Source organism: Camelus bactrianus, chromosome 10 (assembly GCF_048773025.1).
Source record: "Camelus bactrianus isolate YW-2024 breed Bactrian camel chromosome 10, ASM4877302v1, whole genome shotgun sequence".
Taxonomy (NCBI): Eukaryota; Metazoa; Chordata; class Mammalia; order Artiodactyla; family Camelidae; genus Camelus; species Camelus bactrianus.
In genome coordinates, this window is record NC_133548.1 from 11207522 (window position 1) to 11327409 (window position 119888).

Consider the following 119888-nt stretch of genomic DNA (forward strand, 5'->3'; position numbering starts at 1 on the left):
AAGCTCGTGCTGTGTCACTGAGCTGTACCCTGCCCCTAATGTTGCTTATTTGTGGGATCTAAAAAAAAAAAAAAAAGGATATAAATTTTATTTAGAAGCCAGAAACAGACTCAGGGATATAGAAAACAAACTGTGGTTACCAGAGGGGAAAGGAGGGGAGGGATAGATTAGGAGTTTGGGATTAACAGATATACATTACTATATATAAAATAGAGAAACAACAAGGACCTACTGTATAACACAGGGAACTATATTCAATTTCTTGTAATGAGCCATAACGGAAAAGAAACTGAAAAAATACATACGTATGTATGTATGTTGTATGTATAACTGAATCACTCTGCTGTACACCTGAAACCAACATTGTAAATTAACAACACGTCAATAAAAAATAAGAATAAAAAATTGTTTTCACTGTTTCTCAACAATTAAAAAAAAGAAAAAGAATATATATAACGGAATCACTATGCCATACACCAGGAACTAACAGAACATTGTAAATTAAATAGACTTCAAAAAATAAAATTAAAATACATATAGATAGACAACACAATTAATAATGTGATTCTATTGAAAGGAGTATCTTCCTTTATGGTGATATTTCAGGAACCACTTTGCATCCTCAATCACTTATTCATGTATTCCCTCCTCAGCTAAGCATCATATGTAGGGTATGAAATAAGACTGAAATCAAACAAGACCCTGCAGGGCCTTCCAGGTACAAAAGACCCTTCCAGGCCTTCCACCATGTCCCCTGTTTCTTGTTTGTAGGAAAAAAGAGAAAAAAAAAAGGTTTCAGTCTTCTTGGCCTTCCCCAATTTCAAAGAGCAGGCTTGATCAGTTAATAGGCTGATAGAGACACGAGACTCCTAGTTTCTCCTGAAAGGACATAGATGACCATCGCCTACACATCTCTGAACCTAAGACCCCACCCCCACCCAGGTGAAGGATGGTGAACACCTGCTGACCACAAGCACACAGACCCCAGACTAGTTGGAACCAGAGGCTGAGATTCACGAAGCATGATTGTTACCTCCCCACCAACCAACCGGAAGAAAGTCATACACTCTGCCGCCCTCACCCCACAGTTTGCCTGTAGAAATCTCTTCCTCAAGATCTGTGGGGGATTTTGGGGTCTTTTGAGCATGAGCTGCCCATTCTTCTTGCTTGGTGCCCTGCAATAAACCTCTCTCTGCTCCAAACTCTGACATTTGCTTGGCCTCACTGTGCATGAGGCACATGAACTTGGGTTCGACAATGAGACCCTTACAGGCAGGGCCAATATTTAGCCAGTAACCTCAGGAAGGCCACTGGCAGCCAGTGGCAGTTCTGACTGGCTTCACCTGCAATGTGCAGGGAATTTGGACCCTTTCCTCTGCTCATCCACTAGGATAACTGCATCTGTGTCCCCTGGAGCTCTCGATTGAAATTCGCACCATCCAAGGAGGCTGTGAGGCATGGTGAGGGGTGGACTGAGCCTGGGGGTCAGGAGGCAGGGACTCAGATCTGTTCCTGCTGCAATCTGCCATTGCGTGACCTTGTGCAGCTTGGTTTCTCCCTAGTAAAATCAGCACATGGCCTGGCACCACTTTTGTAAAAGAAAACAGTGTGTATATACATGCATGGGTTCACCCAAGGAAACAAGCATGGAAGGGTCAGCGGGGAGCAGAACTGGGTGGAGGTCTTTTTCACTTCATCTAATCTCTTGATTCTTCTTTTTCCATAACAATCATTTGTCGTGATTTTTGAAAGTTAATATCTAGAAAAGTCCTATATGTTCCTGTTTTGCAGTTAGTCACACTTATCCGAGGTCCCACGGGGCCTTGGTATCTGACTCAAGGCTACCCCTGCCTGTGTGTTCCTTAGGCTGCCTCTGAACAGTTGGGGGATATGAGTGCTGGGCACTGTTTGACCCTCTTAATCCCCGGGTCTCAGCCGATGCTGCCCAGGAGTGGTAACCAAACATCCTCACTGTGCTCCTTGCCCTCCTCCCGCTGGCATCTGAGCCACATCAGCAAACACTTAGCCACAATTCAACCAAAGCGTGTGTATCTTCTCTTGGATCCACTGCTCTTAAAATGCCTGCAAACCTGCCCCAGGTCCTGGGGAAGACCAGTCACCAAACATGATGAATTTCCAGCCTCCTCTGAGTTTATGACATAAGGTGTTCCTAAGCCACAAGCCCAGAATGTGGGAAAGCCATATGATTCCTTGTCCCCGTCACAGGAAGATCCACCAAGAGAGGGGAAAATCCTTGTTTCCCCAGAGAACAATCTTCTATCTAGCAAATCATCCATCCCAAAGTACCTTTTGAGAAATGAATGACACCTTTTAACCAAAGAAAGCAAAAATAGAGATCGGAGAAAAGCATGTAGTGGTAGAAGAGCACTAGGCTTTGGATTCAGACCAGCTTGGGTGCAGATTCAGACCTTGAACAAGTCACTTAACCCATCTTACTGAAAGAACACCCTATTTTGTGCCAGGCAGTCTGCTGGGTGATTTATATCCAATAGCTCAAGCCTGAAGAACCTTGTATTTTTTCCATCATTTAACAGATGAGGGCGGTGGGACTCAGGGAAGAAACCCACGCTAGTGGGAGGGCTCAGCTGATGAATGACCGAGCCCAGATCTTGAGAAGTCAAGGCCAGCCCCCATTCCTCTGGACACTGCCACCTCTCCCGTACATGATGGAGAGAGAAGACATCTGCTCCAAACACACCACCACCATCAGACGTAACCAGAAGCGAGACCGCTGGGTTAAGTGATCTCATATGCCCTTTCCAGGAGCCTTCTTGAACTGCAAGAGCCCTGGGAGGGACAGAAGTCAAGAAGGCTCTGACACTGAATAGCAAGAAGAGGCCCTGAGCACAGATCAGTGGGTGGAAACGGTTCTCTGGCATCAGATGAACCTGGATTCAAACGCTGGCTGCATTGCGTACTGGTGATGTCACTTGACTTCTCTAGGCCTGTCTCCTAATGTGTAAAAAGGGGCTGGTGAGCGGGGAGGGTAGAGCTCAGTGGTAGAGTACCTGCTAAGCAGGAATGAGGTCCTGGGCTCAATCCTCAGGACCTCCATGAAAATAAATAAATACATAAATACATAAATAAACCTAATTACCTCCCCTGCCAAGAAAAAAATAGTTATTAAAAAAGAGAGAAAGAGAGACTGATGAGAGGTTAAAATAGGATTATAAACCACTAGCCCAAAGTGTCATTTAGAACAGCTGCTTAAATCAGGAGGAGGGCTCCAGAGAGCTCCAAGCAGATGGGATAGGCTGAGAAAGATTCTTGGGCCCTGGACTGTCTGTGGAGTGCGCTAAGCCCTCCTGAGACGCTCTGTCCTGCCCATAGGCCAGGGCTCTGGAGCATTGGCACAGCCATCCCTGATTCTTTACAGCTGCCCTGAGCCTGCCCCAGTCTGGAAAGGGGCCCTTGTCTGGACTGTCTGCTGAAGGCCCACAAGGAAATCATCCTGGAGTGAGTGTGACCTCCCAGCCACAGTGCCCACAGGCTGGCTAGCCACCCGGAGGAAGACCCAGTTCTCCTGGGCTAATTCTTCACCCAGGCTGAGCTTGATACTTGCAATCAAAAACAGGACCCTACCTGTGTCCAGTGGCTGGGAGTGGGTGAGAGACCAAAATACCATGTATTCAGTGGATAAGGTTTGCTCTTCTTTATCGAAATGAATTGAAGATGGCCTTTGGGCATGGAACTTTCTACCAGTCTAATCTACCCATCCCTGGCCCCAAACCTGAAATCAGTTTCACTCCCCTTGGTGCTTCTGATAAGAGACCTGCTTATTATCCTTTCCCGTAAAGACTTCAAAGCGAGGCACCTGGGAGGGGACTGTTCATTGGGGAGGGGCCTGAGTTGAGCTGAGTTACTGCTCTGCTGCTCTGAATATTTCAGTCCCCTGCCCAGACTTCCCCTCCAGGACCCCAAGCCATGGAGGAGCTGAGGGGCGGCAGGTTGCCCAGGCAAAGCTCTCCTCCTGCCATGGCGCAGCGCCTCGCGCCCCTGCTAGTCCTGCTCTTGGCCGGGCGCGGTGTCCTGGGGGAACAGGGGATGGCCGACTTCCAAGAATGCAAGCAGAAATTAAACGTGTCGGTGCTGGGGGCGTTGCCGGGCTCTGGCTGGGACAACCTGCGCAACGTCGAGCTGGAGCTGGTGCTGAAGCGAGACTATTCTCAGTGCCTCACCACCGAGGACGGCGAGTACCTCATCCCAGACCACACGCAGGTGATGCCGCGGCGGGAGAGCATCGTGGAGACCCGCGCCGAGCTCATTGACCACTGGGTCAACTACACAGACTCCTGGGCGGCCTCCATCAACAATGAGGTCTCCTTCCTCTCCGTCCTCAACGGTAAGTTCTCCTTCAGCTGCCGGAAGGTCAAGAGGTACAACCTGGAGCACAAGACGTTAACAAGCAGGGTGGAGGTCCGCCACAACATCTACTCTGTGAAGGCCTCTGAGAACACCGAATTCCAGCCCATCTTTCGGCAGCATCTCCTGACCATCAGCGACCACCTGGAGAACAATCAGACCCGCGAGGCCGAGTACCTGGCGGAGATGCTTGTGGTTAGGTATGGCACACACGTCCTCACCAAGGTGGAGGCCGGGGCTACCTTGGTGCAGGAGGACCAGCTGAAGCGGGAGCTGGTGGGCAGTAACACCCAAGATAGGATCAACATCACGTTCGCCGCCTCGGCCTTGTTCTTTAAAAAGGTTAAAGTGGGAACCGGGGTATCCTGGCAGGCGGAGAACCAGCTCCTTGACAACTACCTGCGCCACACGGTGGCCTCCGAGACGCGCAGCCACGGCGGCGTGCCCTTCTACCCGGGCATCACCTTGGAGAAGTGGCAGAAAGGCATCAGCAACCGGCTGGTGGCCATCGGCAAGTCGGGCCTGCCCCTGCCGGCGCTGATCCAGCCGGAGGCACTGCCCGAGCTCCCCGCGCCCGCCGTGCGACGCTTGGCAGCCGCCGTGAACAGCGCCATCCACCGCTACTACGCCATCAACACGCATCCGGGATGCATGAGGCTCGACTCGCCCGACTTCGACCCCGGGGCCAATGTGGACGACGGCTCGTGCAGCAACCGCAACCACGCCAACTTCACCTTCGGGGGCGTCTTCCAGGAATGTCAGCCTGTGTCCGAACCGGGTGCCAAAAGCCTCTGCGAGACCTATCACATCCCGAACCCGCTGACCGGCAAAACCTCCTGCCCGGCAAACTACACCGTCAGCTACCTGAGCACCAAGCTGAAGACGTGGAGCCAGGTCGGTCCCGAGTGCCGGCCGCAGTGCCACACTTGCTGGTTCTTCTTCAAGTGCTGCCCCACTGTGTGCGCCAACCGCGAGCATCGCCACACCGTGCGCCTGACCGCCTCCTGGTGCGCACCCTCGCGGGGCCTCCGGCTCAACACTGCCGGCTTCCTCTTCGGAGGCCTCTACAGCCCAGGCAACCCAAACCCATTCACCGGGTCGCAGATCTGCCCTTCCCACTTCTACCCGCAGACACTCTTTGGCGACCTCAAGGTATGTGTCAGTACTGACTCAGAGCTGGGTTCAGCCCAGGCAGTCCCGTTCGGGGGTTTCTTTAGCTGCCAGGCTGGCAACCCCTTAGCTGGCTTCACCAAGGGCCAGAGCCCTGGGATCCTGAAGGAGGTGTTCTATCAGGACAGCTCCACGAAATATCCCATGAAATGCCCAGAAGGGTACAGTCAACACCAGGCTTACCTCAGCGATGGCTGCCAAGTCCTCTACTGCCTCAAGGCTGGGATCTTGCTGGACCAGCAGATGGCAGGTGTCCGCTTACCCCCATTCATTCCCCGCCCGCCCTGGCTCAACAACAGCAGAGCCCAAAGGCTCTCTGTCCTGATTGACTCCAGCCGTCAGCTGTTCTGGGTGAAGCAGAAAGGCTCTGACCGCTGGCAGCCAGCCAGTATCAATGATCCATCCCTGCTGGTCAAACTCTTGAGCCAGGCTGACTCTGGACGCAGTGTTTCCGCCACTATTGGCTCCTGGATGGGTGCCATTGTGGCTGTGGTGGTTCTTGCTTTGGGGGCAAACTATGCCTTCAGGTACTACAAGAAAGGGGGTTTCAAGAGATCACAGAAGGACATCGGGGCAGAGGAACAGAAGGCCTATGGGGCCACAGAAACCCCTACAGGGCCCGGCTCGGTCTTCTGCAAAGAAAATGGCAAGGATTCCGTCTAGACTTTAAACTAACCAAACAGTCCTGCTTAATCACTACTAGTAAGAGCTTTGGCCCATTCTGTTTCTTCTACTGCCTAGATAAAAAGATGTAAGCTACCTAACCATAGAATTGGTCCCACTTCCTGAAGGTACCTGGACTGAACTGCGCTTCCTCAAGCCCTTCTCCCAATCGCCTAATACAAGCTTAAGGCCTGTAAGAATCTCTTTCCCTAACACCCTCTTGCCAAGAGGCCCCACCCATGTTGGGCGCCTCCCTTGTTGTAAGGAACCAATAAACCCAGATTTTTTTCAAAAACAGGTGTATTCCTGGTGTTCTTTGGCAGGGATGGAGTAGGGGGTTGGAGGAGGGGTGTGGAATCAACAGAGAAGACAAACTCAGCATTGACCCCAGGACATATTATGTAGCTTTGGAGTTGGAAGTTTGTTTTTTTTTTTTTTTTTTTTGGTAATTGTTATAAAATTCATTCTATCAATTTGTTTTCCCAGAATCATTGCCTTGAACTCAAAAAGTTCTCTTTCAGCCTGGGTCTAAGTCAGAGGTTTTTTTAATTCACATGGGGTCTGACCTATTTGTGGAGGATGAAAGACATTAGGTTCTAATCAGCAATTTTTTTAAAGACAGAAAATACAGTGCATTGCATGAAATAACTACACAAAATTATTTTGTGAGATAAGATAATCATATAAAGTTTTCCATATCCAATTGTTTTTGACTCACAAAAAGTGGCAGTTTTGTATGGTTTAATATATGTATTATATATACATTATATATATATATCAATATACTGGGTCACAATGTAAAGTATGATATAAAGTTTGATCACAGTCAAAACATTCAAAAACCAAGGGAAAACCTCTATTTTATTCCATGTTCCATGAAGCTTAGCTTTGGAAAACTGAGTCCTCAGCCCTCTATGTCACCCCCGGTGGAAGAGTCTTCCCTTTGGAGGGCCTGTTTCTCTCAAGTACACCAGAGTAAATTTTCATCCTTTAATTGGGTTTATTTATTTATTTTTTAGTGGCGGTACTGGGGATTGAACCCAGGACCTCGTGCATGCTAAGCACACACTCTGCCACTGAGCTACACCCTTCCCCCAAGAGTAGATTTTCATTCTTTAACTCCAAACAGCACTCCCATGAGGACAGATTTCAGTTTTGTAACGTTGTTGGAACACAGGCCTCATCACAATTTAAACCCAGACTCTGGGTCTGTAGTTGTAACAAAGACAACCTGAGGTGTCCCGTTAAACCCTAATCTTAGAACCACAGGGCATGTAGGCTCTTATCCAAATGGGCTCTTCAAAGTGTGAATATTAGAGCCAGCTCTGACAGCCCGCGGAGAGACCCTACATAGCGGGGAAGTGTGGCCTCACAGGGTTGACAGGGTCATTTCCATGACCTAAGTGAGTTATTTTACTTCTTGGTGTTTCAACTACTCTAGCTACAGACTGGAATGTATCAGGATACTGATGAAGTAGTATTGGTACAAACTGTGAGTCCTGAGAGGAAGGGACAATTGAAATCCTAATAATTCTGGGATGTTTGAGACCATTTTTCCTACTGGTCTAACGTGGGCACATTGGAGCCAACTGTCAGCTAAGGACTGACTGACTGGCGACTCTCCTGAGCCTTCTCCAGAGTTCCGGTCACTACTGTCTATAGGGGCTTTCTCTACGTGAAAAACGCCTTTGTAATAGCATCTCGCTTCATCTTCATAAATCTTAAGGTAGGAAAATAGTTCTCATGCTCAAGATGGGGAAACGTCTTTAAGAAGCTCAGAGAGGTTGACTTGCCCAAAGTTACATGACTTAAATATTAATAATAATGGCTAGTACCTACTGAGTAGAATTTGCCCTTTGAATAGATTATTTCATTTAGTTCTTTGCTGAGCATAGCAGTAAAGCTGTAGGCTTGGTCCAGGGCAAATATTGGCCTCTGGAAGTTTCTCGTGTCTCTATAAAATGGAGTTGGGGTAAGGATATGGCTCAGTGGTAGAGTGCTTGCTTAGCATGCACACGGTCCTGGGTTCAAGCCCCAGGACCTTCATTATAAACAAACAAACAAACAAACAAACAAACCTAATACTCACCCCCCCACCAAAAAAAAAATTGGGGTTAGCCTGTTAAATTCCTAGGTTACTTGAGAAGATTAAATGAGCTGATGGATGTAAAGCACTTTAGAACAGCCTGGCCTTTCTAAATTTGAAATCGATGACACTAATGCTACGGGTTCTGCTTTGCCACTGCTTTAAGCGTGGGATTCCAGAGCCAAATCAGACAAGCCTGTACTCAAGAACCAGCACAGCTGTCTATCAGCTCTCTGACCATGAGCAAATGGTCTCACCTTTCTGAGAACTAATCTCATCTATAAAATGGGGATAACCCCGAAACCAAAGTCAAAAACTGTTACAAGGATTAAATGAGATAAAACTAGGATATCCCTTGGTACGGCGCCTGGCACACCACGGTGAGCTGTCACGATGTGGGGCTCATCCCGATGGTGATGCATAGAGGTGAGCAGTGGAGCAATGGGTACACAGATGGATGATTGGGGCTCACAGATGAGTGGGTAAGACACCCCCAAAATATAAATTACTCACTGTGAAAATGTCACAGAACCTCAAACAGAACATTATGGGAAAATGAATGAGGTTACACAAACTCTAACTGGGAGAGTGCTGGTAAGGTTTCTGGGACGGGACAGGACTCCTGTCCCAGCCAGGCACATTTTTCAAGTGCGTTCAGTTCTGTTTGCTTGGAAGGATCCTTTCAACAGCAACTGAATGCCCCTTCCTGATGGTCTCAATTCTTTTCCTGGAATAGCCTCTCAGGCTTCAAAACCCGGGCTCCCTACCTGATAGGAGAAAGGTGAGGATCAGCGCATAATGGAAGGTTTTGGTGCAGAATAAAAAAAGAAGAGGTGCAAAGTGGACCACCGCATAAGTAGGGTGGCCATGTAACTGATCATCCAAATCTGGACCCCTGTTGAGACCAAAAGGAAGCACTGTAAATAGTTATCTAGGACATGTTAATTGGCATATATGTTGGTCCACTTTTATCAGTGACTGTTTGCCTGTAGGTGACTGGCCCCAGGCTCACCTTGTCACCCTGATCTCCGGCTAACCTCTCCCCATGACCCACATTTACTGTGCTCACACCCGGATGCCCACATCAGGTCAGTTCCAGGCTGTGCCATGGCCTGCTGAAATCTTGCCCATCAATCAAGATTGAGAAGTCATCCTCCTTCCCTCACACTCTCCTTCCTTCAGACTCTCAGGAAGATTTGTCTCTTACTCCTCCTAACCTCTTCAGCAGCGTGTAACTAGGAGCCTGTCACTTTGCATGAGTTCTTCATCCAACCTGATCACGAGCTCTTTGAATGGTGGCGGCGGGGGAGGGGGGGGCAACGTGTTGTGCGCATCATGGTTACATAGTTCTTTCCAGAGCTCAGCATCAGAGAGAGCACCTAGTAGGTGCTCTACAAGTTTGCTGAATGAAAGAAAACCAGAGGAGATCTTGTGAGGCCCCAGGTGATGAGACCTAGCTATCAGCTTTTAAGTCACCGACCCCTTCTTGGATTCTTAAATATATTGTTTCATTAATAAGCCAGTTTTAAGCCTCATTTTGCCTACTATAAGTGCTCAATAAATACAAAGATTAGTAAAGCTCAGTTTTCATTGTATCAAAATATTCTATGCAAGTAGACAAAAAGTAAAACTAAAAAGGGCGGGAAAGGGGAGACGCTGGCATGGTGTAACCGCGGTGTCTCCAGTTTCCTGTTAGAACTCTGAGTGACGGGGGGAGGCACTGCTGACCTTCCCTCCCCACTGATGGGAATGCCGACGGCTGGCCCGCCATCAGGGAGCCCACAGTTGAGTGGGTAAGACACCCTCTTACGCTGGACATTACACAGAGTCTTCTGCAACAGGCTTCTCTTGGACAGCTGGGTTGTTGAGATCTCACGGACTCTGTAAGTCATGTAAAGCAAAGAGGTCTTTCTCCCTGTTTTGACTTCTAGAGAGCTTAGACCCAAATTTTGGCCCCTTGTACAACGTTCTTGTTGCTAAACTCAATCTTTGTTTTGACATCTCTGCACTTATATTGCCTCTTGATTAATTCATTTTCAAATTTTTATGATATTTATTTACATAAAACACCATTTTTTTTTAATTAAAAAAATGGGTAATAGAGCTGAGCAACTGTGGAGGGAGATTTACGACAGTGGGTCTGGTAAGCCCCTGAGCCCCTCCTTCCAAGCCCACTCCTCAGCCCAGCTGCAATCTCACTACCTCTAACCTTAGGCTTGGTCCAAATCCATCCTGTCTAGAAACTGTTCTCTGTACTTCATAGAAAGGGACTGTTGTAAGCCAGAAAGTCTCCGGTTTTCTCAAGGAGTTTCTGAACCATTGAGAACGAAAACTAATTTTAAATTCAATTTTAAAACTATGTTGTTGTAGTTTTTTAATGCAGGTTGGGGGTGCAAAGAAAAGTGGAATGTGTGTATTGTTGTAAAAAGAATGTGTTTCATCATTGAAAGGCTGGGAATCACTAAATTATAGGCAAACAAATCAGCAAGGTTAGGGGCTCAAAAATCAGACTGGGGCTTGAGGAATCTCTGCTGAGCGTCATGGTTTGGGGCGTCCAGGGTAGGGAGAGGAGGAGGTAAGGAGCATTGGGAGAAGGGTTTTCCTTTATTTCATTTAAGTCATTCATTCATTCACGCTTTTCTTTTTAAATTAGCATGTTAGATTTTATTTGAATTGTGCAAAAAAAAAAATCTCATCCAGTATTTAAAATATCAAGGTAAATTCTATTTCATGCATTTAAAAATAAATATGACAAATTAAAAAAAATAGTATACCGTATTCTTTATAAAATACATTCATTCATTCTCAAGGGGCTCCTAAGGAGGATGACCCTTTATTAAGTGGGATGATTAAATAACAAACAAAAAACTGAAGGAGAAAAATATAGGAAAGTAAATCTCTGTGACTTGAGTTAGGCCAAGGTTTTTAGATATGTCACCAAAAACACTACCCATAAAACAATAAATTAATAAATTGGATTTTGAAGGAAACCAGAATGTCATCCCAAAATATTCTCTCTGGCACAAAAATTTTTTGTTTACATTTTTTATTGATTTATAATCATTTTACAATGTTGTGTCAAATTCCAGTGTTCAGCACAATTTTTCAGTCATTCATGGACATATACACACTCATTGTCACATTTTTTTCTCTGTGAGTTATCATAACATTTTGTGTATATTTTCCTGTGCTATACAGTGTAATCTTGTTTATCTATTCTACAATTTTGAAATCCCAGTCTATCCCTTCCCACCCTGCATAAAAATTATTTTGAACTAAAGGCACTTAAGCAGCAGCAAACTCAGAAAAAGCTCACCTTTCTCTGCCTAGAGGCACCATATAAATTCTACTTTTATTTAGACTCTTCTTAGCCCAGGGAAGGCACCAGACGAATCTGCAAACAAACCTTACTCTTACTTTTTCGCCCATGTATTTTCCTTCCCACAGTTGGCGCCCTTGAAAGCCCAAGCTTCCCTTTGCCCTGTCGTTTCTCTACGGATGTATTATTCTTGTTGACGATGCTGCGTAAACTGGAATTCCAGCTGCCGTTTTGGGTTTCTTTTGCTTCAGGTTTCTCCTGAGTGGTGTGCACTGTGCGCTTCAATCAACTGTGTATCTTTCTCTGTCTTTTCATTAAAAGAGTCCCAGCTGAAAATCTCAGACAGGTAGAGGTAAAGTTCTGAGGCTCCCCTTCAACTTCATCAAAATTAAAAACCGGGCTGAGAGGAGAAGGACCCAAAGCTCTGAAGCATAATGTTTGTATAAATCGGGGGTCACCAAACATGGCCCCCTGTCTGGGCGCCTGCTTTTGTAAGTGGCGTTTTGTTGGACCACAGCCACACCCATTTGTTTCTGCGTTGTCTACAACAGCCTCCATGTTGCAATGGCAAAGGGGGCTAGTTGCAACAGAGACCTCATAGTACAAAGCCTGAAATATCTATTTTCTCTTGACCCTTCATGTAAAGTACAGACTGTCCAATGGATGCTGAGATGGACTGGTCCCTTCAATACCACAGTAACCAACTGGGGACTGAGGTTGCCAGGCATACAGTCCTTATCATGGTCCAGTGTGCTCCAGCCTAGAGCAGCTTTCTTCTAGAATCCAGATCCCCTCCAGTTTAGCCCAGCATGTCATAAAGCCATTATCATTTCTGTGAAAAAAGCTGGAAAATGTGAGTACAAATAGTAATCATTCTCCCACTACAAACTGCCTTCCATCACTGTCTCTACCTGTCTCCCTCCTCTTGTTCAGATAACATTTGATGAGCATCTCCATCATGCCAGAGAAGACACAGCCCCTGCCTTCAAGGGGCCCGTGCTCCAGCAGAAGGGAGGCATACACGCAAATAACTAATGCGCAGTGGAATCAGTCATAGAACGGTCGTGTGAAGAAAAAATGTGGCTTGTATATCCAATACCTCAGCATGAATCCCAGCTCTGCCAGTTCCCAGCCCTGCAACTTCGGGTGAGTCATTTAACCTTTCTGAACTTCAGTTCTCTCATCTGTAAAGTGGAAATGATTACCTCGGGTGTGATGGGTTTTCATGAGGATTCAATGAGCTGCTTTATGCAGAGCATCTAGCTCAGTGTCACAGCTCAATATTATTGTATCCGCAGCAGTGGTCATGATAGTAGTCAGCGAGAAACAATGGTGACAGCAGACGATGTACATGAAGTGCAAGTCACAGCAAAGAAGAGAGGACAGTGGGGGAGGTATATTGATCAAGGATGTTTTAAAATGATGTAAGACTTAGAGCTTGAAGAAAGAACAGACGTTAGTCATGTGGAGACAGAAATAGGGACACAGACAGGAATAAAATGCATGGAATGAGATGCAAACTTGTCCAAGATGAGAGATGAAGGATGGGGTAAGTTCCTGACATGCCTCAAGTCTGCTAAAGCTCTGGTGACCGGCAGAATCAGTGGGCAATCTGGACTTGAATTTGGACAAAGGGACACTTTCAGTTCCCTTTAGGATTAAGGCAGAGGAACTGATCTGACCCCTGGTGATTTTTTTTTCCTTTCCTCCCTTCTTGTCATGTCATTTTAAGACTGACTTTTAAGACAGTCACAGATCTTGTATCTTGAATGGTTCCTCACTGCCTATTGAATGAATCAAGACGCCTTAGCGTCGTATTCAAGACCCTTATGGTTGAGCCCAACATTCCCATCCAGTTGCATCCTCAGACACTCACCCTCCCCACCCCGCTGTGCTTCCTGTGCTCCCACATTCAACCCAACATACTTAGAAACGAGGCTTGCGATCCCCTATGTTACTCCCAGTATCTGTTCCCCTTTCCGTGATTCTTGCCCAATTTATCCACTATCCTCCTAGTTGGGAGGGGAATGTCATTCCCCCTCTCCACACCCTCTGTCATGATTTTCAGAGGTGTCCTCTTTGCTCCATTCCCATTGTCGCTTTAATTCAGGTTTTCCAACATCTAGAGGGTTTTGTTTTTGTTTTTGTTTGTTTGTTTTTTGCTTCTAGTCTTGCTTCCATAAACCCATTTGCAATTAGCAGCTTGAGTTTCTCAGGGGACTTTGGGCAGCTCAACAAGGAAGAATTAGGAGGGCTTTGTTACAGGCAATGGACCTGGGTTAGTCTGGTGAAGGATTCAGCGAAGCAGTTTTGCTCTGCTTCACTAACTATAGATGAGCAACTAACTGTAGAAGGGGAACCCACCCTGAGGGCTCTTTTTTTATCCCTGAGGGCAAAATCCTAGTCATTTTTCAAAACCCAATTCCCAAAGTGCCTCTTTTGGGAGGTTCTCTCCAACCTTTCCTTCCTCTGGGCTCCAGAGCCCTTCGTTACACGTGTGGTATTACTAACCACACCCTGATTTCTGTCACAATTATGTACCTGGTGTCTCTCTTAGGAGATCCTGAGTGTTCCCAGGGCAGGGAGCCACGAGCTAGCTTTCTGGGCCTGTTTCTGCCATTGTAACATGAGAATCTTTGTACCTACCTCACAGGGCTCTTGTGGGGAGTAAATGCATTAATGCACGTATAGTGATTAGATCAATGACCAGCAGAGCAAACACCATGCAATGTTTGCTGCCATCATTAATATTCATTTCTGTATCCTTAGTGCTGGCCCGAGTGAGGTGTCAACGCGCATCGCTGTTGAATTTGGCTGGAGACAGGCTGGACACGTCTGAAGTTCAGGGCTTAGAACCATGCTGGGAATTTTTATTGGCCTGTTAAGTTGTTTATGTCACTCTCAAGCCTCCCTCCACTCCAGCTTGCAAGATAGGAACCGGGGATCGCTAAGTAAGACAAGAGAAAGTAGTCCTAAGCTTTCCCAAGTGATGTAGCCTAAGGGTTGGTCTGACCTAAAGATAAGAAACCTGCCTTAGAACTTTATTTTCGCAAAGCTTCCCTGGGTCCCTTGTTCAAATGGCACCTACCTGAAGGGAATCACGTATTTAACCATGACCTCAGAATGTGTCCCACTTGTCCTGTGATGCTAGGGGAGGCATGGGTTACAGGACCACCAAATTATAGTAAAGGTGGGGGTTGGGGTGGCCATAGAAGTCCGGGTTATAATTTGCTGTTTCCAGAGCTTCCGAAGGCTTAGCGAAAGGAAGGGTACCAGGCAGCACTGGATGCAGGAGAGTGGAAGGATGTAAACAGTGATACCAGATGCTTCCTGAGAAGATGGAGAAGCAGGGAGGCGCGGTGGGGGTGCCCTGAACTAAGCTGTGGCTCTAATGCTACTTTCTAGCTGGGTCACCAGGGTACCATGGGAGTTCTCCCCAGTGGCCGGGCACCACGGAGGTTTACCCCGCGCGCTTGAAGGAGCCCGGCCCGGGCTGGGAGGATTACATTTCATCCAGTGTTGAAATCACTTGAAATTCCCCTTGTTCATCCAGATACAGAAATAAAAGAAGCAACTCACGGTCTTGCTGAGGCAAAAATCTTTCTGGTTAGCCATTACTGAATCTCTTATTCTTTCACTCTTGCATCTATCTGCCAAAAATAGATGGGTCAAAGTCACATATTTTAAGAGTCACATGCATGAGGACTTTCTTACCTCACACCCCAGACATATTGCATCAAAAGATCAAATTATATTTTCACTCTGTCTTTATCTGTAGATCTTAGAGCTCTATAGAAGGTTTCGAACGAAATGACAACATTTTTTATCGCTTTCGCTTTTTGAATGTACCAGCATTCAGACGGTTCATTTATTGAGTCTGATGCTTGACGCTGAGGTAGGATGAGGCAGGAGGCCAAACCATTCTTTTTAAATGCCCTGACCTAAACGGTCACACACACACACATACACACAGATAAACCAATTGAAGTGATATCTTCAAAATTTTCCTTCTCAGCCTGCCGGAGGCCCCCTCCACCTTCTGCATTTCTGTTTTACAGAATAGAAGAAGGTGCTCCGCTGCCTCATGAGGAGCTGAGGAGTCACAAACAACAAGCCACTCTGACAACTTCTCAGATAGGTCTCCCTGAAATACCCACTCGTCCTCTCCCTGTTTGACCGGTGGTCACAGCAGTGAGTCATCCGTTGGGCTTTACGCCACAGCAGCCGGAAACAACAGCAATTCCAGGGCTCTGACCTTACACTTTCCACTTTTATTGAAACTCTCACTTCCCTCCAACCTGATTGTTTTAAAGCCAGTTTTATTCCACGCGTGGACTTTGTGCTAATTTGCAAGTCTTTTCCAGATTACACTCTTAAATCAATGCATGAAGAATTGATCAGCTCTCATACATGCAGTTCCTTGACAGATTCGGGAAAACTGAATCTCTTCCCACGGAGAGGACTTTCCTGGAGGCAGTGGGATGGAAGGAATCCTCTTTACAAAGTAAGAGTTAGGGACTGGGAACTAAAGTTGTGCCTTTTAAGAGTTATATACAAACTGTCTATGTAGTTATAATAGTTTACATGTATATAAAACTGTGGTTCCCCAGAGACCTCATCCATAGCTAGATCTAAGAAACAAGGAGACTGAAATCTAAAGATCAAAACTCTGTCGGGCTGTGCACACTTCCAGTGTCGTCATCCTCACCCTCTGTAGTGCAGGACACACACCTGGCTGGCCCACTGTCGGTCCCGTACTCAGTGTTTCATCTACTTCAGATAAGCATGATGCAACGTCTACACTCAGATCCACACGTTTCTGTCCTTGTTACTGTGACTAAGTGCTCCTTTCCCCGGTGCTTTATCTTTTCCTAAGAAGTTTGCCCAAGTCTCTCCAGGCATATTGCAAGTGTCCTGAAGGAGAAACTGACACACGGCTCTGAGCACAGCGCTGGGGATGCACTCAGTAGGCTTCTACTTTTGTGACCTCATCTTCCCACTTCCTCCCATTCAGCAGTTGGTACTCACACCTTTTCTGGAACCTCTGCCACTTCCAACCCGCCTCTAATCCATGCAAATTCCTTCCTATGTGACTCAGCAGAACTTCAGCCACGCTCCGCCGCTGTCTGAAACGTCTGCAGATGTCTGCCCAGCCTCGCGTGCCCGGTATGAAAACAAGACACTTGGAGGGGGCGTCACTCCTGTCTGATGCAGCGAGTTTGTGATCAGTTACCCCCGTTAAGACGTTTTAGTCATCCCCTTCTTCATTAAACAAAGAGCCTAAAATGCTATACAGATAAATCTAAGCTCTTTACATTAATAAGCACATGTTTTAGCAATCAAAGTACTGCTCTTAAGTAGAAGAAACAATTGACACAAGGAAAAGCTTGAATGAAATAAGCCTCTATACATTCACTGCAAAATTGTCTACCTACACCAACACTACAGATGGAACGAAATAAACCTCTGGTGGTGGCAGGACTCAAATGTTTATCACTGCCTCATTTTCTTCTAACCAGCCAGCTCCTCCCTACTTCTCTACATCTGAGACTCCTTCCTCTGGGAAGCATTTTCTGGCCCTCACTGGCCTCCTTCCTTTAACTCCGTACCACTTAAACCCATCTTACAAGTCCGGTCCAGCGCTGGTCTCTTACATGCCTGCAGCTGGCTTTCCACACAGGCAGCCTGGAGAGCAGGGCCTTACCTCCCCTGCACCGCTGCCACAGCACCTCGCCCGGAGTCCTCGCATATTGACTCCGTGGAGTTTGGGACATAAACCCAGGTGGGAAAGGATGCGACCAGTGGCAGCCAGCCCTCTCTGACTCACAGTTACAAGAACACACAAGCCTCAAGCAAAGAAACTGAAGTAACCTGGGCCCCCAGTCCAAGACTTTTGCGTTTAACTGGAATCAGTGGTACACGTGAGATCTTCAGGATCCCCACTGCACAGCCAGCTCGTAGGCCTGACTGCAAGCAGCCTTTTGTGTTAATGCCCACGTTGACTGGCTGGGGCCTTTCATGCTGTCTCTCTGGAGAACGACATTAAACGCAGAGCTGCGCCCTTTACTTGAAGCATGGAGGCCTTGCTGTGTGTTGTTTCAGGAGAGCTGGCATTCCCGCTGGGAACAGCGTGGGCCTCACCCTCTCCTCATGACTAAGCCCAGAGAATGTGGCGTGAAGTTCTGAGCAGTATCCTACCCATTGTCCGTGAATGCCTGGGTCACCCTGCCTGTATCGCTCACTGCTGATCACACTAAATGAGAGGTAACTGGGTGTAAACTGTGCCCAACCCCAGACCTAAAGGCCATACTTTAAAGCAAGATGTATACTGCACACTCCCAGTCTACGGCCATGCCACCCTGAGCACGCCCACCTCTTCTGATCTAGGACTAAACTTAAGATCTCCAGTGCTCTCGTTTGCCAAGCATGGGCAACCAATACTGCCTTTTACAACGCCAGGACACGGTTGGGGGTGGTTTTTTCAGGGCTGGGGATAGATGGATACATGGATACATTTCCCAGCCCTGCAGCAGAGGTGACAGAGGTTTATAACCAGGCCTCTAAAGTGAAGGGCACACAGACTTTGGATTAAGAATGATCCAGGTTCAAACTCAGGGTGCTATCTGCTAGGGGGGTAACCCTGAACAAGTTATCAATTTCTGTGAGCCTGTTTACTCATCTGCCAAATGGGACGGACACCACCTCCCACAGCAGGGTTGTGAAAATCGTGATACACACAAAGCCCCTGGCACGCTGCTTCCACAGAATAGATGCTCAAAAATGTTAGTTACTATTTTTATTATCCAAGAGTTCGAGATGGCTAGAGTCCATGATTTTTAATTCACTATTTCAGTCTTCTCAGAAGAGTCACCCAGGACTAGAGTTAAAAATATTTTTATCCCATGAAGCTGTTCCATGCCTGTGAAGGCTATTAGTTAGTGGGTGGGAAAGATGAGAGCACTGAGCTGGGAGGATGCTGTCCGTGCCCCAGCTCCCTTACGGCCTCCACACACACACCCCCCCGCAGACTAAGCTTGTATGCCCATCTGTCCATGTGCGCAAGCCCAGCTAATGAAAACGCCTGTGGTCTTGAAGGTTTTCAAAAATGGGAGAGTGAATGGGAAAGTGAGGGAGGCCTCAGAGAACTACGTATATTCCATTAGAAGAGAAAGCGAGCGGGAGAGGGGTGACTGCTACATTTTCTTGTCATTAGCAATATGATGACTCCCATGGGCTGGGGTCCCAGTCTGATGAGAAGAAACAACTCGAAGGTCATGGATGGACCTCACTGTCCACTGTAAAAGCTCCCGCAGCACCTTCAGGCCCCACAGCTTCTTCTCAAAGAGACCCCCATCTCCAACAGTAAGGGGCATCCCATCGGCCTCACTGGGGGGGATCTTGTGTTCCAGGAGTGCCATTAATTCCTCGAGCTGGTAAGCAAAGGCAGCAACTTGAAGGAGAACGGTATGTATCGCTTGATGGAAGTCACCTTCAGCCGGAGTGAAATGGACCCGTTGGTCCTCTAACAGCCTGGCCAACATGACGTGGAAGGCGCGATAAGCTCGGAGGTTCTCCTGGAGTCGCTCCGCCTCAGTCAGCTCGCTCCATCGATCAGTGCTTGCCATTGGCACACCATCCACAGAGTCCAGGTTTATGCTCTCGTTCAGACCCTGATGCTTCACCTGGCCAAGGACATAGAAAAACATCTCATCCTCTGTAATGACTCCACCATTCTCACTTACTCCTTAAATCTCATACTCACTGGGGATCCATGGCTGACTTTAGGCAGACCCTGTTCTCCCTGAAATCACACATACTGCTCTGACTACCTGTTCATCTTTCTTGGGAGAACTTGCAGCTTTCACTGGGTTCTGAGCAAAGGTTGCAAATCACTGACTGGTCCAGAATTAACTTTTCCTTCCCACTTCAAACTCCCCCCAGGAAACTGAAGTATTTTAACTGCACTGGAGTTTAAGTATTTTAAATATACTTGCTTGAAGACACCGGTCATAGTGAGGAAGCCCTACAATATAGCCATCGTAGAATTTTTCTAACAGTCCTCTCTCCTCCATTGTTCACTCTCAATGGTGAGGATAATCCTTTAGACAATTCAGTGGAAGTTTTTTTTTTTTCTAATTGGTATTTTTATTTTTTGTGCCTTTTTTAAAAATTGGTATTTCAAAGAGTCTCATTTCTGATGGGTGGGGCTTGGCTCTATGAAGATGAACTCCATGGTTATCTCCTTAAGAATCTGATGCTCCCCCAAGTCCTCACTGACTCTTCTAGCAGATTTTTGGAGTGTAGGTGGGCCTTCTATGTAGACACTTTGGACTGTATGTAACTAATCAGTGGGCTGCTAATACTGTACAGGAGAAATTGGTTGGGTATTTATACTGTTCTCCCAATCCTATAAACTTCACTCTTTCATTTACATAGCTCAAAAAATTAGAACAATGTTCACGAAGAACCCAAACTTAGAGGGCTTGTGGCTAGTCTGTTCCGGGAGAATTCAGACTGTAGGCAATCAACTTAGGAATAGTCTCCAACATACACACCAATCCTACCTAGAACCCCACGTTATGTTATCTTATTCAAGGAGCAACATGTCTCTTAAATAGCCTAGATAAAGAAAATAAGGTCACACGAGTTTCCTCAAGGGAAGGGGCCATGTTAAATGATAGGTGTCCAACATATAATGGCTGTATGATTAGGGCTTTTGTAACTGATAACGAGGCTGGAGCATGATGGCAAGGGGCTGGATCAGAAGAGACGAAGCAAAAATAGACAACAGCAAAATAGGCAACTTACATAAGATTCCATAAGCGCCGTCAGGTCTGAACGAATCTTCCTTGCTAGCCAGATAGAACGGCTACAGAGGTCCCGGCGGTGAGGGGTCAGCGGTGAATGCTCTGCGAAAGCCATCCCCTAACTCAACTGTCCCAGGAAACCAGTGAGCTGAGTTTGCTTCTGTCTATACTGGTCCAAATAAGAAATGTGACTCTCAGACTAAATCCACTGGGCATTTCTCTACTAATGGAATTGTGCACCCCCACCCCCCTGCCTGACTCAGAGGTGGCAGCAAATTCCTGGCTGTGGATTTTTGTGCCTGTGGAATCAAAGGCCCCTTTTTAATCAGCTTTTTGTTGTTGTTGTTTTTTTTTTTTTTTCTGCAGCGTCTGCCTCCATGTCTCTCCTCCACTCAGTGCCTAGTGTACTTGTTTTTATGTCATTGTTTTGCTTTTGCACTTAGCAACAAGGTCACTATCATAATAATCCCTCATGACACCCCTGCCTAATGCAATCTATTTCATACACACATATTCAGTTTATTTTACTATCGCCCTCCCTGTGTTTCCCATGTCCTTTTCTTTCTTTTTTGGTCAGGTAACATATTCAGTATGAACTTGTTATTATTACTGATAACAGTTGCCATTCATTACGCATCTACCCTGGGCCAGACACTGCTAGTTGCTTTAAAGCCTTTATTTGATCTTTAGAATAATTCTACAAGATAAACATTTTCCTCATCCCACATAAGAAATCGAGGCTTAAAGAACTGTGCACAAAATCCAGTAACTAGATTCAAATTTAAATACAGACCCTTGATTCTTTGATCCAAAACTGTTTCTCCCACTGACTTTTCAGTATCATTCTTTAGGTAGTTCATATTATGTTCAAGACACAAACTATACATGAAGCAGATCCTGTAAAAATATAGTGTCTTTTTACTCCCATGCTTTTGCTATGTGTTTAAATGTACACTTGATTGAAAATCACGTAAGGAAGCATCTCTGATCTCAATCATGGTGCCTTCCTTGTAGCTACAGGAGGAGGAAGGTACTGTTTAGGCCTGTTCTCTTCCAAAGGACAGGGAACACCCAGCCCTGACTTGGTAACGTCTCTAAGGCAGTCTCACTCAAGTGACAACATGCTTTTCTTTTTCTTCCTTATCCCAAGTCATACTACATTGCTTCTTAACAAAGTCAGAGAATGAGCTGGACTTCGAAATGAAGGCATAGAGCCGAAAAGCGCTTGGAGAGTTGTTGTTCTAGTGCATTTAACTCGGTAGGCTGGAGGATGACGCCAACTGGGTGAGAGTTACAAGTTTCATCCTCAAGTCAATCCATTAGTTTCACTATTTCCTATCATGGGCATTGCCTCTAAATTGAAACAAGCCTTCTCAAATTTCCACACATAAACGATAATCAAGGGACGTAAAGGATAAAGAGATGAGGCCTGAGTGGCTGTCACAGCAGGCCTTTTAAGAAGGGAGGATTCTTTTTCCTTTCCTTTTTTTTTTTTTTTTAACAACTTTGTACTCACAAGGACAATGAGTTTTGTGAAAAGCACTGATATTAAACGCTATCAGGGCCTTGTCATTATCAGAGTGAAATTAACCTCACAGCTTACTTAAGGCTCTTCTCACATCTTTCCCAGACCGCCGAAACATGGAAAGGAGTTCCAAGTCCACCAGGTGACCACAGAATCATACGGCACCTCAGTATGAGAAATCAGGAACTAACCAATTCTCAACAAGCGCAAACCACAGCATCGGCTACAGAAAACCTGTTCTGAGGGCACTTGGTTTTCTCATTTAGCAGCATCCACTACTTTACCCCAGGATGACTTAACTCAGTACAACCAAGGAAGACCAGTTGCTTCCATGAAGACAACTTTTATTTTTCTTCTTTACATACTTATTTTGGATATGCCTTACCTAGATTAAGAGAAAACAAGGACTTGAAAAGCAGAGTATCCCTTTTATTATAATTTCTTTTTACATAACCTTTTCAACCTAGATTCAGGTAACTACCTGTCTCTCCCATCAAAGGAGAAGGGTCCTGCATATTACAATAGGCAAAAAGGCTTTTAGGAAATAAAGTATTTTAAATTGATTCATTACAATTTTTCAATTTTCTTGAGTACATTGAAAAGTGGGAAAAAGACAGGAGGGGAAAATGGTACTTCAAACAACCAGACTGCAATAACCTTAGTTTAGTACACTCTTTGTATTTTTTTCTCCAAACAGGTACAAAGGAGGTTCAAGTGCTCTGTGTGGATGCTTTTCCTTACCTTAATATATCTATGTTTTACTCCCAGTAATCTTGGCCAGTGTTTATCGAAACTCTCTGAAGCATATTAAGTCTCAGTTATGCAAAATTATCCTGGGCAACCACAAACAAGGGGGAAGCACGTCTTGCAGAAAGAATACTTGTAGCTCAATTACATTTTCAGAATTCAGAATTGCTAGTTCAAGACTGAGAATATGCAGTGGGAAGAGTTATCAAAAAGGTAACAGAATCTGAGTAAGATGAGGAAATGCAGAATTTTAAGATTAAAAGAGTTCCTCAGAAGGACAATGAAGTAAACAGCATGAGGAACAGAAAGGAAAAGGGAAGAGAACCTAGTACAAGACAGTTCACTCAAACCAACTCATTACTTTGCTAACATCCCTTTCTCAAAAGGAAAAAAAACCAAGTCCATGGAAGTATTTTAAAATGTATCGCAAACTGCTACAATAATTTACTGAAGCAAACTGCAGGCAAATGGTAGCCATGAAGAGGACTAAAACAGGGGACAAAGAACAGAAACTTCTAATTATCAGAACTAACTGGTTGCTTTCAGTGGGGAGGAGTGTGATTCAGGGAAGAACGTATTTTCCCTCTATCTCATCAAGGTTTTGTTGTTGTTGTTTTTTAATGCAGTTTGCTTTTGTGTGGGTGGCTAAAATATCTGATGACTAACCACTGCAAATGCAACTCATGGAGGAGACAAAGGATAAGGTAAGTGTGACGGGACAAAGGTTAAGTGTGGGGTGTAGAAGCTAGCTAGTGAAACACTACCAAATGGACTCGTCCAGGAGCGGAGCAACTTTGTCGTCGACCCATCTGATCAATCTTGTGTTTTCAAATCTACTCAACATACCAAAGTCAACTCCATGTCCTCACTGTGGGCAGGAAAGCATTCTACGTCCCTTCTAGCCTTATTCCACTGCTCACCCCAACACTGGAGGGATGGCAAGTCTGCGACACTGAAAAGAAACAATAGTGCATTTAGGACTGCTCACTGTAGGTGTCTCACCCCCTATTCTCCAGCATCCCAACCGCTGACACTAGTGGGTGTAAAGCCAGCCTCTTTCAGAGATGACATTTTGTTACCCTTCTTTATGGAAAAAAATCAGAGAAAATTGATAAACTTTGTAGTTTTAGTGTTCGTGAAAAACAAGCTGCTCCTTATTTCATTCTCAGCAAACTTCATTCTTTCCAACAACCATCATACATTTCTGACAAACAATGAATAGGGCAAGCCTTTAATTCCAGCTTCTGAGGTACGGAGGAGAGAAACTGCCCTTCTAATTCTCCAAAAATGAGCCAAAATAGGTTTTTAGTCTTCTGGGAGTTATGGAGTTGTACAAAAACACAGTTTCTCCCATGGACAGTAATAAGTAAGTGTTCCACCCCACGAAAACCCCTGTCTCAAGGGAAGGGGTGATCCCCAGAATTTCGGGTGAAAGCAAAGCATTATATGGATGACTAACTTCGTGGAAGCCTTTCTGTTTCGGAAGGGTTACTAAAAGCGAAACAAAATACATCAACTTTCTTTGACTTCAAACTGCATGATGCGGACCATTCCTTCCCTGATGGCAGTGTCCTTCACCAACAGGGAGCTGGAACGCACCAACGACAAAGCAAAGCAAAAGCGCAGCAGGGGCCCGAGCTGGGCTAACAGGAGGCGTGTACAAAGAAATGATGGGGACAAAAAAAGAAAACGAACAAGTTCATAAGAGAAAACCTTTTATCTCTAATTTAGACTCTGAACAGTTTTCCTCATCCCCTCAAAATTCCTAAATCTCAATGTTCTAAAGACTCAAAGAGCGCTAATTACCACAAACCTAACATCTTTCCCCAAAAAGGCTTCTGACAAAGCACGGGGCTACTGTAGTGACTGTGTTAGTGTGGAGGACCAGCTTTCTTTAAAGGCCACTGGAGAAAGCTATGATTTTAGGGGCTGGCGGTGCTTCTTCAACCCTACATCTCACCTTCTACAAGTACCTCTTACGCAAAGGACCCCACATCAGAATAATCTACTCTCTCCCAGCCCCACAAAACACAGCAACAAAGACAAAAAAAAAAAAAAAATCAGACTTTCCATTAATAAATAAGGACTCTCAGGTTTCACAACACAAAGACACACATGTTCAAAGTGCAAATCTCTGCCTTTAGCCTGGGACTCTTCTCACTGCCTCACTGATGCAGAGCCCTGTCTTGTGGTCAGAGAGACCACGCAGAGGGCAGCCCCCTCCCTGCTGGGGGCCTGCTTCCAAGCAAGGGAGCACCACTGAGAACCTTACGGAGGTGTCAGGAGGGGGACTGAGGAAGGTGGTGAAGGTGAAGAGGTGGGAGGTGGTCCCCATGGATCCTTCCTTTCCTAAACCCAGGGGGAATGGAAGAAAAGGGGGTGAGAGATGTGTGCTGTTTTAACAGCTCACCCTGCTAAGGGGCCTTAAAGTGCCAAGTCAAGCTGCCAGCCTCCAGAGATTAGAATTATAAGGTATTCTGAAGATAAATGTGCTGCAGGGGGTAGAAGCCAGAACCACAGGGCAGCAGTAAAGGAGGAGAAGGGGTTTAGAGGATATTAATATATCATTGAGAATTAAAAGCTGATCCAGAGCACATCAGAGTAAAGGGGGATCTGCTGATGACCAGGAAGTCTGCCTGGCTGGAACTGAAGGTAAGAGTAACCCTCACTTTAAGAGCTGCTTCTTTGTCTAGCTTTCTGGTAAAGGCAACATCAATTTTATGAGGAGGAGAATAGAGGGAGAAGGGGAGATGTGTGTGTGTGTGTGTGTGTGTGTGTGTGTGTGTGTGTGTGTGTGTGTGTGCTGTGATCCACAATGGAAAGAGCAGGCCCTTCAGTTATTTTACTAGATTTTAAATGCTTTAAATTTTTTTTTTGTCCTTTTTATCTTTTAAATACAAAGTCTTAGCTGTCCCAGCGCCCAAAGTCTTCCCTTCCACTAAGGTCCAGTAGAGTCTGAATCTTCAATCAGAACCTCTGTGGTAGCACCGAGTATATCCGAGTTCATGACCAGCCCTTCAGCGCCCCCACTGCTGCCACTTCCCACAAAGATCTTCCCATCAGCCATCAGGCTCACCCGTTCCGTCCCACTACAGTATGACTTTGACATCCCTTCAGCTTCTAGCAGGAGGCACTCTCCAGAGGTGGAATTTCCCAAGGGCTCAGGAAGAAGAGGAAGACCTTGACCATCTGCAGGTTGTGTCAGGGACTCAGGATTAGTGCCCAAGATATCTGTGCTGGTGATGAGGGCGCCTGCATTGGCAGCCAGAGCTTCAGCAATCAGCACCTCAGGGTGGCTTTTTGCTTTGTGTGCCACTACGCTGTCCTTCTTCTCAAATTTTTTGCCACAGATATTGCAAGAAAACTGGTAGAAGGAATCTGCATCATGCTTCTTCATGTGCCAATTAAGGGATGCCTTTTGCCGACAGGTAAATCCACAGATCTCGCATCTAAAGAAAGTGGAAAATGAATGGCTGATCAAATAGAGCAAAGAAGAGGCCTCCTACTTAGAGCCAGGATGAGAACTTAGAGGTCATGTATATAAGCAACAGTCAGTCATGTATATACTTCTTGTGAAAGATTAGAAAAAGTTACTAGATAGAAAATTAATCTGATTTTTCCCCCCTTCTTTAAGAGGAAACAGAAGAAAAAGGTCACTAAGTAGCTCTCCTAATTAATACCCGCTCTTTAACTTTAAATACCCACTATTTAATAAAAGTAAACAGCAGTGGCAGCTGAAACGCCTGTAAAGGGGCTAACCCCTAAGTGGGGGATATGCGCTTCTCACCCCGACGTTCACCGTAAGTACTCACTGCAGTGGCTTCTCGCCAGTGTGAATCATCCGGTGCACGGCCAGGTTGTGGGAACTTTTGAAGGCTCGAGCACAATATTCACAGATATAATCTCTTTGATCTAAGAAAAAAAAAATAACGTGGTTAGTGTTCCACTTAGTATCCCTCTTCAGTATATTAACCTTGCTTTCAACAAGTACGCAGATGATCAGGCAGGTGACTTTAGAGGAAAAGCAATTGCTTTCAATGTACAAGCACTTTGGATAAACAAAACTTAAAAGCAAATAATATTGTTTTCATCACTTTTTGGTCCATTTATTCAGTAGCATTAGAATCTATTAAAAACAAAAAACAAAAAAACCACACCTAGATAGTAATATGAGACCTGAAATCCTAATCTCAAGTTTACCAGTAATCTATGTCTTGGATAAACTGCTTAGCAAGTGAACAACTACAAAATTTTCATATATTTTATTCTTAAAACAACTGTTTTCACACACTGTGAAAGTTGAATATCTACATATAAAGAATCTGGCATTCATCCACCACCACTGCCATCACAAAAATTTGGTACTCCCTGAAGAAAAGTGATCCACATCTAACCTGGTACTTTCATGTTCCATTTCAGGTTTAAAAAAATGTTTCCCAAGATAAACAACTTAAACTTCTTTCAAAAGAGTCAAGCTACTGCTACCAAATATATGCAAACAGTACCTGTATTTCTTTCCCTCATTCTCTTACCCCTCATCTTCCACACATTTCAACCACCTCCCTCTGTCATTTCACAACCCCCCAAATTTCTCGGGATTTTTGATGAATTTGGTAACATGATGTGGAATCTACGGGGCAAAGAAGCATTGTATTTAATTACTTCTTTACTTGAATAAGAAGTAATTAAATACAAATTTGGTTGGGGAGAAAGTGGACAGATGCTCAATATATATTTGTTGAATAAGTGGCCATTACACATTTTCTATGCTTTTCATTTAAAGTCACGTTTTTCTCAAACCTGAATGTACTGAGGAATCACCTGGGGACCCAGCAGACGCAGGTGAGATTCAGCAGGTCTGGGATCTCTGCCACTCACATAGCTCAAGTGATGCCAACGCTTACTGATCTCTGTTCTACATCACTGAGTAATAACTGAGCCTAAAAATGCACACTTCTAACCCAGGGACTGCTCCTGGTATCTGATCCCCCAGGTCTTGCCCACTTTTCCAGCCCCACAGCAGCATGGCAAACGAGTGAGGGGCATCTATTTGTTTAAATAAATCATATTTTCAAAGGCAGCCAGTATACACTAAATTGGAAAAGTCTAACACTGACATCATAAAATTGTATTAACCAAATATAAACATTTGAACAGCACTTTATATGTTATTTCATTTTTATGCCTTATTTTATAAATGAGGAAAAGTGAGAAGAGAAGAAATTAACTTTCCTAAGTCACACATTTAGTAATCATTTAGTAAATGATTACTAAAGTGGTTATAAATGAATGATGTTTGAATCCACTCAACACAGAGACTCAGTTTCTCCTTCCGAGCCAACAGCGCCCACAGGAGGGCACATGTGAACGCAGCAGCTAGGCCTTCTGACTGCGGCGGCGGCAGCCGTCCCGGGAGCCCCCTGGCTCAACACGAACTGTAAGCAGGCCTCCTTACCACTTAGGCTTTCTCCCCACACACTCCTCATCTTCAGTCCAGGCAGACACTACAAGTACCCATCTGCCCAAGGAGCATTAGAAACCACGGTTCTGCTAAAAATTAGCCGTGTGACCATCGGCTAGTTAACTAATGCTGCCCAGCCTCCAGTTTCTTAGCTGTAAATCAAGGCTACTACAAGTGAACTTGGTGGTGTTGAATGGATGGATAGATCAGAAAAAAATATTACCAATCTGAGCACTTACAAGCACGGTGCATTTAGCTATTTGGTAAAACATTTTATTTACGCAAGCACCTGTATGATGTTTGGCATGTCGCAGAAGTTGCTTCTGAAGCCTGAAGAGTCGCCCACAGGAGGGATGGGGACACACGTATTTCTTCTTCAGCAAATGCTGATATTTAATGTGGTGCTAAAACAGTAAAAGAAAGTGAACGGGGATAAAAATTAAGGCTTCCTGAAAGCTCATCTCGTTTCTTTGCTAAGTCAAAAGTGTTGAAGGAAAACCAAATGAATAGGGAGCAGTTTAATAAAACAGTTAAGAACACAGGCTACGGAAAGAGACCTGGATTCCAATCTGGATCTGCCATTCACGGGCAGTGCAATCTCAGAAGACGAGCTCCAACACTGTGAGCTCCAGTTCTCATCTGTAACATGGAGGTGATGACAACTGTCTCAGAGTGCTGTCGTGAGAGTGCAGGGATCGTGTATCGGACGGTGCTCGTGCCGCAGACAACACGCGACAAAAGAATAGCAGATGTAATCATTACAGCAGAACCAGACTGACACAGAAAGGCCTGCGTCTTACGTTAGACTTGCTGCTAAAGATCAAACAGGCACGTCTTCAGCTTTAGTAATCAACTTTTCACTTTCGTGTTTTCTGCCAGGCCTAAATACAAGCTCAAAAAAAAAAAAAAAACTCACTTAAAAAAACCCCTAAAAACTAAAAAATTTTCAATTTATTCTAAATAGTATTCAAGAAACCATGGGTTTCAGTTGCTAATTTTATTCTTTAAAATTATACATTAAAATAAAATCTGTTCATCTGCGCCTTGGTATGTGGTTACACAATCATCTCTTACATCAGGAGTACTTGCACCATAATGAGAAACACTGGAATATTCCAAGATTCCAAGGAAATATTTAAGCTTAGGTTCTTAGTCACTTGAACAAACAAACAAAAAAAACAAACAAAAAACCCCACAACTGAAGTAATTTTATGTTTAAAAAATATTTTTCTTGACATTATATAATGATGATAAAGGCTACACAAGTTCACAAATTGTAAAGTCTCATAAAATATGAGAACTAGTAATGCAACATAACCTGAAAGGCTGCCTTACTGAACAAGTCCACTGACCTGCAAGTAGCGGGGATGAGCAAGAACAGTTCCACATCCTTCCATCTCACAACGGACATACTGGATTGGAGGCTTTTTTCTATTATCAACATGTAGGAGAAAAGTGAGCAACAGTAAAGAGGCAGTACACACAGTGGTCTTTAACTCAAACTGCAGTATAGGGAATAGCTACCTTATAGTACTAAGAATTAAAGTCTCTTTACTAGTTTATAGCTTGCACAGAATTGACGTTAGAAGTAACCAGAAATTATTTAATACAGCTTTTAAAACAGAGTACAAAGTAAACTAGCACACCCCCAAAAGGAAAAGAAGTGTTAAAATTTTTAGGAACTTTAAGATCCTACAATGGAAATAAAAACACAGTAACTCTGCATCAAGGACATTCATGAAGTTTTGAAGTTTTTGTGAAATTTTTAACTAGCCACTCCTGCAGGATAATTATGAGGGCTGAACACATGAGTGAAGGGCCCACCACCAGAAAGAAGACACAACATGGCAGGAGTATAAATTACTCACCTCCTTTTGGGTAATCGTGGACTTTTGTCATCTTTTCGCCTTCTTCCTCTCCTATAATTAAAGAACAGTGTAACTGCCCACATATTCCAGACTGAAGCTTGTAGTGGAGGATAGCTGAGGACACATACTCAAGACCAAGGAGCAGGTGGAAGAGACAAAGGATAACCCAGGATACATAGAGCCAAAGACATATCTGGCCGACCAAAGATTTCACCGTGAAGTGATTTCACTTACAAGTACATCCGCACCACAAGCTAAAATACTGTACCTTTCATAAACTGTGCATTCTTATGGAAGATTACATAAACCTCAAGGTTACTACTTAAAAGAGTTGTTTCAGTAAAAAGTCCACCACTTAAATTTTATAAATTTAAAAAGTATAGTAAGAATCTATCATCTAAAAACTCTCAGAATATAAACTATACTCTCCTGGCAGCAGAGACAAACGCCTACATACTGAAAAAAAGCTACTTATACGACCAGAAATAACTGCTAGGCACAGAGTATACACCTGGTCAAGGTTATCACGCCATTTGCCTTATTTGGCCTCTTTAGAGGACCTACATTTGCCAGACTTCTTGCTGTCTCCACCCACTCTGCATCCTATAGCTACTGTCTTACCCACTCATTTGAATGTCTTTAAGTACTGCTTTGAATTAAACTTTTGCAACTTTTGAGAAGAGTCTCTCCAACGAAACTGTCAGTTGCCTGAGACAGCAATACGTGTATGGCAATATCGTTCCTCACACGCCCACCCTTTTTTCCACTAGTGGCTTGAAAATCTGTTAAGTTCCCATTTTTAAAAGTAACTGCCTACTCACTTCCTAGGAGGCTCCTCATCTTCCCTAATTTCATTCTCTTCTTCTTTCACTTCTACCTCTACTTCCACTTTTATTTCTTTCTTCTCTTTCTCTTCTTTCACCTTGCCTGATTTTCTCCGTGGTTTTGGGGTTTCCCTGAAATTATAAATACATTTCAACATTGGTATCCAGCAAAGGACCTTTTCAAGGACAACTGTGACAACGGGGTAAAGTCTGAAGTTATCACTGATTTCTTGTGAAATTATAATCCCCGCCTATGAAATGTGGTTTCCAGCCAACCATTCCTTCTCATATGCACAGTAATCACACAATTATATTTAAAAGCCTATGAGCTGACTCCCAGGCTAACAATGCCTTAGAATCAAACCTCACTATAGTTGTAAAGAGAAACAAGACAAAAGAACGAAATCTTAAGTATTCAGGCAATCATGATATCTTAAGATAAAACATGCAGACATCATAATAATTTGGATATGATCAAAACAAAGTTCTATAAATGGAAGAGATGGCTGTATGAGGGGTTAATAAGATAACGTTAAAGTCGCAAAACAAGTGCATAATTACTCATTTAAAATTAAGTCCATACCCATTAGTTGGGCAACAAGGTGAAATAAAAGCATGCAATAAGGCTTTTCTAACTTATTTTTCACCAACAAATTCGAGACATGCCTTTCTAAGTGGGGTTTGTAGGTCTCATCTCTTGGGTCATCTTTGAAGGGAATTTCCTCTTCACTGATCAACATCTCTTCTTCTTCTTCCTCCTCCTCATCACTGCTAAAAAGCAGCAAATAGAGATTACAAATTCAAGTTGTAAGAATTATATCTGGTCATTTATTTAGAGGGAGCCAAAAGATTCACAGTAAGTTATCTAGGATTTTCATTCTTGTGGTCTGGCTGGACTGCCATCTAGTTGCTTAATCGTAAAGAATAATAACTGGAACTAAAAATACTCAAGTCCTAGACATAACTTCATTACTTCATTAAATACGAAGTGAAATAATCCCTTCATTAAATAAAAGCAAGGCAATGATGGCTCAGTGACACTAAGAGCTAAAAAACAGTTGACTCAATTATTTCAAGCAGAAAACAACCACATCATTTGATGTGATTGTGCTCTACGTACCCAAAGATTTGAATATAAAACATTAAAAGTTTCTTACCTAATGCCACCCGGAGACTGATGCTCTTCAGCAACATCTGGAAAAATAAAGTCCAAACAAAACTTATCTGTGTGGGTACAGATATTTTCTCTCTGTAGCCAAGAGACTCAAATCAAATTACTGCCTAGGGTAATTATACAAAAGGAGAATTATCCACAAAATGTCAAAAAGGAACCCTTCCTATACCCCCACACCTGCCCCTGAAAGTTAAGCTGTTCTGGTAAACATTCAACATTATATTTAAAACCAACAGGCAACTGGTTATGGAAGAACCACACTCTACTTGCACTGTACCATAATCAAGCTGATCTGTATTTGGTTCGGACTTGCAGATGAGCTGCAAGGAACCAGTCTTGGATCTAGAGCTTCGGGTGTTCTCTGTGTCACGGTGCCGAGAGACAGACGTCCTGCTGCTGCTGCGCCAGCCCCGGCTCGGCCTAGCTGCAGCGAGGGAAACTTCCTGAGGGAGGGCAGGATCTTCTTCCTCTTTCTCTTCCTTGGGATCTAGATGAAAAGATATACCATTCTTTTTAAGTTTACAGTTAACCAATAACCATTTCTTGTATATACATTGTTATAAATATAGCCAATGAAAAGATAAATTTTTTTTCAGGAAAAAAAATTCTTAGAATTTTACTGATATAATAGAAGCAACAAGATGAAAGGAAAATGTAATAAAGCCTATCCTTACTGTCATCACGCTGAAGAAAAAACTGCGTATGTTGCAAAGTGGTAATTTTGTATTGTCTTATCTACTAGAAAATGAAATGCTAAGAGAAATACAGCTAAGATCTAACCTTTTATTCTATATTTTAACCTTTAGATCTAAGACAGAAATAACCAGATTGAGTAGGAGGCCCCCAAAGATGACCAGATCTACCAGAGGCACAAAAACGAAAAGAATCATAGGTCTAGATGATATAACAAATACTGCTGCATGTAAGTGCTAAAGAGGAATGCCTTCCCTTGATTCTACTCAGTAACTTCACTTAGTATATTAAAAGTGAGACTATTTTGACTATGCAAGAACCTTTTAATCTCAGAATGGAAAAGTTCTTTCTAAGAATAGCACGGAATCTCAGGTCTTAAGATTGATACATCTGACTACATAAACATAAAAAGCTCTCTGCATGGCAAATTCCACTATAAGCAAAGTCTAAGAGCCCAACAGAAAAATGGCAACTCAGTAAAAACATGGTTTTCAAACATATGAACAAACAAAAATAATGATAAAAAATTCAATCCACCCATAACAAGAGAAACTCAAATGAAAATGACTGTGCCACAGTATTGTTCCCCTGTTATACTGGCAATGATCCAAACGTCTGACAAAATACTGTGTGGGCAAGGCTGTAGGAAAAACAGGAACTCTTAACAGAGATAACAGCAAAACCCCCTAAGGACAATTTGGCAATATCTATCAAAATTGTAAGTACTTACACCTTTTTAAGTTAATTTCAACTACTAGGAATTTATCCTCCAAAACTATAATCACATTTATAAAGTGACATATATAGTCATGGCACTGTTTTTTAGTAGTAAAAGTAGAAAACTAAATTTCAGGAGGGGACCAGTAGTATGAATTATGATACATGTAGTCAATGCACAATAGCATGAAATCAATTCCATGACACTTTATTATGCCAAAAAAACCCATATCCATAAAATGTCCAAATATTGTATATATGTATATATACATGGTATAAATAAATTTACAATATATGTTAATATATTAACGTAGTAACAACTCTGGACAGATTACAAGAAATTGATAAATACTAGTCACCTATCAGGTAAGATCCAAAAATACTTCCAGGAATTCTACCTCAAAGTATCTACCCTAGGAAAATTAACTGGAACATGGAGGTTCACTATAGCACATTTATAATAGCTAAAAATGGAAAGAATCTAACTCTCCTTATCAAGGAATCTAACTCTCCGTATCAAGGAAAAACTGTTTCAATAAATCAAGGTATATTATCAAGATAGACTATTACATGAAGTCTCTGTAAAGAATGATATGGAATTACTGGCAAAAATACTGTTAAACAGAAAAAATAAGACTATATACACACATACATATGGTTTGGTAACATTTTTGCTTAACTTTTTAAAAAACACCTGAAAAACATAATATTCTCCATTGTGGAACAAGGTGATGACTGAGGGCAATTTGAGCTTTAACTACATTGTCTGAAACTTCTATGAGAACATATTACGATAATGAAATAAAATTTGTTTGAAATGTAGAGATGAATAGCAGTGGGAACTTTAAAAAACCCAACATAATTATTAAATCAGATACATGTTTTCTTCGTTTTCTTTTCACCATAACTGCCTTTCTTACCTTTCTCCTATCTGAGCTACTTCAAGTAACAAAATAATAATAATAATAATAATAATAATAATAATAATAATAATAATAATAATAATAATAATAATAATAATAAAGTTAGAGTTGAAAATATCTTAAAAACTATCTAGGCTAAGTACAATCCAATGGAATGGAATGCCAATGAAGACAAGCCTGTTCAAGACCACAAAGTTATCTGAGCAGACCTAGATCTAAAAATCCTGCCTTGAGACTAGTAACCAAGGACTTTTACACCTAGGAAATGGCTGCTTTTAAGAAAATTTCTTCAAAGGAAGCAATTCAACACTTTCCATAAAGTACTGCAACATTAAATGATGAAGAGAAAATTCTTTTACTCAACCCAGTTACACTAATTTGGACTTTAAATCCACTCCATAACCTCCTATACTCAATGAAGCCAGTTTCTTCTTCATGATGAAAGGACATCTCATACTGTGGATATTATCCACTGGATAAATAATGGCAATTTGATGAGAACTGCTTATTCTTATAAATAAAGTGCAATACCCCATCTTATTGAATAGCATACCCATCCCCGTCAGAAAGTGCCATCAGCCAAAATGTCCCCCAACAGGAGCCCGACCCAGCCCGAACACACACACACACACACACACACACACACACACACACACACACACACCACACCCTCCCCCCCCACCGCTGGAATCAACTTTGTAAGAACTCTGGAAAATAGTCAAGGTTTACAGCAACCTAGTGAACACTGAATCAAGAAAAAAGTGAGTTACACAAGACATGTAAGGAAATCTCTGTCAAATCACAAGCACCAGCTTAAGAGAATAGAGCCTTTAGAGAGATCACACAAAGAATATGGTTTCTAAAAACATGCTCAAAGAGCTAAAGGAAACCGATGACAAAGAACTAAAGGAAAGGAGAATGGTGTCTCGACAAACAGAAAAATGTCAACATAGAGACAGTAATAAAAAGGAACCAAAGAGAAATTCTGGGGCTGAAAAGTTTAATATCTGAAGTGAAAAATTCACTATGGGTTTCATTCAACAGCAGATTTGAGAAAGACAAATCAGCAAACTTACCTTAAAGTTTGACTGAGAGTATCTAGACCAAAGAATAGAAAGAAAAAATTAAGAAAAATAAACAGAGCCTAAGAGACCTGTGGAGAACCATTAAGCAAATCAACAGAGGGTCCCAGATGGAGAGAAGAGAATGGAGCAGAATGAGTATTTGGAAATATAAAAGACAAAAATGCCCCAAATCAAAAAAAAAGGACATAAATCTACACAAACAAGAAGCTCAACAACCCCACTTTTAAATACTGTGACATTCACAGGTACTCAACATCTCTGGGGGGGGGGGATTCCACTGATAGCAGTATCGTTATAGACTTCACGAAATACACTTCAAGTCAAAAACAGTTATAAAAGACAAAGAGGGACACTGTATATTAATAAAAAGTCAACCAGTCAAGAAGATGTCAGAATTATAAACCTAAATAAACCTAATCTATGGAGTAAAAATTGACAGAATTTAAAAGAGAAGTCAGTATTTCTAAAGTAAGTTGAAATTTCAATAACTTACTTAGTAATGGATAAAATAACCACTCAGAAATTCAGTTAGGAAATAGAGGAGCTGAGTAACACTATACATTAAAAAAAAAAAAATTAAACCTAACAATAGAATACACAATCTGAAGTGCACACAGAAGATTCTCCAGAGGAGACCGTATGTTAGGCCACTCAAGAAATTTACATCAGAAGGAAAACTAGAAAATTCACAAATATGCATAAGTTAAACAGCATACTCTTAAACAACCAGAGGGTTATTAAAGAAGAAATCACAAGGGAAATTAGAAAGTACTTAGAGATAGCTGAAAATTAAAACACAACATATCATAAAAGATGGGCTGCAGCGAAAGCAGTGCTGAGGGAAATTTATAGACATAAACGGCTACATTAAAACAGAAAAAAAAGTCACATGTCTCATCAATAATCTACACCTTAAAGAAAAAGGGGGGAAAGACGAAGCAAACCAAATCCAAGCTAGCAGAACGAAGGAAATGAAGAGTAGGGCACAGATAAATGAAATAAGAAAAACAGGAGACCAACAGAGGAACATTAATGAAACCAAAAAGTTAGTTCTTTGAAAAGATCAACAAAATTGACAAACCTTTAACTAGACTGAAGGAAAAAAAAAGAAGAGGCTCAAATTACCCCAAAATCTGAACACAAGTATAACAAGTGAAAGCACCTGATTAGTAATCAAAAACCTTCCAATGAAAAAAAGCCCAGGAGGAGGGGACCACTTCCCAACTCATTCTGTAAGGCCAGGATTACTCTGATCCCACAGCTAGACAAAGACACCACAAGAAACCTAGAGACCAAAATTCCTGCAAACCAAATCCAGCAGCATACTACGACTATGCAGCACATTAAAACTATGACCAAGTGGGATGTATCCCAGGATTATGAGGGTGGTTCAACATACAAAAGTCAATTGATGCAATATACCACATTAATAGAATGAAGGGGAAAAAACCCCCACATCATCATCTCAATTGATGTAGAAAAAACATTTGACAAAATCAACACTTTTATGATAACACACAATAAACTAGGAATAGAATGGAACGTTCCCAACCTGATAGAGGGCATTTATCAAAACCTCAAAGCTACCATACTCAGTGGCAGAAGACTGAAAGCTCTCTTCCTAAGATCAGAGATAAAATAAGGATGCCCTTTTCCTCCACTTCTATTTAACACTGTGCTGGAAGTTGTAGCCAGAGCAATTAGGCAAGGGAAAAAAAAAGGCCCACAAATCGGAAACTCTTTTTGCAAATGAAATGATCTTATTTCTAAAGAATCTACAAAGAAAAAAAAAAAACTATTAAAGGTAACACACAAATTTAGCAAAGTTACAGAATACAAGATCATCAGACAAAAAGTGATTGTTTTCACTGAACCAGCAATGAGCAATCCAAAAAGGGAATTAAGAAAAGGATTCCACTTACAATTCAATTAAAAATAAAACACTTAAATATTGCTAAAATGGCAATACTCCCCAAAGAGATTTACAGATTGAATATAATCCCTATCAAAATCCCCTCAAAAAAGGTCACACATTGTATAATCCCATTTATAAGAAATATTCAGAATAGGGGTAGGGTAAATTCAGATTGTTTTCAGGTAATTAAGGTAAAAGCAAATCAATGTTTGTTAGAGGCTGGAAAGAGGGGGGAATGGAAAATGACTACAACTTTAAAGGGTATGGGGTCTTCTTTGGTAAAGATAGAGGTGATGGTTGCAGGACACTGTAAATGTACTAAATGTCACTGAATTGCATGCTCTAAAACGGTTAATTCTGTTATGTGAATTTCAACTTTAAAAAAATACAAAGGGGGAAAAAAGAGCACCTGTCACTTTCCCAGAGGAGAAATTAACAGAAGGATAACCCAAACATGAGGATAATCACGACCAGATTGAAAAGAACTGAGTTTTGTCTGTGTGGTAGTTCAAAGACAATTTCTAGTTGTTTCTCATTATAGCAGCTGACTTTGAGGAGGCTCCTGGGTACATAAGTAAAAAGAAAGAAATTTTGCCACAGTAGCCTGGGTGAAGGAAGACACCAGGAAAACGACTGCAGGCACAGAGAAAACAGCCACATTCTGGAAAGAGGAAGGGACAAAGTAAGAATGGTGATGCTATGAACTGAGACAAAAGATACTGGTACTACTGGCAGGAATGTTTCTCCTGATATCAAAAGGTGAAACGAAGCGAATTTTCTAAATCCTAGAACAACAGAAAATCCTTTCAAAATAACCTATCAAGTTCCAAAAGGTGATAGCCATTTCATTACGGTAAAATACTTCAAGTTAGAAGGTTTATCTTAATATGAGCTGGTCCTCTCTAGACTGCCTCACGTTTCTAACTGAGGTTTAGAGAAATTAAATGACTTATTCAAGATTATAAACCTAAGACTGATTTTGGGCAAACAGGGAGTGTGGTTGGCCGATAGGCTGGGAAGGAACTAGAGTAAAAGTCTTCTCATCTCTGTAATTTAAATATTTACATTTCTTCTGGGAAACTAACAAATCTTTAATACTTGTTATGTGCCTAGTATGTTTTTGCCTTTTCTAAATTTAGTCCTCATAATCCTGCCAAGTTATTAATACTATCGTTATCTTCATAGATGAGGAAACCAAGTAGCTAACTTTCCTAAGCTCACGTACTAAATTGTGGAGCTGAGATCTGAACCCAGCTGAGATTTGATTTGGTACATCTAAGTCCGAATTCTGTATCCTTTCTACTATACCACACCTAATCATACAAAAGAGGAATGGGAAAGTACCAATCCAAAGCTTAATTCAGATTTGGTTCATTTCCAATCAGCCTTAGGTTCAAGTGCCAAGAGAAAAGCTCATTTATGAAAGAGGCTGACCTAAAAGATCACAAGAAGAATTATTTCAAGAAAGTGAGTTTTTAATCTAAAATTGCACATCTGGAAAATCCAGAGCATCTTTTTCCATGGTAGCTAAAATGTCGACTGATGAATAGATAGATCAAATGGAGTATTTCCATACAAAGGAATATTATACAGAGGGATGAAAATATTTGTACGTGCTACGTGGATCAACCTCAAAAATTTTATGCTAAGTGAAAATAGCCAGACTCACAATAAAACAAAAAACCCCACATATTGTATGTACAAGTCCACATATAGTAAGTCAGAAAAGGCAAATTTACATATACAGAATCTCACACTTAAAACTGGGCTAATTTTAAGGTTTGTAAATTATGCCTCAATAAAATTTATTAATAAAATATGTATTGCAGCACTAGTCGTTAAGGGCCAATAACTGAAAACTACCCAAATGCCCATCAATAGTAAAATGGACAAATTGTGATACATTCCCACAATGGAACACTTTATGGCAACGAAAATAATCTGTGACAAATACAACAGAGGAATGTCACCTAATGGTGAGCACAAGATGGCCTACACAGAAAAGTAATGCATTACTCCATTTATATGAAATTCAAAAACTGGCAAAACCAACCTGTGCTAGTCAAAGTCAGAATGGTGATTACACTTAGGGTGGTTGACCATGTTCTGTTTCTTGAGCTGGGTGACGGTCACATGACTGGACTTGCCTTATGAATACTCACGAAGCTGTACACTTAATAATAAGTGTACTTTTGTATATGTATAATATATCTTAATAGTTTCTTTTAAAAAAAATCATCTGTAATCCCAGAAAAAAAGAACTGAGATATACCAAATGTCCTTCAATCAAGACATGGTTAAATAAATGTAGAAAACACATGTGTAGTAGCCATGGTTAGATGCCCACCAGGTAAGTATCTATTAATTTCTTCCTCTTTCCTTAAAGAATCAATCCCACCATGTTGGTGGGATTCCTAAGTGTAAGCTAATGGTTTTGAAAGAATAGTTTGTAAACTCCTAGGGGTCCCCAATATCCTTTGAAGAAGTTTTCAAGGTCAAAACTCTTTACAAAAAAACAAAAAACCTGTTGGGATTTGAATTTGGATTATACAGCATTTATAGGTCAATATGAGGAGAAATAACATCTTGACAATATTGAGTCTTCAAACTCATGAACAAGGCACATCACTCCACTTGTTTTATACTTTCCAGTGTCTAAGTATACTTCACATTTCTTATCAGATTCATCCCTAAGTACTTTATATTTTTGATACTACCGTAAATTGCATTATTTTTCTAATTTTGTAATTTCAAATTTTGGCTGCTAATACACAGAAATACAATTGATTTTTGTATGTTGATCTTGTGTTCTATGGAGTGACTTCCAGAGGCCCTGCAGCTTTTGCCTTTGGCCTTCTGGACCACTGCCCTGAGACCACCGTGAAGTGAAAACGTCTGAATTGAAAGGCCACTGCGGAGAGGGAATGGCCCAAATGAGAAACAACAAACTGTTATATTTTAAACCACTAAGTTTTTGAATAGTTTGCTGTACAACAATAGATAACTGACAGAGTTTAGAGTCACAGTAAAGAAACTGGGGTTGAGAAATTCTCAAAGAGGTAAAGTTGCAAACAAAATCAGTAGGATACAAGTAGGGAGTTTAGGACAAAATTAGCCACATTTAAGGAAGCAAGCAGACAAAGGACAGACCCATGGCTACCTCTAAGGGGCCAAAGGGATATTTGCCTGGATGCAGTTAGATCAACCTGGCTAGTTTTACTTCAGAGGAGCTCAGTCCTTCTCAGACTTAAAAGTTTAGGGGGCATTAGATCAGAGCTAATTCCTCTTTGTCAGAGGTTCTTGTTTACTCATGATCTCAGTGTGAGGATAACATCATGCCCACATGGAGAGATGAGCGTCTCTCAGGGTTTCAGAGTCAAGGATGAATGTCGGTTTGCCCGCTCAGGACCTTAGGCTTTCTCTGCTTGAGTTTTCTCCTACCTGGGCATTCTGCTGCAGCCCTCAACCGGTTCTGGCAGGAAAAGGGATCTCAATATAAAACTACTGTATATAACAGAATAAACCTATTACTCTGTTGAGATGGTTCTTACGAAAGTTGAATCAGCAGCTGAAATTGTTATAAAGTTTTTTTTATATATGTAAGGGACAGACTCATTTACCTGATTGATAAAACATCCCATAACTGAACCGAGCTGATAATCAAGGCTTTCTAAGCCTATGTCTCAATCCACATTTATCGTAAATGAGGTATGTCTGCACTTGTAGGAAACTGGAACAGAGAGCAAGATCCACAGGAGGTTTGGGTGTCTGAACTAGAAAAACGGTTAAAGGATATGGGGCATTTCCAACAAGGAACAAGATGTTGAGCAGATTATCCTCATATTGGGAGAAATAATACAGCTCCTGGTACCTTAAGAAAAAGGGCTAGGAAGGAAACAGGATAGCTAAAACGCCTGTCTAATGTACTGTTAGCACTTGAGACATAAGCATTATTATAACAGTCAGAACTTGAGTGTCTGAAACATGATCGTACTACTCCGTGTATTTCTATAATTAGCTCTACTTTGTTTTCCATAAATAATTAGTAAAGTCCATTTTGAAATATTAGCCTATCTCAACAATGTTAAAAGAAATCAAGAAAAGTGAGTCCTTTGTTAAAAAACATATTTAAGCCAACTTCAGAAAAGTATCATTCAATTTGTGAAGGGGAGTCTTTAAGCTAAAATTGACAGCATATCTGAGGGTTAAGATTAGAATTATATATGCCTCTTTTTTTTTTTTAACTTAAGAGATTTTTCTTTCAGAGTTCTTTTCTATTCAAAACTTACAAAATTTTAACTAGGAAACCAGGTTATCCACAAAGAGACTCAATCTTTCAAGAAAGAATTGTGAAGACAATGTTCTATACATCCTTTGTACAGATGCTCAAATGGTAAAAATTAAAAAGTTAGATTTTTCTCATTGGAGTGGAAAAAAAGGTGAGAATTCCCATTGTATATATTTTAAGGATGACACAAATACTGTTTAAGAGTATTCAGTATTAGAAATGAGAGGACCAAGAAATAATCAAAGGTATTCCAACACAGGAAAACAGAAACACTCTGATGAAATTAAAGCTATGAAAACTATTAGCCAGATAAAGCAAACAGTCAAAGTTCTAAACAACCTGAGTACATTTCTAGACCTGTTTTTTAACTCATTTGGTGATTCTGTCCAGGCAATCTTCTCCAAACATCTACTCCGTAACATGGATAGTAACGGAAAACAGTAAAGCGACTTGGAATAAAGATGAGACCCAAAGTTTAATACAATCAATTTTCAAGCACCTTTGTGTTTCCCATAAGCCCTAATTTTATGAGATATTCTTTAAGGAAAAAACGGGGGGAGGAGTGTCTTACAGGTAACTGCTACGTATTTTGGTATTTACATTGTATAGTACCCAAAATCTCAATCTCTGAGAAGTCCTGTAATAATAATTAACTTTGATGACTCAAGCACTGCCTACATTTGACTCTGTAATATTTGTTATTATTCCATGAAACACCTGAAACTCACTTTAATAAAGATTAAGATATTACAGTCTTTTTTATTACTATCTTGGGCAATTTTAGACAGGTCTGAAAGTGAAAGAAGTTACAATTACTGGATAAAGTTAATACTGGGATTACTAGTAATTACATTTAGGCAAACCATTCCTTTACTTCAATGCTTTAAGTAGAACACTGGTTCAAAATAGAGACCAGAATGAAAACATAAAGCCAAGTTAAAAAGGAATTAGCCAGGCTTGATCCCTCAAATTTTCTGCTAAAACTCCTGAAAGCTCCCCAGTGATGAAGACAATCCTTTGGCAGTGGTAAAATAAGATTTCATGCTTTAAGCTTTTCTCTTTTTGTGTCTTTGTGGAATGCTTCATCGAGTTATCTGCAAGGTCTCAGCTCTAATGTCATCTTCTCAAAGTCTTCCCTTGCCATCTCATCTAAACTTAGCCTTCCCTTTCCCAGCTTCATCAAACACTACTACACTGTTAAGATTTCTTCATCACACTTATTTGATTACCAGCACAATCCAGTACCTAAGGAGAGTGCTGGACACACAGTGAATGCTCAAAAATTACTTACTGAATGAATAAATACCATTTGCAAAGCAACTTTCCATTTGTTTTACATATACCCACCAGGGTTAAATAAACACAGCAGGAACAGGGACCAATGGCAGTCATTTCTTTACTATTATATCAGCTTGAAAAATGAACATGTCACTTTGCAATTTAATAATTTAAAAATACCAGTAAGTTGCTTTCTGTGTGTGTGCAGTATCATTTATTCAAACATGTCCAAAGTTTTTAAACTTTCACTGAAGATAAGCACACAATTTCAAGTCGTTTGGAGTAAATAAGAGTAAAAACAATCCTGAAAACATCTTTTATATAAATGTAAGATATACTTATGTAGCTATACATACTGTTCAGAGTTGAACAGCTACTCTAACAGGTAAATTAATGCAGAGATTGAGATGGGAGGGGGAGAGGATCTACTTCTTCAAAATTTTACAAACTTAACAACAGCTAACTTTTATTGCGTCCTTACCATATTCAGTGTACTGCACTATTTGCAATAAACGGCAGAACTTGAATTCAAATCCTGAGCTGTAACTCTAGATCCAGAGCATTTAACTAGTGGATTAAAGTGAGAGACTGAGACTGAATTACCCATAATGCAGCTTTTTTCCCTTTCTTTTTTTTTTTTAAATTGAAGTATGGTTGATTTACAAAGTTGTGTTAGTTTCAGGTGTATAGCAAAGTGATTCAGATATATACATATATTCTTTTCCAGATTCTTTTCCATTACACATTATTGTAAGATATTGAACATAGTTCTTTGTGCTATCCAGTAGGTCCTTGTTGTTTATCTATTTTATACATACTAGTGTGTATTTGTTAATCCCAAATTCCTAATTTATCCCCCTCTTTTTCCCTTTGGGTAACCATAAGTTTGTCTTCTGTCTCTGAGTCTGTTTCTGTTTTGTAAATAAGTTTATTGGTATCATCTTTTTAGACTATACATATATATATGTGATATTATGTGATATTTGTCTTTCCGACTTTATTTCACTTAGTAGGATAATCTCTACGTCCATCCATGTTGCTACAAATGGCATTATTTTATTCTTTTTATGGCTGAGTAATAGTCCCTTGTGTACATATACCACAACTTCTTTATCCATTCATCTGCCGGTGGACATTTAGGTCGCTTCCATGTCTTGGCTACTAAAAATAGCGCTGCTATGAACATTGGGGTACATGTATCTTTAGTTAGAGTTTTTGTCTTCTCCTGATATATGCCCAGGAGTGGGACTGCTGGATCATATGGTAACTCTATTTTCAGTTGTTAAAGGAGCCTCCATACTGTTCTCCATAGTGGCTGCACCAATTTACATTCCCACCAAAAGTGTAGAAGGGTTCCCCTTTCTCCACACTCTTCCCAGCATTTAGTATTTGTAGACTTTCTGATGATGGCTATTCTGACTAGTGTGAGGTGATACGTCATTGTAGTTTTGATCTCCATTTCTCCAGTTAGTGGTGTTGAGCGTTTTTTTCATGTGCCTGTTGGCTATCTGTGTATCTTCTTTGGAAAAATCTCTATTTAAGTCTTCTGTCCATTTTTTGATTGGGTTGTTTGCTTTTTTGATATTGAGCTGTATGAGCTGTTTGTTTACATGTTTTGAAAATTAAGCCCTCATTGGTTGCATCATTTGCAAATACTTTTTCCCATTCTGTATGTTGTCTTTTTGTTTTGTTTATGGTTTCCTTTGCTGTGCAAAGCTTTTAAGTTTGATTAGGTCCCATTTGTTTATTTTTGCTTTGATTTCTTCTGCACTGACTGGCCTTAGGAAACATGGCTACGATTTTATGTCAGAGAATGTTTTGCCCATGTTTTCTTCTAGGAGATTTACGGTGTCCTATGTTATGTTTAAGTCTTTAAGTCATTTTGAGTTTATTTTTGTGTGTGGCATGAGGGAGTATTCTAACTTCACTGATTTACAGGTGGCTGTCCAGCTTCCCCACACCACTTGCTGAAGAGATTGTCTTTTCTCCACTGTATGTCTTGCCTCCTTTGCTGAAGATGAACTGACCATAGGTATGTGGGTTTATTTCTGAGCTCTCTATTCTGTTCCACTGATCCATGCGGGGTTTTGTGCCACTACCACTCTGTTTTGATTGTTGTAGCTTTGTAGTATTGTCTGGAGTCTGAGAGGGTTATACCTCTAGCTTTGTTCTCTTTCCTCAGGATTGCTTCAGCAATTCTAGGTCTTTTGTGGTTCCATATAAATTTTAGGATTATTTGTTCTAGTTCTGTGAAAAATGTCCTGGGTAATTTGACAGGGATCCCATTAAATCTGTAGATGGCTTTGGGTAGTAAGGCCATTTTAACAGTATTAATTCTTCCAATCCAAAAGCATGGGATATCTTTCCATTTCTTTAAATCATCTTTAATTTCCTTAATCAATGTTTTATATAATTCTCAGTGTCTTTCACCTCCTTGATCAGGTTTATTCTTAAGATTTTTTTTTTAGAGGCAATTAAAAAAATTTTTTTTAAACTTTTTCTGTTATTTCATTGTTAGTATAAAGAAATGCAACAGGTATCTGTATGGTAATCCTGTATCCTGTTACCTTGCTGAATTAGTCATTCAGTTTTAATAGTTACTGTGTGGAGTTCATTTGCAATAAAAGGCAGAACTTGAAATGAAACCTTAAGCTCTAACTCTAGATCAAGCATTTAACTAACTAGTGGATTAAAGTGGGATTGACTGAGATTGAATTACCCATAATGTAGATTTAATCTCCCCTCAACTGCAAAACTATATAACATTGCAACTTCTGGCTTAAGAAATCAACACAAAGAGCAATTAATTTATCTCCAACAAGGGTTCAAGATTTCCACCACATTCTGAAGTCTCCTCAAGGCAACTCAAAATAATTTCTTTAGTCAGAGCTAAAATTTCCAAAATGATCTCTGAGTAAGGAACACAAGACCTTCCAATCTTGACAGACAATTCTCCAATTTTCCAAGTATCAAAAGCAACAAAACCCAAAACTTGCTAAACAAAGTCATGCAGAGCTTTCTAAAGAAAAAATTTGCCTAGTACAAAATACTTCTGCATGGCATACTATGAAATATTAGCCTCAGATTTTAAAATTCAAAGAAAAAAGAACCCTGATTACTGTCATCTGATTATTGACAAAGTAGCCACAAATTCAAGTTACTGGTCCCTAACCAGACTGTCATTTTTCTCAATGACATAAATCCAGGTTTTCAACTTGCCTTATACGTATTCTCAAAGTATTCTTCATGAAGAGAAAAATCTACATTAAGAATAATATAAATTTATGTTACATATATACATAATAAATTAACTGAGCAACTGGCTCACAATGACAAGGGCAATTTTAATAACCCAATCTGCAAAGCCAGAACAGTCTTCTTAAAAGAGCATTTAAAAAGAAAAAAGTGAACATTAGCTTCCCCTCTCAATCCAGAGAAGCAGAAGACTACACTTAATACATACATTTAGTTTGCTATTTGAAAATGACCTAATGACCCCATTTAATTATTCATCAGGCTGAAATCTTAGAACATTTTTCTTTCCACATTCTTTAATCTACATTTATAATGTGAGTCTCTACAAGCATCTTGATTTTGTCTACACTTTATTTCACCTATTGTGTATCATTCCTCTGTTACTTTATTAAAAACCCAAATAGCTTTAAAAATTGCAATACAGTGATATCAGATAACCTGATTTCCCATTACCAGGTTTCTAAGTAATGCAAGAATATTCCACTTGCCCAAACCTGCTGCTACTTAAATAGGTTCAGTCTATCCCAATAATTATTTACTTAATAAAAGTCACTTTAAATGGGAACAATTTGAATTATCAGACTGAAGCTTATTTTATTTTGTCAGATTACAGAATAGTCACGTAAAGTACATGAGATGTAAGAATGACCCAGTCTTACCTTTGTCAGTCGATACTTTTTCTATGCATCTGAAAGAAAAGAGAACCAAATATTAAATGAAAAATATTGCACATTGTCTTAAAATACAAATATTTATCTCTTTCAGGTTCATCTCCAGAGTGATGTAGAAAAACATCTAGAGCAGTACTGTCCAATAGAGCTTTCTGCAGCGATGCAAATATTCCACACCCACCGATCTACCAGCATGGCAGTCTCCACGTGGCTGGTGAGTACTTGAAATAGCTACAGGACTGAGGAATGGAAGTTTTAGGTTTGGTTAAAGTAAATTTACAGTCATAAGTAGCTATCATACTTGACAACACACAGATAGAAAATCATTCAAAACAGTTGTTTTTAACTATAAAAATATTAATACAAAGAAAATATTGCTGATTTTGTTATATTAAATGGTTATAAAAGAAAAATGTCCTTATTTTACAAAAATACAGTAACTAGGGGTGATATGAAACAAGGTTTGAGAATTCCTCTAAAATACTTCTGCCAAAAGAAAAAGAGAGGGGGAGGAGATAGAGGTAACAAGTATGACAAAATCTCAAAAATTGTTATAACTAGGTGATAAATACTGAGGTTTCATTATACTATTTTCTTTACTTTGAGTATACTGGACAACTTCCAGAACAAAAATTTAACAAGCCTAAACAAAAACCCTAAAATTATTCATCTGTTAAACCCAAGTCAAAATCTATTTCTAAAAAGGCAACAGATTGGACCTCAGAAGTAAGTATAAACTGCATTTTACAAATTAGACAGGAACAGTAAAGAATCTAGTATGTTATAAACTACTGATACAAAAAAATGTTTTTCTCATGTTTTTAACTCAGGAAAACTTCCATCATACATAACTGTTGAGTATAGTTTTTATGAATCTCCCCATAGCCATTATCCAAATTAAAAGCTGACATGTCTTGGATCTTTAACATGAAGATGCCAAACAGCACCTCCGAGCAATACAAAGTTTTCTTTTTTTTCAAAAGTAAACCTAATACAAATGAAGATCCTTATGTTGTAAAAGAATATCCAAGCAAATACACAAGCCACAGGATAAAGAAGCTGTCTTATTTAGAAAGACTAGCTATCATTTTCTCATCCCATATTGTTTTAAAAACCTTGGTATTATAATTTTAAATTACTAATGTCCCAATTAACAACTAATATAAGATAAGTGCTAATCATCTTTACAAATAAAAAGTACAGAAATAGTTGCTAGATCTTGAAACACTAGACAGTAAACTTTTCAAAAATCTTTCGGAATTGTTCAATGTTTCCTTTACCATATTGATCACCATAAGAGAAAAACAGGATTTCAGGCTTGTACGACTGAAACCTTCTCCAAAGAGCCTTAAAAGTTTTTTTCAATTCAGAATATTACTGCTTTTTCATTCTCACTATCTAAGACCCTCACCTTTTCCTTACAAAAGTAGTAAGAAGGTGTCATGCAAGAAAATAAACCCCAAATGGAGTTTCGTATTTGGGAAAACTGAGCAGTATTTGTTTCCTTCATTTGTAACCCATCTGACACCTGCAGGTTTACCTCTAAGAATACTCAGTTTTATTAGCCTATATTCCTTGTGGTGAGGAAACAGCTTTCCTCAATAGATAAATCAGAAGTTAAAAAAAGTATTTAAGTTTTAAATTCTGAAATGTATTACATAACCAGAGGACTTATTATCATGGTAGAAGCAAAATAAGCTTCTTGCATTTAACCTAGTCTTATTTTAACAATTATATTGTGTCCTTATTAGTAGAAAGCATAAATGTTTTAACTTAGGAATCAGAAAAAAGCTGAAGTGTGTGTGTATGTGTGTACATACATATAGATATAAGGATCTTAACTCTGGAATTTATTGGCTAAAATAGAGCAAATGAAGAGTATTGATTCTTAGCATTGATATATAACTTTTCTTCAAATTTGGTTTATCTTTCCTTACTATTAGTCTTTAAGTTTTAATTTATAACGATCATAAATTTAACTTTATGCCTTTCTCTTGAGCACATTCACTGAAAAATTCTTTATTTCCCTTCACAAAGATTTCCTGCTCTTTTTATTAACTTCTGAACATTCCAATGCAAACAGAAAATTGTTATAAGCTTAGAAAAGTTTACAAAAGCTATAACCTAATTGTCATCTAACTATAAAGCTCACTTCACAAACTGTAAGTTGTCAGCTAAAGATGAAGAAGCATATTTAAAGAGGTTAAGTGACTTGCCCAAGGTCATTTAGTAAGCAGCAGCAAGCTGGGACCTGAAACTGACTGAAGTCCAATGCTTTTTCTCTGTTATTCAGCCTTGCAATAGGAAAAGAGGTTTCAATCAATCCAAGTCTCTGTAATAACTGACCTTTTAAGCTATTGTACACTTTGCTGCCTCTTCAGTCAAGAGAAACAAATGTAGATTAAACAGCTGATTACTGGGAATTTATTGGGGTGAATGTTATTTGGAAAATAGAGCTGAATCAAGGTCAGAAGGCACTTGACCGGAGTTCGGTAAACTGATACACAAAACTTCTTGAAATGTCTCAAAGGATTAAGTTTCTTACTTTACTAGTTTTAAAATTTATTTGATCACTATGAAAACCTATAAACTGTTCACACATTTGACAAACCTCCACTAATCAATGCATCTTCCCTTTTAATTGCAAAGTCCTTGAAGATGAAGTACATGCCTCATTTTTCTCTATAAACTCTGGCTCAGCACAGTATCAGAGCCAGTTACTGCTCAATCAAGATTTAATGAGCTGAAATGCTTTAAGAGTCCTTTGATTTCCAGGGCATCCAGTATATTGAAAATGTGTAACAAAAAAGAAAAATATTAAAATGAAAATTTATTACAACAATTCAATCAAAACTGCGTAATTTAAAATATATAATCAAGGGACAGTTCTAAGGCTAAGGTAAAAGAACACTACTAACTTTTATGACATTGGATGAGAGAGAGAAGGACATTAAGAATTAAGACTATTCTTTCCTCCCCATAAGGAATACTGTGAAGAAAAAAACTGAAGGGGTTTAATTAAGTCATCTTCATCCAAGCTCAATTGGTTTAACATTTATATTGTGGACATAAAAAAAGACTCAGTGGTATTCTTTTGCCAAGAGTTAAGATAAAAAATAAACCATGACAGCTACCACTCTAGGTATAATTATCTTAGGAGCCCGCTGCTCTAAGTAAAACTGGTGGCTCAGTAGGAGGGAAATGTAGCAAGGAGATATAGGTATAGTTAACTTTCAAATAAATAGGTGAAAATAGAAGAGAATTTTAAAAATAATAAATAAATTTTACTCTTCCTATGTATGTTAATAGAAAAGAATTAAAAATTCACTTTGCCAGAATTTACATGAAAAACACTACAAATCAGTTATACCTCCACAACACTGCTCAAAACAATAACTTCTAATAAATATTTACTATGTACCAGGCTTTTGTTCTATGTTTCACATGCTGTACTTAATTCTCACAAACTCAGAGAGATTTATCTCATATTGATAATAAAACTGAGACACATGCAGTTTAAGAAATTTGTCCAAAGAGTTTATACCCAAATAAGGCTAATGATATATCTTCAAATTTATCAGATTAAATACAGGAGCTTAGAATTTTTGTGACCATAAAATTCATTTGCAGTAATCAGAATCCCATTTGCAGCTGAATGATTTGTAAGGACAGATTTTTGTTGTCCACAGAAACAAAATTTACACAATTGTCTAAATTATGTTAACTTAACTAGCACTGAATAATTTGAAAGCACATCTAATACCACAATATTCTTTTGAATTTTATTTCTCTTTCTGACAGTCTTCCAAGACAAGCATGCCAAGGTCACAGACTTCACTCTTATTTTTGGAACAGGTGTGTTTCAAGTTTTCAATCTATTAGGTCCCTATAAGCCAAATGTTGCCACGGTCTCTATGGGGGAGGTAGAGTGGGGGGAAATCATTTAAAACTGATTTATCCCCTCATCTTCAATTTTCCCTGCTTTTTACTAATTTTTTTTTACTCGAAAGTCAAGATACAAATGTTTTCAGAAGCGAATTCAACGGCTGTGCTTAATTTCTAGAATTTACAAACACGTGTGCTTCAGTATTCTGAACACAGAAACGTTTTAAAAAGCATATAAAATATTTATATTTCTGGTTATCTGTTCTTGGTCCCTCTATGATCCCTAGGTAATAAAAAAACTCCTTTCAGATTATTCTAAAGACGAAATTTCTACATTAAGACATGCAAAAATCAAGCAAACAAAAACATATGCTACCTGTCAAAAAAAAATTAAAGAAAACCCAATCTCGTTAAACCTGTCAAAAAACAAACAAAAAAAAGAAATCTACCTAACCTTGTTATATGAAAGACTACGCTGAAAATTGGCAGAGCCACGTTTTTACCCTATTAGTACCAGGTTTTTAAAACGAGTGGAAAATGTGAAAATTTAGTAGCGTGAAAAAAAGCTCCAAAATGATACCAGTACAACTGGCTCTTGAGCTAATTAATAGGAAGGTGGGGGCGACACACTTTTGAAGGCATATCTAAGATCGTGCTGTTGATTTTCCTACGGGGGATGTGATGTAATACTGGAGAGCCGCCGTAAGAGGGAAAGGACGGGCTGACAAAGGGCGTGCAGATGCCAGAGTGCGGGAGAAGCCCGAGGCGGCAGGGAAGAGGTGGGTCCCAGGGGAGACGAAGAGGTGCATCCTACAAAGGACCTCAGGGAGCGGGGCAGTGGCCCGACCACAGGCGAGGGGGCGGGGAAGCCAGAGAGCAGCGATAAGACAGCGGCTAACAGGGAAGCGGTGTGACATCTGGCATGCGAGCCGGCAGGGGGCAGAGCGAGCGGCACGTCACGTGGAGTGGTCGCTACGGGAGCCGAGAGGGTTGCGTGCGGGTAGAGGGGGGTCTTTCCCACCGCCAGAAAGGCTGCGTTACTCACAGGAGTCGCGGACTCTTCTTGCCCTGAGCTGGAGACGGGGGCTTCGCGGCCTGGGACTGCTGCCCTGGGGCGTCGGGAGGCCTGGCGCTGGGGCTGCTCCTCCGCCGGCGGGGATACTCGGCCTTCCTCCGGCGGGACACAGCGGCGGCGGCGGCGGCCGCAGCGGCCCGGCCCCGGTCCCGACCTCCCCTCAACACGCGGCTGCTCGTAGTCCCCGCAGGCGCCGCCGCCGCCGCCTCAGGGGGCTGCTGCTGGGGCTCCTCGGGAGCCGCCTTGGCCGCCGCCGCCTCTCCCCCTTCCTGGTCCTGCTGCTCCGGGGGTCTCGGCTCTTCCGTCTCCCCCGGCATCGGGACGCGTCCGTCCCCCACCCCCTAGTCCCAGGCGGCGGAGGCGGAGGCGGCGGCGGCCGCGGCGCTGCTCCCCCCCGCCCCCCGGAGCGTCCGGCTCACTCTCACTCAGCGCTCCTCTTTCCCCCCTCCCCTCCGCCCGGCTCCGAGGGCGCCCCCCCCGCCCCCTGCCACTCAAGGCCGGCTACCGCTGGCGCCGCGCGCGCGCCCGCCACAGACGCTCAGCTGACCAATCGGAGAGGAGTAACCGCTTCTTCGCCCCGCCCCTCGCGGTCTCTCACGCAGCGGCGTACCGGGTTCCCTCCCCCACCCCTTCCTTCAACCAATCAGGAAACGGCTCCAAGGGAGCGCGCGAGGTTTCCTTCCCCGCGCACCCGTTCTCACCGTTAAACGGCTGCGTCTCGCGACAATCCCAAAGTGACCTTTTTTCCCCACCTCCGGAGCTCAGCGAACGCTAGGGGCAATGGGAGGGGCAGGTCTCGCGAGGACGTTGGTGGGAAGAAAACGCACCTCTTTCCACGCCTCGCGCGCACCCTGGACTGGCTGCGCGCGCACCTGCCTCCCTAAGGAGCCGCTAATGCCACAAGGGCTCTTTCTATCGTTCTTCCTTAAGCCGCGGAAGTAGCCTTGGCGTTCTTCTGCCTCCACCCCGATCCCACTTTCCTGCCTGTGGCCTTTCTGTCCCCAGCGTCGCCAGGTCTTGCGGGGAGAAGGGGGGAATTTTTTTGAGCTGTCGCTTCTCCTTTAAGAAAAAAAGCCCCGTCGGCTGCCGGATGAAAGTGCCTGAAAAAATGGCGGCGGTAGAACAGAGGCGGGGTCGTGAGGGCAAGGAGGACCCGCCTTTTGGCGCATGAGCATGGTTAGCTTGCCCAAAGGCATCCTGGGAAATGAAGTTCTACTTATCCTACGCCTTAGGATAATAGATAGGAAACCTGAAGCAAAGGGGATGCTGGGCGTTTTTGACCGATGCCAGATGGGAAAGGTAGTTCATTTTTTCCGCATTCCGCGTTTTCTCGGCCGGGCCGACTCTGTTTCCGGGTTAGGCCGCAACGCCTGCGCAGATTCGGGCACGAATGTTGGGCCAGCTATTTTTTTGGTCGGGTCTCCCTGGCAAGGCTTCCCCTACTTTTTTTTTCTTGGTGTTGGCGAAGCAGTTCTAGGATGGCCACGTAATAGTCCTTAGCTTTGTTTCGTTAGACGGCGCCTCATCTGGGACCAGCTAGCGTTCATAGCTTCAATATTCTTCTGTGTCTGACCCACTAACCTGGGAGCCTCTGGAGGTCAGGGTTTGAATCTGATTCCGCCGGGTCCTAGGGGGCCTAACACAATTCTCAACTCTCATCTGATTCTTAATAAAAGTTTGCGGAAAGAACCGTAGAATTGCTTTTTAACTAGACGTTTTGGGGACCAAGGAACTGGCACCGGCTACTTAATTTGGCTGTGGTCCCTGGGCTGGAGGGGAAGGGTGAAAGGTTGTTAGCGTGACTCCGGTGATCCACTAGAAAACTGAAGTCCTCTTTCAGACTCCCCGCCCCGAAGCCATCTGCTTCTGCGGTTTTTAAATGTTTCTGCTGCACAGGAAGCATGGTCAGAATAGCAGCTTTGTCAGAAATTACTTTTCTCTCCACTCTCCACTCGTGTGCAACTAAATTGCCCTAATGCGTCAAACGGGAGTTTCCACATTTGTTTATCTGCAAGTTGCATTTGGTGAAGGCAATGAGCCTCTTGCGTTCCTTCCTTTATTCCCTTGCATCCATTATAATCAAGGAGCGATTTGCAGGAACGATTCTTAACCTTGGAAAATAAAGCATCTGGAGCTAGAAGTCCCCAAAGTAAGTGAATGGAAACAAGATCTGGGAATCCAGTTCTAAAGTTCACATTAATCATTCAGTTAAACTGCAGTTGGAGTTCAAAATTTGCAAGCCAAGTGCTGAAGAGCATTTTTCCTTCCAGTATTTTGGCTCAGTTACCACTCAGATTAGGCAAATGTTCATATTCCCTGTTGAGTGTTTTGCGCTTTCATGGGGCTAATTGCATTTCAATTGTAAAAACTATTTGGCATATTGTGGATGGGAATTCTTTCAAACCCTTGTTTGCAGTGTGCAGATTTGGAATGGCACTGATACTCAAATGACTGCTCAAAGTAATGCAGAGGTGGGATCTCCTTTACATTTAAAAGAAAAAAAAAAGAAAAATAGAAGTTTTAAGATCACAGTGGAATGGAGAATGGAGAATTCCTTTAGATTAACCTAAAAAAACAAAAACAGAAACAAAAGCCCATCGTGTTGTAGACGAAAGATTACAGGCTTTGAAGTTAAATATGTATTATAGTAAGTAGCAAAGCTACCTGCTAATTCTACTATCTTTAACAAGTTACTATGCCTTGAATCTATTTCACCACTGGTAGAAATGGGGATAGTATCTGTTTCATGGGGCCATGATCTTAGTTCTTTAAGTACTGCATTCTCATAGTAGGCATTTCGTAAATGTTTTATTTTATTCATGGTGAATAAAATCACAGTAGTTAAAGTGAAAGTTAACCTCAGTGTCACTTTCAGAGAAACCACTATAAGGCAACATAACTAGGCAGGAATTGTGCTTAATTGAGACATGTGCGGCTTAGTACCTGGTGTCTTAAATTTTCCAGGTTCATTCTTCATGACTTGTATAATTGTTTGCATTTTGGACCACTGAAATAACCCTGGCCCTGAGAATCCAAATGGGAACCTGGCCTTGAGAATCCTGTTCTGCCTTTAATGGGGTTTAGGATCTATTCAGGAAAGCAGGTGAGCATAATTTCTGGATAGTTAAGTAAATAAAGACAGCAAAATGAACTGAGTGCTGGTTAATTCCAACGGAAATTTTATGAAGATTATGCTTTTATGGTCCTCAGCTTCACAGAAGGAAAAAAAAAAAGCAGATTCCCTGAAGCACAGTCACAGTGGGATACCCACAACACTGGGGGAAAAAGGCACAAGGGCAAATCTGTCATTCCCATGAATTCAAGATGAAGCCTGGCGCATAGTAGGTGTTCAAATTTTTCAGAATTTACTTTGAATCTTTTATCACCCTGGCCAGTGCACAATCGGAACTCAAATCCAACGACCCACCTTTCTATGTCAGTCTCATTTTTAAAACCCTGACCTACAAAAAAGAAAAAAAAAAATCACCAAATCAAAAGAAAGGAAGTGCTAAGCAAATACAGGAACCAAAAAAGGGTTATAGAGGCTGCTTCACGCTGGCTCATTCAGTTCCTTTGTGGTCCTCTTCTTCAGCACATACCAAAGCAGTTCTTCACAACCTGTGGTACCAGAGCATCTTGGGTGTGTGACAATGGAAGAGTTGGGTGAGTGAGGAGCTTCTTGGAGGAGAAACTCTGAGGGAATGAAGATTTAGCTGCCATCTCCATGTGGGGTGGGGAATACTTCTAGCCAGATGAAGGGTAGTGCTAGAAGATTTTATTTTCACTTCTCTCCTGACGACAGGCCAACCAAGAGTGAAGCGTGAGGAACTATGTTATTTTGGGGAACTATGGGTTCACTGTTTTCAGGGGCACAATAGGCAGAGCATTTGGTGCTAACCACAGAGTAAACTCCGCACAAACCCTTTTGGACTGAATTGTGATTTAAGTTGTCATTTTGTTATGAGCATTTTGCTCCTTGGGGGCTGCTGGAAATCATAGGGTGGCCACACAGTTGGCAACCTCAGAGATGTGATTTGGGGAGAAAAAGAAAGAAAAGGGAGCGGGGTTAAAGAGTGTTAGGAGGAGAAGAAATGAAGTAGAAGTACGAGAATGAGGGGTCTGCAAAGGTTGGAGAAAGATCAGAGTGATTTCATTTGTTCTGTGGTTTAGTATTAAATCAAGAAGGCACAGCGCTATAAAAAATCCAGTTCTTTTCATTGCTAAATTTTGTATTGAGAGCAATTCTGGAGGAACAGATTACTATGGCTTGCAAATATGATACCTCCTTCCACTCCAAAGCAATTAAAACCAACTCTGAATCTATTGGCCACATTGTTCAGAGAGATCCTTGATTTTAAACTTTTGGAGTAATATAAGGTTTGTCATTCTTGGGACTCATTCCATATCCTTTGCCAACTTTTGTTGCTGTCATCCTTACTAACACTGAGTCACTAACCGTTGCCCAGTGTCCAAGCTGTGTGATTCTGCAATGTCCTGGGGTTTTGTATGTTTCAGTGTGTTAAAAATGCAAACAATAACAATAGAAAACATGTCTTGTATATTGCCTTTTTTTAAAAACTGTAATTGGAAGGGGGTGGGTATAGCTCAGTGGTAGAGTGCATGCTTAGTGTGCACAAGGTCCTAGGTTCAATCCCCAGTACCTCCATTAAAAGATAAAAAACCCAAAAACTGTAATTTAAGAGCTGGAGGAGTAGAAAAAGGAAGAAAGGCAAATTATAGGAGGGAAGAGAGATATTACTGAAAAGTAGAGGAGTATTTAATGTTTAATAAGTATTGAACTGTTTTGAAAGTAAAGCCTATTTTGATACTTGGAGTAGAATATGTTTTGGACGTGGGGTGGAATGCAAATTCTTCTCCTGTGTGAGGGTTGGGGAAATTCACACTTTTGCCTGAGTTACACCAGAGTCCAGCTCTGCTTTTTTATTTTAGGGACACCGAATGGCTTTCATGCACTTAGTTGGAAAAGGAACTAATAGTTATGCAGTGACTTAAGCTAAAACTAGATGTTTTTACATGTACTAATCATTTTAGTGTTCCAAGCAACCTTGTGAAATAGATATTATGCACTTTTTTTCAGTTGAACAAGCTAAGAAAAGCAAAATAACTTGTTCAGTGTCACCCTCAGAAGCCTCTGACACCAAAATTGATTAAGATACAAGATGTTTCCCAGTTTAGAAGTGTGTTGGCTCAGGGGTTTCAGCCAATAGAATAAACTAGATAATTTAAAAAATTAAAGAATAACAGATTTTCAGAGTTTTGTACTTCTTCAGCAGGATGGATGGGTGGAGAAATTTAATCCAGAAATGTAGAAAGTACCAAGCAGCCTGCAATGTAACATTCATGTGTATTATCCAGGTGGGCAGGCCAATATTTCCTCTCTGCAGTATTCCCCCCAAGGTTGGTAGTTTGTATCCACCCAGAAGGTCTTACTTAAACCCTCACTACAAGGGGGATGCTAGATAAAGGGGAGCTGGGAGTAGACACTGGCTCTGAATGAAATCACTACAGTCTAGTGAGACCCACAAGAGATCTTACTTAATTCCTTTCCTGAAAGTGAATGTTGACGTTTGACTTCCATAGATAAAAAACTATGGAAAAGGACTGTAGAGTTTTCAGTCTAATACCCAACCTCCCCACCAGTAATCCCTTATTTGTCATACTGAAATTAGTCATCTTGAAATTATAGCATCTGGCAAAAGGCAAGATAATCTCGGGGTGCTGGTGGTATGTACACTCATAGGAAACAGGAAGAGAAAGGCCTGTTAACTCATGGCCCAGAAAGAAGTGTTTTAGTAGCTCTGGTATGTTGGTGCTTCTAAGGGTAACCTTCTACTCTTAGTGGTATGGTTTGCTTTTCTTCTAGAGGATCTTCCCTCTCCCCTAATCTTTATTGTAAGTGACTTTTTATTTTGAATCCAAGAGTCTCCATGACTTCTGGTTGGAGCAAAGCTTAGAAAATAGAAAAGAAAGAAGCTATATCTTTGTAGAGAGCTACAGAATGAAAATCTGGAACTCAGAAATTTGGCTGCCTGGCTAGTAAAGTCTAGAGAGAAAAAGTTTTACTTTCTCTTTCTACCTTAGTTTTCTTTTTCTTTTCTTTTCTCTTCTTTTGAAAAAACTTTTATTACAGAGAATTTTAAAATTTACTAAAGTAAATGGTTTATTGAAAACTACTACTTTAAACAATCCTCAACTTTTGGCCAGTCTTACTTCATTTAAGGACCCACCCATTCCTTCTAGTCCTAGATTATTTTATAGCAGTTTCAGGCATTGTATCATTTCATCTGTAACTATTTCAGCATAAAGGTATATATACACTTACACAGATAACCATAACACCAATACATCCACAAAATCCTTAGTTGTAATTCCTTAATATTGTGAAATACCATTATCATACCTGGATTTTAACAGAAGTTACTTAATATTATCAAACATGCTTATCATACCTAAAATAAATTAACCATATTTACTTCTTATTGAATTTTCAATCAGGGTTCAATATTCCTAATTGTTTCTTTTTTGCAACATTTTTGCTTGTTTATTTAAGATTCATACATTGAAATCAGTCACACGCCTCTTAAGTCTCTTTTAATCTGTTGATTCCCACTCTATCTCCTTTTTTCCATTATAGTTTATTTGTTTAAGAGTCATTTGCCCTGAAGAGTTTAGCTCAGTTTGCTTATCTCTAAAATGGTGCATAGAATTCAATATTTTTGTGAGATAGATGCTTGAGAAAGATCTGTAGACGATTGCGTTTGTGAGAAATGATTAGATCTTTTCCTATGCCGTTAAAAAGAAGTACCCATCCCCCAACATCTGAAATAAATTTAAAAAAATTTTTTAATAACCTGTAAAGTTCATTTTCCTCATTTGAAGATTTTAGAGCTAGGCAGATCCTTAGAAATAATATAATCCAGTGTTTTGCAAAATTTAAAAAACTATAATCTGTAGTAAACAATCCACTAGAGAACCACCAGTGGGTCTCAATCCACAATTTAAAAAATACTGTTGTGATACAATTGTTTCATTATGTAGATGAAGAACTAGCTTCAGAGAAGAATGTGTCATGCCAGGATGACCCAAAGAATCCACAGTGGGAATAGGGACTGGAATTTCTGGCTTGCAGGGGCCAGGGTTCAGATACCCCAGAATAAGCCAGGTTCTGCACTCAGTAGCAATGTGACTTTAAACAAATTATTTGTCTCTTTGTTGATCTACAAAATAAGGACAATAATATCACTAGCCTGAAAGCATTAGGATGATTATTTAAATATATAATTAAATATGTAAGACATATATAAACTGGGCATAATGCCTGTCATGTGTTAATTTTATTAATTATTCGTATTAATTTCATCAAAGCAGAAAGGTAATAGTGTAATACTCACACAATAAAGTCCATTGGTTTTTCCCAAGAAAACTACAAGAGATACAAATCTCAAATATTTGGATTGCAACGTCTTGCTTGGTTTTGCAATATCTGTTTTCTCCCCAGTCCTTTTTTTCCCCTACACCCTAAAAGACAAAATATTTTTACTTTGCTTTGAGAATTTTGTTATGTGGTGGGAATATAAGAAAAAAAAATCATCAGGGTTAAGAATAAGTTTTACAGTCCTGGTTTGTTTTGAAAAACTGTAATATAATTGCTTACATTTTTCTGATAGGCAAAATATGCAGGATTTACATTTTTCTAATTGGGGAATCTTTGTGGGTGATCCACTCTAAGTGAATGATAAAAATGAATACCCTGCAATATAAAAAGTCATACTGAAGAATAAGACTATGAAATTGATTGCAGCTGTTGGGAATAAGAAACAGGCTACACTATGTGGAGGGCATTAAATATCTCCTGGTAGAATAGACCACATTCTCGAAGTCAAATAAGGAGTAAGGGAAGCTGTTTGAAAATAGCCTTAACCCAAGAGAAGAGGGAGATAAATGGCAGCACAGTGGGGATATTTAAGAGGATAATTATTCCAGAAGACTTACATGTTCTATATTATGATTCCCTTGTATCTTTTGATGTAGATGCCTTATTGGAGGAACTGGAACACTCCACCCTCCAGGAGAGTGATGAATACTTCAACACAGCTTCTCCTTCCCCAGATCAGCATTCCAGAAAGGAGAAGAGCCTTGCTGACATTTCAATTCAAGACGACACAAGTTCCTTCCCGGTAAATTTTCCTTTATTAGAGTATCTTGAATATAGATATTTGAGTGCATTTCTGAAAATTAACTGTATCTTACATATAACGATGTGAAAGGAGAATCATATATCCAAGAGAGAGTGAGAAAACAAAAATCCTCAATGATAGATTAAAGGTCGTTGTTTTTGGAAAGAGGAGGAGAACTGAGAAAATCATCATGGGAGAATAAGTCTTTGAAAACTATTTCTTTTTTTCTAATGAGTGCCTGTTAACAGGCAGAGTATCCCCTAGTTCACTTGGGAGACTCTGATAGTACCGTGTGGGTATCCAAGATGCATGTTGCAGTTTGGAATGGTACTCGGTAAGGCCAGAGATCACCTGGGCAAGGCCAGCTCAGGCAAATCTTCTCAGGGTGACTTTTTAGGGTTACCACTTTCCAGGTCTTATTTTCTCCTGAATATATTGGGAAATTTAATTATTTGTATATCTAGAGACAGTGAAGCTCTAGGGAACCAACACAAACAAACTAAATTTATAAAAGATCACATTAAAAAAAAAAAAAAACTCCAGAAATCCAATTTATTACTCTCTGGTTAGAGTTTAAATTATCAAGTAGAACACATACTAATATTTGCTGGCATATGTATTCCCTTCTTATGAGTAGGTCTGCATGCCTCTGCTTTATAATTAGAAGGTTGCTTAATCAGAATGAATTAGTGTAAGAGGAATTAAGTAGATGTTCTTCGTATCTGGTGGTTTTGAACTATGATATTCCGATTCATCCGTGTGCACTGTATGAAATCACCAGGAGCACAGACTTGAAATCTGAGCCTGTGGGAAGGTTTCCACTTTCACTGTTCTTCCTTCCAGCTACCCACATACAGTTGTAAGGATGCACATTTATCTCTCTCCTAGGGAGCCACTGTCTTTGTTCTCACTATGACATTATAGCCATAGACTCCTGACTGGTCCCCTTCCCTGATCCCCTTTGCAATTTATTCTCCAGATAGCAGCTCAGATGATCCTGTAAAACGTAAACCAGATCATCTCATTCTCCTACTCAGAACCCAGCAATGAATTCTCATCTCATTTGGACTAAAAGTCACAATCTTTCCACAGACCTTCTGGAGGTGACCATATATGTCTTGGTTCGCATGGAAGAGCCCTGAGTTTATGCTTATTTTTTTGACACCCTATTATTGACTTAATTTTTACTCTAGATTTTTCCATTTTTTTTTTTGTGAAGTTTTAAAATTAGTATTGGCATTAAAGTAAACCAGCATGGGTTCAGAGATCTCCACCTGGTTCTTCTGTCTTCTCTCAGTCTCCTCTAGGAGCATATAAAACACACGGGCAGTGAACAGAGTGCTTATTTTATTATAGCTAGATCCAAAAGATGACTAATGACAATGGCAGTGCCAACTGGCCCCCGTGGGCCCCCCGACTTCCTGACGTCCTTACGGGTGTTTGCCTTAGCAGAATTCACAGCCCTGGGAGGTGGCTAGCCTCATGATGACTCAGGCCCTCTTATCACAGCCCATGTTTTCCCCTTATCGGAGTCATAAATTCCCCTACCTTGCTTATGTCAGCTCATGTCTCCATCTTACTGGAGTCATAAATCCGTACTAGCCTCCTGTGTACCACAGTCCCTTACCTCACTGATAGCCAATCAGAAGGCTGTTCCCGTCCTTGGTGTGCACAGCCCCTTCCCCAATAAAAGAACCTGCACGTTCATCCCTGCGCTCACACAGGCACCTCTCGTCTGTGCGGCCCGCTGTTACCTGTAGCAGCAAACCTATTAAGCTTCTCTTTGTTCTTAAACTTCTCCTTGCCTTTGGTGAATTCTTTTACCACCTGCGACACCAGCCCTCCACGTGTCCCCCCAGAATAACTTGTCACTCTTTTCCTGATTTTGTTAAGACAAAAGCCTAACTGACAGAATCCTTTCAAGGACAATATGCAGAATGCTGGCTGTTAAAGCTACGAGCTCAAGCACAGCACTTAGGGGCAAACACCTCTGGTCTTATATGGTGGCAGGAAAAGTTTTGAGGTTTCTTTTTCCCCCTGCTGGCCATTTGGTATATCACCACTCATGCCCTGCTGTGGTCCATGTAGTTGTCTCTGAGTTGCAGGAAGCCTTCTCAGAGAGAAAGAATATGGGAAATTGTGGCTTAATATCATACAAATACCATACAAATCATGTTTAAGAAATACAGCCTAAGCATTCCTGCCATAGAGTGTAATCTAAATGTTCTTGTTAGAGCACTTTTGTCATTATTTGTATCTTAAAGCTATAACGTCTGCTTTATTATTTAGTAATGTTTTTAAATCTTGCAACAAAAATTTTTAGCAGCATTTGGCTCAAACCAAAACTACACGTTTAATTGTCTCAAGAAAGTTGATGATAGGTGTGTAATTTGTACAAAGTATTTGTCAACATTTACCATCCACCATGAGGGAAGTAGAAATATCACTGTTCCTTTGAAAAAACAGAAGACACCAATATGGTAAAGAACCATCAGAATCTACTTCCGAAGTTAATATTTAATTCAAGAAGAAAATGCCAGAAGATAGCAGTTCAACATGTGAAGCTGCAGGAGGTGTGTTTTTACATGTCATTGTGAAGCACACCTTTCCATTGGAATCCAATGACTCTTCTAAATTAATTTTGCTCGTTTTCAATTCCAAGTATTCTTGTGCTTTTAAGTAAATTGAGCTGGTGGTGATGAATGAATTGATCCCCTTTGCAAGCCATCAAGTAACATCAGATTTATATCAGTACCATCAGAGGCCTCAGTTAGAAAATCTGTTAATTCAAGATGGTTTAATGTTTTCATCCCATTCAAAAGATCAAAATATTTGGAAATTCATTTTTCTGTCTAAAATGAAACATCTGACATTGTTAATGCCATTGTAAATTTAGTTGAAAAGTCCAAGAGTGGAGATAAAATGTTTTTGTGGGGGGTGATGATATTAACACAAATTCTGGTGGAGCACCGCATTGTGGTAAAATCAATGTTCTTGCATATTTAAAAGCCTGTGGAGCAGAAATGTCCTTGGGACTGGTTGTGATGTGCACAAAATTCATTAATGCATCCAAACAAGCTGTAGTATTCTACCCATCAAAATAGAAACTTCGATTGTTGAAATTTATAAACTATGTATATACACACACACACAGTCAGAGTATATATACAGCTCATCTACAAAACTTTTGTGACAGAAGCTGATGCTGAGTCCAGAAAGACATCGGCATGGCCATGTGTATATTCTCTCTGCATTGCCTGTCATCAACTGGGTTTCAGAAATGCCTGAGCCTTTGGAAAACCATTTTGTAAAACAACCTAAATTTGGGCCACATTATGTGCAAAATCAGTTGGAAATATTTAATCAAATTATTCAATGAATGTAGCATGAAAATCTAGCCTTTGAAGTTTTTAACAAGTTGCAATTATGTGAAACAAAGCTTTCAAAAAGGAAAAAGCTCAAATTTCTCCCTACAAAAGCTGGGGAGGAACTGAACAAATCAAAGGATGAGAGATCAAATGCTTTAATTACCTACTTTGAAAATTGTGCTTTGGGAATCTTGACTCTGATGGACCTCCAGATCTTAACTGGCTAAGTTTATATTCTCCACCAGAATGGGATGAAATTGTGAAGGCCTGTGACTTTTGCAGTATCTACATTTGCTGAAATGGTAAACGGCATCTCAAATAGAGACAATTTAAGAGCTCCGTCTTATAAAAATATTATTGAAGAAAAGTGTGACTGGAGACAGAAATACAGCACCTGTGAAAATATTGGGGCTGAAATAGTTAATATAAACATAGAATTGAGGATAGCCTCCATTTAGCAGAATCTGCCCTGAACTTACAGGTTCATCTGCATCGAGAGAGACAGTATTTTCTCAATTAAAAATATGGTCTACAGAGAAGCATCAATGAAAAGTGTCAACAATTTCAAATATGTTAACCATAAAAATGCAGCTTTGCAGCAGATTGCAATTTTATAAAACAAAAAAGAAAATAAAAAAGGTCACATTGGAAAAAGACATTTTTTGCAGAAAAATTTCCACATCATAATGTTAAAGACAATAATGGCTAAGCAGCCAATTAAAGTATGTGTATATATATCTCAAGAATAGTTATTTACTTGTGCTATTTTAAAGTGTTCAAACAATCAATATAAAAGGTTTTTAAAAAATCCTTTGCTTTAATGTTCATTGCTATGTGTCATTTAAAAATATTCTAGAAAATTTTATTTTGAGTAGAATTATTTTATAGGTCCACCAATATAATAAGATAAAAATTTTGGTCAAGAAATACATATTTCAAAAATTAATGTAATGTTAATTATTTTAGTACCCTTGTTCACTCTCAGAGGTGTCCAGTTTGAATAATAAGTTATATGGTCACCCGATCTGCATGATTTTACCCTTATACTCTTTGCCTCTGTCTCATTGGTTTACTCTGTTCAGGCTACACTGGCCTCCTTTCTGTTCCACAGATGTTCCAGGGTACTTTCTACCTGGACCATGTCACCCCTGAAATCTGTATACTTTCCTCGCCTCCTTTTAGTCCTCGCTCAAGTGCCCCTTTCTCAGTGAGTCCTTCCCTGACCAATATATTTATAAATGCCATCCCTCCCCATTTCCTATCTCCCATCCCTCATTAATTTTTATTAATTATTTTTTTACATGTTAATTTGTTTATTATCTGTTTCTCCCCACCATAATGTAAGGCTCAGGAGCAATTTTTGTTCCTTTGTTTTGTTTTGTTTTTTGAATGCTACATCCCCAGACCTGGCACATGGCAGGCGCTCAGTAAATATTTGTTCACAAGGTAGGTGAACTACTGGCCAACTACTGTTTAGAGTCACTCATTATTTCTTTCGGTATGTTACATCTAATCGTGTTCTAGTCTTCCCCTAGACACCATCCTGTCTAGTTAAAGGGGCTTTGCTACGACTCAGTTTGTTTTGCGGTTCCTTTCTGAGTATGATGACTTCTCTCTTTCAGTGCTTTTAGGGCGGAGAGGGGGTACCGTATTTGTTCACCTGCCAGCTGCTGTGCTTAGAATTTGGCCTTTCTCTATGGGATGGCTGGTATTCCTCTGCCTTGTGCAAGGAGATTTCAGAGACACGCTAGCTATCAGTCCCCTTTAGAAGCTAAAACATCCTCTAACTCAGGGTGTAGACAAGCACCAGCATTCTAAATACAGAAACTCATTCTTTGCTCTTCTCTGTCACTTGTGTGTCTCAGGTGCAGCTCGTGTATACCACCAAGATCCAGGAGCCCAATGTCTACAGGTACTTTTTTTTTAAATTAAATGCTTAAAGAATTAAGGTTATTAGATAATTGTTATCCATCTGTGTTTGGATCATAATTTGCAAGTGTTTATTATTAGAATTCCCGCTACCCTCCTCCTCATCCCATAGTCTGCGAGCAGAGGTGGAATTCTGCCCAGCTGACTTGGCAGCTTCTCAAGGAGCCTGGCTTCCAGACAGGTTGTCCGGGCTGGTGGACTCTGCTATTTCTTTTACCACCCAAACAAGTGTCAATAGTCCAAGTTACCACAGATGTTTTGGCCCGGCTATTCTAGATAGCATGCTCCAGTTTACAAAAGAGAAAACACCTGTGGAAATTGCAGCAAGATGCCAACAGAATCAGTGATGAGATCAGGGCTGAACTAAGACAGTGGGTCTCCATGGCAGGGAGTATATAATGAACATACACTTCTTCCCATATTTGCTCAAAATTCATTTAGTGGTGGAGGGATTTCCTTTTAATAAAAGTTTCATTTTGAAACAGACCCACTTACTAAATCATTCCCACTGGCCAATGCAGGATTGACAGTCTACAAAAACTACAAGACCGTCTTTCCTGTTCTCTCTTCAGTTATAGCTTGCAGTTTTAAAAGTTAGACAACATTCTGGGAAACAGATTAAAGGGTTTAAAATGTAGATAGTGAAGGTTCATGCTTGGGAAACAGTCCTACACCCCATCCTACCTGTTTCCGAATTGCAGCCAATAGTGCACAAACATGGCTCAAAAATAAAAGAAGGATGTGTGCTATCAGGAAGTCTTTTTATAACCCCCCACTTCAGGGCACTTTCTACTTTGATGGGAGTAAAGCCAATTTATCAATACACACTGTCAGTGTGTTCCAGTCCTAGGAAGCTGCTTGGTGGGCATGCTTCCTAGACCTTCCTGTCTCCCCCTTTCATAAAAAAATGAAACAAAACAAAACAACACAGCAGAACAACCCCAGTTACACAGTAGGCTCTCAGTAAATATTTTTAAATTGAGGAAACCATGATTTTACTGGAAATTCTAATAAATGCAGGAACATAATATGAAAATCAACCCAGCCAACAGCGATTTCCCTGTGTACCTGGCACTGTGGTCAGCTGATGGCAGGCCCCTACTGACTTCCTCACACCCCCTCTTCTGTAGTATGAATCTCTGGTCTATTTCACAGCAGACCTGCTTCTCCTTCTTCTCTTGTTCTGCTCTGTATTCCAGGGGAGCTGACCCCTGTAGATTGGGGCTCCCAGGCTCCAGGGTCTGTTGGCTCTCAGTGGTTTCAACAACAGGAGGGACTCTAGAGAGACTGGAGAGTGAAAGGCAGAGAAATGTGAGGCATTCACTGCCCCAGTCTCTGTCTCTCCACAGCGTCTCTGTCAGCAGTTGTATCTCCTTTTATGGCTTCAGCTGGAGAAAAACAGGTCTGGTGTGATTCCAGTTTATGCCTGTGAACCTGGGCTCCTGGGCCCTGGTAACTGCCTCTATGCTTTGTCCCTTTGGCCTAATGGCTTCCTGCTGTCACTAATCTCCGGGTTCCCTCAGTGTTTTCTGCTTGCTTCTTAGCTCTCTCATCACCTAGGTAATCATGTTTCTGGATTAAATTCCTTCCCAGTGTTTGTGTTTTCCTGAGTGGACCTCGACGGATATACTTCCCATTACTGAATGATACTTACCACGTAGATCTGTGTGGGAGAGTGACAGGAAATCCAGGTGACCTAGTGAGCATGTAATGGACTGATACAAATCTGAGGTTGATATAATTCAGAACCAACAAGGCTCCTATGCACAGACAGAGCATGAGACTCAGAAGCAAGATGCCTGCTTCCAGTTTCCACCATTTCGTCTGGTTTGCTTGAATTCACCAGACATCCCTTTCCACCTTGAAAGTATATTCAATACCCGTTGTGACTATAACAACATGATAATATTTAGAAATGTATCTTTTACGTGAATAAAAATAATTTGGGGAAGAACAGGGAGAAACACTTCATAAAAATTTTGCAGAAGAATGAACGAGTTAAAAATGAAGCCCCTCACTTGAGCAGTCTGGATTCTTTCAAACGCATCTCTTGTATTTGTATCATTAAAACCTCTGAGTAATGAAGTTGTTGCTGATGACACCCCTAGGCACCTTTACCGTCTTCCAGAGGTCAGGGGACAGATCAGAGGAGCTCTGATTTGAGGTTTCTCTCTTTTCAGGAACATTTCCTATAGTGATGTAATCATCAACTCTTCAGAGCCTCTCATTTTTTATTTAGAATTTTTTTTTATTGTCAAATGAATTACTCTTAGGGTATTATGACAGTGATTGATTGCCCTTTATACACTTGCACTAGGAGTCCAGTTAGAAATCAGTAAGAGTTCTTTAAAAAAGCACAAGTTTGCCCCAATTATGAGATGGACAGGCTTTTAGGATTATACAGACCCCTATAAGAAACTACATTTATTCTACACTGGGGCACAGGGCAGAGGAGTATGTTCAGAGTCTGGGTGCCTTTTGTATTTCTAAGACACACGTCTGTGGCAGCAATTACTAAGGGATTATGACTGAAAAGAGTTGTGATGGGGGAGTGATGGAAATGTTAGGTATCTTGATTGTGGTGGTGGTTTCATAGGTGTGTACATCTATCAAAATCCATCAAATTGTACACCTGAAATATGGGTAGTTAACTGTACAGAAATTATACCACAATTAAGGTTTTTTAAAAATTAAAAAAAAAAAAAAAGACTTGTGAGAGAGGGCTCCTTTACACTTGGTGGAAACCTCCAAGGACTAAATCAATCCCTTGCATACCTGACCATTCCTGTTCTCAGGTTATAAAAACAAAAAACAACAACCAAAAAACCAAAAAACTTACATCTGGCAGGAGGCCATGTTGTACTTAAAAGGCAACTTCCTTCTTTCCTCCTACATTTTCCTTATTAAATCCTCAAACATGAGTGAGTCAGTTGCAGGACATGTTATATGCAAGAGACAGTCTTTTTTTCTTAGGAAAGATATCCATCCTCTTTCTACTTTTTCCCTAGCTGATAAATACATAAAAATAAGTAAAGTAGTAAGCTTTTTTTGTCATTTTTGAAAATATATTTAGTGAAAGACTTGGAGTATTTGGTTTTATTTATGGCTTTGTGTGTGTGTGTGTGTGTGTGCATGTGTGTGTGTGTGAGAGAGAGAGAGAGAAAGAGTGTGTGTGTGTGAGAGAGAGAGAGAGAGAGAGGGAAACACACAGTTTAGTGGGTTGTTATCTAAGCTTCTTGATTAATGTTGATTACAAACATTACTCCAGAGTCAGTTACCTGTATAACCCAGTGTTTCCACTTCTCAAAATGTACTCTATGGAAATAAATATCAGATGTTTATTTAGCAGTATTGATTACAGCAGTGAAAATCAGAAGCTATCGTGGTGTCTAACAATAAATAATTGGTTTAATAAATTATGGTACGTTATACACTTGAAAACTATGATTTTGGATTTTTTTTTTTAAGACTCTTTTTTAATGGCGGTGCTTGGGATTGAACCCAGGACCTTGTGCATGCTAAGCTTGCGCTCTACCACTGAGCTATGCCTTCCCCCCCCTGAAAACTATATGGTTTGTGTACATCATTTTAGAAAACGGTTTAATGATAGAGAACACAAGCTTCACAGGCTGCAGACCCAAACTCTGTTGTTCACCATCTGCATTGTGTAGAGCAACGTTTTCAATTTCCCTGGGCCCCAGTTTTTTTCATCTGGGGATGATAATACCTAGCTCTTAAGGTTTTTATGAGGATTTAAAGAGAACATGTGTAAAACCCTTTACAGCGGGCCTGACGTAGTCTACACACTCAATAAATGTTAACTATTATGGTTCCACAGGACAGATAAGGATATGGTACATAAGGATATGGAAAAATGTTAACTTTAAAACATGCGTAAAATAGTGTCATTCTGTTACAGGAAAATGGGGTGCGTGAGGGTGGTCGTGTCCCAGGTCTCGGGTGGGTCCCTGAGATGCACCCCGCCAAGTGAGGGTCCCTTGCTTTGCACAGGAAAGAATACAGAGCTAGCCATAGTAGAGTGAAAATAGATTTATTCAGAGAGATGCACACATCATGGACAGAGGCCATCTCAGGAGGCCAGAGAAGCCGTGAGGCATGGGGTGGGGAGGTAGTTTAAAGTAAAGGTAGATACACACTCCATAGACAGAGTGGGGATCATCTCAGAAGGCAGGAGAGAGAGACCACGAGGTGCGGGGTTGTTAGTTTTTATGGGCTTGGTAACTTCATATGCTAACAAGTGGGAGAATTATTCCAACTACTTAGGGGCAGGGGTGGGGATTCCCAGACATTGGGCTACTGCCCACATTTTGACCTTTTATGGTCAGCCCAGGACCTGTCATGGCACCTGTGGGTGTGCCTTTTAGCGTGCTAATGTATTACAGTGACCGTAAGATGAGGCCCAAGGAACTACTGGAAGTCAAGTCTTCCGCCATCTTGGGCCTAAGGTCTACTGGGGGTTGATTCTTCCACTTTTCTTGGGTCTAGTAGGGTTTTAACTAGTGTATGTACCATCCTCCACTGCTGTGTCATTCTTCTAATGGCTGTGCCCTGCCTCCTCCTGTCCTGTCTCAATTCTGATTTTCTAAAATTATACACAATCATGAAAGAGAGTAAAAATTTGAGCCAGCATGTCTAGAGTATTAATTGCCTCTCAAAAGGAGGATTATGTGTGGTTTAATTTTTTTCTTTATATTCCTCTGCAGTTTTAACATTTTCTACATTTAATGTATTAATTTTATATTTAAAAATAATTTTAATAGGAATCACAACACTGTGACTATAGTAATGTAGTATACTGAAGGTTGTTTGTCGAATTGTTGTTTATGAACACGTTCGTGTGTGTGTAACTAAGATAAACGTGAGAGTTGCACTACAGATGCCCCAACTGCCACCCCTATCACCTCATCTCTTGGTCATCAGTAGCTCTTTTCCAGTATAGATGACCTTTGTTTTGAAAATCTAGCTTAATGTGGATGATTATTTTTATAAACTCGTGTGTATAAAGAGTCAGACATACCCCTCTGCTTAATATTGCTGTGAACCTAAAACTGCTCTAAAAAATAGTCTTAAAAAAAGTCAAGGAAGTCAGAAATACACACGGTGAAAACTGAGACCACCTCCAGTTTGAGTCGTCCCACAACCTAGGTACCATCTCCATGGATTATTGCTGCCATGATGTCTTCTTAGAGGTCTTTATGGATGCACATTCACACTTAGGTATATATGCTTATAAGATTATGTAAGTGGACACATTTTTCATATTGTTCTGGGCTTTGCTTTTTAAAATTAACAACAGATCTTAGAAATCTTCTATAATTCATATAAATCTATGTCTGCATTCTTTTTTTTTTTAAATTTGGTTTCTTTTTTTAAACAATATTTTTTGAGGGTGGGTAATTAGGTTTTTTAATTTGTTTATTTTTAATAGAGATACTGAGAATTGAACCCCAGACCTTGCATATGATAAGCATGCACTCTACCACTGAGCTCTACCCTCCCCACCCTCGGTCTGCATTCTTTTTAGCAGCTACAGGGAATTCTATAGCATGGATGGACCAGAATTTGTTTGTCTGTGTCTCCATTTAGTTTAGTTTTTATAGATATGTCCAATTTTTCTGTAGGACCGTTTTGGAAGTGAAATTGCTGAATCCAAAGATACATGCATTTGAAATATGGATAAATGCTATTTCTTGGGTCCAAAATTTTATTTATCAATAATTTATTCATATTTATATAGATATGAAACCAATATCATATTCATTACCTAAACTCTATCAGGGGTCTGCAAAATTCTTCCATAAAAGGTAAATAGTAAATATTTTAGGCTTTGTGAACTATAAAGTCTTTGTCACAACTATCCATCTCTGTAGGAAAGCAGGTATAGACAGTGTGTAAATGAGTGAGCATGGGCCATATTTGGCCCATGGACCTTAGTTTGCTGAGGCCTGCTCCAAATTCTTATTTATTATTTTGTCTCTCACCTGATAATAACTGAGAGAAGATATAATACTTTGTAATTTAGAAAAGAATGCTATTAAAATAAAAAAAATAAAATAACTGAGCCATGGCAGTAAAGCTCTTTTCAGAGGCTGCTTTGCTCCTAATTGTTGGGGAAGAATGACCAGCCAGCTGCATGCCCATTGTTTAAATTCATGAGAACAATGAGGTAACCAGAGGGAGACATGGAGACAAAAGTAGGGGAACTTTGTTGAGGTTTTTAGTCTAGTACCTATTTTTTTAAAAGATACTCTCTATCTCTAGTTTTAGTCATATCTAAGGGGTCACTAGTTAAAACTACATTTTCTGGTATTTTATGTGCATCCTAACATGTCTTTGAGTTTCGATGTGTTCGTATGATTTTTTGTTTTCTCCCTATAGTGAGGTCCAAAACCCCAAGGAATCACCACCACCTCCTAAAACCTCAGCAGCCGCTCAGTTGGATGAGCTCATGGCCCGCCTGTGTGACATGCAGACCAAGGTGAGCGCAGTGTCTGTGACACAGCCTTCAGAGTTTATCTCTGTGGAACTCAGCTCTGCATTCCCCCTTTAGGAACTCTTCTAAGCTGTCATTCATTTTCCCATACTAAATGTAATTCAGTGGATGAACTCACCTGTGCACAATGTATTATTTGGACTTAAAAGGTACTGTGATACAGGCTCTGATCTCAAGGGGCTTGGAGTGTGCTTTGTAAAATAAGGCATAAGACTGTATGAAATTTATAAAATACAAGACTTGTTTGCCACCTTAGCTGGATGAAGGGTGCAAGGGCTGTTACAGAGATCTCCCTGAGCGGGACAGAGGAGCCCCGTGGGCAAGCTGGGGCAGGGCAAGGGAGAGCAACGTGTGGCTTTGGAAGCAGGAAGGGTGACGAGTCTTCAGCTCATCCTGAGATAAAATCTGCCCCCTTGTTCTAGTCTCCGGAGCAGGGGTGTCAAGCTCACTGGCCTGGCAGGGAATGGAAATCACACACACGGACTTAGGAGTTTATTAAGGGAGTTACCGTCTAGAACTGCTAAGGAAGAGAATTCAACCATTCTGAATTGGTTGGGGGATCTGATATGCACACATGAAGTGACTGAAATCATTTCAAAGCGGTGTGTGACAATGTGTGGGAGGACAGAGAGCTTATCTTTGCCACTCACCTTTGGGCTCCCAAGGCCCAGCACAGCTCCTGATACATCGTGATTAATACATAATTATTAGAGGGACAAATGAATGGACATCAGAAACAAGTTTCCTTTAATGTCTACGATAAAGCTACGTGCATTCCTCGTTGCTCTGTATATCTGAAAATACTAGGAAGAATATCTGCATTAGGAGTTTTAATTGTGTGGAGCTTTTAAATTAATTTAGTGTGTGTCTTGGTTTATTTACATTAGAAAAGTATCTGTTTATTTTTTGAATAAGCCGTATCTTTACACTGTACAAAAATCAGAAGTACCAAAGCTTGCAGTACAAACTGTTCCCAGCCGTCCAGCTCTGCCCCCTGGAGGTAGTCAGTATCTCCTGTTGCTTGCATATCTTTTCCAAAAGTATTCTGGAATATGCCAGCAAATAGATGTAGATGTAGATGTAGATACATATACATTTCTTGTGCTTTTACTTAGTCACTTGGCCTACTTAACATTGGTACCCTCTCAGGCCTTTTGGATGTTAGCTTTTGGAACGCTAATCTCGCCAACATTCACTAACATTATGTAACAGAGGAAGAAGGAAATCTGCCATGTGATAAAAGTCTCTCGACAGGAAGTGAGCATTTTGGATTAGTGAGATAATGTGAGGTTATCCCAGGCAGTAAAAAGAGGATAAGTAGGGGCCTGAAGACAGTAACACACATCCAGGAGACTGCAGGGAGCCTGGCTGGCTTTACACAATGGGGGCTTTTTACTGAGTAATAAAAGATGAGATTGGAAAAGTAAATTGAGGGCTGTGGATGGGGGACGTTGAATGTCCGTCTGATGCTGTGATTTGATGTTGGAGGCAATGGAGAGTCATTGGCTTTCTCTGATCAGGAGGTATTAGGTAGATGGTCTCAGTAGCCCAGTTAGAAAGGAGTTGAGAGAGGCGGGATCAGGACATGGGTTGACAAAGGAGAAGTTGGGCAACTTTTTTGTAATTTGAGGTTTTTCTTTTGAAAGTTTTATCTTGACTGGGAGATTTGCTTTCATAAAGCCAATCCATCAGCAAGTTATCAGACAACTTCTCACAACCTTCTCCACTAACCCTGGTCCAAGTCATTTCTGGGTTGAGCTGTTACAGTAGTCTCCTGCCTAACCAGTGCCTCTAATTCCATTCTTGTTTTTCTACACCGGATTCCTCACTCAGCTACCACAGGGATCTTGTAAATCAGATTCATTCACTCTCATGCTTGAAACCCTCTGATGGTTCCATCACCCTTGGAATAAAACTGAAGCTTTTTACCATGAGGGTCCTAAGTGATATTTGCCTTTTTCTCCATCATTTTCTCCTGCCTCCCTTATTCTCACTCCCTCTGCTCCAGCCCTACTGACCTTTTTAACTTTTCTTTTAAAGTCCGGCTCCTTCCTCTGGGCTTTCCTTCCTTCTGGAATGCTTTCCCCACAGGTATCTATATTTCTGGGTCCGTTCATCTCTGAAATATCTGCTCAAATATCACCTCCTTCGAGGGCCTTCTCTGGTCACCCTCATCTTAATCAAATCTTCCTCACCACCCCACCCTCTGTCATTTGTCTTGATATATAATGTATATTTTATCTTTACCTGACACTACGTTGTACAATTATTTGTTTAATTGCTTATTGTCTTATCACCCAGAGAATGTAAACTCCATGAGGGCAGATACGTGCTTGGTCATGTACATTGCTCTATACCAAGAGCCTAGAGCAGTGATTGGCACAAATCAGGTGCTCAATAAATGTTGCAAAATAGATGAAGAAGAAGATAGGACTAGTTGCTGACCTGTGGTCGTCATAAGAATCAGAAAAGGTATCATCATCATACAGTCAATTTCCCATCGCCAGAAAAGATTTACAAACAGAGGAAGACAAGTCAGATCTCATTGGGCCTGAGGAACTTAGAAAGGGAAATGAAATGAAATGAAAGGGAGATGAAAGCATTTTTACTGGGTTACAATGTTAGATTCTTTCAATGTCTTGGAGGCGGGTTGTGGGAAGACTAAGGGATCAAAGGTACATGAGGCTGATTCTCTTCATGGTTCTCTCTTTGGTATCAGGTTACAGTGAAAGCAGATGCCAGCAAGAAACACTTACCGCATCAGCAGGATCAGAAGGCCTCCCTGGACTCCATGCTGGGAGGTTTGGAGCAGGAATTGCAGGACCTTGGAATTGCCACAGTGTCCAAGGGTCATTGTGCTTCCTGCCAGAAACCCATTGCTGGAAAGGTGGGACGGGCCAAGATGTTGATTCTACAGCTATCTGTGTCTGTGTGCACGTCTGTCTCCGTGCCATCAGGACTCATCTTTCTTCTTATCTTCTAAGACATTTTAGTAATCGTTGACAATTACCAATCCCTTACAGTGCTCCAGGCACTGAGCTAAGTGCTGTACAAGTATTCCCTTATTTAATGGTCACATGAGCCCTTCAGTGGTTACAAGCCCTTTGTAAAGATGAAGAAACTGAGGGCTCGAGGGCGATAACCAACATGTCCAAGGTCTAGTAAGAGGTAGAGGTAAGATCCAAGCCCAGGAGAGTCTGGCTCCCAAGTTTGAGCTCTTAACCACTTTTCTGTACTGCCTTTACCTAGAGGAACCTTCTCGCCCCTCCCTCTGCTCAAACATTTCCAGTGTAAATTGATCGGTTATGATTTTTAGCTGCACTTTAGCTCCAAATCATGGCCACAAACTCCTGCTCTGGCATCATCTTTCGCTAAAACCATAATAAAAGTTTTTTTTTTTTAGTTTAGTAGAGTTGCTGGGAATTGAACCCAGGACCTCACGTACGCGCACGTGCTCTACCACTGAGCTATACCCACCTCCTGTAATAGTGGGTTTTGAGACCTGACTTTGCCTGGGCTGTGAGATGTAGATCAGAGGAGTAAAGACTGTCATTGGCCTTTTCCTCTTCCAGACATCCATTGCAAGCCAAGGCTGCAGTTATCTCTTGTCCATCACTTCTGTGCTCTATGTTGTTCCTCCCACTCTCTGGGGCAGTATATTGGAAATGAGCATTTATAAACTGTATGTTTTTATTGAAATATAGTTGATTAACAGTATGTTTCTGGTATACAACATAGTGATTCAGTTATACATATATAATGTATTATATATATAATTATACATATATAATTCAGTTATATATATAAATGATTCAGTTATATATATATTCTTTTTCATATTTTTCATTATAGGTTATTACAAGCTATTGAATGTAGTTCCCTGTGCTCTACAGTAGGATCTTGTTGTTTGTGGATTTTTTAAAATTTTTTACTTTACTATTATTATTTTTATTTGGGGGGTGGGTTGTTAAGTTTATTTATTTATTTTTAATGGAGATACTGGGGATTGAACCGAAGACCTCGTGCATGCTAAGCACACACGCTACCACTGAGCTCTCCCCTCCCCTCCCAGGACCTTGTTGTTTATCTAGCATTTATAGGCTTTATCAGTGTGATCAGTCAGGCAAGTGGGCACCGTTTTATTATCCATAAAGCACGGACAACAGACTTCACTGTGGAACCTTGGTGGAGGCCTCCGTGTTGGGTGTCAATGCCTCCCGGGGGGTGGCATTTGCATGGAATACTGTTTGAGAGCACCCTGCAGCCTGTGGACCCCTGAGCACTGACGGGGCCCCCACGCCAGGCTTTGCTTCATTCTCCAGGTGATCCATGCTCTGGGGCAAGCGTGGCATCCGGAGCATTTCGTCTGTGCTCACTGCAGACAGGAGGTTGGCTCCAGTCCCTTCTTTGAGCGCAGTGGCTTGGCCTACTGCCCCAAGGATTACCACCACCTTTTCTCTCCACGGTGTGCTTACTGTGCCGCTCCCATCCTGGAGGTAAGCAAAGCCCCCTGCGCCCTGCTTTCCCGTGGCTTAGAGCCGGGGCCACGTCTTACGGCCCTGCAGCATTCTAACCTTCTCTGTGTGTTTCTTTTCCAGAAAGTGCTGACGGCCATGAACCAAACCTGGCACCCAGAGCACTTCTTCTGCGCTCACTGTGGAGAGGTGTTCGGTGCGGAAGGTACGACCTGGGGTAGTTACAGGAAGACGAGCAGAGCTCTTCCTTGACCTGCTCTGGTGGCCCTGGTTCCTGCCATTGCCATCCAGGTGCCCATTTCAGTACCAAATGCCATCCCTCCCTACCCTTTTCCAACATTTATAAATTTTGTTTAAATCAACTCTCTTAATCAAAGAAATACAAATACATTGTTTAAAATGCAAATATTTCTTCAAGGGTAATATTTAAAAAGAACAATCTCTTACTTTTCCTTTCTCTATTCCCAAATCCAGTTTTCCTTTCCAAACTTTTTTAGCTTCTTCTGTTATTTCCTTGTGTGTTTTACATAATATATTACTATACATTGATTTCCTCCCCCCAATTTTAAATACTGTGTATGAACTTCCTACCAGGGAAGATGAGTATTTAGAAATGGTGTTACTACCCCACCCACCCCCAACATAATCCCCCTCCCCCATTCTTTCAGTTATAATTAGGTCATAATTATGGGTCAGATCAGTATTCAGTGTGTACATGTTGACAGTCACGTAAATATTGCTCCCAGTTGAGCCACATAACAAACTGTGATATGGTAGAGCATGGATTTTGGAGTCAGACTGGTTCAAATCTAGGCTGTGGTATTATTCGCTATACCTTGTTAGTCAAGTCGTTAATCCTGTCTGTACTCACTTCCCTCATGAGTAAAATAGGCCTAATAATAATGTTTGCCTTATAGGTCACTATGAGGATTTTATTTTAAAAAGGTTTTTAATAATTTTGGGGGGGAGGGGATTAGGTTTATTTTTTTACTTATCTTTAGAGAAGGTAGTGGGGATTGAACCCAGGACTTCATGCATGCTAAGCATGCACTCTACCCCTTGAGCTATACCTCCCCCTTGAGGATTTTGAGAGACATTACCAGCATAGTGTTTAAAATAGTGCCTGGCACATGGAGATAGTAATGATGATGATGATGATCACAGTGTCCTTTTTGTATAAATTTGCTTTTTTCTGAAGTTAATATTTAGATCCCTTTTTCATTTGCTTAAATTTCAGTGTATGTATCATTAATTTATCTGGCAGAGCTGCGAAATCCTTCTCAAACTGGTCAACCGCACCTGGTACTATGTCAGTTCCATTTGCTTTTTCTTGGAGACAGCCATCCAGAAGACTTCCTTCGTCCCGCTCCAGCCAGAAGTGGGTTCTCCTCAGGCCTGCTGAGAGGCAGTTATTCTGGGCCATTATCTTGGGAGATCCTTTGGCTGTTTTCCTCTTTGGATCCTCTGTTTCCTGGATCCTGTGGCTTTTAATACATACTACTGCCTTTATTTTGGTGGAGCACACCCTATAGTAGCTCCTGAGAAAGAATGAACAGGAGGTGAAAGTTCTGAAGTCTTGAACATCTGAAAATATTTGCCTATCTGAAGTTGCCTGGGCATAGAAACTAGGTGGAAACTATGTACCCTCATCATTCTGAGGACACTGCTTCAGTGTCATCAGTGTTCATGGTTGAGAAGTTTTTTTTTATTACGATATTGTTCTCATTCCTGATCCTTTCTACATGACCTGTTTTTCCCTTTTTTGCAAGCTTTTTTTTCCCTTCTGCTTTCTGAATTGTCTTGATTTTTTTTCTGACTTCTTCTTTTTATGTTTGTTTTGAACAAATATGACTGATGCATGAAATCAGAAAGCTTCTTTACTTTTTTTTCCTTTTCTTTTCCTGTCCATTTAGAGTTAACTCAGTGGGGAGTTTTCTTCTCAATAAAAATGTGGGCAATCCCATGTCTTTTTTGATGATACTCAATAAACTCTTCTAAATAGAAAATTATGACAAAAACACAAGACTAAGTCCTTTGGTAATTCAGTCTGTGTAATAGTTAAAGCTTCTAACTTATTTTAAGTGACAGCTACCCTTTCCCCCAGTGGGGTCTTTAAGCTGCAGGAGGCCAGGGAAGGGGGTTATGGCCTTTCTTTGGTCCTTTCCGCCTTTGGCATCCACCACCCTCATACCTATCACGGATCTTTTTGTTTGTTTTTGTGTGTGTGTTGGGGGGAGGTAATTAGGTTTCTATTTATTAATTTTTAACGGAGGTACTGGGGATTGAACCCAGGACTTCATGCACGCTAAGCACGTGATCTACCACAGCTATACCCTCTCACTCCTGTTACTAATCTTGATAGCTGACCCCTCCAGGGTTGAAACAGGGGTGAAACAGATGAGACCATACGCTTTATTTGAAGACAGATCTAGATAGAGCAGCACTGATAAAATCCACTAGCAGAGTGCTTTGTAGTAATTTGCTTGTTCACTGAAGCTTGTTCAATGCTTTTCACAAATCATTAGATCTTTCATTTTTAGATCGCACTTCAGTTAAGCTGCGTTTTTCATTGAGATTTAATCTAGTTCATGGTAAATTTATATTGCACTGGTAGCCATGGAAGTCTGAGGGTTAGCTGATTAGACAGTCAGCAAGTGAATATCACCCGTGGATGAGTGTGATGTGGAAGTTGCCTGAGCGCAGAATAACAGGATACAGACATATTTCAAGACCTATAAGTAAGATATGAAAGAAAAATATCCTATTCACAGGATGACCAGAAGTGCCATGAAGTTAGCTAGTTCTCATTGTTTTTGACTTGGGGTCCTTCTAAACAGACAAGGCTGATTGGGTTATTCCTGACTTTACAAAGTAAATACGAAGCCACACCTGTTTAAAACATTTATTGAGACAACGGACCAAAAATGTCATTTATGAATCAGAAGCTCTTCTTGGGTTGTGTTTTTGTTTTTATACTTTTTTTTCTGTAAATGAGTCTCCTACCATGTGACCAGTGCATTAATTAGGTGGCATCCTGTCTTGCCCCGAGTCACATAGTCACACACAAAGTTTCTGAAGTTTCTATGATGATGGCTTAACCACGGAGTCTCCTGGGAAATTAAATTCATCTGCATTTTTGTTTCCCTTCAGAGAATTCCTCTCTGAGGCTCAAGCTTCTAAGCACATCAGGCCTTCGCATCCTCCCAGAGGGACTAGGTCCTCAGTGCCTACCTCTTTCTTTTTAATTGTTCGTTATCCAGGCCATGCAGGTGCTCCCTAATTTCCACTGTGTCTAAGAGCCTCCCGGGCATAGAAACACCTTCCCTCTCTCTAAGGCACTTTTAATTGTCAGTGTTTCTCATCCATCCTCTGGAGGTAATTGGCCCCAGAGAGGACCCCCCCCCCCCAGGAAAGTTAAGTGCTGAAACTTTCTCAGTTTGTTGGGTTACTAACTGCAGGGGTATCGCAGCAAGTCTGGCTGATTGCTTTTCATTCTTCTCCTGGGACTCACCTGAGTTGAAACAGAGGCTGTTACCTTCCTGCTGTCTCATTCTTGAGAACAGCTCCCCCGTAAATGCCTAGATGAGGGTCTTTCCTGGGTCGTTGGCATGTCTTATAATTTTCTCAAGTAACACCTACTTACAGGCACACTCAGTTTTGTGCCATGTGCTTCATGAAGCATCAGCGTCACCTGGGGACTCGTCAGAAATGCAGATTCTCGAGCCCCATCCCAGACCTACTGCATCAGAATCTCTGGGTGGGGTGGGGGCCAGCAGTTGGCACGCTGACAACCTCTCCAGGTGATGGGTGCAGGCTGAAGTTTGGGTGCCACACAAAAGCAAGAAAGGTGGTTATGGGTGTGGGTTTGTTTTTCTTAAATAGTAAGCAGGCCTTCCTGCTTCCAGAGGTACCGGATCAACACTAGATAGTCTCTGATAAGGTGAAAAAAGTAGGGTGAGCTCTTCTGTATCTCAGAGGTATAGAATAAGAACACAGGACAGCTTATACAATCACTGGTTTGCATTCTTAGATCCAGAGGCCCCAGAAATCTATCAAACTGTCTGTTTTTCAAAGAAAGCACAGTGAACAAGACAAGGCATATCCAAAAGTGACTGTGGATAATGGGCAACTGCAGCTACATGGTTTGGGTCCCACCCCCTGGCTCCTCTGTTGCCTTTTTTCGGTCTGACTGCTACTAGCAAAGAGTATTTCCGGAAATGATGCTCCTTGGATGGGTTGCATTCCAATCTTCTGTGCATTTTGCTTACAAGCCACTTTACTGGGGCATAGTTAGAGCTCTCATATTTACAGAATTATTGGGTTATGATACTTGGGCTCAGCTGGTACTCTCAGTTCCCACAGAGAAGTTAAGGTCAGAGTGCATTTAAGTCAAAGGTGTGACCTCCAACTTAGGCTTTAAAGTGAGGCCTAGATTTGAATCTGAGTTCCTCCACGGACTAGTTGGTTTTATGAAATTTCTCTGAGCTTCCCTTTTCTCACTTGTAAACTGGGAGGACTTCTGTGAAGAGTCTAATTTCAGTTTAGAAATGAAGGGCTCTAGAGGTAGAGCCCTCAGCTGGGATCAGGACAAAGTAGGTGCTGCAGAAATGGGGTTGTTAATAGTCATCCTCGCTTCTGGCAGGCGCTCCTTGTGGATGCTAAGGAGAGTTCCTTTCAGAGAAGTTCCCCTGTTGATACAGGTTCTGGTGAACCCAGAGCTGATGGTCTCAGTTTTGCTGTTGTCATGTTGTTCACGTGTTTGCTCATCCAGTGAATATTTATTGAGCACTTGCTATGTGTGCATCAGCTACTATTCTAGGTGCTAGGGAGACAATGACAAAAGACAACGTTCCTGCCTTCATGGTGCATGGATTCTAGTGACAAAGACAGACAGTAATCACACTAGCCAACTAACTAACTGACTAACTCTGTAGGTTGGGGGGCATGTGGAGAGTAACAAGGTGCTATTTGAAATAGGGTGGTCTGGTCAGCTGTCCTCTTAGGCAGTCCCCCGAGTTAAGGGAAGAACCAAACCATCAGAAGAGAAGCGATTTTCAAAGCAGAGGGAATGTATCACTTGAATATGGCTTGAAGATGAATTAGTTTATTGCATTTTTCTTTTTTTTAATGTGAAGGCAATAAAAAGACCTGGCATAAATTTTCACTTATAATCTATTACCCTGTTAACCTCATGCAACATAAAACATTTTCCAGTATTTCTTCTCATTTATTAATGTTTATGCATATAAAAATTATAGTGTACCTGAATTTCTTTTTTCACTTAAGCATTTATCCATATTATTTCATAATTTTATAATAATAATTTTAATAATATTAATTATTCTATTAGGGCTTTATGCAAACAAATTATGTAAGGTTATATGCCTGAGGGTGTTCACCAAAGCATTATCCATAGTTCCAAACATTGGAAGCAACAGAATTTGTGCATAATAGTATATTTAGATTACTTCTGGTGTCTTAGTAATATAATGTAATGACTGTCTTTAAACATAGCATTTTCTTCTATTGAATTATTTGTATGGATTAGTTTCCAGGATTGATACACATTATCAAAAGACTTTTCAAAACAATAACATTTAACTTTATCACTAGAAATATAGAAATACATGAATACCTCCATATATTTATTTGACTGTTTTTACTACTTAGCTAAAATTAGAAATTAAACTATTAATTAGCAAAACTTAGAACTTCATCATTTTCTTTTGAGTTTCATGGCCTACTCATAATGCTGAACATTATTACCTCTTAAAGTATTTCTTCTTGGGCTAATCGTCTATTTGTGAAGCAGCCTTATTTAAAAGGGTTTAAAAAAATTTTTTTGAGGGAGGAGGTATTAGATTTATTCATTCACTTATTTTTAGAGGAGGTACTGGGGATTGAACCCAGAATCTCCTGCATGCTTGAGCCATACCCACCCTTTAAAAGAGTTTTAAAAAAAGTAATCACCATTCATTTCTCATCCTCTGTGATCTGGACACAGGATCTGTAAAAATCAAGCCATGGGTTTTCTCATACGCACCTGACAGTGAACATTTCACGTAATAAAGAGAAAGCACTTACACCTCAACAAAGTTATTCCTAAACTTTTTATTATGAAATTTTTAAAACACAAAAGTGCTTCCTTACCTAGCTGGCTTCAATAGGTGCCAACATTTTGCCAAATGAATTTCCTCTAACTGTTACCCACCCATCCTTTTATCTTGATGGAACGTTTAAAAGCGAATTCTAGAAATCATGTCATCTCGCCATCAAATACTTCATCACGCATCATCTTTAACTGATAAGTAGCTTTTTTTAAACATAGCTTCCTTCACCCTTAACAAAATTAAAAATTTCTAATTATCACTTTAAATCTATGTCCAAATTTCTCAAATTTCTAAATAGTGTTATTTACTTGCTTTGTTTGAATCAGGATCCAAGCAAGATCTGTTTACTGCATTTGACATTTTATCCCTCAAAATTTTTAAATTCTGCAATAATCCTCTCTTCTTTACTTTTTTATACCATTGATTTAAGAAACTGGAACCTATGTCCTGTAAAATGTTCTGTATTCTTGATTTGACTGGCTGCCTCCTCACAATGTTTAACTTATTTGCTTTATCCTCCTTTTATCCTGCCTTCTCCTGTATTTTCTGTAAATTTAGACCTAGAGATTTGATTAGGTTTAGGTTCAGTATTTCCAGGGATGAGTGCCAAGAATGGGTTACAGATAGAGGCTTTTGGGTACTTCTTGTTTAATCATATCACGAGGTGTAAGGGGGTGGGTATAGCTCAGCGATAGAGCACCTGCTTATCTTGCATGAGGTCCTGGGTTCAATCCCCAGTACTTCCATTAAAAATAAATATACCTAATTACCTCCCCCTAAGATAAAAAATTGAAAAGGTGTATAATAACTGGCTGACCTACTTTTACTGATGCCAAGATTGACTGGTTTCAAGCAGTGTCAACCTGATCCTTCCATTTTAAAGTTCTCTGTTGATGATCCTTGCCAACGTCTAATGATCTTGGTTGCAAGACCGTAAATTTTCTATCATTTTTTTTCCATTTGTTAGCTGGGATTAGATAAAAAGTAACTTTTCATCATCAACTATTTGGTTATCTTGAAATATATCTCATATAGGAAAATTGGATAAATGTTTTACCCTTTCTCTTTGTAAGAATAATTTTAAGAGTAGTAAGTAGGTTCATTAATAATACTTAGTGGAGACTGAGTTTTTACTTTCTTCATATTATTGTTAAATCATAGAGTTATGTATATTTGATGTGATTTGATCAAACGCAGTAGTCTTTTTTTTTTTAATGCTCAAATTGTTTTATTGGAGGCTGGTAGTAGCCCCTCTCAAACCGATTACTGTATCCTTTTAACATGATCCCAATAACCCACGATATCTTCCTGTTTCCTTGGCACATCAAGATACGGCAGGCTTGTCTTGTCAACCACGCCCCAAACCTGGAACCAGTCATTCCTCGGAGAGGGCTGGTTAGTTTCAGTGGGAAATTTTATTCAGGGACCACACTCTGGGTGCTAGGAGTGTTCTTTGCTTTTGGGATATCATTGCTTCTAGGTTTTTCAGTGGACAGAACTTAGAATCCATTTTTTAAAAAATAAAGCTAAATATAAATCATGAATTCTTACTGATATTTGTAAGACTTGTAAGATTTTTTTCCTTTACTTAATTCGTTTAACATTATACTTTTACCTTTTTTTAGACTGAAAACCTTGCTTACCAAAGGCATTACCCTGTTACCGTAATCAATTATTTGCTTTATTATAAATCAACCCATATTAATTTAAAAAATCAATATAAATATTGCAAAAACAAGATTATTGAAAAAAGTTTATGAATTCTTTATAGCTGTTTTCTGTCTTTAGAATACATCCATAGGACTGCAAGTCAAAATGCTGTTTTAAAGCCACTTAAGTGAATTATTGCCTTCCTTTGGTCATATCATCAATATGATATACAGTTATTTGTTTAAACTTGATTTAATTTTTTAGAGATTGATTTTTTTCTATTTTTAAAAATTTTATAAAACAATAATTGAAATCATACATACATTTAGGAATTCCTTATATTAGTTAATACTTTTCTGAGACATAATTAACAAACATTTTCCTCAGTTTGTCCTTTGTCTTTGCTTAGGCTGCTTTTTGATCATGCATAAATCATTCATATATACTTTTAATGTAGCTAAATGTATTAACTTTAACTTGTTTTTGAACTTTGAGCCATTTTTGTGACACTTTTCTTATTCCCTGATCAAAGAGGAACCCATCCATTTTTAATTCAAGTAATTGCATGATTTGAATTATTACATTTAGATCTTGCATCCATTTGGAAATTATTATTTAATAGTACTTTATTTTTAAATATTAGGGACTTTTTTCCCAGATGCTATTTTAGATACTGGGGATATAATGTGACAAGACCAACAATATCTAGTTTCTTTCAGAGCAGATGTTCCAGTGATGGAGGACAGACCACAGAGTGGTCTCATATAATGGGAGATGCTATATAAAGGTGATTTCATATAATGGTAGATGCTATAAAGGTGATTAAAAAGAGATGAAGTGATAGATACAGGCTGAAGAGATGTCCCTCTGATACAATGATGTTTGAGCTGATTTCTGAATCCCAGATGAGGCTAGCCATGTCAAGGCCTGGGGCAGAACCACACAGGCCAATGGAACACTTAGTACAAAGGCACTGAGGAGGAATAGACTTTAACGCTTATGTTAAATGCTTACTATGAACCACGTTACCTGTATTGATTGCCTCGTATGTTTCTTATAACCACCCTTTGAGGTAGGTATCTATTTAGCACCATTCTGAATAAGGGGACACTAAATTTGGGAGACCATTGGCCCCTTCTTAGTCTCCAACGTGGCTTAAGGTCTCAAACTGCAAGAGTGAGTCTCTGCTTTTATCTCTCCAGGCTTTCATGAGAAGGACCAGAAGCCATATTGCCGAAAGGATTTCTTAGCCATGTTCTCACCCAAGTGTGGTGGCTGCAACCGCCCGGTGTTGGAAAACTACCTTTCAGCCATGGATACTGTCTGGCACCCGGAGTGCTTTGTTTGTGGGGTCTGTATGCTCATTTACCTTTCAGATTTAGGGAAAGTCAGTGTTCTCCTCCTCGGAGAGGCAACTGGTAAGAGGGCTCACAATTAGGATAAGGAATTGATGGGGGCTTCTTAAAAGGAGACCCAAAACACAGCATCTAATGTGGGCATTTGCTCATCTGTTCTACAAATGGGCAATAGTTTAGCCTCTGTTTGTCAAGAGCTCGAATGAGTTCCTCCATCTGGCAGGTGACTGGCAGGGATTTCAAGGCTGAAAATTTACCTTTGCTGCTGTTTTCCTTCTTGACGTTGGCATTTCTCTTCTTGGTCTTCTCCTCCCCACCACCCAGGACTGCTTCAGCAGTTTTTCTACTGGCTCCTTCTTTGAACTGGACGGACGTCCCTTCTGCGAGCTCCATTACCACCAGCGCCGGGGAACCCTCTGCCATGGCTGTGGGCAGCCCATCACCGGCCGCTGCATCAGCGCCATGGGCTACAAGTTCCACCCCGAGCACTTCGTGTGTGCTTTCTGCCTGACACAGCTGTCCAAGGGAATCTTCAGGGAGCAGAATGACAAGACCTATTGTCAGCCCTGCTTCAATAAGCTCTTCCCACTGTAGTCTCACCTGAACCCACGCCCTCTTCAGATTTACTATAACGTGGAAACCCAGAGAGGAAAGGGTGTGTTTGAAGTTACTGACCTTCTGCTCAATAGGCTTATAGAGAAAGCCAAGGTGATAAACTTCTAGATGTTACATGACCAGGCTTGTAGTCTTAAATTTTGATTTTTAGTCTTAGTATTTTTTTTTAAATCATGTACTTGAATTTAGGTAAAGCATCTGCTGTCTAGTGTCTCTATAGATGTATTTTCCACATACACACATTCATTCCACCACTGGCTTACTTAGATTTCTCCATTTTCACCCCTATGATCACCCTAAGCTTATCTTCTCTTTTTTTGGCCCTCAAAACTGGCCATTTTCCTGCGACTCATTTTCCCACAATCACTGCTGTGGGCTTTATTCTTGAGGAATCGTGATACCCCTTTTAAGCTCCTGGCATCTCCCATCAGTGTATTTCTTTTTTTCAAGAGAAAGTAGATGAACTGGACAGCTTTGAGTACTGACATCGTTGATAAATAGTTTGTGGTTTTAGTGACTCAGTGTTACATTAGTTTGGTAAATAAACTTTCTGCTTCCCATGGTATTTACTGGATACAACGTGCAATTAAATTTGTGTCATACCTCTTGTTTACTCCCATACAATAGGCACTTTTGTTTAAATCAAAAGAAATTAAAAGGAGGGATTCCTAGTCACTAACTTTTCTCTTAATTTGGGCCCGTAACATTCATTATATTTCATTTTTGCATTTACATGATTGATTGAAAGACGACAAAGCTTCTCAAAATTGTTTTAATCACTTTGTTTACCTACGGAGAAAAGCAATTTCCACTAGGCACTTGCAAATTCGTATTTGCATATGTATGCACGTCTCCAAACTCATGAAGTTGTGTATATTACATATATGCCATTTTCTTGTATATCAATTATGTCTCAATAAAGTTGTTTGAAAAATGAAATGGGCATCTTTCTCAAATTCACAGTTGTCTCATGAAGACAAACAAGATGGCTGTTCTTAGAGCATCTCTGAAGAAAAGTGCTAAGAAACCTAATTTAACCATTTTCCCATTTGGATTAGGAAACCCACCCCCACCCCCCCCCCTAAAATCTCCACTTAATTATTTGTTCCTCTGAAAAATCGTAGAAGCAAATTTGTAGAAAAGCCTGTCAGGCTTTTAAAGAATGTGACTTTCTCATGTCCTGTCTCAAGTAAGCTTCTGAAGGAGTCATGCTTCCTCAAAGGAAATATTAGTAAGATCTGTACCATCTCTCTCTTACCATGGTCTTAAAAATAATTGTATGATGATTTATCAAAGTTACAAAAAAAATTACAAAATTACAAAATTAGTTTAAATTACTAAGGAAAACTCCACGAGAAGTTTACTGGAAGTTTTTTTTTTTTTTTTTTAAATAGAGCTGAATTGGGTGTCTTTATATTGATGTGGGAACAGAACTGAAATAGATTAAATGATTCTTGCTAAGTTTATCATACTGGTCTCATTTATTGGCATAGATAACAAGGGGGTATTGAGAGTTAAAAGGAAGTGGTAACAGTTAATTTTACAAAATAGGAACTCCAAATGCATCCAAGCTATGTGGGAGGCCACCCAGATAGGGAGCCATCTGGCTTCTCCTCCTGTTTGGCTGGCTGAGACTCCCAGACTAAGCAAAATATACGTTCAATTTCTAAGCATGCGCATCACTGCACAAGACTCTCTGATGTCATTTGCAGGTGTGAATATGGCCGTGTTCATGGTTCTTTGGTAACTTGACAAAGTAAATTTGGGGTTTTAGCCCTCAAGAAAGAATGTTCAGGTGCTGACTTTTTTTTTTTTCTTTTTAAGAATTAGCTATTTTGAGATTTCAGTAGAATCTACATATTTTAAAATGCCAGAGAAAAACCAGAGTTTACTAAAGTGCAATTAAGAAGTGACGGCTTTTTCTTCTCACAGTGAAAGTAAGTGGTTATACATTTGCTCCAAAGAAGATGCTGCCCTCAGGACCGGTGTTTTAACAGCAAGGAAGCCACTTACAAAAGTTCTCTTGTTAAAAAAAAAAAAAAAAAAAACGAATACTATTCTCATACTGATGTATGCCTGTTTACTCTTGCTTCTGAGTAATTTCTAGCTTTTAAAACATAAAACCTACCCTCAAAAGACAGGGTTTTTCCACACGTGAGGATATCTATTTTTATAAAAGAATATGCCATAGATTGGGAACTCTGTTCTCAAAGAGGAATCCTTAAATTAGTTTGGCCAATTAGTCTTTGGAATAAGAATAGAGTCCTCCAAGGTGATACACAGAGAAAGACAACAATCATTTTTTTTTTTTCATACAAGTTCTAGCACCTACTTCTGCCCTTGTAGGATGGTTGCTGGCCACACGCTCTCTGCTTGTGACCAGTAGGGGGAGAAAGAGTGCTTTTCTCTAGCTTTGCAAGCAAAAATCCCAAGGTTCATCCTAACTGGACTAGCTTAGTTCACTCACCCACCAGTGATGTTTGCTGGGAGAGAGGACTATGCAGCTTGCCTTCAACCAAGCTGGGTCATTCCCAGAGTCAGGAGCAGGACTAAGCTTCTAAAAACACAAGGGCTCTCTGGAGGAGATGTGAATACTTAAAAAAAAAAAAAACATTGGGGTACTGGTAAGAGGATCACGAATCTTGAATTCACAAGCCTATATGTTCAAAAGTGAAAATATTAAAGTGTGTCTAAGTTTTAAGGTAATACAGGAGGTAAACAAGGAGATATTTCCAGTGCCCCGAGGGAACATGTCGGAGAACTTAACAGAACTCAGAAGCAGAGGAGAGCCGGCAATGATGGTGTTATGAGGAACACATAACAGAGACAGTGGTCTTCCTTAGGCCTTAGGGGGACACAGCATTAAGAAACATCAAAAGCAGCTTCAGTTTGAGAACCCAAGAAAGGGAGATCTTCCAGCTGAAATGAAGTTGAGAAGGGGTCACCACTGTCCCCAGAACTAAGTGTCTTAGGCGTGAGCAGGTCCTTAAATAAAGGCAGAGGTAGCAGCCACTAAAATACAAGACTGAAAAAATGACTGTTTATCCTTAAAAAGCCGTGGAGGCTACTAGATAAAACTCCCCATCAGGGCAGCACGTAAGCTGAGAACCCAGAGCTCAAAGGAGAAATGGAAGTCTACTGGGGTCCACTGGATGACAAAGAAAGACGTCTTAGACCAGTGCTGGTGCCTGAGCTGTGCTTGTTGCAAGTGTGTACCTTTGCCCGGAGGCAGCGATGTCTCAAGTCTGTTCAGCAAGAAATGATACCATTTGTATGGGAGTTCCTCCTCCCCAGTTATGGTAAATGCATAGTGTTTGAATTAATGCCCTGTGAAAAGATATCTCATAACCACATTTAGGTTCACAGGTCATGGATTTTGGATAATTGAGTAGACTTTCTGGCATCCTGCTGAGAGAATCCATCTTCCCTCCCTGTGTTAGATATCATCAGATCTCAACAAATACTGTATTCTGAGAGTAGCATTTTTCACTGGAGGACTACCCTAATTCCAGCGAGAGACACCTCAGATCACAGGTGCTAACGGGACCACTCCTGAAGCAGAGAATGAGCAAATCAAGAAATCAAAGAGGTCTTCACTTCCTCGGAACTGTAACTCAGAGTTGTGAGACAATTTGATTTTGGATTTTAGTGTCTTTGGACTTGGATATGCTATGTTGAATTGTATGACTGGACGAACTGGGGACACAAAATAGAATGTGAGTACATTTTTCAGTGTTATTTTTTTCCAGTCTAGTTTCTGCACAAGGCACTGCTTGGCTCCCATTTTTGGTTCCTGTTCTTGGGTGCGGCTGACTTTACCCTCAGCTCCCGGAATAGACTCCAGTCTCAGGCCTGACCAGTAAACGTGCTTTGTTCTTCTGGATCAAAGTGACTGGGTCATGGGTAAACATGGGACCCTAGCAAAGTCAATCAGATTGCTCCCTAGGAACTTTGCTGGATTTTTTGGGAAAGAGGAACTGGCCTTTTTTTGGGATTCTGGCTCTAGGGTTAATAAACCCCATTGCTGCTGAGAAATATTTTTATCATCACTTGAGGAGCCTGAGAATGAAGCCCACACAGAGGAAAGCAGAGCTAAATAATGAAGAAGCAATGTCTTCTTTTTTTGAGCCTCTCAGTCCTACTGTATCAGCATCTCAGCTTCAGACTGGGAAGTTGTAACTTTTTTTTGCTTAAGCTGGTATGAGTTAGGATTCTGGCTAATTGAGTAAGCAGAGCAGATATATTCTCTCTTTTACAAACTTAAAGTATCGTGAAAGAATGAATAGATGAATGAACAAACAAAATCTACAGTGGCACAGATTGTGCATTGCATGTCACCATGAAAAACAAAAAGACCAAAATAATATCTGTTCACTCCCCAGGACTTTTTTACAGGTCATGGATTTTGGATAATTGAGTGAAGAACTTTGTGTTTTAAGTCTGAGGCATCCTAAGGACAGCTCAGATATTTAGAAAACAAACTTCTTGCTCCGGTCCAATTGGTTAGCAAAGCAGAGTAATGTGTATCAATATTACCAAAGGGGCAAAAAAAAAAAAAAAAGAAAAATGAAGGGAAGATACTGTCATTTTTCTAAGATACGGAAATGTGTTGAAGTTGTTACATAACGTTGTCTAGTGCCCCTCCATGGAAGATGATTAAATTTTTAATGTTACGTAATGCTGTGTATTTGTAGTGAAAAATAATTTTATAAAAACGATGTCTTACTTGCAAAGAGAAAAGAAAGAAAACTTGGAAAATTATAAGAGAATTGTGTTTACTTTTATCCTGAGAGTTGGTACTTGAAGAAAATTAGGTTTATAAGAGACTGAGGAAGAGAAAGGAGACATTTATAGTGATGCTGAGAGGAGATGGTAGGGACACTTTTTAGTGCTTTGGGGGTCGAGGGTGATGACTTTCATTAGGTCCAACGACACTTGGGATTTATGACTTTCCCTCTCCAGGTGTGCTTGCATTTTCAGACGCAAGTTAAGAAATATCGGAGGCTCAAAAATAAAATGAGGCGCTTAGAGGGAGAGAGATTTTCCTGAGAGCATCTGAAAGTTTTGAAAGAGAGGGAAAGAAGGAGGGGAGAAATTTACAGGCTAGATAAGAGAACTTGTGAGTTGGGCAAGGTGAAATTTCCAGAGCTTCCAGTAAAGAAAGAAACATGGAGAAGCCACAAGGGTGACACAGAACACCTTCTACGAGGAAAATAAAGACAGTGGTGGTTGAGGGTGGGGAGGGTCTGTCACTGAGTTCACTTTACAAACTTCCTGGCGAAGCTACCACTCATCCTGGAGTGTCTCTTAGTGTAGGTTTTCCTAGAAGTGGACCCTGAGACTAGGGTTTGTGTGCAAATGTCTATTTTAGGAGGGGGTTGCTGGAGGTACCAGTAAGAGAGTGGGGAACCGAGGCAGGCCAATGCAGTGTGCATTTAATGAACAGGTTATTGCTGTGGGAAGGTGCAGGACACTTGATGACCTCTGGGATTTATTGTAGACACACAGGAGGTCAAGCAATCCCCCCACACCTCTTCTGCCTCCTCTAGCCTGCCCTCTACGCAAGCTGGATGTGCTTCTGAACAAAGAAAGCCCTTAGTCTGAGTCACCGGTGCTTTCAGTAGGAAACTCAGGGTGCACTTAGCACTGAGTGCCAACAGGTAGGGTGGGAACTTGGAGCATCTATTGGGGAAAGTTATGAAAAGGTAGGCACATAAGAAAAAGTTCATTGGGAAGATCTTCAACTCACTGGTGTTCACACTTGGGATGTGTCGTAAGTCATTTGTTTGCAAAGCTGTAAAACGCTCCCAGTTCTAGAAAGCCGAAAGCATTTCCTCTAGCGTAGTACTGTTGGAGGGGATTTAGGAAGGAGAGAGGGGCAACGATTATCATTTCCGTTTCACCTATGGAAAAATGATCAGTTACATGAATAGGCCAAGATCATCCCATGTTAGTGATGGCACTAGAACCAGGCAACGTGTGTTGGTGTTCCTTGCCTGGAACACTTCCCTTCGACAGTGTGAAGTACCTCTCAGAAATATGGCCCATGAGGTGGATTTTCCAGGGGCGAGTGAGGGCACTAGGGCAGGAAAGGTGACCCACTGCTGTAACCTACGTTGTTTGGGGTATAGTGGTAAGAACCGTAGCCTTGGCTCCAGACAAACCAAAGTTCAAAGGTTCATTCTATCATTTACCAACTATGTAAACATTAGCAATTATTATGTGCTAAATGACACCTACAGGAGCCATGACAGTTCCCAGCTGACCATAAGAGGCCAAAGAGTGGGCAGGGGGTGCCCAATTCCTGGAAATCTCCATCCCTTCTCCAAAATAGTTGGAATAATCCTCCTACTCATTAGCATATAGAATTACCCAGCCCATAAAATCTAACCACTCCCACACCTCACGGCCACTTTCTCTTTCCTAGCTGGCCCCATGTTCTGGGGCCACCTCTCTTGCTTTCCAAGACAGTCTGCACTCTGTCTATGGAGTGTGTATATTCCTGAATAAATCTACTTTCACTTAAAAAAAAAAGAAAAAACAAATTGTGTAAACCTCAGTTAAGCTATTTATCTTCTCCAAACTTCAGTTTCATAATATGCTAAATGTGGGTAACAACACCTCCCACGTGGGTTTTGCTGGGAGGATTAACTAAGATAATAAGTGAGAAAGAGCTTTGTAAGCCACCAAGAACCATACATAAAAGGCATCAACAGAATAGTCCAAGAGATTTGTGAAGGAGTCAGGACAGCTTCCCTCTCTAGCATTTCCATGGAGACTGTGAAACCATAGCAGGCTTTTCGTTGTTTTAGTATGATTTTAGAAATCTTTTTTTAAGGCTCAGGGTGAAAGCTGATGGAATTGAAAATTCTGGGAGGAGATTAGGGGAAGAGCTCGAGTTTGAGCTCATAATCTTCCTTTGCAGCAACATATTGACAAAGTCTGCTCAAGACGGAATGATTTCCATGGCGCAGGAAATCCGTCAGTCGGCTGCTTCCCTTAGACAGAAAGCAGAGACCCCAGGTTAAAGAAGCAGAGCCAACGGAGGAGTTCAGGCACCTTCCAGTGCCACGATGCTCGCTGCCTGTCAACGGCGTAACTGTAATTCCAGGGAAAGTCCCAGGGAGATCCTTGTCGTCATGGTTACTTGCATTCATTTTGCCAGGGCTGCTATCACAAAATGCCGCAGACTGGGTGGCTGCAACAGCAGAAATTTATTTCCTCCCCATTCTGGGGGTTTGAAGTCCAAGATCAAGGTGTCGACAGGTTCTGACTGGCTTATCTCTTTGGCTTATAGAGCCCCCACCACCACCACTTTCTGTGTCCACACATGACCTTTTCTCTGTGCATGTGCCTCCCTGCTGTCTCCTCCTCTTCTTATAAGGACACTAATCCTACTGGATTAGGGCCCCACCTTTGTGACCTCATTTAACCTTAATTGCCCCTTTAAAGGTGCTATCTCCAAACACAGATGCGTTGAGAATTAGGGCTTCAACACATGGATTTTGTTGGGACAGAAGTCAGTCCGTAGTATTACACAGTGGCGAAGATACGGTTCCACATGTGTTCTGACCGTAAACTAGGTGGTGTCACTCAGCTTAATCCCAAACTCACCAACAGGCATATTTTGATCTTTTTAAAAAAAAAAAACAGACACTTTGTTATATACACAGGTAATAAAATCCCAGACTTACCATTAGGCACGTAAACACAGACTCTGCTAAATATTTAATATTATCAAGCTTGAGCAGCTTGAGCTTGGTTTTGAGGCCATCAGCCTCAGTGTCTCTCTTTCTGTCTGTCTAAGTTAGGGGCCCGATCTTGCTGGGATCATGTCACTGTCTCTGGCCCTCATTTCCAGCAGCTTTATTTTGTTCAATGAGTGCAATTCTTTTATTCTGCTCTTTTCTACATTAAAGTCTAATCTTATATCTGTTGGGGTTTTATCACTTCATCGATAGCTTGTTGTTTTAATTGATGTAGTTCAAGTTTTATTTCCTCATTTTCTGCTTTGAGGGATGAATATTCACTGTTCTCCAAAATAATCATACCCTTTTCCACGTTAGGAACTTGAGACATTATAATCTGCAGAAGAGTGATCTCTTGCATCTTGGTGACTGCGTCTTTGCAGATGGGATCTGCGTTGGCCTCCATGATCCTGACTGATGCAGACGCCATGATTTCTGCTTGTTGAGGCGTAAACCCACTTCCTTTGAGTAAACACACTCAGGCATGGGTTTAAGGCTCATTTGGGACTGAGGATTTTGAACTGTAGTTGAAAGACGGGGAAGCCTTTATGATGTGGGTCTTAATTTCAGGAGTGGGCTTCCGTTCAGCTCTACGGCTGACTAGTTCTGTTACCTTGTGCAGTATCGTTTGATTCTTGATCATTTGTCTATTTGTTCATTCACTCAGGGAACATGAACATGAACACAGAACATCTCGGAAGAGATGTTCATGTGTAAACAAAAGATGCATTAGAAGGGCAGCTCTAAGGATGATGAGTTGAGAAGTATTTTTTGGATGTTTGTGTGCTGAGAGGAAGAAGGTCATAGGGATGGAGATGTTGGAGTCTTAAGATGAAGAAGATTTAAGATGATCCAGCTCAATACTAAAGGAGACAGACGAGATGGAGGCTAGAGCCCAGAGGAGGCTGTTATTCTAAGGAATAAGGATGGTCCCTCTTCTCTGTGTTTACATATGCAGATGTTCTGTGATACAGCTGATGGTTGTGGTTTCCTTTTTGAAGGCAAAAGGGAGATGCATTTCAAAGCACCAGTTTAAACAGTTCCTTTTTAATTTTCACTAACAAATAGGCCTTCAGGGTTTGCAAATCTACAAATAGATAATTTTCCATTTTTGTTCCTAATGAGAAGCATACAGTGCCTTTTAGGATGACCACATCTGAGGATCTGAATGCCAGTTTGGTGAGTGAAGGACAAATAAATTTCCCTTCAAATGACATCTCTGTTCCTAGCCTGATTTATTAAGTAGAGAGTCAGATAGGAGTTGCATAATTCTGTAGGTTCCTTCTGTTTACAGGCACTGTTCTAGGTTCCAGGAGAAAATCGAAGACAAGTAAGACGTAGTCTCTGTCTTTAAAGAGGTCACAGTCTAGCAATAGCCGTACATTCAGTCCTAACATGAGCTTGTCCGTGCCTGATGGTTTCTTCCCCGGCAGCAGAGGTCAGGGTAGTGAAAGCCACAGAGCATGGGGGTGGGAAAGGTGAAGGATTAGGTGCTGGGAAAGGAAACAAAAGGAGGAAGTTAGTGAACAGCTCTAAATACTGCAAGGCAATTTGGAAAAATGTCTTTATAGACAGAAGGACACACATGTTTTTCATAACCCCAGAGAACAACTTCCGTGGTGGAGATGGCTTTAATCTGAGCCTTCAAGTGAAAGCAGTAAGACGAAACTGGGACATTCCAACCCGGAGGGAAAAGCGTGAAGGCAGGCAAAGGGGGAAAACGTGCCCAGCGTGGTAGGTGGAGAAAGGAGCTCCTTTTTTGAGGATGTCCTTGGGTGTGTGTGGATAAAGCAGGATGCTTGGTGGTTATAAAGAGAAATAAAAAGGGTTGGTTGGGGCGCTTGCTTCGAATGTCGGGCTGGAGAGGCTGCACGTTATCCTGGAAGCCACAAGCAGGTCATCACCATTTTGAACACAGTGGATTGAAGAGAGAATGGGAGGCAGTGGGAGGTGCGACCACGAGAGAGCTGAAGTGCCAAGCCTCCCATGCAGGCTCTGTCGTCGTATCAGATTTTACCTACACAGCACACATTTGAAGATGACCACTGCAGAGCATTAAACCCCGAGTAGAGGCCCTCCTGAGCATGGGGCCTTGGGTGACTACACTACGTGCGTGTCTGTGAAGCAGGCTGTGGAGTGAAGAATACTGTTTCAGTGGAATGGGGGTGGGAATAGTTGAAGTTACAGTGTGGTGGGTCGAGGCTAGGATGGGACATGATGCAGACGATCATTTTAATGGTAGAGGGAGGGATACTGGTGAGCACACGGGTCTGTGAAGGAAGGAGAAAGCTTTCTGAGAGTTTTGGGGGAAGGATGGGTAACTTAAGCATGTTTGTGGACAAATGGGGTAAGAGCATACCTCTTACAGACGGTGTGAAGGATGGGACTAATCACTAAGGAAAAACCTCACAAAGTGCATAGAGATTGGATCAACAGTATAGAAGGAGGGGGTGGGAAAAGACGAGGGCAAGTTCTGATCCAGGAAGGCAGAAGAAAGCAGGGTGAATTCAGACAAGTGATGGCGGTGGCATAAATATTGGGTAGCCCAGTCTTGGTGAAGAAGATGAGGATGCCATCCACAGAGGGTGCAGATGCCTCAGTGGGGCTGTAGAGTCAAGAGAAGCTCAGGAAATTCTGGAGAAATTGATGGATGGAAAGAAGTCAGGTGTCTTAGAGCCATGGAGTTTCAACTAGGCTGCGCATCAGTGGCATGGCTTTAGGCGAATCACTTCATCTCTATGAAACTGCTTACTCCTTGATATAATTAGATACAAAAATAACACATACAGTGTTACAGAATAACATATAATATTAATATTATATTAATTATATTAATAATTCTGTATAAAATATAGACTAGCATTCATATATAATAATTATATTAATAATAATATGCAGTGTTCAGTATTCTAAGTACTTTACTCTGTTAATTCTCACAACAACCACATGATGAGAAAGAGAGGAATGGAGAGGCTAAGTGACTTGAAACACTGAAGGGGTGGAGGAGAAGAGGCTGGGACTTGAACCCATGCATCTGGCTCTAGGGACTGTCCTTGTCACCTCTGGGCCATGGTGTCTTAGCACCTAGGAATCTCTTAAGTCTTAAAAGGCGCTGACATCCGATGTGTCCATGAAATTAACTTTTTTATTATTTTTTTTAATTATTATTATTATGTTTTAGACCGACTAGTGGCTTCTCGATTCTTCTTGTAAGTCCATTTTCCCTCTATGACCTACCGGTCAGTGTGCCGAGGAAGACAAGTTCTCACGCTCCCAGGCAGCACCATGGGGAACAGCTCATCACAGGAAAGGCTGGAAATGACCGCGAGGTGGCAGCATTCACTCAGTGATACCTGGCTTTGCACTAACCCAAAAGTCAGAACTGGACCCTTTCTTACCCTTTATTTTCCCGAAACCTCAAGGTACGTATACCTACCAGAAAATGAAGCCACGACTTGATCTTGTGAGGAGCTCAACAATGAAAGAGCCACAGAAGTCCAAGTAGAGGTATCCCCATAGGAGCTCAGAGCCTCTTTGGGGGGAGAAGAAAGAAGAGAAATCAGAACCACGAGGAACTGACGAGTGATTCAGTTCAGTAAGCCGCAAATTCTAGGTCTCTTACTCGCCAAAACTCAGGGCTATTCCATTTTACCATGTGAATATTCTTCATTTCAACCTGTTTGTTTGTTTGTTTGTTTAGAATCTTAAACACTGATAAAGGAGAGTACTAAATTATTTTATAGAGCTAGATGTTCTGACTGAAACGTCTCCATTGTGAGGGTGCTGGACCCACGAGGTGAAATTGTCTCCTTCCCTTCTCCCGGCTGCCCCTCCTCATTCTCTTCCCATTTCCTTCTTTTCCTTCTTGTTTTTCTTCCCGTTCCCTTTCTCCTTCCTTCCTCCTCTTCCTCCTTCTTCTTAGACTTCTCTCTTTTCTTTTTTTAATCTCTCCCCTTCTTCCTCTCCCTTGTTCTCTCTCCATTTTCCCCTTCGTTGTTGTATTGATCAAATAAAATAACAATGAGGAAGGTCTAGTCTTCAGAGTTGGATGTGTGGGTCACAAGATTAGATCCTACAAAATTCCAAGAGTGATGCAAAAACATCTTTAGCCCGGTAGCACCCAGCTCACCACCTACTTCTTATTCCTCATTTTATCAAAAAATTGAATTTATTCTAACAGAAAGTTTTATAAAAGAAAATAGTTTCACCAAAGGAAAAAAGGTAAATAAGCTTCACTTTTGTAGCTAGCTTTACTGGAACATGCATTTGTGAGTCTCTGTGGGAAACAGGACCTTTTCTAGATTCTAAGAGCATTGATTCGCAAAAGGAGCGTCAAGCACAGTGTAAACGTATGTAGACTTTGAGTTAGAACGACTTGAGCATCTCCTTACTCCCTGGTGTGACAAGATGCCCCAGGTTTGCCATGTGTATTCCTTGCTCTAGTCCTGGAATCAATCGTTTCTCCAAGGAACCATGTTCCTTTTATTAGAGATGATTATTAGAAACCAAGATCTGGGTGCTGCATACACGGTGAGCTTTCACAATTGTAAAACTGGAGGGGTGATACATTTCTTGCAGAGTAGGATGAACATTAAGTGAAAAACACATAGTACTTAACAAGGACCTGAAGTGTAGGGAGAACCCAACGTGTAATAATTCGGTAGGGGCTGAAATAGACGTCTTTGCTTCCTGTAAACTCCATGCTAAAGCTCATTTCAAATCAAGCTGATTGGGAGAAAAATTTTCATGAAACTGTTTTGATCCCTAAAAGTCCTTGTAGCTTGAGATTCTTTAGTCAGAGTTGAATTTAGGCAACACGGAAATTCTGATGAAGTTTATCATCTGTATTTGGCCTGATAAAATTTAAAGTTTTCCCCAGTTAGTCTTAGAGAAAGAGTCAAGTCCCCATATTCACAGAAAGTCTTCCATGGGTTGTGGGGATGGTTGGACCCTGTAGCTTCTTTGAAGGCATTTTTTTTTTTTTTGTATTAATGTTCATTTATTTTTTTGACAATACTTTAAAGCTAGCTTTTTTTAATTCTTATTTTTTATTGAAGTGTAGTCAATTTACAGTGTTAATATCAGGTGTACAGCAAAGCAATTCTGTTATATATATACATGTATATTTTTTCAGATTCTTTTCCATTACAGCTCATTACAAGAAACTGAATATAGTTCCCTCTGCTATACAGTATGTCCTTGTTGTTTATCTATTTTATATATAGTAGTGTGTATCTGTTAATCCCAAACTTCTAATCTATCCTTCCCTTCCCTCTTTCCTCCCTGCTAACCACAGTTTGTTTTCTATGTCCATGAGTCTATTTCTGCTTTGTAAATAAAATTTGTATCTTTTTCTTTAGATTCCACATATAAGCAATAGCATATGATACTTGTCTTTCTCTAACTTACTTTTTACTTAAGATGATAATCTTTAGGTCCATCCATGTTGCTGCAAATGGCACTATTTCATTCTTTTTTATGGCTGAGTAATATTCCATCATACATATATGTATATGTGTGTATACACACACACACACACACACACACCCCAATACTTCTTTATCTAGTCATCTGTTGATGGACATTTAGGTTGGCTATTGTAACTAATGCCACTGTGAACATTGGGATGCATATGTCTTTTCAAATTAGAGTTTTCTCTGGATATATGCCCAGGAGTGGGATTATTGGATCAAATAGTAAGTCTATATTTAGCTTTTTAAGGAACTTCCATATTGTTCTCCATAGTGGCTGCACCAGTTCACATCCCCACCAGCCGTGTAGGATGAGGACTTTTTTGAAGGCATTTTTGATGGAACTGAATCATTGATCATTTTAGCCTTTGCATCAAGGTCTGGGGCTCCCCCAGGGCCTTTAAGCTTCTTCTGCATCACAATAATGTTTCATTCCCTCAGGAAAGTAGTGTTTTGATTGCTTGTTTTCATGTCACTGAGCCCTAAATTGCAATTGAGACCGTAGAGAACTTCCCTCCAGAGGACCCCAAGTCTATTTAAATGCCAGCTTCTGGCTGATCCCAGCCCTCTCCTATCAGTTGGGTACCACTCACTTAGGCTCTGAAACAAACTGCAACAGCAGCTGACCTGCCTTTAAACTTACATCATAGCCTCAGGAAATCTTTTTTACTCTTTGAAATATGAGGTCTTCAGAGACTGAACAACTTTTCCATCGATGCCCTTTTTAATCGCCAGGCCAAATTTAAGTTAGCATCGATGGAGAATAGCACAGAAGTAACAGAGTTCATCCTCTTAGGATTAACAGATGACCCCACCCTTCAGGTCCCCATCCTCCTGGTATTTTTGTCCATCTACCTGATCACTCTGGTGGGGAATGGGGGGATGATAGCAATCACCCACTCAGACTCCCACCTCCACACTCCAATGTACTTCTTCCTCAGTAACCTCTCCCTTGTAGACCTGGGTTACTCATCAGCCGTGGCTCCCAAGATGTTGGCTGCGCTGCAGTCAGGGGACAGAATCATCTCCTACAATGGATGTGCTGCTCAGTTCTTCTTCTTTGTGGGTTTTGCCACCGTCGAGTGCTACCTCCTGGCCTCCATGGCCTATGACCGCCACGCAGCGGTGTGTAGGCCCCTTCATTACACCAGCACCATGACAGCAGGTGTGTGTGCCCTCCTGACTGCCGGCTCCTACGTCTGTGGCTTCCTCAATGCTTCCATCCACACAGCACAAACCTTCAGCCTCTCCTTCTGTGGTTCGAATGAGATTAATGACTTTTTCTGCGACTTACCACCACTTCTGGCTCTCTCGTGCTCCAACACAAGCACCAACGAGCTGGTGGTCTTCTATGTCGTGGGATTCAACGTCTTTTTCACCTTCCTGGTCGTCCTCGTCTCTTACCTCTTCATATTTGTTGCCATTCAACGAATGCGCTCTGCAGAAGGAAGGAAGAAAGCCTTCTCCACCTGTGGGTCCCACCTCACTGCCGTCTCTACCTTCTATGGGACAATCATCTTCATGTACTTAAAGCCCAGCTCCCCCCAGTCCATGGACACAGACAAAATCACTTCTGTGTTTTACTCGGTGGTGATTCCCATGCTGAACCCCTTGATCTACAGTCTTAGGAACAAAGAAGTGAAAAATGCTCTCTGGAAAATACTCAGCAAACTTTATTCCCGGACTCTAAGTGTGAGTAGGAAGTAGGCAGGTAACTGAGGGATAAATCGTCCCTCAGACCTAGATGCCATCGTGACTTCAGAGGTTTGGCAGATTTCAGTTCTTTCTTCTCCAAGCACAGTGGTTACTTCTGCTATTAGGAGAAGCCATAAAAAGCAGCACTTTGAAATGTCTCACTTAGGAAAATAATCTTCTACTTAGCGAACAGTACCCTGGGATGTTTAAACCTCTTTTTTTGCATTAGTTTCTTGACACTGTTTAAAGCAGATCAAAGCATAAACGGAATGCACTGACTTTCCCTCTCCTTATCTTGATGGGAAGAAATTTCCATTTGTTATTACAATTTGATGTAAGGAGGACCAAAAGTCGGATGACAGTATTAAATCTTTCCAACCCCCACCCTTCTGTGTCCCCCCCTTATTCCCATCCTCACTCATAGGCTCAGCATCTCTGTATTCTCCACCTCCTTCTGTTGAAGTGTTAGGACAGCTTTAGTAGAAAACAATAAACTATCTTGTGTATATATGTTTCAGTAGATAAATTGTTTAACTTTAACCTGAATAATCATATCTCTTTTTAGAATATATGCCCTCTGTTCTATGCTTTTGGCCTTTGTCTAAAGTAATTACTAAAACTTGCAGAAGGTTTAAAGAAAAAAAAATCATTTTTCCCCAGGGCTGTGGAGAGGATATTTGTCTTCTGAATTAAGTGCTTGCATTTCTCAGTATCTGTAAGTTTGATGAATCACACAATAGCTTTTTGTGCCCTCTTTGTTTCTGTTTTTTCAATAATTTGGTTCACCTCTGAATCCCTGTTCCCTTCTGATGTTCTGCAAAAATTCAAAAGCCTGTAGAAATGTACTTCTTCAGCTAGGAATTGTGTGATGACCCACAGCACAAATCCACCTTCAGGTCTCGTTTTATGAGCTCGATGGTGTGAGCGACTGTGTGTGGGTGGGGAGTGCTGATTAATTTTTCTTCTCACATATCAACTGCTTGACGGTGTTTATGGCTACAATTAGTCTAAGTCATCACATATTTCATGATTTCAAGATCTCAAAATACATTTTTTTATCTTATAAGTGAAAACCAGAAATTTTGATGGGCTCACCAGGGAGCTCAGAAGGTCAAATCAATTCTGAGATGATCAGACTCTATCATGCCCAGGGCAGCCTCAGTCTGAGGAAGGTTGATGGTGGGTCTTGTGGAGAGAGGAGTGAAGAGGGAGTTGTGGAACACCCCTAGGTGTCGATCGCCATCACCTACAGGGACCAGAAGCTCCTCTGGATCCAAGATCTTGACCATCTAGACCTGCCTCATCCATCCTCCTGCCTCCCTGCTTTAGCAGTGAGGGCTACCCAGTAATAAACACAGAAGAACAGCCTTTGATGGTCAGGATCTACTTCACAGAGGAGTCCTCCTCACTGATGTGTAGATATTACAGAGCTCAGAGTGCCCAGATTTGAGGAGGAGTCCGGAAGTAGCTCTCCCAGCACTGGGGGGGGGGGGGGGGTTCCTGTCATAGCTCGCCTTTTCTTCCTACTTGATAGTTATCGTTAACTTCTTTTCCTCTTCTTTCTGCTCCTTTTTTTCTACTTCCCCTTTTCCCTTCTCCTCTTCCTCTTTGTCTTCCTTTTTTTTCCCTCAACCTCTTTCTCTCCTCAGCTCAAGGAAGAACTGCCCTTACCATGAAGCAGTTTAGGTTTCTATGAAAAATTAGTCTATCCTTTTTTATATTAAAATTGTTATGGCACATAGTAAGGTATGTTTCTGGGCGTGTTTCTTTCTGTCCCTGTATCTTGGTTTAGGCAGAAAAGTATGTAGATCTTCTGAGAGTTAAAGACCTAAAGCCTACATTTTCTATTGAAGGCATTTAAACTAGCATTACTGTCGACCACAAATGGGTATAATCATTCTAGTATTAAGAGCTGTGCGAAAATTGTTACTCCTCTGATCAGTCGTGTGACCTCCAGAAAGTCGTTTGATCTCTTGGAACCCAACGTACAGGACAAACTCTGAAGATGCCGTGAAATAAAGTATGTGAACATGCCCGTCATAACGAATGCATGTTTGATGCATCTGAGATTCCTGCAATGGCTTTCACTTATCTGTTCTTGAACTTCCCACTTTTGGCTTCTCGAGCTCTCTCACTTTGTCCACCGCTGCATCCAGGTCCAAGCCTTTATTTCCATCCATTGTTTAACTTCCTGCCCTCCTGGCTCCCCATTCTCAGCAGACACATTTCCAGCTGACATTACACACTATTCATTTACAGAAGCTAATCAGAAGGAGACGCCTTGTCGCCAGCAAGACATCCATTTACGGAATACAGGTTACTGTGGGGAGCTTTTCACTTCCCCATGGGAAATCTGTCAGATGGAGACTAAATGCTCATTTGGTTATTAGCAACGCCCACCCTCTCCCGGCAGGAATGGTCTGATGAATGAGAGACGCTGTGAGTGAGGCCTGTAGATCAAGACAGCACAATCAAGGCACAGGGAGACATCCTTCCTGGATTGTCCCAAAACAGAATGTGAAAACACATGTCAGGAGGACAGTTATTTATATTAGGATCGAGTAGCCTTCTGAAAATTATTTTAAATCAAGAGGCTCCCTTTGTGCATAAGATAATTAGTTCAGCTTTCGAGGGTATGGAAAGAAAAATTAAAATGTTAGGGGTTCTTGACAATTGAATCTAACACGACAAAGTCATAGACTCTTTAGACTTGGCAGAGCCTTCAACAATAATCTACCTCAGTTCTCTCACTTTACAGTTGCAAACCCTCATTCCTGCAGTTTAGCTTGTTGAAACTCACAGGAACCAAATCTTACTTGACTTTTATTCATCCTTTGCATTCTATGAAGTTCTTGATGTTTTAAAAGACATTTTTACTTCCATTTGTTCACTAGGAGACAGGTTTTGGTGCTCCAGTTTTGCAGTGGAGGAAATCAACTCTTTAGGAAATTAACTTATTTGCCTACTGTTAACGACAGAAGCCCAGATTTGAACGTAAGTCTTGCTTTCCCTGCTCAGTCCTCTGAGAAAAGGAGAGTAGCCTTGTATTTCAGTGAATTTCAATAGATGAGTTATTTGATGTATAAATCATTTAAAGACAGTCTTTCATGATAAGCCCCTGCTTTGTGGAAAGGCACTCTGAAGAATGCAAGCAAATTTAAGACTGTAGCATATAATTCTTCCTTCAGCCGTGTCAATTCTCCTGCATATGTGGTGACTCATGTAAGGCACTTTGAGATTAATGACGCAGATTTCAATAACTTTGTCAGCAGGAATTTTTTCCTATATTCTGTGGAACATGCGTGGATCAGGGCATATCAGTCTTTAATTGAAGTATAGTCTGTTTACAATGCTGTGTTAGTTTCTGGTGTACAGCATAGTGATTCAGTTATACATATGTACATATACATATATTTCTTTTCATATTCTTTTTCATTATAGGCTATTATAAGATATTGAATATAGTTCCTTGTGCTATGCAGTAGCACCTTGCTGTTTACCTTTTTTTATATATAGTAGTTAGTATCTGCATATCCTGAACTCCCAATTTATCCCTCCACCCTTCCCCCCTATAACCATAAGTTTGTTTTCTATGTCTGAGAGTCTGTTTCTGTTTTGTAAATAAGTTCATTTGTGTCATTTTTAAAGATTCCACATTTAAGTGATATCATACGGTATTTTTCTTTCTCTTTCTGAATTACTTTGCTTAGTATGATGATCCCTATGTCCATCCATGTTGCTGTAAATGGCATTATTTACTCTTTTTTATAGTTGAGTAATATTCCATTGTGTATATATACCACAACTTCTTTATCCAGTCACCTGTTGATGGTCATTTAGGTTGCTTCCATATCTTGACTATTGTAAATGGTGCTGTTATTAACATTGGGGTGCAGGTATCTTTTCAAATGAGATTTTCCTCCAGATATAGGGCATATCAGTCTTTGTAGTTGGAGTTGGCTCTTTGAACGCTGTACCCCACAGGGATAGCCAAACTCCAGCCAACATTTACTGGGCATAATCTGAAGAAAAGGCATGGGGTGAGGTCTGTGAAGGAACCAGTAATACACAGCATTGTTCCTGCCTCAGGAGAGGCTTGCAAATAGTGCAGTGGAGAAAAGCATGTATTTCTAGACAGATGACAATTCAAGGCATTTGTGGCGATTGTCAAGTGAGTAGCACAGAAAATACTATTCAGAACTCTTCAGAGATGAGAAAGAAACCTGTTCTTTGCTCCAGGGGAAGCTCCCTGGGGGAGGTGGAACTTGAGCAAGGCTCTGAAGGAATGATGTAGAGAGTCCAGAATTCCAAGAGCGGAGAGTTCACTTCTAGTCAAAAGTCTACGCTTGCCAGTTCTGAGACCAGCATAAGTCACTTATCTTTGAGCTAAACTCCTCCTCCTCAAAGTGTAGATAAAAACACAGTCAAACCTTCCTCAAGGGTGTTGTGAGGGTCAAGGGAGATAATGGGCAGAAAAACATTTTTATCTTTTAATTTTTTTTCCTTTTTTGTTTTATTAGTTAGAATTATTACAGTTCGACTGCACATACATATTATATTGCATGTAAACACATATATACAATATATTGCACTTTTTTTTAGTTTACATATATGTACTAATTATTATTTCTAAGAACAGATTAGATCTTTTAGCTTTTTAAACTTACATAATTATCAAAGGAATAAAGCCAACTTCAAAATAAGATTCAACAGAATGTGGTAATCCAATCACAAAGGACAGTCAAATGTGATTACACATATTCAAGAAATCAGAATAACAATGAAAAATGGCATATGACATCATTTATATCAGGAATCTAAAAAATAATAACAATAAGGACACAAATGAACTAATTATTATTTTTATTTCTTGAATATTTGTAAGGAAAGCATCTTTAAAATTGCCACCCTCTCCCTAAGGATAGTAATGCCACGGCTAATTATATTATAAGCAGAGCTGAAGGCGGAGTTCCTGACCAACAGGAACCCACCTGAGCCCAGGTATGGAGACGGGACTGCACATGGCAGGAGCTTTTGTTGTCAGGGACTTGTAAGAAAAATAAACTACCCACATCAGAAGTAGATGACTCACTCAGTCCATTAAGACGTGTTCGCATCAAACCGGATGAAGAGCCTGGGCTAAAGAGAGCAACTGTGTCCCCACAGAGAAATCAGACTTTTATAAAGAAACATCTGAGGGTAACCACCACTCAGCTATCCAGATCCAAGCCTACGAGTCCTGCCTCCTGCTCACAACGTGGGATTTCTCAGTTGTTGTTCTGTGATTATTTTGCAAGCAAGGTGTGTCTCTGTGTGAAGGGGTGGTATGAATAAAATTTCTGTAATGTATTTAACCAGTAAAAAGTTAATGTGTTTGTGTATGTGTGTGTTTGTGTAAAATGGTTTTGTTTTAAACTTTCTACAAATCAGCGAGAAAAGGTTAGACAACCCAATAGAAAAAATACAAAATTTAATCAACGAGTCTATCGTTCACATTAACCTGGTTTATTTCTAGTTTGGGTAGTGATGAACAGTGAGGCATGAATATTTTCATCCTGAATCTCAGTGCGCACGTGTGTTCTGTTCTCTAGGATGTATCTCTGTCTTAAAGAGTAACTGCTGAGTGGTAGGTTATATACAGTTTCGACTTTATTTCTCAAAGTGGTTGTGCCAATTTATACTCCCAGCAACACTGTGTGAGTTCCCACTGCCCACACTTGGTATAACTGGGCTTTTAAATTGTGCCAGTTTGGAGAGAGGTTAGTGTTTTCTTATTGCTGTCTCAATTTGCTTTTCCTTGGTTACTGATCAAATTAAACACACTTTTGTGTTTTTTTCCCCAAATCGTTCAACCATTTTTCTATTGTTGTATAAAAATAAAGCAAACCACAAATGGATAGGAACAGATGTATTTGGATGGATATGCAGAGACTGCTGCTTTATTTTTGACTTGGATGGTGGATATATCAGAGTTCGCTATTATTAAAATCAACCTAGATGTTTTATACATTTTTCCAAGTGCATCACAGTAAAAATGTATTTAAAAGGTGAATCAAATATAGTTTCTATATTCAATGAGTTTATGTAAATTTGTGTTATGCACTTTTTTTGCACAAGATGTATTTCACAATAGAAATGTTAAAAATGATATATCAAACAGAGTTTCATATTCAAGTAGTTTATAGTATAAACTAAAATGAGGACAGAATCTACAACTTGAATTCTATGTAGAAAATGATAAACAATTACAAGAGATACACATAAAATGCTACAGGAGAGCAGAGGAAGGGTAGATCCCAGGGTGGGGAACTGAAGAACATGTGCTTGTTCTGGACAAGAAAGAGAGAGACAGTGAAATGGGAAGGAAAGTACGAGATGTGTTCAGCAAGCAGTGTTCTGATTGTCTGGAATGTCACATTCATGAAGAGGAATGATGGAAAAGAAGTTTGGGATGCTGAGAGTCGGTGCCCAACTGTGAAGGATATTCTTTTTCAGATTAAGATCTTCAAGTTTATGCTATAGATTCTAACTCCACTAAAGAAAGCCTAACTATTGTGCAGATGTTAGAGCTGAAGGCAGAATCCCAGTCACTGCAGGGGAACATTTAGAACAGTTTCGCTTACGCATCTCTGTTAAGGCAAAGCATTCGCTTGCTTTCGGCAAATTGTTCAGCATTTTGTGTGTGAGCACATAGCCACCTAAAAACTTATTTCAGCGTCTGTTGTAGCAGACATTGGCCATTTTTTGTTGTATCCAGAATCCATTTTCCTTCTTAAAAAAGCTCTGACTTCCTTGGAGGATGATCTCATAATTATTGGGTTCCTGGAAGAAGAATTCCCTATGCCCGCCCAAGTTTATGGAAAAGGAGGCAAAGAGAGTCCTTTCTTCCCTGCCTCCAATAGAGAGACTCCCTAAGAGAAGTGCATGGAGGTACAGAGAGGCAGGCATGAGTCCTAAGCTCAGCCAATGAAAAGTTCTCGCTACCCCAAATTTGAACCTAAGCAAGTGATTCGAGGACATCATAAAGGCTTGGGATCATTTGCCCCAGTGGTGGGATCCTTGGGGGGGGCCCTTCCAGCCAGGACATGGTTTCTTTGCTGCTCACTTCAGTTCCTTAGCCTCTGAAATGCTCTTGGCTCCTGCCTTTTGTCAAGTTTCCCTTTGATTATGTGAACCTCTTGATATGCTTGCTAGTACCTGCATTTTCCCTCTTTATGTTAGCCTCAGTTGGTCTCTGTAACAAACCCAAACAGATACATCCAGCATGGGAGGGATAATCCTCAGGGACTGTGTCGGGACCAAGAGACAGGGCCACAGCCTCAAGAAATTGAAAAATAGAGTAGAAATGTAAATGGGTAACAGAATAGGAAAAAAACCCCAAAAACCCTCATTACCACAAAAGCCCATAAGCATTTTATCTAGCATCTCAGCAGAAAAATGAATAATACAGAGAAAAGCATTGCCCCACAATTGCACTTACTTCAGAAAGCTAAGTAATTACCAATGATCCATTTTTTCGATCACATTTTCTTGCTGACAGTGTTGATTAAGATCTGGAGTTACTGGGACTAAAAGAGACCTTAGGGTTATTTTCATTTCACTGTTGTATGTTTCAGACAAGGAAGTCGAGGCCTGGGGAGGGGAAGTGATCTCACCACATCCACGAAGTGGCCAGGACAGATCTTGTTCCAGGACTGCAGACGCCCACACGCACCACAGCTGCCCTGGCTGGTGGCCACAACCCATGTTGTCCTGGAGAGCACCACTGTTGCATCTCTCTGGATGTTTCTGATAGAATCACCTTTTAAACGCATTACTGGTTCTCGCCTCAGATAACGGTCACTTTATACCCAAGTGACATGCGAGCATGGCTGCAGCTGGACAGTCTTACCCAAGAGCCAACCTATTGCCTTTCAAGTTAATTGCAGCAACTTCCTCTCTTTAAGTCCCTAGTTGGCGACACGTCACACCTCCCCCCACCCGCTCAATCCCAAGCATTCTTTATGTCAATAATAGTGTCTCCCATAGAGGACGCCATGGTGAGCTGCTTGGACATCATAGCTGAACTCCCTTTAAGCATTGCCTTCAGCTGAAGAGGGCCACCTCACCCAGGGTAACCCACATCCAAGACTGGCCAGTGAGGAATATAAAGTCCTGGCCCCATAAGGCAGCTCCTGGGGGCCACCTCAGAGTGCCCCAAAGGGTTGGCTGAAGTCTTTCTTGTGACTGCATCACAGCCCAACTTATCTCCCTGTCTGGTCCTGCCCCCATCTCTCCCTTACAGGTGCTGTTCCTAAGGGCATCCCTCCGTTAGCCACCTATATGAAATCTCAGCCCCAGAGCCTATTTCCCAGCAGACGTGATCTAAGCAGTCTCCTCGCCCACTCTCAATTCTACGAGAGCTTCTGATGGCCAAAAAATACTGTTTTACCTTCCCCAGGATTGTGATTTGTGTTTCCAACAATCTCAGAGATGGAATCCTAAACCTCCAGACTTGTTTTCTGAAGAAAGCAGAAACTAATAGCCCTGAAGTTAGTACACACAACATTCATATGTCCTGGAGATGTTAAGAGCCTTGGAGACCACCCCCTCCCTTCCTCAAATGCTTCCTGAGGGTTTTCTGTGGGCTAGAAGCTCTTTCTGCTTTTGTTTCTCACAATCACTCTATTAGCATTGACTTTATTATCCTACTTTCATAGTTCATGAAACCAAAGCTCCGAGATGTGAAGTGACTTACTAAAGGACAACAATCTGGCAAAGAGTCACCATATTTTACTAAATTATAAATGGTTTGAGGACAGACACTCAGTCATCTTTACCTTTGAATCCCTAGCTCCTAACTTAGTACTTGGAACGTAGCAGATGTTTAGTGCTGCTTAGGGAATGGATGGATAACTGAACATTCAAAGAAAGGGAATTGCAATTTTACTGAGTACCTTTATCATGTCACATATGTTTTCTATATTTAATATACATTATCTCCTTGAAGTTTACAATAAATCTATGAGAGGTGAATTAATGTTTTCATTTTACAGATGGTGAAACTGAGGCTCAGATACGGAGGTGTTAAGAGACAGAACCAGGATTCCATCCACTCGGTTTGTTGGCTCTCCCTGCCTCCTACTGTATCTTGACCGTCCAACAATCTCTTGTTTCTCAGATGAGGAAACTGAGGTACAAAAACCTTAAGTGGCTCTACCCACGTCATGTTGCTAGAGAGCGGCCCCAGATTTTCTGTCTCCAAATCCACAACACCAAGCAGGTCTCCTGCTCAGCACACTCTGAATCTGTAAGCCTCCAGCTGCCTTTTCCAAACAGGGTCGGTGAAATGTCGTTCTCACTTAGATTGCAAAACTCCTCACCAAATATAAAACAGAAAATGTAGGCCACTTGCCCATGTGATTGTATTTCATAACTCAGAGCTAAAAATAGCTCTCAGCTTGCTTGGCCTGTTTATAACATATTAAAAGCTCATGTTCAAATTCACTCGCCTCTTGGATTAATGTCAAGATTATGGCTTTCCAGGTTTCTCTCTCTCCGCATCTCTATCTCATCCTGCAGGGAGCGGATTATGCTTGTACACATTATTTTCCACGTGAATTACTGAGTCCTCATTTTCAAAGATGAATTTCATGGCCCTTTTCTCTTTGCTGTCCCTGCAAAGTCCATCTTGGAAGGCGGGAGAGAGAAGTGGTTAAGGGTGCAGACTGCAGGGCCAGGTGGGGGTTAAGGCCGTGTATTCTTGGGTCAGGCATGAACCATTCATCTTAGTTTCCTCTCATTGAAATGGAGGAAAAATTAACACCTATTTCCTAGGATTGTTCTGAGGGTTAAACAGCAACAAAAAATGTTCACGGCCAATGTTTAGCCCAATTCCCAACACACAACACAGAGTGCACAAACAGGACTCCTAAAAGCAAAAATCAACAAAACAAGCAATCACCACCATTTAGCATGGCCAGCTTGTCCCAGTTTGCCTGGGACTTTCCAGATTTAGCACTGGAAGACTCCAGTTCCAGCAAACCCTTCAGTCTTGGGCAAATGAGAACAGTAGGTTACTCTGTTCCTTATCAATGAAAAAAACAAAAGATTCTGAGCTATTCACTTATTCATAAAAGTATTTATGGATAACTAAAACATTTCAGACATTTTGATGATATTTGAAAGGTAAACATGGCAAAAAATGAGTCCTCAAAAAGTTAGCATATACTCAGCATAATGAGAGAGACTCTTGAATCCCATATGGTAAGTTATATATGACGACCTGAAGGTTGGCACAAGATGTTCAAAGAGTGTAACTCTGCAATGCATTGCTCCTGGGGGTGTAGGATTTCATGGATTACACACTTCTATCTAATGGGGAATTTTTTCCCTAAATACTAAGATTATAGGGGAGTTAACAGGTGTGCATAGGAAAAAACATTACCATGAGGAGGTGAAAGCATAGAAAACTAACAAAATGGCCTCCCTGAAGCTAAAGCTGTTTGTTGATTCATTCTGACCTACAATTCTTGCAACTTGTTCTTCTCTTTTCTCTGACAAACCCCCACCTTTGCTTCTCTTGCTCAACAATTTTTGTGCTAAACAACCCCCAGCCTTTTCACTCTACTCCCCACTCTCTGTTCATTCTTTACCCAGAATGGCTTATCCTTTAACCCAGGAGCTGTGTTCCAGGAAGGTGGTCATGGGCTGATGGCCTCAGAGGAATGAACAGACCCATGACACCAGGTGGGTTCATCAAGATTAAGAAAAGTGCAGCACCCAGGAAAAGCCCCCTGGGTGTTGTCACCTTTCTGTCCTGCCCAGCTTTTCTATAAAACCTCAGGACACCAACCACAAGGTGGATTCACAGTCTCTAAGGCATTAGTCTACTATGATTCCCCTTTGCCTGGCAAAAAAATGAAGCCGTTCTTTTCTAATTCCCCCATGACTCTGCTTCCAAGTCTCAATCTGGCTATCGGGGTACAGAGGCTGGATTTTTGGCAGCAAAAGTAATTTAAACAGCTTTTCCTTTTCAGCATCTTTAATAGGTTAATGAGCATTTGAATCTCTAGGATGGGGGTGCTTCAAGTAGTGTTTCCAAACTTAAAAATTTTTTGACAGCACAGAATTTTTTAGGACTGATGGGATGATACCAGCATTCCACGGGGCTTTGACAAGGAAGAAATCTAGGTGTTATCTGGCGTTGAGCATCCAAAACTCAGACTAGGGAGAAAAGTGCCAAAGTCCAGCTCGTCATAAAGAGTAGCTGTGCTTCAGTCAATACAGTAAGAGCTGAAGTTCTTAACCATTTTTTATTTTATTTTTTTTGATTCATGAGCCTCCTTTCAGAATTTGATGAATATGTAAACTCACAAAGGATAAAGGTCCCAATCTAGAGGCTTGAACTTTGCAGGGCATGCTGGAGAGATGCTGTGTCTCCTTAGGAATTGAAAAATCTTGTTCATTAAGAGAATTTTGAGCCTTCATATCAGCAGAGATGGGGGAAATAAAACCCTGTAAAGACTGAAAAATTCTGACACAACATAATACTCAAGTGTCGACGAGCATGAAGAATAATCTGGGAGGCACAAAAGTAGTACTTAGACAAAGTAATAGTAATTATTTTATATATTGAATGCTTGCTATTACATGCATTACCTTATTTAATCAACAGTTAGTTTATCATGGTGGTTTAGGCTGTGGCTTCTGAAAGCAGACTTCTAAGTTTTGAATAGTGGTTTTCTTCAGAGTTATGAAATCGCAGATTTGTTTTCTTCCAGTTTTATTGAGATGCAACTGACATACAGCATTGCATAAGTTTTAAGGTATAATTGTTAGCTTTTAACAATTTGACTTAGGTACATCATAAAGTGATAACCTCAATAAGTTTAGTTAACATCCATCATCTTACATAGAAACAGAACAAGAGAAAAAATATTTTTTCCTTGTGATGAGAACTCTTAGGATTTGCTCTCTTAACAACTTTCATAGATAGTATAGCAGCGTTAACTACCCTGACCATGTGGTGCCTTAACTTCCTGGTACTTATTTGCGTTACAGCTGGAAGTCTGTATGTTTTGACCATCTTCATCCAATTCCCCCTCCCCCTAACCCCCACCTCTGGTAACCACAAATCTGGTCTCCTTTTCTATAAATTTGTTTCCCTGGTTTGTTTTTTGAGGTATATGGACCTACAATACTACGTTAGTTCCTGGTGCACAGCACAGTGATTTGACATTTCTACACACTGCAAAGTGACCACCACTTGAATATTGTTTCTACCATTTACTGGCAATGCAACCCTGGGGAAATTACTAAAACTTCTCACAGTCTTAGGATTTCCATCTGTAAAGTGGAAATCATAACAATATCTTTTTTATAAGGCTTGTGGAGGTTACATGACATAATTTTTGCAGCTTAGTGCCTAACTCAGTAAACATTAACCATTACTATTAATATTATTACTAGGTGGGCATTATCATTACCAGCTTCATTTCTTCTTTTTTATTATTACTATACAATGTTTTATTAACACATCCTTAATAATTATTTAGATGTGTATTACTGTCTTCCGCCCCTGATGGGCAGGAGGAGCAAGGCACTGGCTCAGTCCCAGGACCCAACACATAGTGCTGTGTAAATATTAATGAAATGAATGAATTAATAAAATGAAGAGATGCACGACTACAGCACTTCCCCCTGAGGGAGCTGAGGTTGTCTTCTTTGGCTTTGAAACCCTACACTATCTTATAGCTCCCATGTGCTTCACAGCTTTTGAAGTGCTTTCACGTGTTCTCATTTGACCCTTGCACAATCTTATGGTGGTGTCACGATTAAACCAGAGCTCAGAGAAGACTTTCTTGATGTCACAACATAGCTTGCAGGAGATGGAACTTGGGTCTTCTGCCTCCTCAAGACTAGAGTTCTTTCTATGGTAATATTTTCCCTTCCATTTGCAGGAAGATCCAAAGCAGCTTCTAAAAACCCAGGTTTAATTTCTCTGTCCCCTTTTAAAAAATAATTGTGGAACATCATAACCAAAGATACAATAGCAAGTATTTAGAAAACATAAGGAAAATATCACTTAATACTGTAGACCCAAAATGGAAAAACTTCCAAATCTTTTGTCCCCATTAGCTCTTAAAGCAGCAGAAATGGAAAGGAAACACAGCATGGGAGCTCCTCCCAGAACTCAACTCTCTATGCAGAACCACGTCCCTCCCAGCCCCACACCCAGCGTCCACGTATTACAGCAAACAAGGACGGAGAGGGCTTTTCTGTGCATGTTTCTCACCAGGAAAAGGAAAAATGATCGCTTTCATTTCGAGAAGAAGTAACTGAGGACAAGAATGATCTGTAACAGATTAATCCTATCAAATGACAAGCACCTCAGAAATAACCGTAATTCATCAGTGAGGAGGAACCGGAAAGCAGTGTTGTATTTCAGCCTTATTTTTTTTTTCTCAGAAGAAATATTTAGATAAAAGAAAATAATGTACTTGGACTCTTTCTAAAATTATTTTTATCTGAATCAAGATTTACTTATGTGAATCATATTTTTGTATCTTTGTGAATGACATTTATCTATATGAATCATATCCAGAATTTTGTGGGGGTTCTCTCCTACGATCCGACGTGTCCTAAGGATGGGGACACATTCTGGGGACTCCCAGAGTTGTTCTTAACAAGACTGATACAACCTTAGGTTACTCTCTTCTGATTTAGGAGGCATTCTTGTGTCTTTAGGACCTGATGCTGGTGTCATTTCTCACAGGCTTAATATTCCTCTGATACTTCCTGTGTTCAGCCTACAAAGCAGGAGAGAGACAGAGACAGAGACAGAGACAGAGACAGAGAAAGAGAGAGAGAAACCACTAAACCATAAACATTCTGTGACTATTTTTTAGTAGGAAGTGAACATTTTAATGTCTTTTTCTTTTTGTTGAGGCAAGAACACAATATGAGATCTACCCTTGGAACTTTTCAAGTGCACAATACCAGTATCATTAAATACAGGCACGCGCAGCTCTCTAAACGTATCCATCTTGTACAACTGAAACTTTACTCCCTTTAAACAGCAGCTCCCATTTCCCCTCCACCCAGCCCCCGGCAGCTGCCGTTCTCCTCACTGTTGCTATGAGTGTGTCTATTTTAAATGCCTTATATAAGTGGAATCGTGCAGTATGTGTGCTGTGACTGGTGTTTTTCCCTCAGCATTTTGTCCTCCAAATTTATTTAGGTTTTTTAAAGTTTTAAACAAAATTCCATGAGAAATAAATTATAAGAAGTAACAAGTTCTTTTTACCTTTAGTTATGTTACTTCCACTTTATTTTTAACTTCTTAACTTACATTGTCCTACTTGCATTAATTAATTAATTTATGTATTTATTTATTTATTTTGAGACATAATTGACATACAGCACTGCTTAAGTTTAAGATGTATAGCATAATGATTTGCCTTACATACATCATAAAATAATTACCACAGTAAGTTCAGTGAGCATCCTTCATTTCATACAGACACAATAGTAAAGAAATATAACACAACCTTTTTAAAGATACATATATATACAGGCACACACATCTCTGGAGTCACTTGTGGAAGGTGTCAGTGTTACCAAGTGCAAGAAGGCTGGGGTGCAACCCGTATCTAATTGTAAGAAAGTCAAGATATAAAATTTCATCTGAAGGTGTGAAAAATGTGTAAAAGGAAACAAAGATTAGTGTTGGAAGAGATTAAATTGGAGTACCATTTGCTAGATTTTTAGTTCTAATCAGGTTATGGCTTCAGAATTTAAGAGGCACAATACACACAGAAGGATATCTACTTCTGAAAGGAAGGAAGGGAGGAAAGGAGGGAGGGAAGGAGGGAGGGAGGAGGAAAGAAAGAAAGAAAGAAAGAAGGAAAGAAGGAAAGAAGGAAAGGAAGAAAGGAAGAAAGGAAGAAAGGAAGAAAGGAAGAAAGAAAGAAAGAAAGAAAGAAAGAAAGAAAGAAAGAAAGAAAGAAAGAAAGAAAGAAAAAGAGAAAGCAAAAGAGAAAGAAAGAAAGAAAAAACGCCACATGACTTATGAAAGTATTGTTGTCTAAGACCTTTCTGATTGCTTGGATGCCCCAGCCTGTGTTTCTTTCCTGCTCTGATGTCCACATCAACTTCTTCTAAGAACGTTAATAGCCTCTCTTTCTTGATTTTTGAGAACAGATGGATATATTAGAGAAGAAATAACAACTCACATACCCATAACTTTCCTTAGCAAGTTCCCTAAGGACTTGGTCCCTACAGGTGAGATTTTAATTAGAATATTCAGTCCATGAGGCATGGAGCTGTGGATGGGTCACAGGAGAACTTGTTCCCTTAGAGCTCCATGTCAGTGTAATTCCCTTCAAGACATCAGTCATTAGACCCTTAAATCCCAATCTGGCTTTATTCAAACTCACTATAGTGGGAACTACCTGGTGCCCAGGGCAACCTTGTTGATGTGATTTTATTTTATTTCAAGGGGGTCTTCAGAAGCTCACTTCTGGAAGCCTTTCCCTTCACAATGACATTGCTGTAATACATTAGTCAGAATGCCCTGGGATAGAACTTTCTGACAACAGGAGGAGTGATTTACTAAGTGATTTACAGGTTGAGTGATTTTCTAAGCATTTTACACCCCTTGTCTTATTTCATCCCCAAAGCAGTCTTTAAAACATCAAAGGTGGGTATTACTAATTTCATCAAAAATTCCAGAAAGTGAGGCTGTGTGAAGTGAAAGGATTCACATTGTTCCCATCTGAATAAGAAATCTAGAATTTAGGCCTTTTGTGGTTTGATGGGTAGTGCCAGGGAATCTACTTATGGGCAAACAGGCATATTCAAAGGAATGAGATGAGGTCATTCAGAAGGTACAGACTTAAAGTTACAAAATAAAAGCCATGGTGGCATAATTGTACAGCATGGCGACTATAATTAATAACCCTGCATTGCATATTTGAAAGTTGCTAAGAGAGTAAATCATAAAAGTTCTCAAAACAGGAAAACAATTTAGTAACGAGGGATGGGAGTGGTGGTTAACCAGACTGATTGGGGTAATCATTTTGCAATATATACAAATATCAAATCATTGTGTCTTATACCTGAAACTAACATAATGTTACAGACCAATTATGCCTCACACCTCTGTCCTTATCCCCCCATGTTTATGTGAAATTGGAGCCCTAGAGGTAATGACGTAACTTGATTTTAGCATGATCAACGAGAACACATACGGTAATGTTAATACACTCATGCTCTCCCTCAACAGGCAGAGCTGGGTTTTTACAGACACACTAATTATTCAGGCTCTAGCTGTGTGGGGTAAGGAGCTGATGTTTGTCTCATGGGGGCTTTGTCCTCTGCGAGTTCCAAGGTTATGAGACTTTTTCTACATGTTCCCATGTGACTCCATGGGGACTTATATTATAGGTAACAGACAAAGTGCCAGAGCCCATTGACCATTCATCCATTCGCCCAGCTTTCAATAATTGTCTAGTACCTACAGTGGCATTTCCCCAAACTGAGATTTACTGAGAGCCTGCAGTAATGACCTGGGCAAATACCTGCAAATAACAGTGACTTTGATTATGATTATGATAATCGCCCTTTTTCAGGATATTTCAGGGATTCTCTTATTATCTCATGACAGCGGCAGTCTTTCAGGGAGAGTGTAGTTCAGGGCAACCTTCCGAATAGCTCCATTTTATAGATAAAGATATAGGGACTCAAAGCAGTTAAGTGACTTATCTGAGAAGGGAGATGAGCAGATCTCGCCATGGAATTCATGTTACCCACTTCCCCGGCAATTAATTTTTTCAATATCGCCATGCTCTGAAGAACTTTCCATTTTCATCAGAGACTCAGAAGAACATCTCAGTAGAATGTTTCCTTTCTTTCATGGATTGAATTTCTGACTTGAGACTCATATGTGAATGTGCTGAATTTGCCTCTTGCATTGTTCAGGGAGCAAGGTAAGCTTCTGATCAATCTACAACTGAATAGATTTTCAGGGACGGATTTTTCTTGGAAAATACATCAAGGCATCCGTTTCCCTCTTGATTTATGTGTCACTCTATACTGAATGTTTTGAGTGTCTCTTTAACAGGAAAATATGTTACAAACAGCATGGAAATTCTTAAGGAACAAATGTATTTATCTCGTTAAAAAAAGTGAAAGGAACAGGAGGGTCTTGAGTTTTTGCTTTGCCACATAAGAGCTTGTGTGACTTGGACAAGTTGTTAAACCTACCTCACTGTTAGTTTCTTCTTTCGGAGAATGGTGATATTAGGAATTTTGTCTATCCCAAGGACTTTTAGAGTATGAACTTGAATCTCAGTTTGAAAATATATCATTATCTAGAAAGCACATAACAGCACTAAGGAACAAAGAAGGAATGGAGAGGAATAAAAGAGGGGCTAAGAAACCAATTAGTAAATGCTTGAAAAAAGAGGTACACACACCAAACCAGAAGGAACAATTTATGGGAATGAGCAGATCTGGACTCCAGTTATCATTCTGAAACATTACTGGCATTAGGCACCTACACCGATTAACTATTAGATACCCTAGATGGTGAACTATAGTGTAAATGAGAGCATCTTATCATCAACTGGCCTGAGGGACAAAAATAATGCTCTCTGCTTGACCACAAAGAACAAAAGAACAAAAATGACCAGTAATATTGATCATTTTATACATTGTTCTTGATCTGCTATGAACTATATTGCCTCATGGTCTTGACTCGTACATTAGATTACTCTGATTTTTGTTTTTTCCAAGCTGTTTGCTTTAGTGGTGTTAATTTAGTTTTGTGGATTTTATATAATACCTGAAGGTTATATCAGTAGGAAATTTCCAATATAGTTCAAAATAGTAAAATATGATGCAACTATTCCAATTGTTTATGCAACCCTTCCAAATTAGATGACCAAAAGGAATCTCAAACTCGGCAGGACTTACTTAGAATCATCTCTCTTGCTCTTTCTCAAATATCTGGTTCGTCTACACCATTCCATGTACTGCTATAGAAAAATGGAATCATCGTTGTTCCCTCTTCCCTCAATGCCCTATGTTCAATATAGCAGGAAATCCAAACAGCTCTACTTTTGAGATATATCCAGAATTGGATAATTTCTCATTATCTGTCTCACTACCACCCGGGTCCAAACCATCATTATCTGTTGCACAGATTAATGAGATTAATACAAAGAAAAATGAATGGATCATAACATCCCAGATTTCATTCCCCCTTAGAAGCTTTTTCTAACCTCACCTACTGTTTGGTCCCTAGATAGAGCCTTCCACTATCTTCTGACAGTAAAAATATCTACATTTACTGAAGGTCTGTTAAGTGCTAAGCAATATTGTTATATCCATTTTTCAGTTGGAAAATTGAGGCTCAGACACCCTACTTAATACAAAAGCTGACTCAGAAAACAGATTGATCCTTACTTGGCATAGCTGTACTGGGCACTATCTGAGTAGAAGAAGAATACTGGGTGAAAAATTGGAGGAAGGTATAGACAGAATATGAGAGTGAAAGGAATTTGGGGCAGAAATGGAATGAGTGAGGATACAAGATGTTGGTTTTCACAGTTACCTGCAATTCCTCTATTACAACATCTATTCCTCTAATCAGTACATAGACCAATAGCTCTGCCCTAGTCATAGTGTGTAAAAAATTACAGTGCCAGTTTGCATGATCACTCCAGTTTGATAATGATTTCAAGGGAAAAGTGATGGACAAATGATACTGAGCAGTACCCAGAGTCAGCCATCTAGTACATGCTGGAGCTGGAATTTGCATCCAGATGTCCTTAGTCTTGACTCATGCTTTTAGCTTTTATTCTCTGGATGTCTGCATTTCTTGTACAGCCACTTCTCTTGTACCCACTGTGTGGTAACTACACATTCTGCGTATCCTATTATCTTCTGAGACTACTGAAGGCT

The 119888-nt window shown here is 40.7% G+C and overlaps 5 protein-coding genes and 1 pseudogene across 7 annotated transcripts; 3 read left to right on the forward strand and 3 right to left on the reverse strand.

Moving 5' to 3' along the window:
* The first annotated feature begins 3945 nt into the window (after positions 1-3945).
* On the forward strand, positions 3946-6216 carry LOC105070161 (macrophage-expressed gene 1 protein-like). Its single transcript, XM_010956478.2, has one exon. The coding sequence runs from the start codon at positions 3946-3948 to the stop codon at positions 6214-6216; it is 2271 nt and encodes a 756-aa protein (XP_010954780.2).
* A 12186-nt stretch (positions 6217-18402) lies between these two features.
* Positions 18403-22208, reverse strand: CNTF (ciliary neurotrophic factor). The gene is made up of 2 exons (XM_010956322.3): positions 20430-22208; positions 18403-19303 (listed from the first exon to the last, which is right to left on the reverse strand). Exons 1-2 carry the CDS (start codon positions 20541-20543, stop codon positions 18815-18817), a joined length of 603 nt encoding a protein of 200 aa, XP_010954624.1. The 5' UTR covers positions 20544-22208; the 3' UTR covers positions 18403-18814.
* A 153-nt stretch (positions 22209-22361) lies between these two features.
* ZFP91 (ZFP91 zinc finger protein, atypical E3 ubiquitin ligase) lies at positions 22362-52267 on the reverse strand. Of its 2 annotated transcripts, none has more exons than XM_045517669.2 (11): positions 51783-52267; positions 46841-46869; positions 32305-32514; positions 32011-32047; positions 31520-31621; positions 30851-30985; positions 30030-30080; positions 29514-29592; positions 28451-28565; positions 26513-26612; positions 22362-26149 (listed from the first exon to the last, which is right to left on the reverse strand). In XM_045517669.2, the coding sequence occupies exons 1-11, from the start codon at positions 52127-52129 to the stop codon at positions 25639-25641; spliced, it is 1716 nt and encodes a 571-aa protein (XP_045373625.1). In that variant the 5' UTR covers positions 52130-52267; the 3' UTR covers positions 22362-25638. The 2 variants fall into 2 exon arrangements, with proteins under 2 accessions (XP_045373625.1, XP_010954620.1); XM_010956318.3 differs by having other exon boundaries at positions 31520-31624; positions 51783-52265.
* LPXN (leupaxin) lies at positions 51390-86965 on the forward strand. Of its 2 annotated transcripts, none has more exons than XM_010956319.3 (9): positions 51390-51516; positions 59865-60010; positions 65244-65290; positions 71707-71806; positions 74541-74708; positions 76144-76317; positions 76420-76501; positions 85259-85407; positions 85736-86965. In XM_010956319.3, the coding sequence occupies exons 1-9, from the start codon at positions 51477-51479 to the stop codon at positions 86003-86005; spliced, it is 1176 nt and encodes a 391-aa protein (XP_010954621.1). In that variant the 5' UTR covers positions 51390-51476; the 3' UTR covers positions 86006-86965. The 2 variants fall into 2 exon arrangements, with proteins under 2 accessions (XP_010954621.1, XP_074228077.1); XM_074371976.1 differs by lacking the exon at positions 51390-51516 and adding an exon at positions 55320-55475.
* Positions 86966-93687: 6722 nt separating this feature from the next.
* On the reverse strand, positions 93688-94261 carry LOC105070160 (mitochondrial calcium uniporter regulator 1 pseudogene; annotated as a pseudogene).
* A 5737-nt stretch (positions 94262-99998) lies between these two features.
* Positions 99999-100952, forward strand: OR5B21 (olfactory receptor family 5 subfamily B member 21). The gene has a single exon (XM_010956477.3). It carries the CDS (start codon positions 100002-100004, stop codon positions 100950-100952), a length of 951 nt encoding a protein of 316 aa, XP_010954779.2. The 5' UTR covers positions 99999-100001.
* Positions 100953-119888: the final 18936 nt, after the last annotated feature.

Bases quoted from the DNA above. Each gene is read 5' to 3' on its own strand.
- LOC105070161 (XM_010956478.2), top strand. From the start codon at position 3,946: ATGGAGGAGCTGAGGGGCGGCAGGTTGCCCAGGCAAAGCTCTCCTCCT.
- CNTF (XM_010956322.3), bottom strand. From the start codon at position 20,543: ATGGCTTTCGCAGAGCATTCACCGCTGACCCCTCACCGCCGGGACCTC. The intron at 19,304-20,429 runs GTAAGTTGCCTA...GTCCTTGGCCAG, and splicing joins CGGCGCTTATGGAATCTTAT to GTGAAGCATCAGGGTCTGAA.
- LPXN (XM_010956319.3), top strand. From the start codon at position 51,477: ATGCCAGAGTGCGGGAGAAGCCCGAGGCGGCAGGGAAGAG. The intron at 65,291-71,706 runs GTACTTTTTTTT...TTCTCCCTATAG, and splicing joins CAGGAGCCCAATGTCTACAG to TGAGGTCCAAAACCCCAAGG. The intron at 76,502-85,258 runs GTACGACCTGGG...TTATCTCTCCAG, and splicing joins AGAGGTGTTCGGTGCGGAAG to GCTTTCATGAGAAGGACCAG.
- ZFP91 (XM_010956318.3), bottom strand. From the start codon at position 52,129: ATGCCGGGGGAGACGGAAGAGCCGAGACCCCCGGAGCAGCAGGACCAG. The intron at 46,870-51,782 runs GTGAGTAACGCA...CTTTTCTTTCAG, and splicing joins AAGAAGAGTCCGCGACTCCT to ATGCATAGAAAAAGTATCGA. The intron at 32,515-46,840 runs GTAAGACTGGGT...CTTTTCATCTAG, and splicing joins AAAAGTATCGACTGACAAAG to ATCCCAAGGAAGAGAAAGAG.
- OR5B21 (XM_010956477.3), top strand. From the start codon at position 100,002: ATGGAGAATAGCACAGAAGTAACAGAGTTCATCCTCTTAGGATTAACA.